This window comes from Xenopus laevis, chromosome 9_10S (assembly GCF_017654675.1).
Source record: "Xenopus laevis strain J_2021 chromosome 9_10S, Xenopus_laevis_v10.1, whole genome shotgun sequence".
Lineage (NCBI taxonomy): Eukaryota > Metazoa > Chordata > Amphibia > Anura > Pipidae > Xenopus > Xenopus laevis.
Window position 1 is genome coordinate 4,186,381 of NC_054388.1, and position 141,338 is coordinate 4,327,718.

The 141,338-nt window shown below is 41.7% G+C and overlaps 1 protein-coding gene across 1 annotated transcript; it reads left to right on the forward strand.

Annotated features, from left to right (window-relative positions):
- The first annotated feature begins 53,233 nt into the window (after positions 1–53,233).
- ngfr.S (nerve growth factor receptor S homeolog) lies at positions 53,234–82,035 on the forward strand. Its single transcript, XM_018238047.2, has 6 exons — positions 53,234–53,437; positions 66,330–66,471; positions 73,725–74,084; positions 77,130–77,346; positions 78,558–78,706; positions 78,868–82,035. Exons 1-6 carry the CDS (start codon positions 53,402–53,404, stop codon positions 79,164–79,166), a joined length of 1,203 nt encoding a protein of 400 aa, XP_018093536.1. The 5' UTR covers positions 53,234–53,401; the 3' UTR covers positions 79,167–82,035.
- Positions 82,036–141,338: the final 59,303 nt, after the last annotated feature.

Sequence of the window (141,338 nt, forward strand, 5' to 3'; positions counted from 1 at the left end):
TCGCTATGTGGCACTTTTCTAGGCTCATTGCTTCTGAAATTGAATTTTAAAGCGTGCTTGGTATGATGGATAACTGCAAAACTCTATGTGATAGTTTCATTTTCAGGGCCCAGGCAATTCTGAACCGAATGGAAATATGTCAGAGCAGACAATGGTGTTGCTCATGGAAACAAATTGCCCGTAGGGCTCGCGGCTGACGCCTCAATGAGCTGTGCCTCAATTTATTTTGTAACCACAAATGATCTTTTTCGCTTTGATCCTATAAGAAAAAACCAGTGATAAATGACCGTCTTTACACCACTTGCATACAATTTGCCATAGTGTCCCTACGATTGTTGAGGGAGTCGTTTGTGGTAGATATCAATTCCCCAGTTGGGTGGGCGTCAAAATTGCTCCAATAAAATGGTCTGATGTTAGAAACAGCATGCATGTCCAATCTTTAGTTTAGATCTGTATTACTCTTGAGAGTCAAGGAATGTCTTTATGGTGAGGATTCAAGAGGTTTCAAGCTCTGCTATCATTTGTCATCTCAGGTTTTTTCTCCTTTTGCTGCTTTTTTCTTATTTAAGAAGAAGAATAAGAGTTGCATTTCCATTATAAAGTGTAATGTGTAAAACGGCTTGTAAATCGGTTCCTTTCTTCCCAACTGGATGGTTTCAGGATGCAGATTTGTTGTAGAAATGTCTTTGAGTAGTGATGGGCGAATTTATTCGCCAGGCGCGAATTTGCGCAATTCGCCGTCAGCGAATAAATTCGCAGTGAAAATTTGCCAAATTTTTGCCAAAACGGACGCTGGCGTCAAAAAATGGGCGCCGGCGTCAAAAAAACGGTTTCGCGGATTTTTCACCATTTTGTGAATTTTGTGGAAAATTTGCGAATTTTCCGGTGAATCGAAACGGCGCAAATTCGCCAGTCACTATCTTTGAGTTACCTTCAGTTACTGCTTGGCGGCACCACTGTAAGGTCCCTGTTATGGGATGGGGAGAAGGTGAAGGATGTATTTATGCACCGCCATACATGCAAAAGCGTGCTCCCCTTAGTGATCCTTCATGCTATAAGCAACGTTCAGAAAATATGGCGGATTGTGCCCATTTTGTTGCACTATGCACCCTGTCATGCAGTACGTAACGTGGCCTCTTGTCTCTCCAAAGATGGGCCAACTACCATGTATCAGTTTAATCCCTCCTATTAACTCCTAACAACTGGACTGCATTCCAGGTAACTGTAGTACTAAACACGCATCTGGAGGATACCCTTTTCAAGAAAACTCAGCGAGAGCTTCCCAAAGCCAGAAAGTGAAGCCAAGACCTTCAACAGCCAAGAGAAAGCTTCAGATATAAGCCAACAGTTCATTGGAGATGATAACAGCGAGTACCTAACGCAGCCTCTTGTCTCTCCAAAGAAGGGTCAACCGCCATGTATCAGTTTAATCCCTCCTATTCAGAGCAATCTCTGAAAAGAAAAAAAATTAAATTTAAAGGATAAATATTCCCCCCCCAATCAAAAAGCCCATACCTACTATCCTAGGTCGTCCCCCTTCCCTGCTTCCCCTCCCGCTAGGGTTGCCACCTATTCAGGAAATTTCTACTGGTGGGCCGTGACATAAAAGAATGCGGGGAAAAGGTATGTATCGATTGGAGGTCCAAGGGACCGGCAACTACATTGTAATACCGGCCTGGTCTTGGAAGGTGTTTTACTGGCTAGCCGGTAAAATACCGGGCAAGTGACAACCCTACCTCCCGCATAGTTTGTTACCCCTGAAAGTGCCTATAAGAGTTTGCTCATGTATCAGTGCAGAGTAAGCGCAGCAGAGGTCATGGGCGCCATCTTCCAGATCGCCGGTCTTCTTCGGGTCCTCTTCTCTCCCTTCGGCAATTTCCGCCAATTTTGGAATTGGAACTGGAAGACTACTCCAACTGTGCATGGGCCAATACGGCGTTCGCTTCCTGGAAAAGTCCGGTGATCCGGAAGGTGGCGACCCATGAGTTCCACTGAGCTTACTCTGCACCGATAGGTGAGCAAAGTGTTAGGGGTAATTTCAGGGGGTAACGAACTATGTGGGGGAAGCAGGTAGGGGGGATTACCTAGGGTAGTAAGTAGGGGCTTTTCTTATTGGGGGGGTTTAGTTCTTCTTTTAAGAACTTTGAAGCTGCATCATTTCCTTTCAGGAAATCACAACACAAAATGGCAAATGAAGTAAAAATGGCAACATGTACCACATATTCCTACGTGATATGACTCTGTCCTTAAAAACAGGAAATATTGTCTTATTCATTAGGGTCAGGGTTGCCAGACTGGCTGTTTTCCAGCCAAATTGGGCTACTAATTTAAAGCCCAGGTGGGTTTTGAAAGTACAAACTAGCCAAAGTACAGATTTGGGCTACTTCTTGGGCCTTTGGCTGGTTTGTACTTTGGAATCCAGCCAAAGTCTTTTCTTGCCCTATTGTGCCAAGCCTGTATGTCCCAATGCATGTTGGGTAATGTCGTTTTTGTTTAACAATTTCCCGACTGCCAAGTTGAATGTAAGACTACAATACCCAGCATGTAATGAGTTACCAGATTTTGGGCTCTGTACCCCAGTCTCCCATCACTCTTAAACATTCTCATATTTTCCAGTGACTTTCCTCAATTTCAGACAATTTTGGGACAAAAATCTGTTGTTCACCACAATATCTAGAGGTTGAGCTGTTTTACCAATATTTAATTAAATTGTATATGTATTAGGGCTGTATGGAGCCCCTATACCTCCTGTGCCCCCCTCTATAGTTATGTCCCTGGTGACGGGTGAATCTGTCCCATTTTGCTTCATGGAAAAAAATTGTGTATTTATTTTTTTAGACATCTTTTTTCACTGCACATATTGTGCTATTTTTGGGCTACTTTTGAAGTGCCTCTTGGCTAGTGTTGGGCTGGTTTTATTGCTGACTTTGGCTGGTTTTGACCTGAATTAGACCTGGCAACCCGGATTAAGGGGCCATTTCCTTAATTCTCTTAAAGTGCCCATAGACGTAACAATTACGATCTTTGACGGAAAAGATGTTTCCAAGAAAGATGGTTGGTTTCAATACACACGTGTAGAGCTGAATGGTCAGATATACATATAGAAACAATACAATTCTACCTGTATCTGATGATTCAGCACTAACAATGGTCCATGTTTGGGTCCCTTCAAAGGCAAAAATTTTCCGTCCAGCCCCGACCGATATCCAAGTCTTCTGCTATCGGTCGGCTCTTTTTCCACCATACACGCACTGAATATCGTAGGAAAATTAGTTTTGTAAGATATTATCTGTGCGTCACCTTTAAGGTGGCCATACATGGGCAGGTTAAAGCTGCCGATATCGGTCCTTTAGATTCGGCATCTTATCTGCCCGTGTGTGTTGGTTCCTGGCGGGGTCCCCGATTGATATCAGACCTAAAATCGACCAGATATTGGAAGTTTGATTTTATTTTGTTTGATCCAGGACCGCATCGGCTAGTGGATGAGGCCCTGCGACCCGTCTGCACCCATTCGCACCTTAGGGCCGAATTTTCGGATTAACCGCAATATGGGCCAACCATTAGTGATTAGCTTTGCCGAAAAAAACGCAAACTTCCTCCGAAATTCGCAAAATGGCGAAAAATTCACGAAACGGCGCCGGCGTCTCGTTTTCAGCGCCCCTTTTTTTGACACTGGCGAATTTTCGAATTTGCGAATTTATTTGCAAGCGGCGAATCGTGCAAATTCGCGCCTGGCGAATAAATTCTCGTGCTATGTAGGGTTGAGGTTTGCGCAGACACCAAAGTCTATATAATTTAGCGGCACCACTGGTTTTTGTGGATCCACCTGTCCACTTTGTTCAGTGTGAGTATCATGGGATAGCGTGCGCTGATTACTGCTAAAAAAGGTCATTCCCAGAGACCTAGATATAATATATCTAGGTCTCTTGGAATTACCTTTTTTTTGGCAGTAATTGGCGAATAAATTCGCCCATCACTACCAACCATTAGTGGGCATATAGGGTTAACAAACGAGCGGATCTAATAGTGTATGGCCCCCTTTAGTTACAGTCCCACACGGCGTCTCCAGATAATGGAAAAGAATAATAAAGCCCATTGGGGCAAGAAGCTCATATTCCACATAAAGTTAAGAGCCTCATGTGACAGAATGATACACACCAGAGTATAATATATATATATAATACACAAAAGCCATGAATATCTTGTAAATTATATCCTTATAAACGGTGAGTTCTGATGTCATCAGTTATAAACGGTGAGTTCTGATGTCATTTCTGTCACATGACTCACTGAAATTTGTGTATTATAATAAATAAAGTACCCCCAGTTGTAAAATATGAGGATATTAGAAGTTACCTCGGAGTTCCATGGCCTTCGGCCTCGTACTTTTATATGGTCATGAAACTCCTCGGTAACTTATAATATCCTTATATTTTACTAGAGGGGGTACTTTATTCACTATATAATAACATTTTATGTCGGTGCTGTAACAATAATACTGTATATAGTATTAATATCCACAGTGTACACAGCGTGTGAGTCGCCATGAAGGATTTGTTATCACTAAAGGGAAAGGCCAGACAGGCTGACAGTCAGTCTCTCCAGCTGCCGTTTATCCTCCTCTCTGGGCCCTGCAGGACCTCACTGTCTGGCGCGTCCCCAACAGCTGAAAAGCAACAAGCCCAATTCATGTTTTCGCCGGCCGACAACTGCTGTTTGACGGGAGAATTGTATAGGAACTGAACTTTAGTTGAACCTATTTCTAAATTAAAAGAAGAAAAAATAAATAAAAGAGTTATTAATAAATGTATTTGGAGGGAGAATAACGTCGGCTCTAAGGGGAACCGAATAGCGACGTTCATAAAGACAGTTTTATTTTTTTTGAAAACACTACAAGAAGCGTAGTGATAGGGAAAGCAATTTATGTCTAAACCCGTTATCCAGAAAGTTCCGAATTACAGAAAGGCCGTCTCCCATAGACTCCATTTTAACCAAATCCAAATTTTGAAAAACGATTTCCTTTTTCTGTGTAATAATAAAACAGTCGCTTGTACTTGATCCCAACTAAGATATAATTAATCCTTATTGGAGGCAAAACCAGCCTATTGGGTTTATTTAATGTTTATATGATTTTCTAGTAGACTTAAGGTATGAAGATCCAAATATTGAAAAGATCCATTATCCAGAAAGCATCAGGTCCTGGGCATTCTGGATAATAGGTCCCATAACTATTACATCCACCACTTTCCCTTTAAAGGGATACTGTCGTGGTTTTTATGGCGTGGTTTTCATTTCTAAATGACATTGTTTACACTGTAACTAATTCACTCTACCATATAAAAATTTTATTCTTAAACTAATAAGTATATACTTTTTACTTGTAATATTGGTGTGTAGGCACCATCTCAGGTCATTTTGCTGAAAGAGTCAGCACTTCATGATGGAACTGCTTTCAGGCAGGCTGTTGTTTCTCCTACTCAATTTAACTGAAGGAGTCGCAGTGGGACATGGATTTTTATTATTGAGTGCTGTTCTTAGATCTACCAGGCAGCTGTTATCTTGTGTTAGGGAGCTGTTATCTGGTTACCTTCCCATTGTTCTGTTGTTAGGCTGCTGGGGGAAAAGAGAGGGGGTTGATATCACTCCAACTTGTAGTGCAGCAGTAAAGAGTGACTGGGGGCACCTGGGAATCTGACAATATGTCAGATTTCAAAATTAAATATAAAAAAATCAGTTTGCTCTTTTGAGAAACGGATTTCCGTGCAGAATTCTGCTGGAGCAGCACTATTAACTGATGTGTTGTTTTCCCATGACAGAATCCCTTTAATAGCTGAACCGGGAGTATGAGTTCGGAAACATTGGAGAACTTAAAGGGATACTGTCATGGGAAAACATTTTTTTCCAAAATGAATCAGTTAATAGTGCTACTAAAGCAGAATTCTGCACTGAAATCCATTTCTCAAAAGAGCAAACAGATTTTTTTATATTCAATTTTGAAATCTGACATGGGGCTAGACATATTGTCAATTTCCCAGCTGCCCCAAGTCATGGGACTTGTGCTCTGATAAACTTCAATCACTCTTTACTGCTGTACTGCAAGTTGGAGTGATATCTCCCCCTCCCTTCCCCCCCAGCAGCCAAACAAAAGAAGAATGGGAAGGTAACCAGATAGCAGCTCCCTAACACAAGATAACAGCTGCCTGGTAGATCTAAGAACAGCACTCAATAGTAAAATCCAGGTCCCACTGAGACACATTCAGTTACTTTGAGAAGGAAAAACAGCAGCCTGCCAGAAAGCATTTCTCTCCTGAAGTGCAGGCACAAGTCACATGACCAGGGGCAGGTGGGAAACTAACAAAATGTCTAGCCCCATGTCAGATTTCAAAATTGAATATAAAAAAATCTGTTTTCTCTTTTGAGAAATGGATTTCAGTGCAGAATTCTGCTGGAGCAGCACTATTAACTGAGATATTTTGAAAAAAATTTTTTTTTCCCATGACAGTATCCCTTTAAGGTTGCCTGTACTTGATATATAGTATTTATTATTTCCTTCTATGCGGTTCCTGTGGTCTCCTTTATTGCAGATGAAAACAGAATTATTCAGTGTCAATCCTACATTCCCTGTAAATTCCCCGCAGTTGGTTTTTAGTCTTGAGCTGAAGGATTAAGACATCGTTCATGAGCTCAATGCACCTAAGAATAACATGACACCCTCCTCGTGGGGCTCAAACCGACACGTCAATCCATCTCTGACAAATGCTCTTCCGCATTTAACAGCAGACATTCAAACTGCATTACCCTGTGCCTACATTGCAGGTAATTGCCTGATAAAATCCCGGCAATGCCAATTAGAATGAAACTGAAGCCGCATTAGCTGCAACAAAGCTTAATAGTCATTAGGATGGAGTAAATACAGCACCTACATCCATCAAGATAAATATTCACCTACCGACAAGCCCCATTCTGTTGGTCCAGACAAAAGCGAAAACCCCGATCCATATCACTTTGACTTAATTGAAAGAAGTATTTTCAAGTAGACAGTCCTGCTCCAGCAACATCAACATTTCAATGACATTTGAATGATTTCCTTCTATCAACTGGTGTCCAACTGGTGTCCAACTGGTGTCCAACTGGTGTCCAACTGGTGTCCAACTGGTGTCCAACTGGTGGCCCTTCTAACTTCATCTCCTTGAGCCTCTGCTCACGCATACATGTGGAATATCTGGCCCATAGCAAGGAAAATCTAGGACTGTTGTATATTGTTTTTATTTGCTGAGGTCTAATACCGTTTCTCTAAATGTATTAGAGTTCTCACTTTCTTCTTTGGTTTTAGAAGTGGTCACATAATTAAGTAATTGATTATATTTAGTTAGTTCTTAATTTCAGTGAGATGAAGCTTAGATTACGTTTTCATTTTTGTGATAGTTCCCCCTTTAAGTTACCTTTCAACAGAAAATTCACAAAATTGATATCACCAGCTTAAAGGACCAGTAACATCAAACATTTTTTTAAAAAAAATTTGTTACTATAGTATGAAAAAAACCCACCAAGACTAATTAAACTTTAAAATCGCACAGCCTTTATTAAGAAATAACGTACAGAAACTCCTCTTCAGAAAAAGAGATCCATCGTGTGGTGCTCGATTTATCCTCCCTGCCTTAAGGTTGGACTGGCCTGGCGGATCACCGGGAAAAAATCTGGTGGGCCCCCGGCTCTTGTGGGCCCCGCCGGCCCAGGTGCACACCCACATCTGGACTCAATGGACTCCCATTTCTCGGAGGTTGCGGAGATTTTTTTTCGAACAACTACGGTGCCGCACAGATGCGCACAGCTGCGCCACACATGCCGTCATGGCAGGGGGGGAGCAGAGGGGGGCCCTGGGGCGGCAGCCCCGGTGGCCCCCTGGGCCCCCCAGTCCGACCCTGCCTGCCTTCTTTATAGGAGATAGCCAGGGAAAAGAAATCGAGCGCCGCACAATGGATCATTGCCGTGTCACCTTTTCAGAAAAGGACCACAAGCGGAGTTTCAGTAAATTATTTCTTAGTAAAGGCTGTGAGTTTTAAAGTTTAGTTAGTGCTGGTGTTTTTTTTGTGGTATACTAACAATTTTTTTTAAAAATGTTGATGTTACTGGTCCTTTAGTTAGTTATATCATATGCTTCCCAGATGCATTTTACACCCTGTTTGTACCTGCTGAATAGTGATAAGTACGGCTGTTTATATGCCTGCAAAGTCATCAGAAACCCCCCTTGCCCCTCAAGAGCACAAGCCACGTGGCTATAGGCACCTGGGAAACTAAGAACATGTCTTGCCCTGTGTCAAATTTCAAAATGAAATGGAGAAAAATCTGTTGAAAAATCTGTGAAAAATGGATCTCAATACAGGATTCTGCTGGAGGAGCGCTATTAAGTGATGCATTTTGCAAGAGGTCAACGTTTGATACCTGTCCCTGGTCTACTCAATGTACAAAGTGCAATCAATGTACAGAGATTCTGCAGTTGCCTTGAAGAGGAATCTCTGAGCTGGTAGAGCTTTTTTAATAGCCTTAAAGTTAATGTTCTAGTTAAACGTGTCCAGAGATGGCACTTTTAACTGACAGTGAAGTCTGAATGTGCTGCCAGTGTAGATGTTACATTGGAGTGGGTGGCAGCCTGAGCCTTCAGTATATGATTTATGTGGGTTAAACCACCAGAAGGAGCAGAAAGGATCAAAGGTGATTTTTTTTTGTCCACCCTCCCCTTCAAGTGTAACTTTCTGTGTTTTTACAAGACTTTAATTGAAATTTGATGTGCTGTTAAACACCCACACGTTCAGCTGTTGGGATCATGACTTTAAGTTCTGCGTAAAAGAGAACTGCCCCGTCCTCTAATGGAAAAGACAACAATCTGCAATTCATTTACCAAAAAAAAAAAAGCCCAAAGCAGCCAAATATTTACATTCGCCGTGATTCGATCATTCTAAACGAGATGGGTAAATGATGAATCAAATCGTGTTATTCTGGCAAAGCACCAACATTAGCCGTTTCGCACTTCTCTAATGGGTTAATATAAGGCATTCCTACGTTTCTACTTTTCACACGTCTGCAATTATAAAAACCATCTGATAAAAAATTCAGTAGCGAGGGCCGCAGCACGCCCAGCATCGTCAATAAAACCTGCAGAATCCTGTCTCTAATGTACATTAAGGGAAAATTATTCTTTAGTTTCAACTTGTCGGACGCGAAGACTATTACGCTGGAAGTTTCGGCTTCTCCATTTGGCAGCGGCCCTGTTTATAACATTGTATTATTAATGCTGCTGCAGTGGTAAAAGTGTGCTGATGTAGCAGCCCTATGGGCAGGCGTTAGGTTACCCCCTGGAAGGAGCAACAAGCCCTGGCATTGATGATAAGATGTGGCCAGTTGGAATGGAAGTTGAGGAAACTGTTCTAATGGAGCAGACTTTGTTCTTAGTTTAGCAAGAAGAACATTATTTAGATAGCACCAACATATTCTGCAGAGTTGTACAGAGATTCGGAGCTTCATGTATGGCTGCAATGTTGTGTTCAAAGTGCAATGTCACTGGCCGTCTGCCATATTTTCTGCTCATCATGCAACCGATTGCGGCCACTGAAATTGCACTTGCATTATTATGTAAATTGGGTCTACCATTTCCAGAGTAGGGTTGCGTCATTTCTAGAGCGTGTGTTCAAAACAGTGTTTGCATCTGATTCACTGGGTGGGAGTCTGGTGAAGCTATTCAAGCACCAACTGGGGTCTACTGCCAGGTCCAGAGTTGTGGTAGCCCCAGGTCTCAGAGAGTCAAGAGGCACAGGCATAAGAGTCAAGATGGACTCAACTGGCTTCCATACAGGAGCATGTTTGGACATAAGAACCTTAAAGAAAGAAGAGGCCTTGGCCAAGCTGGCTGGATGCTCTACGCACTTTGACAACACGGTGGTGATGGGGGAATGACCAACGAGTGGTGGGGGACAAGGGTAGACACCACCACCTTTGCGACACTTCTGCCTACCCCTAGTTTCAGTCTTGTTTACAAGCACCTTGCTCTTCAGAGTAGTTGCAGGTCTGTATATAATAAACCCTATATACTGTACATGATCCAGTCTTTGACCCAGTGGAGCCTACAGTGCCGGTTCATAACCACAGTTGCAGCCCTAAATGAGCCATAATTTGCGGGGGGGGGGGTATAGATTACTGTTTGTAAAGGGCTGAGATTTGACATGAAGTCTTTCTGATGCAAGATGAGAAAAGGACTATCCAGGCACCACAAACACTGGAGTGGAAAATGAGGCATGTTTCTATTGTCTATGTCTTCTACTCTCTTTTCATTCAATGATTCTATTTCAACACCAGACTTGCCAGTCATAAATTAGCCCAAGTAAGGACAGTGTGTTGAAACTGGAGACCACGTTACAAATCATCACATTCTTATTGGTTTTAAGCATGTCTGGGAAACTTCTTTCAGCCCTGTATTCACCAAATCTTTCACCAACGACCAGTCCTTGAACTTCATAAAGCATATTCATTGTTCTTCTAATCTTTTATGTGATAAGAGGGGCCTCACATCTGCTTGATTGATTCACCTTGACATTTCCTGATTCATCTACTGTAACTACATGTTTTTCTTCACTATTTTACAGAGATCAACACATGTTCGGAAATACATCTTGTAGCTTTCGCCTAACTATACCATTAACACAGGAGGAGGTCCATGAATGATTTGTTTAGGTTGAGGTTGATTAAATTCCTGCCACTGATGGAAGCCATTTACATGGGAGCTGGTGCTGGGAGAAGAACGTTCAGAAGTTGAAGCACCATCCTATCCTATCAGACTGGCTTGAAGGAAATTGGGTAGTGCTATGTTCAAAGGGTAGAAGACCACAATCTAAGATGAGAAATTGGATGAAGAGAGGAAGCTTAAAATTGCATACAATAAATGATTTAAATTGATTGAGAGCATGAGTTTATCAAGGACAGAGAAAGAATTGGGAAAACAAAAGATGAGCAGAATGCAGTAGCAGACAGCTGCAACAAGTCTTGAATAAAAAGGAATGTTATTCTCTGGAAAGAAACCTAAGTCTGTCCATAAAGGATAGAATTTATTGGTTTGACCTCATCTTGAGTAAAGGAAACAGTTTTGATTAGCTGTCTATAAACAAGATGTACGGAACTGAAAAAGGTTTACAAAAAGACACTCAGGTTAATTGCAGAACCAGATGATTGAATCCACATGGAGATGTTCAACAGATTTGACTTATTTACCTTAAAATGGACACATCTTGTCGACATGATCGACAAGGACAAATGTCTACCATATCCATAATAAGATTTCTCCTACTTTCTCCAACTCTCTAAATGTTCACTGGTGAGGACATTCACTGAACTCCAAGGTAAGAAGGTTACCAAGGCCTGAGAAGGTTGAAGGCCTGTATGGTTCACCTCATCTTCATCTTGTTGATTATTTTGCAAATGTTCAACTTAATGGACTTTTCTGTCTCACTGATTATCCAGCTAATGTAACAAAAGACTCAGATGCAGAAATTTTATGGGAGAAGGTTGGCGCTCCTTAAATCAACTTTATATTTATTGACATATCAGTTAAAACCATAAACAACTCTTAAAACTAAATACACACCAATGTGAATAGTGATTGCCACATAAATAAATCTTCCCTGATGAGTAATTACATGGTTGGCAATATAAATGTATAGTCATTTGTGACCTACATAAAACATCAAAGAAGGGACAAAGGGAACAATATCAGGAAATAATACACCACATTCAAGTACTGTGCAATGAAACCAGCCCCCAGCAGGGAACAGAGTCTGAGTCTGAATCCTACAACCATGAAACGGGTCAGTTCTTTAGCTTTTAACCACATGAACCAGCTGGCTTTCAACATTATTTCAGGAGTCAGGTTCAGCAGTGCAGAGAATATAAACAAGCAGACAAATCTACCTTTCACTGGCAATTACATATACAAATAAAACCACTGAAAATGCCTTCTTCAGAGAATTTTAAAGGACCAATAATTATAACTCACAGCCTCGAATGGAGGACAGGAGAGTGTCCTCATTTCTTGTTCCTTTGTTTTACCCATTCAAGGTTTATGACAAAGATTTTGTGCATTCATGTCGACAGAGTTGAGAAGGTCACCGATGGTCATCAGATGGTTCCATTAGTATTGAAGGGTCACTACAGGTACAAATAGTTTCTTGTTTTAGCTTTACACCAGTGATCTTCCAACTTATTTGGTTCAAGAGTCCCATTAAAGAAGGACTTCTCAGTACCAGTCACCAATGGTCATCAGATGGTTACAGTAAGATGATGGGGTTACTACAAGCACAGATAGTTTCTTGTTTTGGCTTTACACCAGTGGTCTTCAAAAAGAATCCAGTTAAACACAACATTTGGCCAGGACCCCCCCCCCAACACCTTATCAGGTTTATGACTATTATTGCATGCATTCATATGGACAGACTTAAGAAAGACTGCTCAACGGTCACCGATGGTCATCAGATGGTTACATTAGTATTGAAGGGTCACTACAAGTAGCGGTTTCTTGTTTTGGCTTCTCTTGTTCAAAAGTCCGCCACTGGCCAGTGCCCCTTCATAATCCCTTATAAAGTTTATGACTATAATTTCATGCATTCATATGGACAGACATAAGAAGGAGTGGTCATCGATGGTCATCGGACGGATACAGTAGGATTGTAGGGTCACTACAAATTCAGATAGTTTCTTGTTTTGGCTTTACACCAGTGGCCTTCTGACTTATTTGGTTCAAGAGTCCTATTAATGCCCACCATTTGGCCAGGACCCTTTCATTACCCCTTATAAAGTTTATGAGTATGATTCATGCACTCATATGGACAGACATAAGAAGGACTGCTCAGTGGTCATTGATGGTCATCGGATGGATACAGTAGGATTGTAGGGTCACTACAAATTCAAGGTTTATGACAAAGATTTCATGCATTCATGTGGACAGACGTGAGAAGGACTGCTCAGCAGTCACCGATGGTCATCAGATGGTTCCATTAGTATTCAAGGGTCACTACATGTACAGATAGTTTCTTGTTTTGGCTTTACACCAGTGGTTTTCTGACTTATTTGGTTCAAGAGTCTCAACATTTGGTCATGGACCCTACTTATCCCCTAACCAGGTTAGGTACTTGTGAAAACATTGCTGTATCAGCCAATTAGCAATAGTCCTAAGGATATCTAGAGAAGCAAATTAGAATTCATCCAAAATCTTGATCTAGTTGACATTTGGGGTGGCCTATCTATGACAGAAAAAAGACATTCTACCCAAATACGTGGCCTTCAGGCTCAACTTCCTTATCCAAGATCCTGAGACCCTCCTACGGGGCCCAGACTCACAATTTTGGGAACTTCTATCTTTCTCTAAGAAAATGAGAGAAATGAAAGCATAATTAGCATTTCTATTTTTTGCTTTAAAGTGTTTTCATAATGATTAAAGGCAAGGAAGTCTCAGTTTACATGAATTGTTTTTACACAAGGTCATCGCAAGGGCTTCTGGCACATTGTCAGGACAGAATGACGGGGACCAAAACATCTCTGTTCTGTGTCGAACGCGTGCGCTTATTTTAAAGCCGCAGGACTGCATTAATGTAACATATTCCGTTTTTATAGCAATTTGTCCGATGGCATTTTTATGATGCTAACCAGGAAGGCAACATCGTTGTATCAAAATCTATAGGAAAAAAAACCCCAAAGCCTCTGAACTTTTGTTTTACTACTGACAGCGAGATTATGGTTTTATCAAGTGGGAACCTGTTTCATCTTTTTATTCTCCCCAGAAAACACAGCCACATGTTTGGTACTTAATAAAAAAAGCTACAGCTTGTTCTTATTTCTGGGAAAATATATATGTTTTAACATTTTCACCTGGATCAATGTGCGGAAACACACACAGATGATTGTGGACGGAATGAAACGGTTTAATACAGAATGTCTCTGATAATAAGTGCAATTTTGATGAATTTGTAGGGTTCTGGTAAAAATGTGTTGGGTTTTTGTTTGATAACAACGGGTATTTTTGTTGTGTGTCTGTTTGGAAGAGACGTTACTTGGCTGCATGTATATCTCCAATCTCCCTGTAACACAAGGTTTCAAACATGGTTTCATATTTATAATACTCCTTATTTTAATCAGGTACCAAGTTGAGTTTGGAGGTGATAGCCTTCCCTACACTTCTCACTGGGACCTGCACCCTGGAGATGACAACAGGATGATCCCAGCTAAGGAATAGTAGAAAAAGAACTCACGGGAATAGTCACACAGTCTATGAGGATGTAAAAACTGCAGGTAGAGATTTGTAGTTGCGCAAGAACCGTGGTTGAGGAACCAGCCTGATCAGAACCAGAAGATCCAGAAGCCAAGAAGTCAAGCCAAAGGGGATCACACTCAGGGGGTTATTTATCAAAATCCGAATTTTTGCTTTAAATAAAAAAAAGTCAGACCAAACTAGAATCCACAATTTATCCTTATTTATCATTAAAAAAAAACGAAACAATTGCGACTTTTTCAGATTGTCTCAAAAAGAACACAATTTTTTCAGATGGGCCCACGAAAAATCTGAACTTCTCTGATTTGATGCCCGAAAAGTCCGAATTGTTCCGATTATTGTACGAAAACCCAGCGCAGACCATAATATCTTCAAATTACAACTAAGACCTCTACAATTGACTTCTACAGGACCTTGACAGTTGGAAGATGGAGTATTTTCAGATTTGGACTTTCTGCATGCTCTAGGTATAATAAATCATGAAAAATCTACGTTTTTTTCCACTAAAAATTCGGATTTTACAGTAAAAAAACTGGGTTTTTAGCATTCGAACTTTAATTAATTACACCCGAAAGTGGTCAGAAACAAGCCAAGACTCAGGAATTCAAAAGTCAACAATATCTCAGACGGAACGCTCAGCATTAGCCAAAGATGATCATTTCGTACTGGGCCTCGGCGTCTCGTTAAACTGAGAGCGTTTGCAGGAGTCAATATGCGAGCATGCGTCAAAACGTACAAGTGAGAGCGTCGATGCGCATGCCTGAACATGAGCCGATTGATGCGCATGGGCTGACCATGTGGAGTGATAAAAAATATTTTTTAGAGGCACAGTATATCTCATTCTACAACACTGTTTCAGAGAATAAGGCTTTTGCTGAACATACTTTTTGCCTATTGTTTTGGTTAGACAGATTGTTATTTTCGGCTCTACACAGGGCAACATGTCAGCCACATTCTACTTCCTGATCCCCACGAGCAAAGTCAAACAAATCAGCAGCCAATCAAGAAGCCTCTATAACTAAACCCCTCCTTCCCTCCAAAGGGAATCTCATTGTATAGAGGCTGCTCAGTGGGCTGTTGGTTTGTTTGAATTGAGCTCGTGGGAACCAGGAAGTAGATGTCAGCTTCAAATTTTGACTTTTTTAGAGCACAAACGACTTCAATATTTCCTAATTAAAACAACAGGTAAAAAGTATGTTCAGCATAATCCCTCTTCATGCACCAATGTTAGAAATAAATAATATATTGTGCCTATAAAGGTATCATGGAGAACCACCCTAAATAGCACACGGAGCCAATTTGGGGCAAAAATCGTAGGTTAGAAATACTGCAAACAATTATGTTTTTTGCTTGTTTGCACCCTGGACACAGGGGGTTTAATACCCCTTTCTGCCCTTGCACTTTGACTTTATTAAATACCCCCCGAGCAAATCAATGGCAGTGTCTGGAAATGAACAAATCTGCTCTAAGGCAATTGTCCATCAACTGTTTAGCTCTCTGTGCTGCTCACTGGATTTCCTTTGGCACAGTAGCAATTTGTTTTATGCATTACTACTTATTCCTATTACTACTCTTATATTGCACTCTAATAGAACAGGAGCATCACCATTACATGGCCATTTGTATGTACGGCTGTTTCAAATGCCGACTAGGGAATTGTTTATCTGTTAAAAGTAAATGATGAATTTATATATTATTTTGAGCAGAGTGGCATTTTATGTATTGCTTTACTATTGGCCTCCATTGCTGCCATGTTTTAGTTGGGTGATTATTTGCACTTTGAAACACTGTCATTTCTAACCATTGAAGAGATTAAAAGCCTTACTGCACCTTCTGTTGTTTTCAACATTGTCCCTATAATTGTACTCGCTATAGTAGGGAGAGATGGTGCCTATAGTAACAGTGGATAATAGTCTCTGGGAAGGGAGTGTGACTGTGGGATAGCAGGTATAGTAGGGAGAGATGGTGCCTATAGTAACAGTGGATAATAGTCTCTGGGAAGGGAGTGTGACTGTGGGATAGCAGGTATAGTAGGGAGAGATGGTGTCTATAGTAACAGTGGATAATAGTCTCTGGGAAGGGAGTGTGACTGTGGATAGCAGGTATAGTAGGGAGAGATGGTGTCTATAGTAACAGTGGATAATAGTCTCTGGGAAGGGAGTGTGACTGTGGGATAGCAGGTATAGTAGGGAGAGATGGTGTCTATAGTAACAGTGGATAATAGTCTCTGGGAAGGGAGTGTGACTGTGGGATAGCAGGTATAGTAGGGAGAGATGGTGCCTATAGTAACAGTGGATAATAGTCTCTGGGAAGGGAGTGTGACTGTGGGATAGCAGGTATAGTAGGGAGAGATGGTGCCTATAGTAACAGTGGATAAAAGTCTCTGGGAAGGGAGTGTGACTGTGGGATAGCAGGTATAGTAGGGAGAGATGGTGTCTATAGTAACAGTGGATAATAGTCTCTGGGAAGGGAGTGTGACTGTGGGATAGCAGGTATAGTAGGGAGAGATGGTGCCTATAGTAACAGTGGATAATAGTCTCTGGGAAGGGAGTGTGACTGTGGGATAGCAGGTTATAGTAGGGAGAGATGGTGTCTATAGTAACAGTGGGATAATAGTCTCTGGGAAGGGAGTGTGACTGTGGGATAGCAGGTATAGTAGGGAGAGATGGTGTCTATAGTAACAGTGGATAATAGTCTCTGGGAAGGGAGTGTGACTGTGGGATAGCAGGTATAGTAGGGGGAGATGTGTCTATAGTAACAGTAGGATAATAGTCTCTGGGAAGGGAGTGTGACTGTGGGATAGCAGGTATAGTAGGGAGAGATGGTGTCTATAGTAACAGTGGATAATAGTCTCTGGGAAGGGAGTGTGACTGTGGGATAGCAGGTATAGTAGGGAGAGATGGTGCCTATAGTAACAGTGGGATAACAAAAAACCCCCCATGGGCTAAACTGCTGTTAAATGAGAATTAAAGGGTGCATTCTTACTCCTAATAGTTCTCTTGCCCCATGGAGTTGTAAATACCCCTATAGTCAGTAATGACTGTGCATTTACGTATGAGACTCTGCTCATTAATAGGCAGTTGACATTTAACGCTGCAGCTCCCCATGATCAGAGATCAGCAGTGCAACACGCACATTATACAATATGTGACTAATATTAAATGGATGAGGGATAAATAAATGGATAATGACACAACAAATATTCCACTTTTCTAGCTCTCAGTCTGGCATCTAAAAATCACATCACTGTGAGCTGTAGTTGCGTTTCCTTCTCATTTCTGAATAATATCTGAGCTGCCGTAGCCCTTCATTACAATTCGAATTACTTTAAATAAAAAAACATTTTATCGCTCCTGTTCCCCCCAAGGGTTAATAATTTATTGCCCGAGTTCAGGTGTTTTGTGTAAAGAAGTGTAAGCTCTTCTGTGAAGTGTAACGGGCGGGATTTGTGCAAAGCAGGCAACCCCTGAAATCCCATAAAACCCTATTCAGAGGCGGCTTCCAATAAACATGAAAGTTTGTTTGCCGGGGCCCCTGCAGTTCCGCTCATTAACCCTAATTGTGTCGCGTTTCTCTAACAAACAGCAGAAAAGGCAACGCTGAACTAACGTTTGTCGGAGGGAAGAGTTTTAGAGAATTTGAAAGAAATTTTAAGAAATTTTCAGAAGAATTTGAAAGAAATTTTCAGAAGAATTTGAAAGAAATTGTAAGTAATTTTAAGAAATTGATTCTGCTGATATTTGTGTGCCGACATTTTGTTGGTTTATAAAGAGACACTACTACAGATATGAGATCTGTAATCTGGAAACCTGTTATCCAGAAAGCTCCGAATTACAGAGGCCGTCTCCCATGGACTCCATTTTTTCCAAATAATCCACAATTTCCTTTTTCTCTGTAATAGTAAAACAGTACAGTTATGGGACCTGTTATCCAGAATGCTCGGGCCCTGGGGTTTTCCGTATAATGGATCTTTGCGTAATTTGGCTCTTTATACCTTAAATCTGCTAGAAAATCAAATAAACATGAAATAAAGCCAATAGGCTGGTTTTGCTTCCAATAAGGATTAATTATATCTTAGTTGGGATCAAGTACAAGCTACTTTTTTACAGGAATGGGACCTGTTATCCAGAATGCTCGGGCCCTGGGGTTTTCCGTATAATGGATCTTTGCGTAATTTGGCTCTTTATACCTTAAATCTACTAGAAAATCAAATAAACATGAAATAAAGCCAATAGGCTGGTTTTGCTTCCAATAAGGATTAATTATATCTTAGTTGGGATCAAGTACAAGCTACTGTTTTATTATTACAGATACTCCAGATAACAGATCTTCCCATAATTTGGATCTTCATCCCTTAAATCTACTAGAAAATCATATAAACATGAAATAAAGCCAATAGGCTGGTTTTGCTTCCAATAAGGATTAATTATATCTTAGTTGGGATCATGTACAAGCTACTTTTTTACAGGAATGGGACCTGTTATCCAGAATGCTCGAGACCTGGGGGTTTTCAGATATACGTAATTTGGGTCTTTATATCTTAAGTCTACTAGAAAATCATATAAACATGAAATAAAGCCAATAGGCTGGTTCTGCTTCCAATAAGGATTAATTAGATCTTATCACCGATACATTCCCCCACTATAAGTGCTCCTTGTTGGCGTAACAGCGATTCCTTGTTGACAAATGACAAATTACCGCACCCTGAAAAGGCTTCGCGATTACTTTGGTAACTGTTTGATTTTAATCATGTGACGAAAACCACAAAGCAATTAATATCTGAGGTGCAATTAATACCGTTCGGTATTGTGGTGCCGCTTGGCCAATGAATGAAAGATGATTGTGACCTCCTTTCCTATCCAACGTAGCTCTAGGGGGGGTTATTCTCCTCCAACAGCAGATCGGCTGTTAATCTCTAATTGTTAGCACATAGGGTTTATGGAGCTCCTGTGAAATTTGCACGATTGACTCCATGAAATCTCCTTGCTATGGGTTCAAGATCCATCCACCAAGTTCTAGCACTGCCGAGTTGATATGTGAATTACTCCTGATCAGACATCCATAGGCAGAAGCCATCATTTTGGCTGTATAGATAAAGATATTTGCCCCTCTGGCCACTCAAGGGGTTGGTCAATTTTCAGTTTGGCCCTAGAACTTAAAAACTGGATCACGTGGTTGGAGAAGACCACCTACACAGCTTGATATAGTCCTTGCCTTACAGTTAAAGGGACGGGTATATAAACCCAAATAGTTAATGGATGTAAACTTACATGATATCTGCTTTCTATTATTTCCTGGTTTCCTTGAGATATTAGCAGTTTTATACGGCTAACACTTCGGACAACAGTTCTCTTTCATGGTCAAATTTTCAAACTTAAAAAAGTGCTCATAGGAACACCCCTAGTACACTTCCATCAATCCATTTTTTTGAGTTTAGATGCACTGTAACTTTGTTCTTTGAGATGTTCTGGGAATTCCACTTCAGTCTTGGAACCTCCCCATACAGCTGAGCTACATCAATAAAGACAGTAATAATCAAGCAGCCAAATGTAATCCAATATGTCTCTGCTAATGTTTGCTCTCCATGCTACACAATGGCATATCAGTTCCTAAACGAAGGATTAAACAAGATGTTTCAAGTCCAAACTCAGGGGTCCCCAACCTTTTTTTACCCTTGAGCCACATTCAAAATTAAAAAGAGCTGGGGAGCAACACAGGCATGCAAAAACTTCATGGGGTGCCACATAAGGGGTGGAATTGACTATTTGGTAGCCCCTATGTGGACTTACAGCTACAGGAGACTCTATTTCACAGTACACCTGGGTTTTATACAACCAAAATTTGCAGTGTCAGAGGCCGAGTACTTAACTTCCTTCCTAACTCCTTCTCCTTCATTAAAGGGGCCAACAACATAACCTTGATTTTCCCTACGGCATAGAAAAGCCAAGAAATAAGCCTAGAAGTGAATGAGACCTCCAGTTCCTTGAAGAAGAATCCTAACAAACTTGAGTATAACTCAATAATGGAGGCCATTTGTTCTTTATTTCCAATTCCCAGCAACACCAAGCCACGGATGGGTTTCCTGGAGCTCAAGGGCAGGTGGAGGAATGCAAGTTGGACATCCCTGATGAGACTACATTATTGCTTTGATCATTTTTGTGCCCTTTGAGGTCAGGGGCCCAGAACTCTACTCTCCAGCCTACATTGACATCAGTTCTGAGTTTATATCTTCTCTTTCCAAGCCATCAGCAACAATGAAAACATGTTGTCCAACCCTTCAGCACGAGGGCTTCCAGCTGATGGTGAAATATAAATGTCCCTAGTGAGATGGACACCCTAAAACCACCCTTTTCATCATGATCTTACCTGATGTTTTCTTCTTCTCCATCTTCCTTGCCTTCTACTCTTGGTCACTCACTCCCTCTCCAGTCTCCTCTCCTCTAGTCTTATGTCCTACTCACTTGTTCACTCTTCTCCATCTTGCCATTACCAGCCTACAAGCATCCCCCAAACTGTCTCCCATCTTTCACTCCCATTCTCTCAATTCCCCCCAGCACTTTATACTCTCATTCAGTATATGAGCCACCTGCCCCCCACCCAAGGGAGAAACAGCCTCCCCCCACCCTGTGTGCACAGTAATTAGTGTCATTAGAACAGGACAATATGGGGACAATAGAGAGGTGGCGTCAGTGAACAAGACTCGTCTCTGGCCCTCTGATAATTATGCGCTGAGCCTGATAAATGAGAAGCTTAATAGAAAATAGGAGGCTTATTCATTTTAATTACCAGCAGCGAGAGAGGCAGAATGCAAATGGATTTACTTTGTTCTGCTCTTCTTCACTATTAACCTCTTTCAGACGTTCCTCCTTATCCATCTCCATCTCATCTCTACTCATTAACCCTCATATTTACTTGATGGGATACAACAGAGCCTCTTTTATTATAAGGTTTTCAGAAATTATTCTGGAGCTTTATGATGTTTTGCAGGCTGGATAAATACAGGTAGAGGAACTTGACTTCTAACAGCAGCTTTTAGCATAGAATATTTACAGGTATGGGACCTGTTATCCAGAATGCTTGGGACCTGGGGTTTTCCGATAAGGGGTCTTTGGATCTCCATACCTTAAGTCTACTAGAAAATCATATAAACACTAAATAAACCCAATAGACTGGTTTTGGGATCAAGTACAAGGTACATGTATGGGACCTGTTATCCAGAATGCTCTGGACCTGGGGGTTTCTGGATAATGGATCTTTCTGTAATTTGTAAATTCATCCCTTAAGTCTACTAGAAAATCATATAAACCTGAAATAAACCCAAAAGGCTGGTTTTGCTTCCAATAAGGATTAATAATATCTTAGTTGGGATCAAGTAGAAGGACTGCACATGATGATATAAGGAATACAGGGCTGAGATGATATAAGGAAGGTCGGACAATGTAGAAGTAGCGATTATACAAAGAGGACGGTACTTTACTATAATACAGAGCCTTTCTCCATTACTGATGTTGGCCCAGGGCGAAATGAAATATCTGCAGTTCCAGTTGGATTTGTGGATAATATTTCACTTGCCGCCCCCTCCTGCCCGTTCCTACATCCTCATTGTATCACTCACGGGTTGGGTTTCTATCTGTACAGATCAATCAATACACAGACAGCTTCCTAATTCTATTGAAGGAAAACTGAAACCAATTTGGGAACATCATGGGCAAAGCCAAGGAAGGACTGGAACTGAAGGAAGACGTTGGCTGGTTACGACAGTGATTCACCTTTACGTTAACTAAGTATTAAATAGAATGGCTTATTCTTAGCAACTTTTCCATTGGCCTTCATTATTTACTTTTTATAGTTTTTTTTTATTTATTTGCCTTCTTCTCCTGACTCTTTCCTGACAGAAATTTTCTAACCTGTCCGATCGACCAAACGACCAATCTCCGCCGGGTGAAAAATGTCAGGACTCTCCACACACGGTCCAGAAATCGCACGAATCCTCGATTCGTACGATCGGATCTTTGCGTCTATGGCCACCTTTACTCTCCAAAAGTAGAAATCAGAAGTTGGTGTTGTGCACATTTGTGTATATCACTTATTTTGTAAAGTCCACAGTGAATTAGGGTTTGAATTGGTTCTTTCCCTGGTACACTCGCCTGTTTAATCTTTCTGAAATAAGAATGACCACTTACATTGATGACTTATCTGCTTTTAATGAAATATGGATCCTAAATAGACCCTAACCCTCGAACAACAACTTTGTATTTTTAGGCAGGCGTAAAATAAAGGACCCTGCTGATGTAGAAGAAACAAGCCTTTCTGAAATCTGATTCCATGAAACTATGGCTTCTGGGATCTTGGCTTGCCTGAAACAGTACCATCATGTCTGGTCCACATCTAAGACAGGTTTCTCCAACTATTCAAAATATCGAGCCATAGGGTTTGGAAACGCCTCCAAAAACAATGCAGAACTTGCCTGGAATCGGCACCACAATTGTCCCTACATCAGATACTACCATCCACAAACTATTGGACTACTGACACCATTGCTGATAAGAGCCTCTATGACTGATAACCTCCATATTGTGACCTCCATATTGTGGCTGTACTGTTGACATCTAACATCTATTTGAACAGGGCCGGATTTACGTAGTGGGTGCCCCATGGCCCACTGTCGTTCGTCGCCTCTGTCCCCTCCCCTTTATTCATGCAAATTTTTGTATCTCCAGGGCATGCCCAGTGTTTTTGAACCAATGTGGGTGTGGTTAGGCAGCATGCCGCCCTCCTAAAATCCTGCCGCCCTAGGCCCGGGCCTAGGTGGCCTTTCCACAAATCCGGGCTGGTATTTGAAGTGTGTTCACATTTACAAATATGTACGGGTCATGGCAAATGGCATTTTATTGGCCGTTATCTAAGTCTCAACTTCCAATACTTATCTGAACGTGATCCTTGGATCCAAACCTGCCAGGCCTTTGAACTCTCTGGAACTCTTTGGAAATTCCCAGTCTCACTCACACAATGCCAGGATTTGAAAGATTACATTAAAAAATAAATGGAAGGATTTGAAAGAATCCAGCTAAAGCGCCCTTAACAGATAAGAAAACATTGCCTTTCTGGGAAGAGCTTCAATTGCTTTGAAAGGAGACATTCTGTCATAGGCACACAAAACCCAGAATCCACAGCTTGGAATGGCAATGTTACAACAAACAAAGCTGCTAGTAAGAAAGGATTATTAAGGGCAGAGATACTGTATTTCTAGAAAATACTTGGATATTTGGATGATGCGTGACTAGCTAATAATAAAAATATTACATCCATAGGATGGCCCAGGGAAACAGTTGTACGTCTCTGCTGTTATCTCTGTTGAAAATCCAAGGAGATGTAGTAAAACAAATTCTGAGTTGCACAGATACCTGGGTATTGCAATAAAAGTTGAACCAGTAGTAACGTCAGTCAGGGAATGGAAATAATGGGTTGAGGGGACCCATAGCCTTCTAAGTGTCCCCTTCTGTAATATCTGCTACTCCAAGTTGACTCCAAGTTGACCACTCTGACACTGAATTGCTAGATGGACAGTGTTGGACTGGACCACTGGGGCACAAGGAGAAATCTTGGTGAATCCTGTTGTCCTGGATTCGTGGTGGCAGTCAGTAGTTTGTGGCAGTAGTGGCTGGGAAGGGTTGGTGCCTAGGGTGGTTGTCTCTTGGGCTCAAGTTCTCTGGTGAGCCACGGGTATGCCAGTCCAACACTGTAGATGGACTATTGAGCATTTGTTTTCTCTCTCATGAGCTTGTAGTGGATTTTGGTGGTGGGTCTCATATAAACATACAGCTAAGTAACTTTAAATGTGTCTGGTATTTCTAATTTCAGGTCCTACTTTTTGGTTACATAACTTGAGTAGTAAACCAGGAAACTCATGGTGAGAAATATATTATTTCAAAGTTGTGTGGAATTGTGATGATAATAATAATAATAATAAGACCAATAGGATTGTCCTGCCACCAATATGGATTGATGCTACTTTGTGTAGGATCAACATCAAGGTGATTTGTTTAAAATAGACTCTGTGGGAGATGGTCTTCATATAATTCTGAGCTTTCTGGACAAGAGGTCAAATACCAGTATATAGACTTTCTTTTTTTGTTATTAGACCATTATTTAGAGTTAATCCTCCTTTAGGACCCCCACACATACCTCCTTCTGGTCCCCCTTTGACTTACTCTAGTTGGAGGATTAGATTCAAAACAGACAAATGAAAGGTGTAGGATATTGGCCTGTGGAGTTTGTGTTACAGTCCAGTATTCAGTTAATATGTGTCAGCTCCTTGGGGAGGTTACTCTATCTACCAATGCCTAAAGCACCATAAATCACTCTTCAAGGCAGGAAAACACTATCCTTATATTTTTCTTGTATGCCATGCCTCCTCTTCTACTAGGTCTCTGGTGTTTATTTATCTGATAAAAAGGCAGCCACTGAGGGTGCGTATAACGTGGTCCTGGAAAGGACAGTAAAATGATTTTGGGATCCGCAATACATTGCTGACTGGTGCCTCTTGTCTTGTTTATGTTTGCCTCTCCCAGTTAGTAGCACAGCCAAGATCTTCATAAAAGGGTGGATGGTCAGCACCGACCACACATGTTCTGGACACCTGCTGCTGGTGAGACTTTTTTTTTTTGGATTTGCTGTATTGTTCTGGGAAAACCTCCTTGGAGTTCATAATTTACATTATGTAGGTAGTGACAGCTAGTCTTGGTAGTGATGGACACAATTTCATAACTGCTAAGCATTGAGTATTAGTTACAGACAATCCCTTGAGCAAGTTCAATAACAAACCCTTGTGCTAGGTTTGGAGACTCCTATTTATTTTAGCCCACAGTTGGGTGGAAGCCATATCCCATAACAAGGACTTTTCTTAGGAAGAAATAGATCTTGGTAATGAAGTTAGTGAGTATCTTGGAGATCTATAGGGATTCTTGTATTCTGGTCTTGTACAAAACGCTCTGCTTGAAGAGAGGAAAACATGACTGCTGTTCTGCCCTCTGAGTAGGCAGATGGCCAACTATAACACTTGCACTAATCTGAGTTGTTTATGAAGCAAATCCCTGGCTGATACTTGACTACAGTGCAAATCTGGAGCCACACAGAGGCCAGGGTTATACATACACATTGTAAGGCAAAAGGTTAAACTCTTTTGCAACTCAAATATTATAGGTAACATTAAGTACTCCCATAAGATATAAGAGGGAATAGAATATCTCTGTAGCTTCTACCTAGAGACTTTGCTGGAGAATCGTGAGAAAAGAATATACAGAATAATTAGAACAATAGATCATCTTGAGGTGGTTGATCTCAGTGCCCTTTGAAAGAACTGAACGCTTAGGGAGGCACCTGAATAGTTTGTAAAACTTAGGAAAAATAATTTTAGATCGCTAAGGAAATATATTCTAGACATTCATTTGCCAACAAGTGAAAAAACTTTGAAGAGGTAAGAAAAATAAGTGAATTATTTAACTTATAAGGGTTTAGGGCCACAACCAGGTCAGGAGAAGAGAGGTAAGAACTAAGAAGAGAATCGTACAGCACAGAAGAGGGACAATACTTTGAATATAAACCTTCATCAGTACTGGTAATTTCTAATATCTGTTTGGATACTCCTTAAATGGGAGGTGCCTTCAAATTAACTTTTAGGGGGTTATTTATCAAGGTCCGAATTTTTTTTAGAAAAGTATTTCTAACATAAAAATCCGATCAACTCCGACTGTCCAAATGGACCTTATTTATCATTTAAAAAAAGTCTGAAAAAAATTGGGTCGGGCAAAAATCCAATAACTTCGGAGCATTGCCCGAAAAGTATGAATTTTTCGTACTTTTCCACAAATACTAGGAATATTTTGGACTTTTTGGTCCAAAATCCCTGAAATGATTGGATATCAGTATGTACAGCAGAGCAGACACTGGGACCTTCCCCAATGACTTATACAGGACCTCAAGAGCTTTGAGATACCGGATTTTCAGAGTCGGACAAGCTTTAATAAATTCTGAAAAATTCTTCGTTTTTTTTTAGTCCGAAAACTACGAATTATGTATATTCGTAGCATGAAAAATAACCCCCTTAGTGTGGTGTAGAGGGAGATAAGAGTCATCAAGCTTGGCCTCCTGGAAAGCTATTCCCTAATGAGTACAATAGAGAAAGAAATATAATTATCTGGCACAGTTTGGTCTGTATGTGGTCTGTGGAAAGTTGTCAGCACTTCACCGGAAGGAAGCAATATGGTAGCTCCCATTGGTATAAATAAATAGGCAAAGGTTGACTCTTCTTCAGCTGGAGACCTGTAGGCTAGACATTTACTGAAGATATCCAACATCTGTTACACTTTTATGGAGGTATAGGCGATATTTGAAGCATGGAGCCTGTGGCAAAGAGGGACCCAGAGACACACAAAGGTGCAATTTGTTGGCTGTGGAGTGGGTGGGGCTTATGGAGTTTGGGTAAATCATGGACCAGAGTTTGGCACAATGGGGCATGGTGGATCGAGGGAAATGACTATGCATGTTCTGGCCATTTGTTTTCATCAAGGCCCCTACTGCCCATGGTGACCAAGCAGATATTGGCCTAATAATTAGGGCCCTGCTAACTTAGTAGTTGGAGGACCAATGATTAAAAGTACATATTACGATGTATATAATGCTGAGGGCCAATGTCCTTTCTGTCACATACTAAACTCAGAACATTGGTCTGAGCTAGTTGATGGGACCTACTCCTTTGTGAAGTGTTCTTGCTATGCAAAGCTGTTCAGTCCCTTAATAAAGACTAAAAAAACACAAAAAGATTAAGACATTCTATTTTTACAGCTTGGCGAGAAGGTGTCTTCAGATATGGGTGGAACAGTGTGAGAAAAATACAAAGATCAATCGAAAGCAATTAGGCAGGAATGTTGTGGTTCAAATAATACAATTTAAAGGGCGATATTATCTCCACAAAGGATTAAACTAGAAATGATGATCTGAGTCACCTGTACAAAAGCCTTGTGGTCCTGGAACTCATCAGTGGCTTCTAATACCCTTATATTTCCTAAACGGGTTACACTGTTCTATCTATAATGCACTACTTGTATATACCAGATATGGAGCTACAGGGGAAATCTGGAGGCATTGATCTTCACAGTGGAATTTTCTACTTAATTTTATGTATATAGCCAATTATTTCCATGCTCTTTAATGAACTCTCATGCTTTTATCCATTAGCACCTACACTGCAGCTACATTATCAAGACTGATCTCCGGCCCCCCTTTAAAACAGCAGTGCTCATGTTTGCTGTCAGACTTTAATGATCTTATTAGACTGCCTGTAATCCTGCCTAATCTGCAGATACCATTGAAGCGCCAGGCCTCAGGCATGAATCACTGATCAGGATCCAAGCACAATTGTATAGAACTGTGCAATTCTATTCAACAAGGATCATAAGATCTAAATGAGATCTTCTCCCAAAGGTCTAGATATCACCCATATCGCTTGCACAACAGATATAAACAATGTGCCTACAATATCCGGCTAAGGCATGGATAGCTCACAGCGCCTGATAAATAGGTCATTCTCAAACTGTGGTTTGGGACCACCTGGGAGACCATGACTAAATCTCAGATTCACAACTTATTGGTCAACACTTGGTGCCTACAATACAATAACTGAAGAAGAACAAAGCATGTTGCCTCACATTTTTGATAGACCCAGATATATATCAGGAACTTTTATAATCAAATTCAAAAAGAATCCTACAAAACTGGTCTCTGGCAGACATCACATCTGTACCTTCTGCAGTCTGTGCCGCCAGCCAGGTATGGCCAAACCCCCTCCATAAGCCTGAAAGTCAGATAAGAGTAATACATCTCTGAATGAACTAATAGAAGAGCAAATGCGATCCCTAAACAGAGGAGACACCATGCATGGCTGCTTTTCCATCCTCACAGACAATACAAAACTCCCTGACTATTTTGATGGAGACAATGGGACATGTTTCTCAAAGCTAGGACATATTCTCCAAAAGCAAAAGAAGAATTTACAAGAGTTTCTTTAATTACGTACTGCTGTAACTTCTCAGAGAGCCTACATTTGTAGACCTAAGGAAGACAATCCAGTAACTCACCTCATGGCCAAAATATTGCCAATATGTCATATATCAGTTGCATCTAAATGTGCCTTTTTCTTCATCTCCACCCAATAAAGGAAGAATAGATGAAACTCAGAAGGACCGAGGAAGCACCATTACTTTTTAGCTACCAAACTTAGTGCTAAACCACTTTTTTTTGGGAAACCCAAGGTCAGACCTGATTTCTGGATAAGAATGTTGGGTTGCTGTTCCTACTGAGATTTTTTATGACACTCCTGCGATCATTTAATTGCACCAGAGCTTCTCAAAAGACCCACAATAGTCGGATCCCACAAGCCTTTAGTGAAATACACAAGATACTGGGAGTCACAATTGTGAAAACACCACATATACAATCACTCGGAATGTTGGTTTTTTTTCGATTCTGGATAATCATTGCAGAACGATCATTCCAGAAGCTTTTTTTTTTTTTTTTTATAATTGAATTTGTAATTTCCTTGCTGAATTCTCACAATATGTTGTCTTAACTGATATATAAATATTTTTGGCATTTTCCCTTTTTTTTGCAAGAAGGACTCCCTATCCATACATGGTTACTTGCCACCCATTCTCCCACCATCTGGACACACAAGAATCACCTAAGAACGTGTTTTTTATGGACATATGGACATCCCAGGCTTAAGGACATCCCTGAGAAAGGATAACATTTGTATCATTTGGGTTCAAATGATCCTTTAGTGTTCTTTCTTCTCCCTTTATGAGAAAGGAAGGAAACTTTACCAAGCTAAGTCCAACAATGCACAAACTTCTCATCTCCTTCACCAGGTTTCTCTCTGAATTCATCCCACCTATCGTATGTTAGATTACGTTTATTGGTGCCCATAGTGTTCCACTTTCTTTTTATAACCTTTATTTGAAACATATTTCCTTTTGTTGAACTCCTGTGAGATTAGCCTTTTACTCTTGCATGTCATATCCTTTATGTGATGTTCAATCCCTAGAGGAGTCTCTACACTGTCCCTTATCATATGATCATTGTAGGCATATGCAGAAACATGAGCACCTTTTTATTGTTCCTTTTCATATATAATATATAGATGTTTCATTTTCACAATAATCTAATACTTTTTCCCTAATTTAATTAAAATTATTTTAATTTTACCCCCTTCAACTGGCAACATTTTTACCCAACTGGCTCCCCATTTAACTCTGAGGAACCTTCAGTCCGCCAACCGTGGCTGTGAATTGTCCAACACTTTCTACGCTAATTAATCTTAACGAGGCACATTTTGTAACCAAGTCACACGTTCAAACCCTCGGGGCATCTCCAGCCACCTACAATGCAAACCTACTGCATTTTCCAAGCTGCTAAAGGTAATTATTTGAAAGTGGAGAAAAGGTTACGGGAGAGAGAAAAGAGTGCGTGTAACTCAACCTCCTTAGAGAAACAGGAACTGGCAAATGAAATCAGATTCTCCCTCGACACAGGTCTGTGATTTACAAAGTTATAAAATACAAAGGTTTGGGAGGATGTGTTTTTTTTCTCTCCCTTCAGAATATGGAACCTGTTTATCACAAAAGGACATTTTAGCACTTATTGGAAGAAAGGAAAATGTAACGCCCCTGGGTATTCACCTGTATTACATTAATCTGTGTCGTTGTTCTCGATGTTTCAGTATGTTAGCAATCATTGAGGAAGAAGGTAATACAATAAAACATGGTGTTACCAATATCTGCCATTTCAGTTCCAGGTGCCACAGGACTTGGTGGACAATGCAGCAAGTCAATACCCTATGTGGGTGCGTGTTGTTTCATTTTACATAAAATATTTGTCTAGTGCATCACAAACAGGCTTCATATATTTTGGCTGTAGAAGTTTTACTTGCAGTTAACTGTCCACAAAATATTACTGGATATCCATGCTATTAGTGAAGCTCAGCTCATACCTTGTAGGGTCGGCACCTTGACATTTTATATAGGAACCCTAGAATTATCGCTCCATTCAGGGTGGCAGTGGATTCAGGGTTTCTCAATATCAAGAAGGCACATGATTCTGCTGAAGAAGCAGAACGGACAGACACAGGGTCAAACTGAGCTGGTGGGACACTGGGTAAAAACCCAGTGGGCCCCACTGACCCTGACCTGTTCCTTTCAGAGACCCCTTGCTGCCCCCTAATCTCCTCCCTGGCCCTGACTGTGGCTGCAACTCAAGAACAGGTACATGCCCAGAAGGGGGTTGCAGCTGGGAAGGGGGCCTGGAGGGGTCTTGTGGTTAGGGCAGGGGGACTCGGTGTTGGGTGCCCCTTGCAGCAGAAGTCTGGTTGGCCTTGGACCTTCCAAACCAAAACTGGACATAAACAATGGTGCTTGGTGCAATTGCATTGATTTAGGGTGAATGCAGTGTGGATGCCCTCTATTGATGCAATAAGCAGAGGTAACCAATGATAGATTTGCTTTTATCTCACTACCTGAACAGGACTGAACAGAGCTAATTGCTGATTGGTTCATTTGGGTAATTGCACTTGAGAAAATATTTTACATTTGTACAATACTGGCACAATACAAATTGGTATCTAAACAGACAGATAGTTCACCACTTTTACCAGTAAAACCATCTCTCATGATTTCCTTGGATAATTTGTCTCTTTTACTAATAATCCACTTTAAAGTAAAGTCCCCGCACAGTCCTTGGCTTTTATATCTGCCCTCATTAGAGCTCCTTGCTTGGGAAACATATGGAAGAACAAAGAGTTGGCAAGAGACTGCAATTTCTCAGGACCAAATGGGATTGTTTTCTTTTAAAAAGCCTGTCACTTGTATCTTTCCAAGGATTAGGGTTATAAATAAGGGATGTGTCAGGAGCCCATTCCTTTATTGGTTGATCAGATGATTGTTTCTTGGGATTCATATGTTCTGCTTAGTGGCAGAGACAACCGTAGGTCATTAATCTGTGGCCAAAGCAACTGAGTACAAAGAGAATCTCTATATAAAGTAGAGCTGGCTCAAAAATAGGGCAGATGACTGCATGGGACCCTGCAGAATAGCAGCTCTTTTTGGGGAAGAGGAGCACATGAGGATAGTAGAGGAAGATGGAGATGGTCAATGTCAAGGTGGCAACATTTACGCTTTATAGACTCTCTTGCCCAACTCTTGTTCAACTGCTGTTGAAGTGCAAAGCCCAGCTCTCTACAGGCTACATATCTGAAAGTCTCATCAAAGTACCCATCACAAACGAAACCAATCCAGACTGGGTGGGTCTTGAATCAAAATGGTTGAAAATCTTGAGATTCACAGACAATTTATGAATCTGTTAGTGTCCATCTTCATTATTCTTTCACTTAGTGATTTCATTTCCTAGAATGCTTCCATCCTACTTATCTCCACAAGTTGGTATCAAAGTCTGGCGACCCTAAGCCCATAGAGCATGGGGCCCTTTGCCCATGCTAAGAAAGGTGGCTTCAAAAGTGGTTCAGGGACCATCTGGAATCATTGCCTGAGTTTTGCGTTAGAATAACACGAATATTGTCCATGTTTGTATCTTGGGGAAGGTCTGCTAAATATTTAAGTGATCAATATTCAGTGAAAAATAGTTCCCAGAGTTCATGTTATAAAAGTCCATGGACCATTATAAAGATTCCACCAATAAATGAAATGTTTCCCATACATGTTGGCTTTTGTTTTAGAATATTCCTACAATGACCCGTGTTTGTTTCTACAGTTCCTCTTTTATTTGCTTTTAAACCGTGGAACTGCAACATTTGCTCTCAACATTTTCCCTTTCGCTATCTCTCTTTGTAAAAAAAAACACCTAATAAAATGGGTTTCACCGAAAAATCAGTACTTGTAAAAATACAACAAAAACGGGAAAGTAGTAAAGATCTCTGTACCAAGCCCAATTAACATTCGGTAATGCAAGGTCCCATTAAAGCTAAGGAGCTTTGCACTTAGAGTATAATCATGTGGAACTCATATTCATTTAGGAAAGACACCTATTATTACCAAGTCCTGATTGGTCCTCACTGCTGTACAATGAAACTGTGGTTGGATAAAAGCTTGGTTTGCATGTTGAGATTAGTTCCAAGGAAAATATTGGATAAGCAATTAAATTTGTATCATTGTTATAATATCGTTATTTATTATTATCTTAGAACAAAGGTGGATATCCCCCCCTTTCATTACAAACACTAATTCCAAATGAATGAACTCATTCATCTTGACTTAATGAAATTATTTGGGGGGGGTTGGTATTTTAGATCGAATTCATTCCAGCACAAATCATATTACGTTTCCCTGTAGATTTTGATTTATCCACTAATTTCTATATAGTTCAAGTCATTTGTTTCTATATGGATTTAGGTGATTTCCCATGATGCACTCTGTAGCTATCGAGAGACTCTGCATTATTATGGGAGTGCAGAATGAATTTTAGTGCTCGAGTAAGATTATTCGTGACAGTTTTGTGGTTTATTTGTTTTTTTTCCCCTTTAGCTTTATTTATTAGTCCAGGGGATACAGGCAGTTGCAATTAGAAAGAGGAATGACTAAACAAATAAATCTGCTGGACCTGCATGAGCGCCGTGAGGAATAATCCATCAGTCGTGAGGGGATAAGGAGACCTTAAGAACATTTTGGACCAAGGGTTGAAATATTAATATTTTTTTTGGATTGGCGTCTGTGCTATTTAAATAATTAAAAGCTCTTAAAAAGATTAAGATGTTTATCAAAAATACAAGAAGTATGTTTCTGGCAGTTGTAGCACAGCATCGGGGTCAACATTTCGGCAACAGATATAGAGAGTTGCTGTCACCACCTTGCCCTACTGTACCCACCTTTGCTCCGCTAAATATATGTCTCTTCTTTCAGGTATCTGCTGCAAGAGCTGAAGGCCACAGGTTGGAGATACATTTTGGCATGAATACTAAAAATATCGGACAGTTGCTCTATAATATAGATATTTAGCTACAACATTTTCTGCTTTAGCGAGCTGGCTGAGATTGGGGGCATAGACCAAGTGAAAGTCAGAGATCTTCTCACTGCCTGGCCTAAGGCTTTCCCAGTTGTAGTCCCCCTTCTCCAGGCTGACTGGCAAAGTTAGTGATAGGTCCACTGTGAAGTTCAGGCAGTTTGGCCATTGTTGACCTTACTGAAAGCCAACCAATCACATTAAAGTCCATGAGGCATCTGCTTATCTACAAGTGAGGTCTACATTTTTGTCCAGGCCGATCTATCAAATGAGTGTGTCAATCCTATTTGACCATCTCTATGGATGACCATATCTGATGATATCCACCAGTGTGAATAGCGGGTTGTTTGATTTGATAACCCCAAACTCAACTGGATGCACACCTCTGCTAAGTACTCCGTTTGCTCAAAGTCAGCTAATTAAGTAACGTTCCTCACCATGATTGGATAGTCTGACTTCTTTTGATTGAACCTTTGGATTAGTCCTCACCATGATGGATAGTCTGACTTCTTTTGATTGAACCTTTGGATTAGTCTTCAATTCCATGGGTTCTGTATGGTGATTGAGAATGCTCAGAGAGCAATACTCATCAGATCCCTTTATATAAGTTGACTAAGCTCAGTTAGGCAGTAATTTCTATGTTTTAGTGTTAAGAGAGGCAGCATATGTTTCTGTGTATACCTCTTCCCCATCGCACATCTTGCACACATGTGTTAGCACTTAGCTGATCCCTCACTAGGGTGGCTGTCTGTAGCAGGATGGGAATGGACAGCCCACTACGAACGCTTCTGTTTGCTCTCAGTTAGGGGGTTTGGCTGAAAAGTACTAATGATCCGTCCCAAGACATTATTTCAAAGGCCATGGTCAACGTGCCATTAAACTGTTATGATTATCATTACCTGAGCAACAGATTAACAGTCTCCAATCTTAAAGCAATTATTTTGTTAATTTTCAGTCTCAGACCAAGGTTTCCACCTAAACAAACCCAGTAGCCCACCCGCGGTGCTTACCAAGGAGGCATTTCATGTGTAATGTAGGGGGCTACTGGTGGTTCATGGGGGGGTTCTACAAAGTCGCTCATAAGTGTAGAGGTTCAGACTGCTTGCTCTTGACAATCTCAAGGTGGAGAACTATTTAAACCCAAAAATTGTATTGATGTTGACCTTTTTTTTTTGAGTCACCTTCTGAAAAATGTTCTCGCTTTACATTATAATTGTTAGAGGTTTCTGAGATATTAGACATTTTAGACTACAAATCCCAGGCTTTCATCTCAACAGCTATCTTCAAAGGCCATAGTATCAACGACCCAAACTGTCTATGGACTTTCAATGCAGTTCTTGTATAGTCAGTTAACCATAGGATTGTTGACTCTATACTTTCAGAGATAGCTGTTAAGAGCAGTCTGAAACTGGTAATATCTCACAAATGAATACAATAAGAAGTGCAAAAATGCTCAGAGGATCACTCTAAATTTAGTTCAGTTTTTGGGTTGAGATCCTGTTTAACAATAAACAAGTAGAACAGGCAGGTGCAGCATGTTTCCCCTGGGTCTGTAACCCATGAAGGCAATTCAAAGAGATCAAAGAAATCAACTGCTAGAAGATATCCTAACCCATGGGATTGGTGGACAAGTTCCTGAGGATTCATGCTTGTTCTGCACGAGTCTAGTTCAGTAGACACATGTCTGACCAAGACCTTCCAAGCAATGGTCTAACCTGGAACCTCTGACCTGAGCAACAACATCTTCTTCTAGATATCCGAACCCATCCCAATCAAAATGTAGATTTTTTTGAACACCCCCTTGCCACGCTCCGTGTGACCAGAAGTAGCCCACAACTAAACAGACCATAAGGTCAGGGAGTACTTCAACAAAATCTCAACCACCTTGTGGGTGTTCCTCAGATACCAACCTAAAGCAGGACTCTAGCATGCTGCACAGGTGGAAGGGTAGGGAGCCTTGTCAGCGAAGTTAGTAGGTTTCGGGTGGGGCCAGACACCCCTGCTGGACACTGGATGAGGTAGGAACTACTTTCATTGATGAAAGGGAAAGGGGACTTGATGTGTTTATCGATTTAAATATTTAATCACTCATTAGAGCAAAGTGTCTAGCTGGCAGCGACATGATTTATGGGGTTAAATAGTCAATAACTTTAAAGAAGGAAATTGGCTTGATGTCAGTGATATATTTTGATGGGTTAAAAAGTCTATTCCCTATAAAAGCAAAGAGACCTTTAATAGTGACAAATTGTCTTATTCAGAAGCAATGGCAGTAACTTTTTAATGCGTTCTTAAATATTTAATTGGTTCAACTGTCACTCAAGCCGGGGTTTCAGGAGCTAAAGTGGAAGATTAGAGCACACGTCCCGAGATCCATTCTCTCCAAAAGCCACAAATTACAGTCTTGCTTTAAATATACCTTCTGACATCAGTAAGCCCCACGTTGGCTTCATGAATTAAGCTCCGCTTGAGATGGATTTTCTGATAACCGCCATGGAAAAAAAAAAACGGCTCGTCATCTTTATTTCTAGGGTTTGTTTTCCAATATGGCATAGACTATTGTAGGCAACGAATCTCTGCTGAGCTGCATTTACAAAACTGACCTGTAAAGGTGTCTTCTCAACTGTTTTATTTTCCACAGAATTCTCTATGAGACATATGTGAAGAATAACAGGGACTGTGTTCACTCAGTCTGAAGAAGCCAATACAGGAGCTAAAATTAATGAGCCCCCACCTTGCAAAAAGTCAAGGAGTTGTGAGTGAGCTCTCTGTCCAGCAATTAAGCTCCATGGCTTACTGGTACAGTTTGAGAGAGCTGAGAAGACCGAAGAACTGGAAGATGGCTGCCATGAACTGCGATCCCTGAATCTGCACCGAGGGGTAAGTAAAAAGTTAGGGGCATTTCCCCAGGGTAGCAGCTAGGCTGGGGGGGGGTTTACGTAGGGTCGGGGTTTTGTTTGGTTAAGGGTTGAATTCTCCTTTAAGGGTAAGTGCACACACTAAGATTTGGGGAGATTTAGTCACTTCGCGACAAATCGGCTCTTCTTTGGGCAACTAATCTCCCCAAAAAGCCTTCCCGCCAGCTAGAATCTAAATCACAGACGGGATGGTGCTCAGAATTTGCTTCACTAGTAAACTTTGGGCGACTTCAGAAAACGAAGCGTTCCAAGTGCCATCTCGCCGGCGGTGTAGCTGACGGGAAGGCTTTTCTGGGAGATTAGTCTCCCGAAGAAGAGGCGATTTGTCACCCCCCCAATCCCCCCCAATCTTAGCATGTGCCCTTGCCCTAAATATAAGAATATGTTTCCAGGGGCGGAGCTACCGGGGGAGCAGGGGGGGCCAGGGCCCGCACCCCCTCAGGGCCCCCCGGCAGTCCGCGCGATGCATATTCCTGGCCAGTTCCGTGTGTACAGAGGGGGGTGGGGGCCCGGCTGCGCGTCCTGCGCCAGGGCCCGCCCCCCTCTAGTTCCGTTTCTGTATGTTTCTTCTGGATAAAATCTCAGTTCAGCCAAACAATATGATACCTGCTACCCATTTATATATAGTAATTCTACTGTGCAAAAGAACACCTTGCTCATTGTGTCTCCTCTATCCTGCTGTTGGCCATGCTGAGAGCTGTAGTTCACAGAAGATAGAGGAGGGGCACATGTTCCAAGATACTTACAATACATCTTTAGGGTGGGGGATATATTTTATGGTATATTAATGAGGAATGCATCCCTGATAGGACCATATTGAAGATAATGCAGTCAATACATTCTTCTTGAGAAGATCTTAAGCAGCTCCAGTCCCCAGAGGATGCTGGGAGGAGTGGACTGGGGCTCTATTATATAGACACACTCGGAGGGTTATATATGAGGCTCCATTGTCTCTATGTGCTTCTGTCGGATCAGCACAATCAACTGCCTTGTGAGAGCAACATGAAAGGCAGGAAGAGAGGAGGAACAAGAGATAGATTGGGAGCAAAGGATGCGAGAAGACTTGAGGAGGAGGAGGAGGGTGCCGGAAGAAAGGTTTAGATGGAGAGAAAACAATACAAGGAGAAACAGATAAATATAGAAAGGGAAATCTGATAGAGGCTCCTTACAAAGGCTGTGGGACTTAGGACAGAGAAATGCCATAGACTGGATGGGCTAGAGATGCAGCACTGGGCTGTCTGATTGCCATGTCTTTATTGCCATGATTAGTCTAATTTCTACTGCACTGTCCATGTACACATGAGAGAAGGAAGAGCTAACCAATAAATGTCATTCTACCGACAAACAGGAGTAGTAATTATAGCCATGCAGATATAAATAGCAGGGAGGAGGAAAGTGCATTAAGAGAGAAAAATACAATATTTCTAAGTACGGTTATTATGTGTGCGTATTATGTGCACTGAACTTTTCCCCCACCCCATCGTTGCAATTAGTCATATTTGTGGGAGTTGTCATGTCATAGACCTCAACTTTAACCCTGAATGAGGGACCTGATGGTGTTTATTGGGTCTGGTTGGGGCTTGAGTGGATTTGGGGTTGGCTCTGGTGGGCATGGCCTGGGCTGCCATATTAAATCAAGAATGTGGGGAGGTGAATCCATACTGCTTGTCTCAGCACAGTCACCAGCCACTTGCCTTTAATAATAAACAGTGTTGTAGTAAGGTCTATAAATAACAACACACACCAGACTACAATGGTTTCCACAATGTGGAGGTTGCCCATCTAACTGGACTCCAAGCCTTGTCTGGGGAGGCCCAGTCAAAATGACATATTTGGCTAGAATTTACTTTTCTGTCCTAGATATTCCTAGAAGCCCATCTTGAAGGTCTTGATGTCCTACTGTAGATAGTCTTAGGACCATGGATCAATGGCTGATACAGCAAAGTCTCCTATGTTTGTAAGAAAAGACCACAACTGAAATGTCATTTCAAAGGTGAACTTAAAGCAGGAATTTACATTTTTTGCCATAGATACTTTTGTTTTTCAAGGTGGGTTGGAGAGACTTGACTTTATGCTACACACTAGGCACCCACCTCAGTATATATATATCAAGAAGTCAATAAATTATCTTGAAGATCCTATTTTTATAGGGTTACAAGATAGCTGATCTGACATTATACCCCACCTCCCAGTTATATCTAACTGAATGTAATATATTTTTTCTATTAGCGGCCATAAAAAATAGCTATCCTGACTAATGCTAGAGGAACAACTGTAATCTTTTAATCTTGTCAACTTTGACCGATGTAACAATAGCTTTCCTTCCCTGTCCCCTCACACTCAATGGCTGCCTCAGATCCCTAATAAAATATATCTTTAGACAGTTCTGTTTATTTTAGGAAATTCCTTGGGAATATTTAACTTGACCGTCTGCCCCCAACAGAAGTAATACTGAAGTTATGTAATGCTACATACACATAGTTGTGTGGATACCCAGCAACGCTGCAAAACATGTACGGCACAGAGATTATACAGTGGAGTTCCAGAAATGTGCTCAGAGGGACAAGTACCAACAGTATGTTCAGATATGTACAGTGGGATACAAACTATGCACACAATATGCAATATAACACCGTAAAAAGCTTGGCCTTGTTTTGAAGTCAATCTGTATAAAGTGTTTATTTTGTTTCACCATATCTTTCATTGTAACTTAATTTCTTCAGACACCCAGGAAATATATCTTATCTGCCAAAACCACACAACCAGCTCACCAGCATGCTTGTATATCTTGTAGCAAAGACATAGTCCTGAGAATGATGACCTACTCCACCCACAACTCTTAAAGATGCTTGTATATCCCATGGCATAGACATAGGCCTGAGAATGATGTCCTACTCCACCCACAACTCTCCCAAATGCTTGTATATCTCATAGCATAGACATAGGCCTGAGACTGATGGACTACTCCACCCACAACTCTCCTAAATGCTTGTATATCTCATGGCATAGACATAAGTCTGAGACGAATGGACTACTCCACCCACAACTTTTACGCATGCTTGTATATCCCATGGCATAGACATAGGCCTGAGACTAATGGACTACTCCATCCACAACTCTCCAAAATGCTTGTATATCTCATGGCAGAGACATATGCCAGAGACTGACCTTTTCCACCCAACACTCTCCTTCATACTTGTATATCTCATGGAACAGACTCGGAAACTGGGGTGTGGTCCCTTGGATAGGACTTAAAGTAAAAAGAGAAAGCAGATGGGGTACAAAAGCAACCCCTGAATGAACCAGTAACTCAGTAACTTAGAAGAAGTGCTAATTCCATCCTTAACGACTAGTAGGTCCAGGTTCATTGACAAAAGCAAAGCCAGTGGATGCAGAGGCACACAAGAAACAGGTTAGGAATGTCTCATTTTTAGTAGAAGTTGTGCACCAGCTTCTGCTGTTGATGATAACGTAGACCTTCATCACCTGCTATCTGGTGGTATCAGGGAGGGTTATATGGAGCAATAGGAGGAGTTATAGGGAGGGGTATATGGAGCAATAGGAGGAGTTATAGGGAGGGGTATATGGAGCAATAGGAGGAGTTATAGGGAGGGGTATATGGAGCAATAGGAGGAGTTATAGGGAGGGGTATATGGAGCAATAGGAGGAGTTATAGGGAGGGGTATATGGAGCAGTAGGAGGAGTTATAGGGAGGGGTATATGGAGCAATAGGAGGAGTTATAGGGAGGGTTATATGGAGCAATAGGAGGAGTTATAGGGAGGGGTATATGGAGCAATAGGAGGAGTTATAGGGAGGGGTATATGGAGCAATAGGAGGAGTTATAGGGAGGGTTATATGGAGCAATAGGAGGAATTTTAGGGAGAATCGTATGGAGCAATAGGTTGGGGTGATGGGAAGCAAAAGGAGAACCAAGGAAGGCAAAGGTATAAGGATGGTTATATACAGTATAAGGATAACTTTTAACACGACAAAAATACTTGAATAGGGTGTATTTTTATTAATTTGCTCTCTGCTCATTTCCCTTCCCCCTATGTCAGGATGAAAATGGAGACCAGGGACATGTTATAGCAATAAGAGAGCTCTGAGGTTAATTGTGAAAATCAATGTGTCTGAATGTTGCACAGAGCCTGGAAGGGGTTGTGTTTAGTAGTAGCAGACATATTATGAGGATGGCAGCAGTACAGACAGGGCTATAGAGAAATGAAGCCATACAGTATAAATTACAGACATAGATGAAAATAGCTTGTGCCAAAATGATCTTATTGAAGCCAATGCTATTACGGCTCTTTAGCTTTAATTACATCGTTCCTATGCTTTACGAGAAAGAGTTAATCATGCTTTCTATTAACCACCATCATCATCATCATTTATTTATACAGCGCCAGCAATATACGCACTACGGCACATTGATATTATAACAATCAGGGGTCTTACAATAGATCAGCAAACATGGGTTACAGAATAAAAGAGTAGGTTTAGTAGGTTGCAATCTAAACTGATGGGGGGTGGGGAATAACTGATTTGCTGGGAAGAATTTCCATTCTGTATGGAATGTTGGTAATTCAGGCTTCTTTAGGGAGTGTTTGAAGGGTTTGTAGGGGTGGGAAGGGTCTGATAGCATGAAATTCAAGAGACGGAGAAGATGTACAAAGCATTGCAACTGGGAATGGGATGAAGTTATGGGAATAGAGGAGAAGATCAGGAGCACAAATGAAGTTTTTTTAAGATCGGATCTACTCTTTAAATTGTAAGGGTCCTAAAATCCTATTTTCATTCTGTAACGTTTCTTTTATTGTAAGCAGGGGGGATCCTGAGGCAAAAGCCCTGGTACAGTTGGTACAGTTGGTACAAGCGTTGCTCCCAACCTTAGGTTTACTGAAGATATGAGTCATGGATTGGCCCAGTGGGTGACCTTGCCATCACATATCCTTATAACTCCATATTGTGTTATAATACCATTACAAGAAGCCCAAAAGGAGACAGGCCTTGGATCAGGGTTGCAAATGGGGCACTTCATAGCAGGACAACTTTCTATATGTTATTATAGTTTGTACTTGGCACAAGTCTCAAGGAAAAGCTGAAGGTATAATGACCCTTTAGGTGTCCATCACTCAAGTTTTCTCTCAGTGGCAAAATGTCAGAAAGTTTCTTCTCGCTGCAGGTAAAATACATTCCCTAACCATGCGGAAGTGTCTTCCTACATTTCTTGTTGCCCTAGAAAGCCCATCATAACGACCAATCTTAAAAATAATACCATTTCAGATAGTTTTAAGGGATCCTGTCACCTAATAATTCCCTCCCTTTCATTATATCATTGGATTTTATGCACATGAACATCATTAAGCCTGGGGGATACAGTATTTATACAGATACATTCACAATATATATCATTATATGCATATATAAAACTAACGATAGATCTTGAGATTACTACACCAAGGCAGAGAATGTATCTGGGGCTTCATAGATGAACCATAAAGCTAATGCGATGGATTCAAGGGAAGAGGTTGGGCAGCTAAGTGCCCCGTTTAATTATGATATGCGTTTCCTTTTTTCCATAATTTAGTCTCTTAGTCTTGTTCCTGTACAGTCTGGATGATTTCACACCTCCCGTAGGCTGATCTATGGGGTGAAAGCAATTCTGTGCAATCTAATTACATCACGTGGTGGTCTGGCTAAGTGGATTCAGCTCAGTGTCATAACTTAGTCGCTTATTATGCCCCATTCATCCCATCACAAAGGGCATTAGAAAGAACCCTTTTTTTATTATAAGGAGTGCATGGAGCGTTGCCAGTGAGCTAAGTATGAATCATCTTGTCATCGTTCCTATTTCCAATCCTACGAGCAGTGACCGGAACGCTTTCTCAGCATAGTCTTTGTTCATGGCATGATCAAAATAATAATACAAATCTACAGCTCTGATCACAGTTCAGTCGGATTTTCTACAATTAGTCTTTCTCTAAAGGAAACTTGGAGGCTTGTTAATCGCTAAAAACAAAGCTGCTGTTTAGGGAACAGATGTTGTGCCTACCAGAAAGATTGTTTTCCGACATGCCTAAATATTTAGGAAAAAGTTTGTGTTTTCCGTTGGCAAACATGGGATACTTGCATGTCATGCACCGGAAAGGGTTCTCTTGACCTTATGTTCTGCTGCGCTTTAAAAAACAAATGCTACTATCAAGGCAAGCTGGTAACTGTCTCAAAAAAAGTCTACTGCTCCCTATCACCGATAGCTCCAACTGAGGGAACTGTGCCTTGTAGATAGAAGCTTCATGCCCAACAGCCAACCACTTGAAGGAATTGCAGGTTTGACCCAGTAAGGTCCATAATCTACATTGTGGGTGCATTTCCTAGGACTTAGAATCTAATAACTCCAACTGGCCTAAAGGGAATAGGACAGAGGTACCAGCTGAAGGTATTTTTTCCAAGAGAAATTTCAGGAGGACTTTTAGGCCCAATGACTCCCACCAGTTGTTTTCGCATCAACAGAAATTGCAGTGTTCCAAAGGGTGCAGCTGCTGGTAAAGTGCTACTCTTTTGTTGCTTCATCACGGGAGCACCCCTTGGCTGATGGTAGGACCTAGGAGAATGGTCCACCCCTTGGCTGATGGTAGGACCTAGGAGAATGGTCCACCCCTTGGCTGATGGTAGGACCTAGTCAAATGGTTCATTCCTTGGCTGATTGTAGGACCTAAGCGAATGGTCCATCCCTTGGCTTATGATAGCACCTAGGTGAATGGTCCACCCCTTGGCTGATGGTAGGACTTAGGTGAATGGTCCACCCCTTGGCTGATGGTAGGACCTAGTCAAATGGTTCATTCCTTGGCTGATTGTAGGACCTAGGCGAATGGTCCATCCCTTGGCTTATGATAGCACCTAGGTGAATGGTCCACCCCTTGGCTGATGGTAGGACTTAGGTGAATGGTTCACCCCTTGGCTGATGGTAGGACCTAGTCAAATGGTTCATTCCTTGGCTGATTGTAGGACCTAGGCGAATGGTCCATCCTTTGGCTTATGATAGCACCTAGGTGAATGGTCCAACCCTTGGCTGATGGTAGGACTTAGGTGAATGGTCCACCCCTTGGCTGATGGTAGGACCTAGTCAAATGGTTCATTCCTTGGCTGATTGTAGGACCTAGGCGAATGTTCCATCCCTTGGCTTATGATAGCACCTAGGTGAATTGTCCACCCCTTGGCTGATGGTAGGACCTAGGTGAATGGCTTCTTTGTGTTGGGATCCTCATGATATCCCAGTCTAATGTCATGCTGTGTTTTATAGTAACCCTCAAGACTGGAGTCAGTTGCAGCCTCTCTACTGAATAACAGATGAGAAGGTTTGGACAAGAATGTAATTTACTTATAATAAACAGCATATACAATGTATTTAAACACATATGGATGCTGTTGTGGGAAATGAAACTAAATCCTCAATTATATAATAAGAGCTTACACTGAATATATAAATTAGTGAGAGTATCCGGTTACTGTGTGGGACAGGGAATTTAGTATGATTCTATAAGTTACGGTACTAAAATCCCATGTGCTGTTGTTCAGTTCAGACAACGTGTCCTTTTGCAGTCCACTTGGACTACTTTCTTCCTCTGAAAGGGGTCCAACAAAGGATGAACTCTGATGTTCACCCATTGATATATTGAAAAAAGACAGGAGATCCCATCTCTGTTCTTCCCTGCTGCCAGCCCTGTGTCTATCAAGGTGCAGAACATCCCATATAAATATTCTTCTGCATATTATACATTGTTCTTGCACAAAAGAGCAGCTTGTACTGCAGTTTCCCTTTAATGGGGTCATTGGGGAATTGTGAAGCTGCTGGAGATCTGAAAGCCAACACCGTCACAGCAAAAGCCTTTCTAGAAGAAATGATTTCCCTCATGCAGAATAAATACTTATATCTCTGTGTCATTGGCAGGAAGAAAAAGGGGAATGAGTGTCCCCCTTATGAGAAGAATTCCAGCAACTTCTCCTATGAGAACAGGCCTAGAGATGTAACTAATCTGTAGATCTGTGATCCCGTGTGTCCCTGCGGAACAGCTATTGGCACGATAAAGAAAAACTGTGGATCAGCACTCGCATAACAGCTCTAAGGGTCAGGGCAGCATCTTATAGACTTCAGTGAATGCAGGTCTCCTTCAGAACTGGACAATAGCATCTCAATTGAGAATAAAGACTGCTTCTTTCAGCTTTGTTTGGGTGAGCTGTTCACAATAGTCTCTGTCCTCCTCTAGTAATGGTAAAGGGGGCTCCCATGGAACGCACAATGCCAAATACATTCGTTTGCTTCCCATCTGAGCAAACTTATTTCTGCACATAAGTACCAAATTCAGGATTCAGTCCATCACATTGGAGAATTTAGAATAAGGCCAAACCCTCAGTATTCAGCCAGACTGAATCCAAACCTTTGAAAATGTAGAACTTTCAGTCAAACCTTTGTGGAGGTGGAATAGTTTGGATCAAGGACTTCATCAACACAGAGATGTGGACCTCAATCCAAAGAGAATACCAAACCAACTTGATCGACATCTGCCGATTTTCATCTAGATAGCGGTGAGGAGGGCCCACTATATGTGCAGATAAGATGCCAAATTACTTTGAAGGACCCAAATCTGCATCTTAAATCTGCCTGGGTATGGCCACCTTAATAAAGCAAGATTTCCCTCTGTGCACCCGGGATAAAGTTCTTACTTCTGGCTCAGTTTCAATGTCAACCAAATATCATCCTTGGTGCTCAATCAATTGATGCACAATTTCACACGGACGGGGCTATTCAGGAGACCTGGTGCTTAAAGTGTTGCATTAAGGACATTTTGTGGTTTTCCGCTGGATTTTTAGTAAGAAAATGATGACTATTCAGGGATGTCGCAGGCTTATTCACAGCTTGCTCATAGACTATTCCAGCCAACACAGCCTTGAGGAAGAAGAGGACTAAAACCCCTCTAATTCCCCCCATCCTTCACCAAACCATGGGTGCCCTGCCTGGGAATCCAGTTCAGCTGCAGGTCTAGCCCTACCACCCTTGCCTACCACGCAATTTTTGATCCTTATTCAGACTGTTAAAGTGATGTCACTTCCAGTTTACGATGACATAACATTTGGCCTCGCGGGTGCCCGAGTCAGGTGGAGAGTAAACCCATGTGGGTGTTGCTCAGGTAAGAGGTCAGGTTAAGGGGGTATAGCAGGATAGCAGTTGCGGGTCGGGTTGCAGGTCATTGGGTTTGGGTTGGGCAGGGGTCTGTCCAGTTGGACACATTAAGGACTCTACCTCCATTCACCTCCATAGCTTTATTATTGTATAGTATTGGGTAGTAAAAAGTGTTATGTTTATTTGATATATAATAAAGTAGATGTTTCAAGAAAAAAAATCTGGATAAAATAATTCGTTGCATTGCGTGCTTAGTACCCAGAATATATTGATTTTTAAGATGTTAATGGATACAGAATCACTGATTGAACTTGCTGATTTTGCTTTACAAGCTGTAGTAACATATATATATATATATATATATATATATATATATATATATATATATATATATATATATATATAGTATAGTCTATTATAGCACTGCTTGCAATAAATGTCTCTTTTTCCACTTCTCAGGATCCCACAAGCACAGAGAAATAAACTGAAGGATGTGAGAAAGCCTTCAAAATGCATCCCTCAAGGGGTTAATACGGAGGCAAGGCAGCTGCCTTCTTCACAATGAACCAAAAACGTTTGCGAGGGGAGGTAGAACATGTGGTGAGAATCTGTTCAGAATTACATTTCCCTTCTCAATACAGGACATCCTAATTAGCTCTGGAAAAATGATGCTGCTCTCTATATAACAAGAACTTGTCCCTTTGCCATGATGATTTCCACTGGGCCACTGAGCTGACATTTCTTCACCTCCATCCAGCCATTTGATATTTCTTTATAATCTGATAATGCTTGTGTTCATTAGTTATCTAGTTCCATAAATGTACCAATGCTATGCCAATATAATTCTATTTAACTTTCTGCTTAATTATAGGTATTCTAGAAATACAAATAAAAAGCAATTCTCCCACGCACACTGTAAATGTGAAGAAATGTAAGCTTTGTACACACACTTAGGAGAGTCATGATACAGTAAGTGAAGACATTTGTGTGTGACCTGCCATGTATTTCCATGCCTGTGTCACTTGTATGTACAGCTTATACCTTTACACGTGTTTCATGTGTGTGTGTGTCTGTGTGCAAGAGAGAATGCACACGTGTGATACAATTGATGCAACTTAATAGGCACACATTTCCCTTCCTCTTCCAATCAAAGACAGACGAAGAAGGGATTGGAAACATTACTGGAGTGAGCTAAATACGGAATGAGATAAATAAACAGAAACAAGAGAGAGATAAATGAATTGAACTGATGGTTGGGAGGGAGAGAAGGAAGAGTGTAAGGAGGGGGATGTGTGTATAAGACATTACACATGACCAAAAACTGAAGGAAGAAAAAACTGTACAAAGACAAGAAAGATGAGCAAAAGAGAACCAGGAAAGGTGGAGGAAGGAAAAGGAAATGGAAATAGTAATGGATGAAAAAGATTTGAAGAAAAGGTTGGAGAGTTAGAGAAAAAGAGAGAACTGAAGGTTGGAATGAAGAGAAGAAAGGTGGGATAGAACATAAATATTAATACAAGGCTTGAATGCTGGGGAGGAGATTGTAGAGGGTGAAGAGTGGCGGGAAACTGAAGTTGTAAAATCAGAAAGAAAAACAAAAGTAAAAAGAAGTGGAAGCACATAGAGACTCTATAAAGTTGGAGAGCCAAAAGTAGAAGACAAGTAGAGACAAAGTAAAGACAAAATACAAAAAGTGAGAAATGGGGAGTAGTTGTAAAGGCAGAAATGAAAGACCTGAGAAGAAGAAGTTGAGGGAGATTGGAATGCAGAAATGGAAAGAACTGAAGAAGAAGAAATGAGGAGACACTCATGTTGGAGAAGCACAAGGTAGAGGAGATGTGGGAAGAACTGGAAATTGGAGAGACATGAAGTTTATAATTTGAGGGAAATTGAAGATGGAGAGACAGGAAACAGTGGGAAAGGCAAAGGGACAACCATGTTAACTAGAATGCTATTATAGCTTGTCAATATTTAATATGATACACAAAGATGTCACCATTGACAGAGTTTATTGTGGCTTGAATGACAGCCCATCTTGGTAGGGTTGGAGAGGAAGAATTAGAAAAGAGAAGAGGAGTAAAGACATAAGTGCTAGATGTCTATAAAGCAAAGCATGAACAGAGAGAGAAAAGGAGTGTCATGGTGAGACATGGATGAAGAAGAAATAAATACACCATGTTGGTATGGAACAGAGAGAGAGACATGAAGGTTGAAGAGCAGAGGATGGAAATAAGGTATGGAAAAGAAAGAAAATAGGATGTAAAGGATGGTGAGTAGATGACATAATGACCAATGATAAATAATTTGAAGAATGGCAAAAGAGATTGGTGTGAAGGACAGAGAGTGAAGAAGAGATGATGCATGTAGGAAATAAAAATAAATGGGGAGAAGACAAAAGAAGGGGTAAAGAAGTAGATTGAATGAAGAGTGGAGCATGGAGACTAATGAATTGGGAGTTATAGAGGTGGATAAGGATGATATGGATGTACAAACACAAATAAACAGATGGAGAGCAGATATGTGAATAACTGGGAAGCCATGAAAGGGCAGGGCGCAAGATGGAAAATCAGGGGAGAAAAGTAAAGAAAGGATGAAGAAGCGATGGTAAGAGAAGCATGTGATTGATAAACATAAGCACAGAAGAATGGGACATTCATATACACTGAAGCAGCAGAAAGGGAACAATGAGTTGGAGGCTGAGTAGAAAGAGAGTGTGTGAATCACAAAGAGGAGGGGTAAAATAAAGGCAGATGTGGAGGCAGAGATGGGATTAAATTGGCCAATTAATGTGTCAGCGGCGGAGTCCTGCAGAGCGTCACTTGTGACATACTGACCACTTTGTGGCTTAACCCTTCAGCACCCTAGTGCACCTCACCCTAATCCACAGCTCTCAGGGGAGCAAGGGGTGGGGGCACCCTAAATCAGTACGTAGATTTTTCCAGGCAAAATCCACATTCATTTAGAAAAAAAAATCCTATTCTTGGCAGGAAAGGATTATATTCCCAGTAGAGACTCCTAAATACTAATGAATGGGAAATCAAAGGAATATGCTTATCAGTGACAAATTTGGCAGAAACATGTGTATGAGAAAAAGTCGCTTTGGGAATAGTCAAAAACATGCCCTTTCCCTGCACCCTCACATTGCCCTCTATTTGTTCTCTTTTAACTGTTCTTTAATAGCCCTGTGAATCCAGACCTCTCTTCTCTCTCCTAGAAAATCAAATCCATACAAACTGCCTAGATGATTAACCATTCATTTAGATACATGTGATAGGCTGCAATTGCCCCATACTCCTGTTTGGCAGACCCCGTTCCACCCAAACACTCCCCTGATCCCCAAACTACTCTTAATTTCTGGCAAGCCCCTGTTTTTTCTGTTTGGCAAAAATGCATCTGGTTAAAGAATCTCATATGTAATAGGAGGAGTTATAGGGAGGGGTATATGGAGCAATAGGAGGAGTTATAGGGAGGGGTATATGGAGCAATAGGAGGAGTTATAGGGAGGGGTATAGGAGGCAATAGGAGGAGTTATAGGGAGGGGTTATGGATAATAGGAGGAGGAGTTATAGGTAAGGGGTATAAGGACAATAGGAGGAGTTATAGGGAGGTATATGGAGTCAATAGGAGAGTTATAGGGAGGGGTAATAAGGAGCACAAGAGGAGTTATAGGGCAGGGGTAATATGGACAATAGGAGAAGTTATAGGGGAGGGGTAATACATGGACAATAGGAGGAGTTATAGGGAGGGGTTATACGTGAGCAATAGGAGGAGTTTTAAGGAAGGGTTATATGGAGCATAGGAGGAGTTATAGGAGGGGTATATGGAGCAATAGGAAGAGTTATAGGGAGGGGTATCATGGAGCAATAGGAGGAGTTATAGGGAGGGGTTATATGGGAGCAATAGGAGGAGTTATAGGGAGGGTTATATTGGAGCAATAGGAGGAGTATAGGGGTTATTATGGAGCCCAATAGGAGGAGTATTAGGGAGGCGTTATATGGAGCAATAGGAGGAGTTTATAGGGAGGGTTATATAGAGCAATGGAAGAGTTAATAGGGAGGGGTATAATGGAGCAATAGGAGGAGTTATAAGGGAGGGGTATATTGGAGCCCAATAGGAGGAGTTATAGGGAGGGGTATATGGAGCAGTAGTAGGAGTTATAGGGAGGGGTCATATGGAGCAATAGTGAGGAAGTGTATAGGGGAGGCCGGTATATGGGGGCACTAGGAGGAGTTATAGGGAGGGGTATATGGAGCAATTCAGGAAAGGAGTTTATAGGAGGGGTATATGGAGCCAATAGGAGGAGTTATAGGGCTAGGGGCTATATGCGAGCCCTAATAGGAGGAGTATAGGGAGGGGTATATGAGCCAGTAGGAGGAGTTATTCCTATAGGAGGGGTATATGGAAGCCAATAGGGAAGGAGGTATATAGGAGGGGTATATGGAGAATAGGAGGAGTTATAGGTGAGGGTAATATGGAGCAATAGGCAGGAGTTCTAAGGAGGTGGTATATGAGGCTAGGTAGGAGGGAGTTTATAGGAAGGGCCGGTATATGGAGCAATAGGAGGAGTTATAGGGAAGTATGGAGCAAAAGGAGGAATTATAGGGAGGGGTTATACTGGGCACTTGGAGGAGTTTTGGGGACATTAAATAGGTGCTACGTGAAGATTTTAGAGAAAATCAGTGGAGTGATCACATACTGTAATAGAAGGGGGAGAAGAAATAAGGAATATATAAACAACATGAAACTATAAAGAGCCCCAGAAAGGTTATACGGGCACTATTATTAATATATGAAGCAATGGGAGCATATAAAGAGAAGTTGTAGGAAACTTTATGAGGAATGTTAGCAGTCACTTATGTTAAGCAGCAGAAGGGGCTCAGATCTTGCTCAACCAGGGGGGTTAATTAAACTTTAATAAGGCCGTGCTACTTGAAGTTGCACACACACACACAGAAGGCGTCCATGCTGTTTATTCCCTATGGGACGGCCATGGTATGCGATTGTGTGCAGCTGGCTGCATCTGGAAATGACCCTTATAAAACCATACAAGTGCAGTTAACTCCAAGCTCCTAATCCAACCTTCTGTCACAGCCCTGGGATTTCATTTCCTTCTTCACTAAATACTTAAGGTCCAGAGTATCAAAGTGCTGACCCCCTGATCCACTTGGTGTTTGGGCAGGGCAAGATGCCACCGAATTGTGAATGAAATGTCTTTAAGTTGTAACAAAACTGATATAAATACTGCTATATTATATATAGGTTTATGTGACTACCATATTTTGTCTTAAATTGGCCCTTTAGAATATCAGATATGGACCTCCAGGATCCAAGAGAGAACTAAAAAGCCTGTAATTTATCCGGCAGTCACTAAATATAGCAAATACTCAAGGACGTAGTTGTTTCATAGAATAGAGAACTAATATATCCAATAATAGTTAATGAATGAGACATTGGATGTCTTGAGAACTTGATGAAACAGAGATTTGGTGCCAACTGAAGTTGTTTCCCAAGTTCTCCTTGAGGCTGATGATGCAGGTGATTGTGTGATGGAAGTTGCTGAGATGCCACCTAAGCAAGAGTAGTTTCATACAACAACTGCCCCAGTAGTTGACCTTATGAAATCGCCTTTGGCAGTTATGGAGTGTAGTTGGAATCCTGTACTGAGACTAAAAAAGAAAACAGAATATGATCAGTCACATGAGAGATCTCAGTTTTCTGAGGAACCATCTGAGAGCCATGGTGAATCTGAGCCTTTGTCTTTGTCCTGAGTAACAGGTTCTAATTTATTCCTTTGACTAATGTAAGTCTAGAGATATCCTTTCATCTGAAAGTTGGTGTTTGTCAGGTCCATTACAATACGTTTTTAGTAGGACTGTCCAACTGGAGGCCCACAGACCCGATTTTTATGACCTCCAGTCTACTCAAAGGCTCCATAGACTTATGGCTTCATAATTTTGATGTATTTTGGCCTTTAAACATGCTGTTTGAGAAGTAATTGTTGTATGTGATTAGTAGGACAGTGCTAGTTTATAGCATTGACCCCATTCAGGATAAAGGAGGCTCTCTGGGCTGGAAAGGAAGGAAAAGCCTTTGCTATCCCTTATAAGAAAAAGGACTGCAAAGTGGAAATCAGTTCTGGTAAAGTCAAAAACATGGAAGTGGTCATCCAGCGTTTTTTTTCTTCCTCTTCATATATAAATATATATATATTTATACCAGCTTTGTGTTTCTCTTACCAGAAATGTTGCTTCCAAAAATAACTAGTTTCTATTTTTCAGTTTTTCGTGGGGTAACCACTTGACTATTGTGTAGAACATGTAAAACCCATCACTTAATGTCATTTTGGGGAACATGCGTAATGATGTCAATGATGGCACGGGACGCAGTGAATAATTTTTGGCAAATTTTGGAGTATCTCTCTAGGGAAGCTGGTTTGCTGGGAATGCTGCTGCTACTTTTATTCTTGTTTAAAACACTTGGTTAAGGAATATAGGGGGGGGTTCCACCTGCGTTTAGTGGCTCCATGTGGCCAAGTGAGTACTGACATGGATAGGAAAAAGCACTCGGGTTTTTGGGCTCATACATTTCTTTTGGGGTCACCCTTATCTCATCAGACTTCTGCCTGTCCTCTCCTGATGGCCCTGGAGGAACTAACTACATATTAGACCCCAAAGAAGAGCCCCTTTAACTGCAATCATTTAGCAAATGGGTTGATCCACTATTGGGTGCGGGGACCAGTGATCAGAACATACTATAGGACTGTGGAGACCCATTGGGTGAGGATGGTATGAATGCCCAATGATCCTAAACTCAGACAGACCCTACTACGGGGGACAGCAATGGGGTCGAGCTGCTTTAATTGGCTTGTGTCCCTCCAGCTTTCCTCCCCGGTTTCACTGTATCAGGAGATTCCTTGCATTTGCTTAGCTAATTAGTAAATCGCATGGGGTAGGTGCTTGATCAGGGGCCACTGATATTGTTGTGGGAGCAGTTTTTCTTGCTGCGGATGTAATTGTCTCTGCAGTCCCCCAGTCACAGTCATAACAGCCATGACTTAATTCCTACGATTTGACATGTCACCCTACACTCACCGGCATGTCACAATAGCAGCAGGCTGAAGACTTTGGAGGCTGAACCAAAGAGCTTGCAATCGAACAAACTGTCCAGTTCCAGAATTTCCTTTAAACCATCTTATCTTACTATACACATAATGCCAGTTACAACTGTTGGAGACATTTTACCAAGTTTAGCCCCAATGGGCTGATTATTTCCCATTACAGACAGACGGAAGCAGCGGGGCAGCTGTAAATACAGTTCTGCTCCTATACAGGCACTTTGGAAACCTAAAGGGAAAATAAAACACTTATTTAAAGATAAGAGTGCTCAGTGGTCTCCCCCCACCCCATACATGATGCTGTATGATATCTGCCCTTGAGGATATTTAATGGGACCCCCAGACTAATTCCAAGAATGCCTAATGCCTTCCCCCTGGCACCCTCCCCATTACCTGTGCCCCTGCCTATTGCTTAAAAGCTCAATTATCTTCCTGCCAAACCCCAAGTGTACCCAGTAAGCCCCACTAAGACAATAAAGAGGAGATCAAGAGAATAAAAATGCTGCCTTTCGTTTTCCCTTTTTTTTTTCTCCTGCCTCCTAATGTGCAGTTAAGTGTATGTGGGGCTCCCATCCAAATATCCTTCCCTAAATCCAATTTTCTAGTCTTTGCTTGTTCAAGAGGCTCTCAGCGTAGAAAGGGGGAGGGGCTGTGGGTGACAGTGGGCGGGGCCTGTGGGGAGGAGGACAGCTCAGAGGGTGGTTTTTCATAAACAAGAAGGGGATGGATTCTTAAGGCTTAAGGGGCAGGTGTTGCTGAATCCGACAGAACTGCATTCTGCATCTGCTTATCTGCCCTCAGCCATCAGCTTTATAGGATCAGCATGGAAACCCCTCTGTTTATTATCCTGGGCTGCATGGTAAGTGCCTCACATCTGCCAGCTCTAACTGCCGGCTGCCTGTGCATGGGGATTTAACTGGCCTCTAGAATAAAGCAATGGTCCAATGGGGTGTGGAGGATGCTCTGAGCATCCCCCTATGTGCTGCTTGCTGGGCTTTATCATAAAGGAGCACGGGCTGCTGTTAGGAAGGGGTGTCTATACTAAATTAAGCTTTATTTTCCTTTATTCCTGAAATGTTTTAGTTTTTGCAGAAGATCTGAGCTCTCGGGTGTCACAATAACACGACACCAGCACAGTTAAAGTTTTATTGGGGTCCCCTGCTTTATTGGTACTTTGAGTTAAGGCACCCATGATGCTCAGCTCAGCACCCATGCCGTGTTGTATGGGGTGTTTGTGTTTACAGGGTGGGAAGGTGTGAGGACTCTGCAGTGCACTACTAGGGTTTGGCTGCCGGATAATGCAGTGGTGATAATTACCTTCCTATTACTGCGCACACACAAACCCCTCCATGCTCAGATTTCAGCACAAGAGGCACAATGCCTGCTCTTCAGTCTCTTCCACTCAACGATCCCCCCCTCCCCTGCTCAGCAAAAAATCCATTAATGGAAGAGATGAGGCTGTCAGATGAATGGACACTGTCACTTGGCACAGTCCATCTTTGCTGGTTTTGGTAGCCCCCTTCCCCTTTAACCTGTCACTCAGGACTGGGGAGGAGGAGGAGGTGGGATTGTCAGGGATCCCCCTATCCTGCGTCATCTGTGGAACCTGTTTTTTCCTTCGTTGGCCTTCTCTGGAATGGTTACTGGAGAGCTGTGTGTGTAACATTATGTTGTGGGACAGTGTCCTTATGTGGCACCGTGACTGATAAGACTGTGCTGAATGGCAATGAGCAACACTGTGTACATATAAATGCATGCGGCTACTAGCCCCAGAATAGGACATGGAGGTCCAAGCTGTTTGACTGTGATCTTAATATTAATTCTGGGTGTATGTGTTTGGCACTGTATATTAATCTGACCCTGGGTGTATGTGTTTGGCACTGTATATTAATCTGACCCTGGGTGCATCTGTGTTTGGCACTGTATATTAATCTGACCCTGGGTGCATGTGTTTGGCACTGTATATTAATCTGACCCTGGGTGCATGTGTTTGGCACTGTATATTAATCTGACCCTGGGTGCATCTGTGTAAAACCGATTCTGGGTGTGCATGTACCACTCTGGGTGCAAGTGTGTGAGGCTTTATATGAAACTGGCCCTGGGAACTAGTGTGTGCCACTTTATATCTAATGGACTCTGGCTGCATCTAGGTGGCACATTAGATTGACTTAAGGTGGTCCTTGTATCAGACTGACCCAGGGTACATGTGCGTGGCTCATCGTCTAACTGCTCATACAAATAAGGACATCTCTCCCATGTCATGCTTTATCTGCTGTTTGGAATTTAATGAACAAGTTGGGAAAGGCTGGGCAGTGTGAGACATGTTTGCCAGAGAAATACTTGGAAGCGGTTCTTGGATGTTATTTACGGTTTTTGACACAGACTTGTTCTGGATGAAGACTTGATATGGGGAACTAGGAATGTACATATGATTTGGGGTAGGATGTCTGGAGTGGTTGGCAAGTCTTCTTCTGCTGGAGGAGCTCTGAAGATGATATGGTGGTAGGTGTATGGGTTTATGGGGTAGACCACGCTGAAAGTCCATGGGTTTGGTTGGACAACAATAATAGGTTTATGCATAAGAGGGGCAGTGATGGAGAAGAAGAGTTTGGATGCAGCTTTGATTTTGGGTGGGAGGTTTTGCATACTTTTCTAGATAGCCATGGCTTGGTAAGTGAGTGGGTGTTCTGGACCAACTGTCTAGATACAGTAAACAATATCATCTGTGATTGTTCTGCTCCCTTGGGCTTCTGTACCTTTCCTTTGCAGTTGAAAGATCTAGTCTCATACTGAGAGAGGTTTGGCTAAATTGCCTCTGGGATGTTCAGAAATGGTGGGATTACTGCTCCTCAAAAGACAGCATTCATTAGGAATGTGGAACTTTACATGGTTGGACCACAAGCATTCCATATAGATGACATGCATAACATGCATAATATTTCCCCACTTACTACACCATGGGAAGAATTATTTCCATAGTTTTGGCTTTGTGGCTTTAGGTAAGGTTTTTTAGTCTTGCGTATATATTTATATCTATGAAGAGAGAAGATACAGGAGTTGTAAGAAGAGAAATCAGTTCATCAATTCCCGATTCAGGTATGGGACCTGTTATCCGGAAACCCGCTATCCAGAATGCGCTGAACAGCGGGAAGACCCTCTCCTATTTTAATCAAATAATTCAAATTGACTTCCTTTTTCTTTGTAATAATAAAACAGTATCTTGTACTTGACCCCAACTAAGATAAAAATAATCCTTACAGCAAACAAAACAACCTTTTGGGGTTTATTTAATGTTTAGAGCATTTTTAGTAGACTTAAGATATGGTGATCCATATTTTGGAAAGATACAAAAACCCCAGGTCCCAAGCATTCTGGATAACAGGTTCTATACCTGTATATACCAATAATGAAATAAATCCCGGATTTATCATATTCCACTTTTGGTGTTCTTAACATTCTCTTAGGGGACCTAGATCAAGTTGGGAAACCCAAGAATTGACCATGTAGATTTTCTGGATTTATTTATTATAGAAATTGTTAAGTATCAAAGAGATTTGTGGTGTTGGTACCAGTAGATATTTGGTCTACCAAACAATTCCTGAGATGTTTATGGTTTAGAATTCACCTTCAGAAGGTTCATGATGGTCTACACCACCCAACACCCAGTTATGGTCTGTTATTCCAAAATATAATAATAATATTCTCACCAAAACACTTACTTTTTGGTACATGATTAAAGAAATATATTGTGAGGCTACTAAGATGATTCTCTTTTCCCATAATTCTTTATAACCCCTTGTTTTAGAAGTTCTTTGGCTAGGCTTTGCTGGTTTGAGGGTTGGCATTTAAAGGATTCAAGACCTCCATGGGTCTGCTGATAGGGGGCTGCTATTTTCTATAGAACTCCAAGGTTCTCAGATGAAGCAGTTCCAGATAACATAAAACCACATTCCAAGCTGCTAGTAGATACCACGCCCAGAGCTAAATGCATAATGAAGTGGCAGGTAATGGGAGTGACAGCTACGTCTGATAGAGGGTGATACACATCGCTCATATGCAGGCTGCGCAGGAATAGGCACGACCAGTAAATGTGCTGACTCATAATACAGACCCAAACCCAGCCCACCTATTAAACTTACCACTAAAAGCCTTGGTTAAATTGGAAGTAACAGACCCATTATGTACTGCTTAGCTAAAAGCCAACCTCAAGAAGATACATGGGACTTTTACCCATTTATTTGTCAGTGCCCCAAACACCTGGCTCTGAGTCAGTCTAATCTATTTTTATTGTTGTTCTAATGTGAGCAAATTGCACAGCTACTTTACCTAGTCCTAATGAAGCTTTCCATCTCATTTCCCTAACCACACATTGGTGCAATTTGATCTTAAATCCATTAACATACTAATATCTTTCACTACCGGTATCACTGCAGCACATCTATCTATCCATCTAATCATCTATCTATCTATCATCTATCTATCTATCTATCTATCTATCTATCATCTATCTATCTATCATCCATCAATCTATCTATCTATCTATCTATCTATCTATCTATCTATCTATCTATCTATCTATCCATGTATCTATCTATCCATCTATCATGTATCTATCCATGTATCTATCTATCTATCTATCTATCTATCTATCTATCTATCTATCTATCTATCTATCATCTATCTATCATCCATCAATCTATCTATCTATCTATCTATCTATCTATCTATCTATCTATCTATCTATCTATCTATCATCTATCTATCTATCTATCTATCATCCATCAATCTATCTATCTATCCATCATCTATCTATCTCTCTCTCTATCTATCTATCTATCTATCTATCTATCTATCTATCTATCTATCTATCTATCTATCTATCTATCTATCTATCTCTCTCTCTCTCTCTCTCTCTCTCTCTCTCTCTCTCTATCTATCTATCTATCTATCTATCTATCTATCTATCCATCCATATTGTGTCTTTAGCTGCCATTGATCAATTAAAGAAGATCTAAAGCCTGTGTAATATCTTTGCCCACCCTCAGAACTTGTCTATACCTTCCTGAAACGTGGGGACCCCTAAACATGCCTGTTTGCTGAACCTTGTTTTAGTGCAACAGGGTTGGTGGGCACCATCTTGCACCAATTCAGGTCCCCTTTTCTGAAGTCTGTGGACAAACGTATGAACAATTGAAGCCACTCTAGATCTGGCTTTACCTGTCTATGCCAGGAGCACCTGAATCGGTGAAAGATGGTGCCCATCCCATTGAGCTACACAAGGTACAACAGATGAGGATGTTTAAGAGTATCCATCTGATGTGGTTCAGGAGGTGGCAGAATGGTTCTGGAGGAGGGACACGGCATGGACAAAACTTTAGTTCTCCTTTAACTCACCTTGCTGCTGTGAGAACGCTGGTACAAAGATTCTATAGTAGTAATTCAGTTGTATAATAGTCTGAGTATTTGGTGACATTCCATCAGTAAATCCCCTGTAAGAAAATACACAGGTGTAACAGTTATGTAAAAGTCGTAAAAGTCAGCAGGTTGAAGCTCACAGCTGATATCATCGCCTTCCTTTCATGTTCCCCCTGAGGGAGAGGTGAGGAGGAGGAGGAGGAGGTGGATCTGAGCAGGTTCTAAGCTGAGTCTTATGATTCATACAGTTTGTTTGAAAAGAAGTAAAGAAAGCGAAAAGATTGTGTGTGTCCTTTCTGCAGGTGTGTTTGTGGGAACATGCCTTTGTGAATGCTCAAGCATTTTAAGGAAAGCGAGTCCCTGCCCTGCAGAGCTTGCACTCTCATGTTTGGTGCACCAAGCACAGGAAGCTAAAGACTGAAGTTGGGATGGTTTTGTTACGTGTTAAGTTTCCAACCAAAGTATATTCCCAGTTCTGTGTCATCATGGATGCTGAGAAATGTAGTTCTGCAGAAGCATTTGCAGTACTGCTATTAGAGACACCATAAACATGACGTATTTCAGTAAGAATCTCTTTTATCTGCTAATTAGACTCGTCCTTCTCTTAAAGGGAATATATCCTATTTCTTACTACGGGTTGTCAGTAGGGACGGGCTGATTCCATTTTTTTTGCGATTCTGCTGAATACCCAAACCTCGGCAAATGATTCAAATGACTATTGAACTTAACCCAGACTCTAATTTACATTTTTACAATTGAGACAATCCCCCCCCCTCAAAATAAACAAAAAAACAAGGAGGTTTCTTAATTTTCCAGTTATATTGAGGTCAGCTGGCAAGGTAAGTATTAGTGTTATTTGACTTTAAGGGTGTGGATTTGGTCTGGCTAAAACGATTACTGGATTTGGGGGCATCCCTACTTATTAGTTGTACTGGGCATGCCACTCAGGCTGCACCTACACTGAGGACTGGGCAGGAGATGCAGGTGAGGTTTGTTGCCCCTAGAATCCTTCTACCCTAGGACCTTTGGCCTTCCTAGAAATGGGACCTGGATGATTGACTTTGACTTTAAGGGTCTGGATTTGGTCTGGCTAAACTGATTACTGGATTTGGGGGCATCCCTACTTATTAGAATGGTAGACACCTGCTCCCCAACCAGTAGTACTGGGCATGCCACTCAGGCTGCACCTACACTCAGGACTGGGCAGGAGATGCAGGTGAGGCTTGTTGCCCCTAGAATCCTTCTACCCTAGGATTTGTGGAAAGGCCACCTAGGCCCGGGCCTAGGGTGGCAGGATTTTAGGGGGGTGGCATGCTGCCCAAACACACCCACATTGGTTCAAAAACACTGGCGATGCTCTGGAGATACAATAATTTTTTAAATTTCCTGTGCACCAATCCCCATTGCTCCAGTCCAGATGATGAAAGGGGAGGGGACAGGGGGTGATGAACAGCAGTGGGCCTAGGGGCGCCCACCAGGCCCGGACTGGCAATCTGTGGGTTCTGGCAAATGCCAGAGGGGCTGCTGTATGGTTCCATAGAAAGTTACCATATAGTGGGCTGGTAGGGGGCTATTTGGGCTGGTAGGGGGCTGTTTGGGCCTCTGTGTACTTGGAATGGCAGGGCCTATTTTGACTCCCAGTCCGGGCCTGGCGCCCACTATGTAAATCCGGCCCTGGTGCTAGTATCTATAAGCAGAGGAGACTTGATGCATTTCCAGTGCTAAAAAATTACCTTGGATAGAGGGGAGATCAGGCCACATTGCTATCTATTGATAGAAAATTCAAATTCACTAAAGCTGTGACAAACACAGAACATTTTCCTTGATTTACTGAGCCATAATCTTTTATTTTTGGTTTACTCAGCAAGAAATGTTGCACAAAAAAACTATTCTTCTCCAAATCCTATAATTGGCTCTAGAAAGAAAGGGTGGTAGCACACATGAGTCTCTGCCAGCAACTGGCTCAAATACTCTAAAGGGTTGGTTTTGTCTTGGAACAAGGGCACAGTCAAGTTCTTGACCCTGGCATTACAAACAGATGGCATAGTAAATCTATTAGGTGCCATGTCTGTATGGGTGTCTATAGAAAAATGCTCAGTCAGACTACAGAAAATAAAGATGAATACCAAATTTGGATAAAAACCGGAGATCACCAAAAAAAGAGAAAACCAGTTTTCCATGTTTTAATTTCACCTAGAGAAAATGGGGGCACATGCAACACATCAGCTATTCAAACCAGTTGTGCCGTAAGATGTAGGTCAACAACTGGTCTAAGAGTGGGGGGCCCAAGCACAATCCATGTTTGTTCCACCCTAAAGCTGGCCCTGTACCCATGGGAGACACAGTTATATGTTTGGTGTGTGCGTAGGTCATTAGTTACAGGTTTGTCTGGAGCTTTGCATGACAGGCTACAATACAAAATTGTACGTCCCATAATGCTCTAGGGCAGAGTCTTTTCACCTGGAAGACGCCAACTGTGCTCATACAATCTCTGGCTAATGTTGTCCCATAATAACATCAATTAGAGGAAGAGGCAGGTCTTGAAAAACAGCAAATACATGAGATTTTATTAGTTCCATTCCAGGCATTGGCTCCTGAATAATATGATTACAGATGTAAGCAAATGCACATATTTAAATCACAAGGAAAAAAAAACCAATTATAGTCACCATGAAAACCGAAATATAGCAAAAACACGTCAGAGTGTATCCGAGACGACATAGTCCAGAGCCCAACATCAAATTACATTAGGACAAAACAGAACCCTAACCATGACGTTGTTAAGTAGGGATTATGGGCTTTGCTCAGACCTCTCCAAAGTATGTAATTATTTCTAAACAAAACTGATGATAGACAGACAGACAGATGGATCGGGAGATAAATGAAAGATTTATGTAGAATAGAGAAGAAGTATGAAGAGTAGAGAAGAATGGAACAAGAATGGAGGTTGTCAGTTTTGACTCCCATCACCTTCCACTTGTATCGGAATGAAGTCCGTACAGAATTAGATGTTGTCTGTCGATCAACATTCCACTTGGGATCCCCCGAGGCACTAAGATGTTTTAACTGATTCACTACGTACGTCATAAACAGACAGAAAGTTCTCATATAGGAAGTTATCTGGAAGATCAAGGAAGTATTTTTGGAGCAGAGATTTTGCATAGAGCTAGTCACTGTAAAATTGGCATTCTCCACCAATGTCACCCTTCCTTGCCTTCAGACTGATTCAACCACTATGCTTTAGGGGGGCAGATCAACAGTTTTGGAAACCACAGCCTAAACCTCAAGACCACACACCTTCCCAATGTCAAGAGAGAAACAGCCCAGGTAATTAACAAGGTGTATATATTAATTCTGGACCCCTGAGGGATTAGGTTTAGGTTGCCTTAAACTTTTAGTATGATGTAGAGTAGACAGTGACATTGATATGCTTGAGTCATTTCACTTTTCCTTCGGAAGTTCTCCAGTTTGTTGTAAATAACAGGTGGTTGCTAAACGGTAATAGAGCTTTTATAACATGACCTCCTTTTTATCCTGCCATGTTAAGCCCAAAGATAGTTGATTTACTTGCTGCAGAAAGTTTGTTTGCTTCACATGGGAGTAATTTGATATATAAACCTTCACATTAGGATTATCATTAATAAAAGAGTAAAGCTTGGCACAGGGACGGGGAGAGGTGCTTTACACAAGTCAGAGATTTGGGAATGTGGTCAAGAGGTCATAAAGGTTTGATGGAATTGTACTCTGTAGGAAATGGCAACATGCTCAGAAGTATAACTATGTAGATATTATGGATGGTATGGATATATAGAAATTATTGGGGGTTTCCTAGATAGTCATATGGCCCACTGGATCTAACAAGCTGTGGGTCTCAGGGCCTCACGGGAGGCATGTTCTATCTTCTCAGGGACACTCAGAGAAAGACACAATCTGTTTGTCTCTCTGTTATTCAGGTTGAGACATGGGTTGTTTATCATTGATACTGAAGTGTAGGAATGTCCTGTGTATCTCTGAGGGATACTGAGAAGGAGACATGACCTGTGTCTCATTGATACTGAAGGGTAGGCTTGTCCTGTGTATCTCTGAGGGATACTGAGAAGAAGACATGAACTGTGTCTCATTGATACTGAAGTGTAGGCATGTCCTATATATCTTTGAGGGATACTGAAAAGGAGACCTGACCTGTGTCTCATTGATGCTGAAGTGTAGGCATGTCCTGTGTATCTCTGAGGGATACTGAGAAGAAGACATGACCTGTGTCTCATTGATACTGAAGGGTAGGCATGTCTTATATATCTTTGAGGGATACTAAAAAGGAGACATGACCTGTGTCTCATTGATGCTGAAGTGTAGGCATGTCCTGTGTATCTCTGAGGGATACTGAGAAGAAGACATGACCTGTGTCTCATTGATACTGAAGGGTAGGCATGTCCTGTGTATCTCTGAGGGATACTGAGAAGGAGACATGACCTGTGGGATTCTAAGGTGAATGAACAGAGAAGACCTAGCAAGTTTGGAAGTCCACACCATCAAGAACTGGTGCACTAACCATCATTATCTGCACCTGAGACTTCCCAGTGCACCACGCTGAATTTACAACATATTTGACTCTTTTATGCTCAATATAACTCAGATTTATTTCTGCATAAGCTCTTTTCCCGCAACTGTTTATTCTTTAATAACATTCCTGCATAAATGCTGACATGTCTTTGCTAAAACCCCTTTCTATTAGCAAGCTTTTACTTTTTAATTAGGCTTTGGCTTACGGTACATTTGTTAGACGGCTGAGGAGGTGCAAGAGAAACGAACAGGCTGTTCCTTAGGAATACTCACTTGGCTTGGGGCTAAATCTTATCTCTCCGGGATCTACGGAACCTGCTAATGACGTTTGGGCACTTACATTCTGTCAGGCTCACCCACTTTTCCATTGAAATTCCTCCTTATCTGTATTCTGGGGGGTTCCTGGTACATTTATGATCAATGGCTAGAAATAGTCTTCTTTTACCTGGGGGTTTCATGTAATAGAGCTAAGAAATAGGTGCTTAATGCTATGTTGCCCCCATTGACTTGTGGAGTGCCCCACTGTCACTTCAGCATGTTGTGCACATGTTCTGTATAATATGGGTTCCTCGTGTGGCAGGAATGCAGCACTCGCTTCTCCTTAATGTCGATATACATCTTGTTCACGGATTGAGGACCCTGTGATCTTTTGCTAAATATAAACTTTGATGTGGATCACGCTTGCAGGGGAGTTGCAAATAGCTGGGGGCACACACATATGCTTCATATATAGGGGATTAGTGAGAGGGAGAACCCATGCAGCCTGGCTCAGAATTGGACTTTTATTCTTGGAAACAGATCAGCACTGGCTCTGTTCTGTCTTTTCTTTCCTGTTCTGCATCTCTCTCTCTGTCTTCATTTCTTTCTAACCCTCTCAATTTATTGAAGGCCATCAACGGTATGCTTCCTGTATTCCATCTGTTCTAACTTGAGTGGTTTCATGTTGGTTCTGCTTACATACGTTCCTTACATACAGGTCTGGACTGGAAGTCAAAATAGGCCCTGGCATTCCAAGTATAGAGAGGCCTAATCAGCTCCCACCAGCCCACTAAATAGTGACTTTCTATGGCATCTTATTTGCCAGAACCCACAGATTGCCAGTCCGGGCCTGCTTACATATTGCATTGTACAGGTATGCTCTGGTTCCTAGTAGTGGCAGGACAACTTATTTTAATAAAATAGTGGCACTGCAGCCATGGTTGGAGTAAAACTCCCAGCACACCCAACAGTCTTTGGTTTTTGGGATTAAGTACTACTATGACCACTAAAATACTGCAGGTTTAGTAACACTGAGGTAATGCTTGTCTCCATCTTGTTCTACTGGCCATGCCTCTTATCCAGCCCTGGTCGTGTGAAGTTAAGCCCTAATCTGCTCAGAACCAGCACTATATTTCTATATATGCACCTGAGGGCCTGTGCTTAGGGCGGTAGCTTTAGAGGAGCACGTGCCTCTCTAGAAGAAAGTAGAGGGCTTTCTGATTATGAAGAAGAATAGCCAAAGTTATTAACCTCCAGGAGGTGACTTCTGGTCTTCTTCTGATGTTTTTTGTCACACCAGTTTGGTCATACCCTGGTATGCAAATGACTCTCCTCTTATGCCTACTCATAGTAAACTGTATGCCACCCACACCAATCCAGTGCGTAGAGCCTCAAGAAAAATCTGGCAGGGGCAGATACAATCAGTATCTTCACCTGCACTTCAGTATAATGAGCATCAGAACAATGGTTGTGAACGAGAAATCATGAATATCAGACTGATTTAAAAGTGTAATGAGAATGTGAAAACACCCTGCCAGTGCCACCAGTCAAAAAGCTTTAGAAGACCTCCTACATCATGGTAATTGTAACATCTCAGCCCCGGAAAGTTGAGTTTTTCAGCTTCTGCACTGTCGAATAAATAGAAAACAAAAATAACCCAACCTTGGTTCCACCAATGACAGTATTAATATCTACAGCTGGTGTTTAGTGCCCAGGAGCTAAGCACTTTGTCTGCAGAGTAGTGCCTTTATATGGACAAGGAGCTCCACAGGAACATTTAATCTCCCTACTAAAATGAGTAAAAATGCCCGTTAATAACACTATGAATTGACTCAGGCTTTGGAAAGTGCCAGCTATGCCTTAAAGAGGCTCCTGCTAATATGGGAGCCAGAGAGGTGGATTTTGGGGGTATATTTATGTGTTTAACAATGAATGAAGCTGCCCGGTCCCCTTGTAATTGAACAGCAGCCAAACAGGAGTTGTAACAGATGTCAGGCATCCCCGTGCTGAATTGTGATTAATCATTATTATTTTACACAAATGATTCTGATTAATGTTCGTAACAAACCGTGATGACCCAGGCAGGCATGTCAGCATCCATTTACTGGAACATGGAAACAAGCGATGATACATTTGCAAACCTAAGCTCCCCCCGCCTTTGCCCCACTGGGGTATCTGTGATGGTTTGATTTATTAAGATGCTGAATTATTATACAAGGCAGGTTTATCATATGCTTAATTTGGTACTCTTTCTCTTACTGGAATGTTTAGCCCTGTATGACACATGGACAAACTATCCAATTAGTTATTGGCTGTCAATATAAGTAATTCACAAACCCTCCTCACGGCATTCAATGCTAACGTGTCCAATCAAATTCTCATTGATCTTTGCTTGCGTATTCTTATTGGCCTCTCCTACAAACGTCTCACTTGTCTCTTATAGCAGATGTTCATTCACTTTTCTTATTAGCTTATTCACTTACCTCTCCTACCAGATCTCCAATTACTATCTCTTAATATAGTCTCACTGACCTCTTCTAGCAGATTCTCATTGACCATTCCTACCAGATTCTCACTGACCTTACCTACCAGATTATCACTGACCTTTCCTACCTAATTCTCACTGACTTCTCCTACCAGGTTCTCATTAATCTTTCCTACCAGCATCTCATTGACATTTCCTACCAGAATCTCATTGGCCTTACCTATCAGATTCTCACTGACCATTCCTACCAGATTCTCACTGACCTTTCCTACCCAATTCTAACTGACTTCTCCTACCAGGGTCTCACTGACCTTTCCTACCAGAATCCCATTGACATTACCTACCAGAATCTCATTGGCCTTACCTACCAGATTCTCACTGACCAGTCCTACCAGATTCTCACTGACCTTTCCTACCAGAATCTCATCGACCTTACCTACCAGATTCTCACTGACCTTTCCTACCAGATTATCACTGACTTCTCCTACCAAGTTCTCACTGACCTTTCCTACCAGGCTCTCACTGACCTTTCCAACCAGATTCTCACTGACCTTTCCTATCAGAATCTCATTGACCTTTCCTACCAGAATCTCATTGACCTTAATTATCAGATTCTCACTGACCTTTCCTACCAGATTCTCACTGACCTTTCCTACCACATTCTCAATGTTCTTGCCTAACACATTCTCACTGACCTTTCCTACAACATTCTCACTGACTTCTCCTATGAGATTCTCTTTCCCTAACTGCTGACATCTTCTGCTAACTTCACCCACTGACTTCTCTTACCAGGGTCTGACTTCTCTGGTTGGTTTCTCATTTCCATAGCATATTCTCACTCTTCTCTTTTACCAACTTGGTCCCATTTGTCAATTTATCTCTATATCTGACCTATATCAAATTTTGCCTCTTCATGCTCGTGTTCCAGTAGCCTCTCTCTTTTGTTTTCTGTAGTTTCACTGCAGTTTGCCAACTCTGCTCATGAGTTTTGTATTTTTCCAGAATATAACCTGGTGTTTTGTTCTCTTTGCAGGCACTGCTCAATGCTCAGAAGGAGCCATGTTGGTCAGGGCAATACACAGCAAAAGGGGAATGCTGCATTTCTTGCTCAATAGGCGAGGGGGTTATAAAGAGCTGTGGAGTAAACCAAACTGTCTGCGAACCTTGCCTTGACAGTAAGTACAGTTCTAAGAAACCAGCAAATTGTATATCATTGTATATCGTTAGTAATGCTCTGCAGTATTGTTACTAAACTCCTCATAATCTGTCATGAGGCAAGCTGGGCTTTTTTATAATTACCCAGCATCTATACCTTCCCATTTTCATATAACTGTAATTTATCCCATTAGTTATATTATATATAATTATTATAATTATAATTTCAATTATTATAATGACATTATTATGTCACTTTTGATGTTGTTTGCTTTTTCTAAAGTGTCAGTTATGTTGCAAAAGGGTTGGGCATAAAGGGGTTAGGCGGCAGACCTGGGCATGATCCTATCCTTCTCTGTGGGGGGGGGGCTCTTTTTATGTCCTTCAAATCTGGATTCCATCTGCCATAATGTAAACCTTGTTACTGCAAAATCAATGGCTCACTCTTCTCTTCCTGCTATGCCCTTGATGGTGACCTTGAGAGGGAAGCTAATGTTCACTGCTGTAGACTGGAGCAGACAATCATCTCTAATATCAGCACAAGCCGCTGTCTCTCTGAATTCATCCTCCTAAAGTGGAGGGCAGCTGAGCTTGTTGGGTAGCAGTGTCACTCCTAAAATAAATAGTGTGACTCTAGCAGAATAATTATCCATGTTCCTAAAAGCCAGAGACAAGTCCACATATACACATCCCTAAGCCTTGTCTGGGGCGGAATCGTTGGCCAGAAATAAAACTTTCAGTTAGTGTACGGAACAACTCAAACCTAGACTGGGAACAAAATCAAGATACAAACTTTAAAAAACAGGTTTTTGATATTTTTTCATTAAATGCATATACTGGTGGCGATGATCAGGCAATGCACAGGTCACCGGTCTGTTCACACACAAACATCTAAGAACCAGACCAAAACATTGACTGTGTATCCAATAAAGGCATTTTTATATAGAACCCCCTTGAGTGCCAAAGATTTTTTTTGCACTTATTTTTCATAAAGAAGGTATAAAGCTGAGTCCATGGGCACTATAATAATATTTATATGGAGATTTTATGGATCTCAGATTTTTAAGGAGATAATGAGCTCCTCTTATATGGCATATCATCTTTTATGATACACGACATGGTATTCTGGTTGCCTAGCAACAGGGATACCAACATCACCTCCCACCAATACTTATGAAGCTCATGTTGGTATGTCTGTAAATATTGCATAAGGAATTTATGATAAACAGCCCTGCTTAAAGGGATGTACTGTAAATAACACGTGATGGATCCCAAACTTGTATTTCCTAATAGAGAACTTATTATAGACTCTTTGGCCCACCTTTGTCCTATCAACCATATGTGAAGGTTAGTATGAATTTGGGGGATAGTTGAGTATGGAGTCGGAGTTGAGTGGAAAGTGCAGCCCTCAAAAATGCACCAAGTAATATGTAGGAGCTATAATGTTGCATACAATAATAATGATGATTTCCCCGCAAATGTACAGAAGAGAGGTCTAGTGGCAACCAGACAGTAAGTGTACCTGGAGGAGGTGGCTGCCTTAAGCATCTTATAAATGCACCATAACACTCACATAAGGTTCGTTTTGTGTGGAATTGAGATAATATATAGTATGGTATCATGCTTGCACCAAAATGAATAGCCTTTGCCTAAAATTCCTGAAAAATTGCTCATGGGAGATAAAGACCCTGAATATCGCCTACATCTTCCTTACATGTAGTCTTTGTGTCTCTATCTTGTCATTAGAAGTTATATGACTCTACATACCAAAAAGGGGTCGATTGCATGGTAGGACCATTTCCATTGTATGCTGAATGACTTTTCGATTCCTCCTTCCCATCCTTGGAAAATGATATTTAGATAAGGGGTAACTGGAGCATGGAATTCCTTGAGGAAGTCCTAAATACATGTCAAAGAAAGAGCAATGAGACCCTGTATATCAGTAAGGCTTGTCTTTGATCTCTGTCCCCTTGAATAAGATGGTTAGGGATGGGTGAAGGCATATGTATACAAGTGTGCTGACACTCACTATATGAAAACACTGAGATGAAGTGACATTTTAAGGGAATGAAAAAGTCAGGGATACACTAAGAAAAATAGCAATTGTGAATAAATTGGCCAATCTGAGATGCCATAGAACTAAATAACTCCAGATATTGGAGAATGTGTGTTGGTGAATAAATTGAGTGTAAATGGGCAAAGTTTGCCACTACAAAGTACTGTAGAATGAGATCTCTGACTTTATAATATGTTACAATTTGATACATTGTTCAGTAGGAGCAACTTCAACCCCCATACTGAGCATGCTCCCTGTAGCAGAGACTGGTGGAATGGATACATTCCTTATCTGCCATTTCTGTAACAAGTGTTTTAGCTCAGGTATCAAATTGTAACAGTGTAGAAGATTGTCTGCCTCCCTTACAGAATTTATACAAGATGGAGGAAAAGGAGAATGAGTTTTAAAGTTTACAGATTAGAAAACACTAACAAAAGGTAATAGGTAGCTATTGCAAACAGCCATTATTTGTGGCATACAATCTAAAACATTATACATTTTGTAAAGATCAACTTCCCCTTTAAGTGCTCTATCATGTTCTTACAGGGTAGGACCACGTAGACCAAGTCACCGCATTGCCAAATGTTACCAATCCTAGCTACAGATTATTGGGGGCCTCCCAGCATCCTTTGCTGTAACGCCATTAGCATCTAAGATAGGGAATACATTCTTTTAATATAGCAAGAAAAGTAATGACCTATTTTTTTTAAAGTTGGGGAAAACAAAATTAATGGTAGATGTTGGTGAAAATAATACATTTTGCCCTAGTAGTTAACTTGCATTACCTTAGAGCCCTTTGTTTCAGATTAAGCAGAGAAAGTACAATAGGAATGAGATGTTCGCTTGCAGCCTCAGTGAGCCCTGTCCACAAATCTTGTTCTTTTAGAGGATTAGAGCGTACATGTTCTTGTCTATTATTTCGGTTACCCAGGCTTTGGGGATAAGTGTTAAAAAAAAAGCTAGGATTTCCACAATTATGTCCAAAGCCACATCCCCGCTGAGCCTTATCTCTTATATCTCAATGCGGTTGACCTGAGGGGATGTGCATGTGATCCCAGGCTCAGTTGAAATTCAGTGGAGGCCTGATTGCCTCTGAGCCCGTTCTGACTTTATCCTCATAGCTGGGCATGGGTTTAACAGGTTATTCACAGAGCAAACTGCACAATTATGTTATAAGAAAATGGCAACTTTCTACTACAATGATTTTTTAATTCAACGCTCTCTATTATACAGTTATTTGGGTTTATTGAAGGCCTCCAGCTGAACAGCCCTGATATAATATGGTGCCCCATTACCCTACTGTTTTTCCTGCACCTTCATACTATGACACCCCAAGGCACCTAAGGTCCCCAAGATCACACCTATTGAGTCCCATCTAAAGAGGTCATAGGTCACCTTGTTTGTCTAATACAAAGTTCTAGTTCAAGACCATGACTTGTCTTTCCAAGCAGTGTCCTATCTTTCAAGTTGCAAATGGGATGATACGTCCCAGACAGATACATTCTCAGATACGTAGCGATGCACAGTACTGGCATTGGGAAGCACAGTTTGAGACCCTATCTCACTGGTGTTAGGCCAGAAGAACTGAAGTTTGTTCCTTATTCAAGGAGTAAAGGGAGACAGTCATCTGGCCCATCCGATGACCTATTATACTTTATTAGAACTGCACATTAGTCAAAGACTAATTTGGTCATAGTGCTATAATCCCAGGTTCAAGTCCAAGGTACAAAAATGAGTTAACTCATTCTGGTGACCCACCATATGCCATGTGCTCAAATTTGGCTACTACTTTGATTGTTGTTCCACATTATTAGGCCTCACAATTCCCATCAGACAAAATTGCTGAGTAAACACCATGCTCTCCATTTATGCATTAGCACTGGTTTCACCACGTCTATCAACCTTTTGCTGTTCCATACACTATGTAGTATAAATATAACATAGTACAGAATACGGGAACTCTCTTATAGTCTCAATAAATAACACTTAAACCTACTTAAAGGTAAGGTATATATTTATGTTAGGAGTAGGTAGCGTTATCACTGCCTACTCTGTGGAGAGAACAAGCCCATTGTAATCAAAGGCACTTTCCAGTTGCAAAAGCTAATTATCCTGTTAAATGAGCTCAAATACCTTTTCATGTTCAGACCTGGTAAGCACCTCACTACTGAGTACATGAAATTGAAATCCATATACTTAAAAGGGAAAAAAACAATCAGTCATCATTGAATCTTATCTGATGCAAGAATGGGAAACCTGTCCCAAAATGTACCATTCCCATTTGGCCATGCCACCAAAAGGGTAGGACGGGTCTGATAATCCTTGCTCTCTATCTATAAGTGCTATCAGGCTTTGACTAGAGCAGCAGTAATGGAAAGCAATGAGAGATGGCACAGGATGGTGTCATGGCTTACTAAGCAAAGTTTAGCTTTAATTGGGAGGCCACAGATGATAGAGATCAATTCAAAGGGGAAGGGAATTACACCTATGCACCAGGTACTGTTAGATGAGAGGACCATAGTGGTGCCCTCCCCTATGGGAGCTGCCATGTTGTTTTCCTCATGTAAGGAACAGTTTTTAACACTGATTTCTGAGAAGGAAACATGTTCCTTGGTGATATTGTTCATAGGTTTAGGTTTCCCTGCTGCGGGATCTCTTCAGAGATTCCTGTTGAACGCACCGTTGCCAGCCCAATGCTCTGTACCATACACCTAAACTTGCATTATTTATACATCAGCCATAATCCCCAATTACCATTCCTCCAGACTTGTAAGAGCAAGTTTTGTTACTGATTTCTCTATTTAGGTTTTCCCTGCCACTGGAGCTAATTATGTGCATTTCATGTTTGATTAGAACTCATTTCCAGGGATGGTCGGGGTACAGCACAGATGCCAATTTCCCCTGGGCTTTGGGCCTCAGAGTAATCGCTGTGGTCAGAAAAAATCCTGGCTAAAAGTATAAATTTTTATATTAAAGGCCATAAAATGTATGTAATGCTTTGTGTGCTTAATCCTCCTAGAATGTCTTTTGATGGGCATAAATAGGAGCACTTACCCTTGACCCCTAGGAGATCATTGCAGGTTGGAGGAGTAGTAGTCTGTAGCCGTTATAACTAAGTAAGTTGGAAACAGCAACACTTTAAAATTAGTGTAGCCTAAACTGTTGTCCTTCAGCTCCTAGCATGCACCCAAGGCTTTATGGGGTTTCTGAGAAGGGTAGTTCCTAGATTAATGGGGCCCTGCAAAATCTGTTTTGCCACACACCATTCCACAACTAAACACATGCCCTGCTTATGGCTGTAGATGTTCCAAAACTTCCATCTTAGAGTTGGTGACTCCTGATAATGGTTACTCCTGACCTAACTTCTGGCTGATCTACAGGAAGGTGAAAATAACACCTGAGGTTGTCTCCAAGGCAAGTCTTGGTAGGCTGCACTATGAAGTTCCATGGTGCAGTCAATTGCATGTTCCGGGGTGCCCAGTTCTTCTTCTAGGCCAGCAATAAACATGGCAACCTCAAAGTTTGTCCTTAGGGTGAGGAAGTGTTAATGCTCCTCATGGCATTGAAATAAGGACAGAATGTTTCCAGTCTGGCCCCAATCTAAATGGTCCAGGCAGAAGAGAGACAAGGGCAGGCAGAACACAGGCACAGATATCAAGTAAAGCGATCCTGAAAAGGAAGGAGGAAGGCAATCCATTGAGCATCCATAGAGGAGCATGTTATGAGCAGGTGCTGCTGATCAATGGGTAATCAGGGCTGCTCAGATTGCTAATCACTGCAGCTTCCGCATCTGTTTATCTTGATTAACGGGTGTTTTTGTGCTTGGCTGCAGAAAGTATCTCCATTCCACATTCAGAAAGATGAGTCTTTGTGAATTCTCCCCTTCTTCTCTGAGGTTTAAGGTTGGCCTAGGCCTGCAGCAACTCTTTACTTCTTATACATGAAACTCTTTAATCAATCCACTTTTTAATCTAACCTGAAACATCATTTATAAAACCACCAAATTCAGATTTCAGACTCTACAGGGTTGGGATTCTCATGGTTACCCTCAGAAGAATTGCCTTTCTCTACAGGCCTGTGCATCAGATTTTTCTTAGAAGAAGTAACCCACTGAATATTTACCTTTTACAGAGTTGACCTTCCCTGGGGTTTCTCTGGTTTTCCTCTGCAGAGCTTCCCCTTCTTATCTCTTCATCTACTGCTCCCCATGTTTTGCCTACAGAATTGCACTGTCCTAGGTCTCCCCCTAAGGGACTGGTCTTCCCCAGGGTTCACTGTACAAAACAGTCACATCCCAAGTTTCTCTCTACTGCACAGAACTGCCCTCCTCTTATATTTTCTCAAAACAACTAGCCCACCTTCTAGTATCTCTTATCTAGTATATCTTCTGCCTCTCCACCGATTTTGCTCTACAGATCCACATCTTTCAACAACCGGGTTGAGCAGACAGAGGTCAGAGGGACAGATATGGCCATCCAAAAGATTTCATGATCCTCTAGATTTAAGAGTTCATTTGACTTCTTGTGATAACATCATTTTATTATCATTTGATATCAAACAAGTAGCATAGTCAATAGTTGGGCCACTCTATGAAACAGTTCGACAGCACTGCTCTAGAGAACCATGACTTCCCAAGTTAATGTTAATGAAGGATGCGAACCTGTAAATAATGACATAGGTCCATCTCCTAAAAGTGAATTCATCCCTTTAAATGAAGCTCCTATTTACAGTGCTAACACAGAATTGTTAAGGCGTATTTTATGTCCCTTATGGGTATAACCATTAAACTCTGGGAACATGCTGTTTCCTCGGGTCACTTAGCCCATTAAATCTGTCACAGTCATTAAATGACTCTGTTAGGACATGAGGATGATCTCGGCAACAAAAAAGGAGTTTCATTTCAGAAGAGCAGAGACAATGGCAATTTTTTAGGATCTCCTTGCTAATGAGCAGGTGTCATTGTAAAAAATGACAAGAGCAATGATTATGACTGTATGACAATGAAAATGCTGTGTTGTCTCTGGCCTTTTGTAATGGAGCCTAATGACCCTACACAAACCCACAAACCATCATCTGCAACCCACTAAATATGTGAATGTCGTTAGACCACTTTTAGATTCACCAAGTCGTGCATTAAGGCATCTCTTTAGTCCTGTTGCATACTTAGAAGATTGTCTAGGTACATGGGTGACCCTTTTTTCTTTCCTCCTTCTCTAGGTGTCACTTACTCAGACACTTTCAGCCATACCGAGGCCTGCAAGCCTTGCACAGAGTGTTTTGGGCATAAACGTATGGTAGCACCGTGTGTTGAGTCTGACGATGCTGTCTGCGCCTGTGCCTATGGATACTTCATGGATGAAAACAGCGCACAGTGCAAACTTTGCAAGAGCTGCCCTGAGGGTTTTGGAATGATGATGCCCTGTTCGAGCATTGAGGACACCATCTGTGAAAAGTGTCCAGAAGGGACGTATTCAGATGAGGATAACGATAGGGATCCATGTCTGCCCTGCACTATCTGTGAGGATGGAGAGATAGAGGAGAAGGAGTGTACCCTTACATCTGACACAGTGTGCTATGGTGAGTTTGTAGGGTAGGAACGAGCCTTGCCGGCCTATAGCAAATAATTATAGTTGACCTTTTCCTCGCAAGAGAATGTTGGTAATTCCAAGAATGGAGCTGCCTGTAAATACAGTACTTACCAGAGTCAGACTGGGGTACCCAGGGCCTGGGGCTGGCATGTGGAAAGGTGGCAGAGCCCAACAGGGTGGTCGCTCTCCATGATTATCCCCATGTCATTTCGATAAACAAGCTAGGGAGCACCATTCTGTGCAAGAAACCTCTGCACTTTCTCCAAACTATTTCTCCTTCTTTATTCACTTTATTATCACTTCTATTTATTTCTCATATGGGGAATGGCCATGGTATCAGCACACAAGGCAACAGTTGGACTAGCAGGAATAGCCACAGACACCTGGGGCCGGGCCCACCGGTTTTCCTGGTATCCCAACATTCTGTGGCATTGTGTGCTAGCACCTAGTGATGGGCGAATTTGTCCCGTTTCACTTCGCCACTAAATTTAGCAGATTTCCAGCGACATTCATGACACTGGCGAAAAATTTGCGAAACGCCAATTTGGCCACTGGCGACAATTTGCCGGCATCATAATGGCATCAAAATCGGCTTTCGTTAATTGTCGCTGGCGTCAAAATAGGTCGATGGCGGCGAAAAAACGGTTTCATGCAAACATTTTTAGACACCGCCAATTTTTCACCAGTGAATTTTCGCTGCAAATTCGCAGATTTATTCACCAGCAGCAAAAAGGGCAAATTCGCAAAAGGTACAGTCTTAATTCCTGCAGTTACTTCCCTGCACATAAAGGTTAACAAGAATATAAGATTAATAATACATGTTTTTTTTATTATTATTAATAAATTCACAGAAGTTCTAGCTCATGTTAAAAGCCAAAAGTACTTACAAGTTGTAGAAACTGTCTTAATTCCCCCAAAATCTTGGCAAGGTATTTGTAGCTCTTGGTCCATTTCCCTTTTCAGAGAGCCAAAAAATATGAACAAAAAAGCATTTTGGAATCTGCTTTTAAAATAAAAAATAAATACTAATGTTTTGAATGTGAGAAAAAAAAACAATGGATTACTGGCGGCAATGTCATAGTATTATTAACATGTCATTCCTTAGCCCCTTCTTCCAAAAAAATATAACGAAGAGGTTAAAAGGAGTAAAAATGGAAAACTCATATGGAGGATTAGGAAGATTTATTTGGAGAGGAACATGGCACTACCTGTGCTTAATCATACCCCAGGCTCAAAAGCTCATCGTTTTTTTAATCATTCCATCCCAAACATTTTGACCGTAGTGATGTGGTAAATGTAATTATTCCATCTCACACACTTTCTCCTAATTCTGCCCCACACATTCACATCTATATCTATATTATTTATATTTATCTTTTCTGCTGGAATGAAGTTCTAATGATCCACCAGCCTCCCAGTAATAGCACTGCCTTTCATTACTTCTGAGCTTCCCACCTGAGAGCTCCAGGGCATAAATCCTTTGTTCTCTCCCTGAACCCTTTGATGCACATATATATATTTATATATATATGATTTATATCACACTACCCTCTTCTTACCTCCGGGCTATATAAACTTCTTTGAGTCTGTCTTAATTTATTAATTATGTTCTTAAGTGTACGAGACTATGTGTCATGTTAAACAGACATAGGGCCTATTCTGTGAATGTTATTTTAGATATCTGGTATCCAGAACTCAATACTCTAGATCAGGGATTGTCAATCCTTGTAACCTGTGAGCCACATTCAAATGTTTCAAAAAAGTTGGAGAGCAACTCAAGCAGGCAACATGGTCCCAAGGGTGCCAATTATGGGCTGTGATTGACTATTGGTAGTCTCTATGTGGACTGGCAGCGTAAAGGAGGCCTAAAGGCACCTAACCACTAGGCGGCTATGCCTGATAACAATGTAAATTCCTCCCCAGTTATATCCCTCATTCGACCACTCTCTATGCTCTCCTCTTCTCTCTCTCTCTCTCTCTCTCTCTCTCTCTCTCTCTCTCTCTCTCTGATCTATCTCACTTCCTGTTACCCTCATATTCCCTCTCTCTCTTTTTTATCCCACAATCCCCCACTACTTCCAGTTACCCTCATATTCACTCACTCTTATATATCACAATCCCCCACTTCCTGTTACCCTCATATTCCCTCACTCTCTCCTTTTTATCCCACAATCCCCCACTACTTCCTGTTATCTCCCATATTCCCTCACTCCCTCTCTTATATATCACAATCCCCCACTACTTACTGTTATCTCCCATATTCCCTCTCTTTTATCCCACAATCCCCCACTACTTCCGGTTGCCTCCCATATTCCCTCTCTTTTATCCCACAATCCCCCACTACTTCCTGTTATCTCCATATTCCCATCTCTTTTATCCCACAATCCCCCACTACTTCCTGTTATCTCTCATATTCCCTCACTCCCTCTCTTATATATCACAATCCCCCACAATCCCCCACTACTTCCTGTTATCTCCCATATTACCTCTCTTTTATCCCACAATCCCCCACTACTTCCTGTTGCCTCCCATATCCCCTCACTCTTGTTTATATCTCTCAAGCTCTAACTTCCTGTTATGGTTTTGTCTCCCAAGTGTTTAATAAATAATAAGAAAACACCTCAGTGTCACACCTCACACACCTCAGTAACAATCATGATACAAGAAGTATGAGCCAGGCAATTGTTACTCAGCAGGGCCACAGTCAGTGTTTTCAAGCCAAAATTATGAATAACTTGGGCGATGACCCTTAATACTGTGAGTTATTGCCCTCAACTGTCACTCCAGTTCCTGTTGTCTGTCTCATTGTGTCTCTCAGTGATCATCTCTCACATTCCTTTACCCTCTCTATTCCCTTACATTGTCACACTTTCTTTTATCCCTAACATTCCCTCCCTCTAGTATCCCCGGTACAGTCACTCCAACGGTCATTATTTTCTGTATTCGATCAATAGAAGCTGACAGCTGATATATATCATATATATTACACTGATGTCTGTCTCTTCCTCTAAATATGCTCTTATGTTTTTTATAGACCCCAACCCCCGTTTTGATTCAGTGACCCCTTCAGGCTGGGACATTCCCTACACGGTGACGTCTGTTCCGCCTTTTGATCCGAGCAGCGGCGCCACCACTTCAGGAGACTCCAATGTTTTGCCTCCAACTGGGATGGCAGAGAATCTTATACCCGTGTACTGCTCCATCCTGGCAGCTGTCATCGCTGGTCTGGTGGCATTCATTGTTTTTAAAAGGTAAGACCCCCATTCATGATAGTCTCCTGTTCTCATTATTATTATGATCAGGCACATTTTCAGGTGTTAGTGGGTGGGGTTTTTTTTTTGTTGGGTGGATCAGGGGAGCATCTAAACATCCCTGGAAATGTATATAAACTTATAGGAAAGGAAGAGTTGGGAAAAAATAAATAGACGGAACCTGATCTGCATCTCCACCCTAAATGTAATGCTAAGCAATATACATAGGAAAATATTTGTGTAGTTCTGAATTAGTGATGTGCGGGCCTGCCCAATACTCTTGGGACCCGTGGGTCGGTCGGGTTCGGGCCAACGTTGCACCCCCATTTGCTGCGGGACTCTGACTTCCGGGTTCCGCTTTTATAACCGCGTGCCTGCTCACCCCACCCCTTTTGTGACGTCATCAGCGGGGCAGGTTGGCGCGGGTGTATAAAAGGAACCCAGAAGTCGGGCTCGGGCAGGCGCGGGTGAACGGAGGCCTGGTTAGGGTCGGGTTTTACCCGAACCGCACATCACTATTCTGAATCTCGAAACAATGTAATAGAGGGAAGCTAATTAGCAGACCTGGAGGAGAACAGTCCACTACTCCAAAACAGGAGAAACGGATACAGCTTTCAATTTATTTATGTATGTAGCACCAACTTATTGTAGAGCTCTTTACAGAGATTATACATCGTTCACATCAGTCCCTGTCCCGCGGGAGCTTACAGTCTAAGGTTCCTATCACATTCCCCCCCCCATGGTCAATTTTATCCAGAACCAATGAACCTGCCTATATGTTTTTGGAGTGTGAGGAAAGCAAAATACCCAGGGGAATCCTGGCAGAAACTCCCGGGAAACTGCCCGGGCTGGAATCAATCCTGGGGTTGTATTTATATTACAACATTTGTAATCAATAGATAGAAAATGGCTTGGAATTAAATGTATTTTCATTATGCAAAATGTTATACTCTTTCCACGCTATAAACAAAGAATATGGGGAGTTAATCTGGCCCAAGGATTTGTGGGTGATGATATGCAAATGTCACCTTTGTTTCTCGGCGCCCGATACTAATTCAAATGCAGCATAAAAAGCACTGACATTGCTGGGTGATAGTAACAACTTGCAGACATCTGATTAGAGTTCCTTGGGACAAGCAATGAATTAGACATCTGCGAAGTGAGGCTTGGGAGCCTATTAAAGTCCCCAAATGCTTTCCTTGTCTCTGCAGGTGGAACAGCTGCAAGCAGAACAAGCAGGGAGGTAACAGCCATCCAGTAAATCAGACCCCATCGCCGGAGGGGGAGAAGTTGCACAGTGACAGTGGGATCTCTGTGAATAGTGACAGCACCGCAGAGCAGCCAACGGGACACCCCCAAGGTATGAGCCCACCATCAATTCTTGATGTGATTTAGATTCTACTTGATGTGATTTAGACTTTAAACCATAATTCTTATATTAGTTTGCTTTTATTAAACCCTACTTGTTGTGATTTAGAATTTTTTAATGTTGATCCTCTTCATTTTCACGTTTTGCTCCAGGTAAAAATGACATGCATCTTCACAACAAACTTTCTTCTCATAAGCAAGACGAGGTAGAGAAGCTTTTAAGTGGGTCTCTAGAACAGACCTGGAAGTCACTGGCCGGGGAACTTGGCTACCAAGAGGAAATCATAGACTCATTCACAAGAGAAGAGTTCCCTGTACGAGCTATGCTTTCTGATTGGTCCTCCAAGGACAGCGCCACCACGGATGCCCTATATACAGCCCTCCGTAAAATTCAACGGGAGGACATTGCCCAGAGCTTGAACAGTGATTCCACTGCTACCTCACCTGTGTGAACCAGATTAGTGGGACAGAAGGAAGATGTTCATGTTGACTTCGCAGGAACATCCTCCTAGAGATGTGAAGGAAAGTTTGCCCCTTGACCCCCTGAAGACCCAGGCATCCCTTTTTACCCAGTATTAACAGACAATCCTTCTGCACTGATGCATTATTTTCAGTATTGTGGTGTGTAATCTTTTTCTCTATGGACCTCTCATGTCCAGGATCTCTAGGTCTTTTCACTGTGATGGACCATAAGGCTCTGAGATAAGGAATCATGAACTTTAGAATTTCAGACTTCCTTTTAAAATCCAAAGGTGCACCCTTCTACGTTTTCCTTCAAAACGTTTTTATCTTATTTTCATAGGCCTCTTCTTGTGACCCCTAAAAATCCAAGTGGCGACTGCCTGATGGCACTTTTTTTTTTTTGTGTCACAAGGTTTTGTGACACAAAATGTCACTTTATAAAGGTTCGGCCACTCTTGCTCTTAGAAAGACTTTATAACATACAACTCCGTGATTGTGTCACTCCTTTAGATTGAGTTTCTCCCATTCCAATGTTGTACCACTTCCAAACTCATGTTCTCTCAATGTCTCACCCTGACATAAGTGGCAAATGTGTGTCATACTGTACAATAATATGATGGTGAAGAGACACCATGAATATGGTCCTCTTCTGCTCACATGATGTCCCCTACACACACACAATGAATGTGCCTCTAATCCATCAAAATTGTTTGTTAGATGTATACTGTGCACACACAAAAGATGTGTCTTATGTTTTATAATGTTCAAAAAGGGACAAATTTAGATCTTTAAATATGAGGAAGTATAATGCAGAGACCAGCTTGCCTCGACCAGTGTTATTTCTGTTATTGAGTCTGAATTTAGGATGCCTTCTAGCTAGGTTTAGCATAACTTACCGAGGTCCCAGGAATCAAGGGATAAAGATGTATACACAGAGCACTGTAATAATCATATTCAATTAGAATGTTCCTTATGTTTTAAGCTAGCTCATGGTGCTGTTGCTCTGAATTCTCTGTATTCAGTGCAGGCTGAAAGTATCTTCTAGTAGGACAACATAACAGTTCCATAATAGAGCTTGCAAGTCCTCATTTGTGTTTTCATTTGACTTAGTGGACAATCTGTTCATTGTATAACTAAAGCTACTCATGCATGAAGCAACTTCGTTTAGCCCTATTCAGACTTTTTAAAATTAAAGTACCTTTGGACAACCAGTGGAGGTCTACATTGACCTCAACCAAACTCAGACCAAACCAAACTGCAGAATTGAAAACCACCTGTCAAGGAAATGACCAGGTTAAGGAAATGTTCTTACCTGGTTATCTGATCCCTAGGCCGAACAATCAAACGATCCAACGGGTTAGCTTCTGTTCAAGTGGGACAATAGGAACAGCTAACTCAAATGATACAATCAATATTGTCTACTTTAAACTTACAACAAATCCAATAGACCTTTAATACAGAACGTACATACAGTGTTATAATTAACCCTGGATAGAAAAAACAGGTAAAATGAGATAACATCCAAAAAACAAAATGATCCCAAATAATTCAGAGAATTATCTGAACTGATTTGACTTAATTGTAAATATATGTCTTCTATGTATGTTTTTTTTTTTAATGAATGTTTTTGGTTCCCTTATATCAACACAGAGATGAATGAATGTAAATAGAACCTGCGCATATGTATTCCGGAACGCGAACAAAGAGCAGGCGACATGCATTGCCTTTACCAAGCTCTGCCCAGATGTTCAAAGGCAGTAGATGGTATTTCTAGTGTGCGCAAGTACTGATGTGTATTGTACCATTGGAATAAGGTGCAGGTCAGATTGGCAAGGTCTTCCATCCAGTGAGCTTGTGTTCCACATGGGCTAGTGTTGCAGATTAGGAAATGCACTGCCCGCATTTAGGTCCTGCTACTCCTAAGAATGCTGGGTAAACCAGCCAGGGTGCTGAGAACTAGGGGCATTCACTTTACTGATGAACAGTTTAACACTACTTTAGTAAATTGAGGTACCCTAAGAAACTGATAACAGATACTGTCACATATACCTCTTCTATGTGGACTTCAGGAGTCTCATGCACAAGCTAGACATCTTATAATGATACCATCTCACTGCTAGTAAATCATTTTCTGCCTAATGGCTGGATTTAAACATCCACCCAAACTGCAGTGGATGCATAATAATTCTTTTTCACAAATAGGCTTTATTCATTTTTTCTTATGTTTTTTTTAGAAATGAATGGTTTGGTGGTCTCCTGCCTCAATCTAACTTTGGTTCCTCCATCAAACCACCCAACCATGCTGTTTGTCAGCAATGCATGACCCATGCTGGAATCAGCCAATCAGAGAAGGTGAAATCTGTGAAAGTGTGTTGGTTGCATACAGGGAAAATGCTCAGCTAAGGAGTTGAATATATAAACAGCTAAAAAAAAAAAGATTATTTGTGAAACAGAACATCCACTAAAATGCAATTATTATTCATATTAGAGTCATTGTTTCCCCCTTAACTGCAATGACCTAAGACCCTTAGCTGACATATCTTTGCAATGCAATTGCCTTGAATATTAGGCAAGAGTCTGCTAGAAAGGATTCATTTGATGGCCGTTATTTAGTTCCTCCAGCCTGTGAGAAGCTCAGGGATTTTAGTGAATGGAATTCAGACATAAAGAGAAGTGACCAGACACTAGTGAGCAATCCTATGTTAACAATTATTCCTATCACTGTGCACTCCTGTCAAGTGCTCTCCCAAACACCTCTCTTGAAATAGCACTGTGTTCTTAGGCTCCTCCTACTGCTCCACATAACCCTCTCTATAACTCCTCCTATTTCTCTATATATCCTTCCCTATAACTCCTCCTACTGCTCCTTATACCCCTCCCTATAACTCCTCCTATTGCTCCATATACCCCTCCCTATAACTCCTCCTATTGCTCCATATACCCCTCCCTATAACTCCTCCTGTTGCTCCATATACCCCTCCCTATAACTCCTCCTATTGCTCCATATACCCCTCCCTATAACTCCTCCTATTGCTCCATATACCCCTCCCTATAACTCCTCCTATTGCTCCGTATACCCCTCCCTATAACTCCTCCTATTGCTCCATATACCCCTCCCTATAACTCCTCCTATTGCTCCATATAACCCTCCCTATAACTCCTCCTATTGTTCCATATACCCCTCCCTATAACTCCTCCTATTGCTCCATATACCCCTCTCCTCCTATTGCTGCATTTAGTACAACTGGATGTGGTTATTTAGACTGGGCATGCTGTGGGCAGATTCAGGGAGGGGCTAAAATGAATTTGTAATTATAATTATTGGCAGGTATGTAATATTAGTAGAGGCTGCTGAAGGTTATTTGATCAAATATTCAATGCACACTTTGTCAGTCATGGTTAATATACTGTATCTTTACACGGGTGAAGATAAAACAGTGATCCGACCTTGTAGCCATTCTGATGGTGACTCCGAGTCACCAGCAACAGCTAAGCACTTAAACAGAGGTCACAATCTTCCCCCACCCGCAGGTCAGAGGTCATGTGGCAGCAGGCCTAGTTACCGTTACCTTTAAGAAAATGTGCCTTTATTTTATTATATCCATTGATTTCTGTAACAGATCCTAATTGCAATGTTTTTTGCTATTTTAAAACAAGATAATTTTTTAGAGCACTTTTTATATAAATATATAAAAATGTCGATTTTTTTTGGTTAATATTTTTGTTAATGTTCAGCAGTTTCCTACGTTCATTTTGTTAAGAAAAAACCTGTAAATATTGGATGTGTTTTTTCTGTGATAGACCTAGATCCTCTCCTCTCGTCCCTTGCCCTATCCTGTGTAAAATAATTTGACTGAAAATTACAGAAACATTCTAATTATTCTCAGAGTGGCTGTGTGTTTTTCTAATTTTCGATACTTTGGCACTTTCTTATGTGAAAAGAACAGTCAAGAAATATAATGGGACTTTAACAACGCACAAGCATCTGCCTTTTCAGATATGGTTTGGCACCAACAAGGATGAGGTCACTTGGGTAAGTGATGTCACAAAGAGCAGATCATTTGGCACTTAGGGCTGTTTTGTCTGATGTGGTTTATGATTTTGCTGCAAATTTGAATTTCTCAAACTTCAAGATTTAGCAATCAAATAAAAATCTGTAGTAGTTCTAAAAAATCTCTCTTCATAGATGAAGACTCCACTAGTGGGAAAGGAATTATATAAAAGTGAATAAAAAATTAAATGAAATGTTTTTGGAAATTTTGAAGAGCAATTTGTTGCATAACGGTATCTTTAAATGTAAGCTTTGGACAGCAGATACTTTGCTAGTGAAGGTATCGATTGTGACACTTCTTGAGTCGTATTGGTCATTGAATCAAATGTACGGATGAGAGAGATCCTTGAGGTTTCTTTTAGTTAATCAACAGGGTACCCTGTTCATAAGTAGAGATTCCTCTAGATCAGTGATCGCCAACCAGTAGCTCATGAGTAACATGTTGCTCCCCAACCCCTTGGATGTTGCTCCCAGCCTCCCAGTGGCCTCAAAGCAGGAGCTTATTTTTGAATTCCAGGCTTGGAGGCAAGTTTTGGTTGTATAAAAACCAGGTGTCCTACCAAACAGATACTCCTGTAGGCTGCCAGTCCACATAGGGGCTACCAATAGTCAATCACAACCCTTACTTGGCACTAACCAGGAACATTTTTCGTGTTTGTGTTGCTCCCCAACTCTTTTTACATCTGAATGTTGCTCACGGGTGGGAAAAGGTTGGGGACCCCTGCTCTAGATCATCCCCTAAATAACCAAACAATTTTATTTTGATCTCTATGGCAAGCAAGCTTCTGCCCTTCTTTGAAATCACTTTCTCTAACTAAGGTGCTCCTACCCTATGACACCCTCGCAGCTTCTCGTCAAACTTGATAAAGATGATGAGCTCCATAACACAAACTCCACTGCCAGAAAAAATACATCTTCTTTCCCTGGGCTTCTAGGTGTAAGGAATTATCTAATGTTTAGTTCTAAACTGGGTTCCAACCCCACATAGGCCTGCTGTAATATTATTGTATCATCAAAGTTCTAGAAGTAAATCTAAAGTAGGTAGTAGAACGTTCTGGTCAATCACAGCGCTTGCAATTGGCATCCACTACATCATCACAGTGAAAGTAAGGGAAGCAAGACAAACAAGCAATGTTTTCCTGGAGGATAAACCCATTGACTCTCTAGTAGAGAAAAACAAAAATTCGTTTCCACCCTAGGCTGACCATGGAATGACTTTGCATGTATCCAGCCAATATGGCTACAAAGAAAGTTTTCTTGGCCAATCTAATGATTGTTGTCTACATGAGTGGTATTCCATGTATGTGCTCTAGGCTGGCTTGGTGCAAACAACTGAAGCATCAGTAGATAACGGAGTTATGTTATTCAAAAATGTAGACCAGCAGTATTTTGGACTTGTTTGTGAACTGAGTAGCAGCTGAGCTGCTTCTGAGGGTTAGCAATACATCATCAAACAGAGCAGCATCTTGGATTATTGGAGTTGTTAAATTGACTGGTGTTCATTTTAACAGGAATATTATGACCCAAAGCACTGCGTATGTATTTATGGCAATATGTACTGAGCACAAGCCAAACCATTGCCATTATACATATGCCCTAGAGCACCGCCTTTGTAAATAAGCCCAATGAGTTTCTCTTGAAAGGAAATGTGTTAGATCTAGTGAATCAATGCTTCTTGGCTGGGCAAGACCCCTTATTATTTCCAGGCCTCTGATAATACATTCTTGGCAGCCATCAACATGTGAGAAGTCATTGTCTAAGAAAATGCTGGTTGATGTTTGCCAAGTAGCAATTCCCATGGTTCTAATTTCATCCCTTCCTGCAAAAAAACAAGTTGCAGTTGCCAGTGTAATGGATGGACTGTGTTTTTGGTTCTGTTGGTGTTATAAGGCCTATAAATGTTGCAGACAGTCTTTGAAAACATTGATGCAGAAATCAAGATTTAACTTAAAAGGGATGAAAAAACATAGAAGAACCTTTCTGGTGACATTGCAGAAGTCAAAACAAGGAGTCCAGCCAAGTCTAGGATAGGCAAAGAACCAATGTACGAAACCCTTACATGAAAATTAGGGTCCCTGGTGAGCCCACCCCACTCCTGAATCACTCCAGCTGGCCTACAATAATGACCAATTCACCTTACACACTGATAAGAAGCTGAGTAGTGGTGCCATCTTCTCCAGCTATATCTTCTCTAACAAGTGATTGCAGGAACAGTTGCCCAGTTAAAGCCAGACCCAGACCAGACTATCAAAGTCATTCCTATTCCTTCAATATTGAGTGATCATCTTGGATAGCTTCTTCCTGAAGTTGCCGGAAGTTCCTTCAGCCCATGCACAATGTTGACATTGCATGGGTTTTGTGAATGACCCATAGGCATGGCATATTTACTGTGCATCATCCTTGAAGACCTCAGCTGGTGTAGGGCAGGTGGGTAAATCCAAGAACAGAACATATACCGACATCACCCCATACACAGACCCTTCAAATGAAGCTTCATCGTTTTCTAACTTTGCTTGTCCCTTTCATTAGGCTGCAATACACACTGAAGCCTAATCTTTTAGCTATTTAGAGTGGGTCCCAATTTCAAACCAAGGTTATTGGGTATTTAGCAAGAGTATTAGTACTTAGACATAATTGCCTACATAGAAACACAATGTCCATTAGACCTTTAATTCATTCGTGCCTCTAATGAATCTCACTCTGCTGCTGGCTAACTGCAACATTTTTGGCAACATTTTTGGAGTTTTTTAATTCCAAAGAAAGGTCAACTTGTCTGCCCCCCAGCTAAACGGTCTCATCAATAAACTATAAGAAGATCAATGAATCTTAAAAAAAAAACTTTCCTCCTAGAAAAATGTTCTCAACAGAAATAAAATTCCCTTTGCAAAGACATGGTTTTACAACTAATTGAACACAGGTGTCACTGTTTAGCAATCAGCCTAAATTCAACCTCAGTAATGTGGGTGCTTTGGATGAGCTTCAGCAGAAACACACTAAGCAGAATAAAATTAAAAGGAAAGGCAGAAATAGTGCAAAAAACAGCATTAAACTGGGACTTCAGAGGCGAAGCAAAGAACAACTGGGGTCTACGTTTGTCAAATGCCAATTGATTCAGGTAGGGGACCTGTTATCCAGAATGCTCAGGACCATGGTTTTTCCAAATAAGGAAAAATTTGTAATTTGGATCTCGTTACTTTAAGTCTACTAAAAATCATTTAAACATGAAATAAACCCAATGTCTCCAATAAGGATCGAGTACAAGGTACTGTTTTATTATAACAGAGAAAAATGAAATAACATTCTAAAATTTGGAATTATCTTCTTTAAATTAAGTATATGGGAGATGGCCAGCCAGTATTAATGGGTTTCTGGATCAGGGATCTGTATAGGATTTGTATATAGGACCATGGTGGAAACAAGAATGGGCTGATGATGGGAATTCCCTAGACTGAGGCACACTAGGGTCAAAGCCCATCAGAAGATCCTCTGGTGCTGTGGTAGGATGGTCCTGCACTGCAGAAAACTTGGTGAAATACCTCCCACCATATTTAAAAGTAATTAAGTAATTCAAAAAAAAACAACTGTAATTATTGAAGACGTTTTACTGCTCATCCGAGCAGCTTCTTCAGTTCAACTGATTAGTGTGGGAAGTTCTCGGCATATAGACTCTTCCACCAATCCAATCACAACAGCACACGGCAAGTCTTCAGAGAGGAGTGATTGGATTGGTGGAAGAGTCTAAATGCAGAGAACTTCCCACACCAGTCAGTTGAACCGAAGAAGCTGCTCGGATGAGTACTGAAGCGTCTTCAATACTTAAGGTGGCCATACATGGAGAGATCCGCTCGTTTGGCGATGTCGCCAAACGAGCGGATCTCCCTCCGATATGCCCACTTTGAGGTTCGCAATATCGGGCTGATCCGATCGTGGGCCCTAGGGCCCAACGATCGGATCCTAACGATGCCTAACGGGCGGTCGGATCGCGGGACAGCATCAACAAATAGATGCGGCCGCGATCCGACGGGATTTTTTGTCCCAAACGATCGAGATCTGCCCGACTTTCGGCCAGATCTCGATCGGTGAAGCCCGTCGGGGGGCCCCATACACGGGCCAATAAGCTGCCGACGCGGTCTGTCGGCAGCTTTTATCGGCCCATGTATGGCCACCTTTACTCAGCAAGTCCAGTTGTTTATTTTTGAATTATTTGTTTTAGATATACCATGACCTGGATGAATGAATATTTTAATAGTCATACTCCCACCATATTGATAATTGAATAAATTCAAATGTATTCCATAAATATCTCTGTGGATGGATTTCCCAGTTGTCAGCTCCCAATGTCCGCCAATCAACGCCAACTAGACCAGTCAAAACTCAAGTATCCAATGTTGATGAGGAGGTCCAGGAAATATATGTATATATGATAGGTCCTTTAGATTGTAACCACCACTGCTACTGTGTGTACTGATGGCGTAATAATACTTAGATATAGATGATATGTCAATTAAACCACAGTGATTTCCTATAAAAGGCTTACTGGCCGGAGATTCTACAAGTGAAATTGAACGAATAATTGCATGACATTTTCTGGCAGCTCCTCTATCAATATGACATTGTTCAGCAAAAGTAAAAAAAAAAAAAAAGAGCACGGAATTCTGACATACAGACTGCGGTTCCCAAATGGATATTTTTGATCCGTAGTCATGCTACATCCCAGTCTTGTGGTTAGAGCCTCTTAGCGACGGGCAGGGTTTACTTTGGAGTTTGCTGAAAAGACTTAAGTGGTTTAATGCGAGGGTGGAATCTAATTACGGATGCAAGCTACAAGTCGCTTCCCTCCCATTCCCACCGTTCTTGAGTGACGTCTCTTAGAAGTAATTCTCATTCTCAGCATTTAGGGAACATGTGCTCCCAACTCACCGAGACGCTGACGGCATCTTTGAGGCTTCAGATAAATAAGGCACTTAGTTCTTTCCTCACTACAATGGTGGCTTTGTGCTGGTATTAGAATTAATAACCGTTTGTGGGCACAAATGCAGGATCAAAGATATTTCTTTTAAAAGACAGTCTACCTTGTATTCATGCCTTTATACTGTCTAACTGAGGTAGGTCAGTTAAAATGAATTTCAATGCTGATCGTTGGCAACATCCTTCCTTATCATTTCCTATAGTTAACTCATTGCTAGTGGTTGTTCCGGGGTTTCTGTAAAGGTATTTGCCCCTGTTCACCCTCTCTGTGTATGAATTATGCACTGCATTAACGTGGCAAACACATTGTCATCGTGGGATTGATACTGTCATTTTTCTGGAATTCTTGGAAAAACTGCATTGTGGGCACAAAATATTTAAGTGTCTTTGCGCAGGCAGCATTGGTGGCAGAAATGGACCCTGAGGCTTTCAGTGTCAGTTTACACATTAATATAAGATCAAGTATGAACACAAGTTAGTCTAGCCCAGTGGTCCCCAACCAGTAGCTCGTGAGCAACATGTTCCTCTCCAACCCCTTGGATGTTGCTCCCAATGGCCTCAAAGTAGAGGATTCCAGGCTTGGAGGCAAGTTTCGGTTTCATAAATACCAGGTGCATCAGGTGTACTACCAAACAGAGCCTCAATGGAGGTTGACAATCCACATAGGGGCTACCAAATGGCCAATTGCAGCACTTATTTGGCACCCCAAGAACATTTCCTATGCTAGTGTTGCTCCCCCAACTCCTTTTACTTCTGAATGTTGCTCACGGGTTCAAAAGGTTGGGGATCCCTGGTCTAGCCTAACCTTAAATAAAAGGGTTGACACAACATAGAACCACTTGACCTATGTAATCCTGCTATTCACCCCTATACTCAAAGGTCCTAGATTTATTTAATCCACAGGACAGTATCACGTGGATCCTAAGCACAACCTGATGAGGGTTGTTACAAGAAATTACACTAATAACATGAAACACCATGGAGAGACCCTTTATCTGGCTGTCCAGCTAGAGGTCCATTGGCTGGATGTAACCCTCAAAAGGATTGACCCTTGAGGAGGTGCACTATATGGTTAAATGTATGTTGACAGCTGTCAAAAACCAACACCAAGGCTATTAATATGAAGTTGGTCCTTGCTCTACAGCATTAAGCCTTAAGTCTTCTGGAAAGACTTACCACTAGACTTTGCCGACCCTTTGTGAGGACCTACCATGAACAAACTACACAGCAGGGCCCAACTGAATAAATACTGGAATCTTATCACTATATCTGTAGAGCCCTTGAATCAAGGAACTGACAAGGCTCTGGTGCTGTATGTAAGTGAAAATAGGTGCTGCAGAATTTTCAGATATTATATTGTTTTGGTTTCACTTTCTTTCAAATGTTACCCTCGGCTTTGTATTTGAAACTGCGATGGTAAGTGCTTTTATACAGGTAACAAATTCCACACCCAAATCTAATTACTAATGAGAATTGCAATATTTTTTAACCTATGGACCCCAAAACTGAGCCCAATACTGTTTGAGAAGGGTCTTTCTGAACCCCTTTAACAAGGAAACATTTAATTATGCAGTAGAAAATATACAGGGTTATGTAATAAAAGGCACTAAGTTTGCCCAGGAGCAGTAACCCATAGCAACCAATCAGCAGGCAGCATTTACTGGTCACCTGTTTAAAAGCAAACATCTTATTGGTTGATATGGGTTACTGCTCCTCTGCAAACTTAGTGCCTTTTATTACATATGGGGGATAGAGTCTTTAAGTCACCTTATTATTTCTGACTTTTCAATGCCAGAACTTCAGCCAAGGGAAGCTGTGCTAGGCTGACATATTGGAAGACACACAGAGGTGAGTATGTAAAGGTTAGACAACCATGTGGTCTATCGGGTGCTATTGCATTGAAAAGGGCTCGTTGCAGACCCAATTAAAGGGATACTGTCATGGAAAACATGTTTTTTTCAAAACACACCCGTTAATAGTACTACTCCAGCAGACTTCTGCACTGAAATCCATTTCTCAAAAGAGCAAACAGATTTTTTTATATTCAGTTTTGAAATCTGACATGGGGCTAGACATATTGTCAATTTCCCAGCTGCCCCTGGTCATGTGACTTGTGCCTGCACTTTAGGAGAGAAATGCTTTCTGGCAGGCTGCTGTTTTTCCTTCTCATTTATGGAAAGCCTTTCCACTAGATGGACCATTGTTGGTGGTATTTGCTTCCACTTATATGTAAGACATCGGACACTGATGTTGGGGCTCAGGACAGGCTCATAGTTGGGGTTCCAATTCATCCTACAGTTGTTCAGTTGGGTTGAGGCCAGGGCTCTGTGTAGGCAACTCTTCCACTTCTATCCCAAACAATGTATCTGTGTCAATAATGCTGGATGTGGCTTAAATAGCATTAAATAAATTAGACACACAGTGTATATACAGTAAAATACGTCTTCTGATCTTTTCTTTTTTCTCTTTTAGAAGGTATAGAGAAAACCATGTATTATATTTCATGCGGAATGATTATTTATTAACCAGTGCTGGTTGCAGAAACACCAAGCCCACATAACAGCCTGGCATCCCAGCGTCTCTCGAATGAGAAAGCCTTAGGAGCAGTTGTTTTTAATCATTCTGTAATTGCGGTGATAGAGAAACATTCTCAGAACATCCACCTGTGTAATGGCACTGGGTTTTGTAAATGAAGGAAATCAGAGTTCTATATATAGATGTATATGGAAGTAGGTTTGTCTTCTTTTAATATTTAAAATCACACACAGTGTACACATGGGGCAATTGCATTTTTCAGAAATGTGCATTTAGTGTCTCAGTTCTAAATTATAGGTATATCTGTACATGAGCCTGGAATCTGTTCTAATCTGGATCAATTGTCAGTGTTTTGTATTCCAACCTCCCTCCAACCGATCTCAGTGCTCTCTTCCTCCATCTGCCAGCCCTTCCTTACTCTACACCCTAATGTTCTCCCTAACCCTAAATTAGATTAGATTATCGTTGTGGTAAGAGATAGAAGGAAAGAAGGAAAAATTAAGAGCCATTAATTATAGTTTTTATAGCTTTAAAACGTAGCTTTGCACCCAGTTCTGTACTACCACATACCCAACGTGCACTACCACCAAAAAGCCACCCTGCAGTAGTCATCATTTCTCACTTGTCCTCACAGATACAAACTTCTCCAACGTTATTCAGATTTGTTTATGTGTATCCACTGCGTAAATAACATGACATTTGCATACAATATCCTTCCATCATTGACTTTTTCCTTATTGTCCTTTTGTGACTATTAGTGAATAAAAGTATTTAAAGGGATACTGTCATGGGAAAAAACATTTTTTTCAAAATGAATCGGTTAATAGTGCTGCTCCAGCAGAATTTTGTGCTGGAATCCATTTCTCAAAAGAGCAAACAGATTTTTTTATATTCAATTTTGAAATCTGACATGGGGCTAGACATTTTGTCAATTTCCCAGCTGCCCTCAGTCATGTGACTTGTGCTCTGATAAACTTCAATCACTCTTTACTGCTGTACTGCAAGTTGGAGTGATATCACTCCCTCCCTTTTCCCCTCCAGCAGCCTAACAACAGAACAATGGGAAAGTAACCAGATAGCAGCTCCCTAACACAAGATAACAGCTGCCTGGTAGATCTAAGAACAACACTCAATAGTAAAATCCAGGTCCCACTGAGACACATTCAGTTACATTGAGAAGGAAAAACAGCAGCCTGCCAGAAAGCATTTCTCTCCTAAAGTGCAGGCACAAGTCACATGACCAGGGGCAGCTGGGAAATTGACAAAATGTCTAGCCCCATGTCAAATTTCAAAATTGAATATAAAAAAATCTGTTTGCTCTTTTGAGAAATGGATTTCAGTGCAGAATTCTGCTGGAGTAGAACTATTAACTGATGCGTTTTCAAAAAAACACGTTTTCCGATGACAGGATCCCTTTAAGGGAGAACTAACATTTTATCAAACTTATGGGTTATCCTATGAACACTAAATTGTGGCCCAGCTTGTAAATGAAGTACATACATGTTATTGTATATGAATGATGTCCAAATCTCATGCCAAAACCAAGGGTATAAATTTGGGATCACTGGATCTCTACCACCAAAAGCTGGAAAATTGAGAATTTGCCCAAAAGACTTTGCCTATGGTAAACCACAACATCTTCAAGAGTTTTACCTAGTGCAAAGTGTCCTCCTAAAAGGACCAGCCACACTTATCAGCTCTCCCTCCTTTTACAAACTCCAAAATGAAGCTCCAAAGGTGGCCATAGAAACACACATATTATCTTATGAAATAAAATTTTCAATGATATTCAGTTCGCGTATGGCGGGAGACGATTGATATCGGCAGAAGACTTGGATATCGGTTGGCTCCTCTATCGGCCCAGGCGGAATATTTTGATCGGGCACCTTTGAAGGAACCCAAACATCGGCCATTGTTAGTGCTGAATGGTCAGATACAGGTAGAATTCTATTGTTTCTATATGTCTATCTGACCATTCAGCTCTACACATGGGCAGTGTTCTGGTGCCTTCAAAGGTGCCCGATCAAAATATTCCGCCTGGGCCGATAGAGGAGTCGACCGATATCCAAGTCTTCTGCCGATATCAATCGTCTCCCGCCATACATGAACTGAATATCATTGAAAATTTGCTTCATACGATAATATGTGTGTTTTTATGGCCACCTTTGAAACCAACGATCTTTCGTGGAAAGATCTTTTCCAAGAAAGATCATAATTGTTACATCTATGACCACCTTAACATCTTCTCTAACTTCTCCTCTGGTTAAAATGAAAACCAGGGCTCCTAAACAGGCCTACTCTAATATAACTGAGCAAGAGGACCTTGTCTGTTTTTCATAGACATCCAACTACCATCGTAAAATGCAGCCCATAACCAAATCCATGTCTCATGACCAAGATCATTGTTATGGTGGAGGTGACAAATCCAAGGATAATTATATAGGATGTGAAAGAGGAAATGAATACTTTGTCCTGCGTTCCATGGGATCAAATCCTACAGAAATTAGTGTTTCCAGCAAAATCAGGTTGAAGTTATTTTTTTTTTAAATTTGGTTACGATATTAGTAATTCTAACTGTTAAAAATGTCCATATTAAATGTCAATTACCTAATATTCTACACTTGAAATATAGGCAATGTATATGTACATGCTGTATGTTGTCTGTGTGATTTACACCCCGGTTGCTGAAACTCCACCATGTATTACCCTGGGGCCACACGTGTTATAATCCTGCTCAATTTAATTAAATTCTCCATATATCAGCCTAGAAAAGAAAAACGCTTTGGAGCACAATTTTCGATTTCATTTATAAGAAAGGTTCAGTTCTGAGCATCTTCAACGGAGCAAAGCTGATCCCTTTATTCTTCTTTTAATTCAAGACAAATGGTATTTCTGTGAATAGGCATAACAGTCATTTCCTTCCTCTACGGGTATAATATTTCTTGAAGCCAAAGTCATGTTTATTTCCCCTTATTGCAGCATCTTTGCCATCAACTGTGAATTCAACTGTGAAACAGGCCCTGCCGCAATATGGATATTTCACTATAAAACCCATACAATCCCTTCTGTTGGAATTACATAAGAAGTTATGAAGACCGAATCAAGGAACGACCCTTGAGGGCATATTGACAAAGGTTTTCCCTTTCCTCTGTATTCGTGTTTTCTCCAAATGGCCTTCTAAATACATGTTTATAATCACCGCAGTTTATGCTCCTGTCACCTTGGTCCTGCCATGAGGAATTGGAAAACTGGAATTCACATAAATTGTTATTCTTTCAGACATATGGGACCGATTTGACTTTTCTTTTAAACAGCCCGGGGATTTAACCTTGAATTCTGGCTAAATCCTTGACTCTGCAAATTAGTAGTAATGGCAATTGTAAACTATATGGGAATAGAAGATCAGGAATGGAGTCCTATTACTACCATGCCATCTATATAGAAATACTGACTGCGTTTTTTCTAGTTTCAGAATATATATTTAGATATATGGCTAATAGTGATGTGCCAACTCCAAGCCACCCCTTCCCAGACCAACATTAGGCAAATATTTTAACATCTGTTCCCATGCCAGAGACATCAGAGATGGTTGGAGTAGTGATGCACCCATGAGTGAAGGGAGAAGGATGTGGATGGTGATCACCAGAAGGCAGGTGTGGACTGGGAGTCAAAATAAGCCCTGGCATTTCAGGCCCAATCAGCTCCCCACCAGCTCACTAAATAGCAACTTTCTATGGCATCTTATGACAGCCAGAACTCACAAATGGCCAGTCCGGGCCTGCCAGAACGGTTTTAGTAGACCAGTGACCTCACCAGAGGGATTCTCAGCCAACCCATGCACCAGTAATAGCTATCATTTTGGTAATAAGTGCTTTTTCTGCTTGCATATTTAGTAATATTGGTGCCTAAATGTACTACTAGTAACTCATAGCAAGACGTTGCAGTGTGCTTTGTCTACTGACAAGGAAATATCTTTGCCTGGTCTAGTTTAGTACCTATAGTTTCTTAGTAGAAAATTAGCACCACTGCCTCTACTTGCTCCTTGCTACAAAGCAGGCCTTGCATTGCAACAATACTTTCAAATTATTCACAGTAATGAAGATAATGCCTTTTCTTTCCATTAAACGGGGTCCTAGATGCCCTCATGGAGTCCAGGCGACAGGCAACATATGAATTCTTCCTCTCACACTGAGCCAAGAGTGATGGAGTTGCATGAAGGTATGTGTGTGTGTACTTTTGTACTGACAAGATTTCTTGGTAGGTCCAGCAGCACTTATATTACACATCTAGTCAAGTGCAGAAGAATCGAAACTCTCTGCAGATACTTTTGACACTTGAAATATTTCTCAGCATGAGTGGATCACTCTCATATCCCCACAATCTCTCCTCATTGAGGCCGTTGCTGCCCAGATCTACATTTCTCCTAACCATATATGTCGTGACGCTATCCTGACAATGCCTCATTCCCTAAGCCAGGGGTAACCAACCTTTTTGACCCATGAGCAACACTCAAGTATAAAATAATGTTGGAGAGCAACACAAAATACGGGCTGTGATTGGGTATTGGTAGCCTCTATGTGGACTTGCAGCCAACAGGAGGCTCTGTTTGGCATTATACTGTACATGTTTATGCAACTAAAGCTTGCCTTTAAGCCAGAAATTCAAAAAGAAGCACCTGCTTGGAGGCCACTGAGAGCAACATCCAAGGGATCAAAGAGCAACATGTTTTTTACAAGCTCCTGGTTGGGGATCACTGCCCTAAGCCTTCCCCTGGACCAGTTCAGAGTCATGTTGAGCCAAGGCAGCACAGGCTATAGTGCATGTGAGTTGTATTTCTTTCTTTCTATAGTCTACTTGCTAAACTCTCACATCCTCACTCCCTCTCTATTTTAGGTGGCATTTTACACTCCTGCCTCCTGAATATCTCTGACCGTTGCCATTTAGCAGAAGCTTTACATGAAACTAATTCTGTCGAATGCCGGAATGGTCTGAAGGACTCTGAATGGAGAGGCCTAGTTGTGTATTTCTATAGCAACGTACCCCAAGCCAACCAAGGTAATCAGATGCTTTGGGAGGTTGCCATGGCAATGGAATAATGAGGCCTACTGCTGGGTAAGACTGGAGGGGGGGCACTTAAGATCAGACTTTCTGTTATGGTGTCATGTTTGTTCATGTTTCTCCTCTCACCATTGATTTGCCGACGTCAACTTCGTGTTAACCTTTATATTTCCAGGAGGCACTTACATGTTGTGACAAAAAAATGATAAAATGTTTCCTTTCCCTTATGAAAATAAAGGTGGTTTATACATTTAACCAATTCAGTGTCAACTGATCAAGCAGTTTGTATTCTTCAGATTAGGCCATTTACAATATTTTTAAATTTCCATTTAGGTGTGCTTCTTGGTTGAGCTTTGCAGAGGAACAACTACTGGCTTACATCACTCACCCCCAGTCACCAACTACCCTGGATTTGGTCTATATCCTATGTATTTAAAATTGACCAACTGCAACTGTTTAACGCAAAACAACATTTATTTTTCAGAATGTAATAATTAGCCCCTATTTTTTGCTTGATGACTTGCAATGACTTTGACTTTGCTTCTCAAAGATGCCCAGAGCTCACTGAGCGTGTGAGCGTCACCAGCTTTCTATCGGCAAGCTTTAAGGAAGATGCCACCAGCTGTGTCCAACTGGATAATGGTCAAGTCCAAGGACTGAGGCAAAAACTGCAAAATCCCGGTGCAAAACCCCTGTAAGTTTACCCAGCAGTACAATGGTAGATCAGCTTCCTATGGGAAGAGTTTAGATGGATTCCACCAAGGGGTTGAGTCTCAGTATAAAGCTTCCAATAGGCAGCTATAGAACGATCCCAGTTGCATAGTGTTGAGTCCCAAGATCCAAACCAATTTTGGTTGAAGGTTTATTTAATACAAAGGAGTCCAGGAGAGTTTCATAAATAGGGAAACAGAGTTAAAACAGCTGCCCTTCTATAGTTTGGCCTATCCAAGATTGTTATCCCGATATGTTCCTAAAATTAAATTTTATGTGTCCTTCTGACTGGTGTTGAGGAATGGACAGTTTCCCAGATCAAGGAAACTACCTCCAGAACAACTGCAACAGTCAGTAAGGGTTACCAGGGCAAAATAAGAGTCTTGCTACTTCATCCTTCAGCCCATAACCCACATCAACCCATCAGATGTTTGCTTAATAATTCCATTTACACTAAACCAAAAGAAACTGACTGTTGACTGATTGCTATGGGTTCGTGAACCAAGAACATGTGACTACACAACAGTTTCATTTATGTTACTTCTTTAAATCCAAGTATAATGAACATTGTCTGCCAAGTCAACAGGCAAGATGTGTAGGGTCATCATTTTGAGCAGATTCTGCCCTTGGCATTTCTGTGCCAAGAATACTTGTCTGTCTCAAATAAAACCCTGCTACATTCTGTATTCAGAAAATGAAATGCAGAAAACTAAAATTAGCATAAAGAGATTAGCCATAGTGTCTGCATTCCCTTGGCTTCCCAGCTTGGCAGGGTGGTACTCCATGACCAATATCTCCGGGTGGTCTGACTGTACGGGATCACTTAATGCCCAAGGAAATACAGAAGTATGTGTTGAGAAGCTGCTTTTTAAACTTGGCTAAGTCCCACATCTGGCAGGGGATGGCTCCATGCGGAGAGGATCGCAAAAAGGATTTGGGTGTTTTAGAAAGCAGGTCATTGACTTTTTTCCTCTCGTTCACATGTACGATGCAGATCCTTTGGTTCTTGTCTCTCCATTGCTAGCCTAGACTTAAAATTACGAGGATTTCATAACCTCAGCAGAGTAGAAGAAATATAATTTCTTAAATGTGTAGTTGCTTCTGTTTTACCTACTCCCTCCACCAATTCCCTTCACTCACACATTGAGTTCTCCTAATAGATGCACATTTCTACGCAATTTCTTTAGGAGCCAGTGTAGACGTCTGTCATCTCACACCCAATTATACCAAAGCTTTCTAAACACATGTCGGCATGATTATGTGTATTAAGTGCCACATGAATGTGCTTCAGTATATTGAATCTTATGTACCTGAGTTCTGCAGGCACTTACAGCAGATGGTTCTTGTTCTTGGCACAGAAGAAATATAGTAGAGTATGTGGTTGACAAAGGGCTGAAAAAGATTGCATATTCATAAATCTCACCCTCCAAGGAGACAACAGTGATGTACTGTGATGTTCACTTGAATTTTTTAATCTTTAATAATCATCAAAGAGCCTGAGTGTCTGTTATAGAGAAGCCCATGATATACTAGAGGTCCATCTTTTAATCTTAAATAATCATCAAAGAGCCTGAGTGTCTATTATAGAGAAGCCCATGATATACTAGAGGTCCATCTATAGGTTTTTAATAACTCAGGCAGACAAAACCAAACATTAGGACAACCAATATTGTCCCCCAAGTCCACTGGCCAAATGTTCTGATGAAGAACTTGACAATTTGGCAAACACAGCCTCAATCCAATGAAAACAAGCAGGGCTGTGTATCTAGAAATAAGATAATTAGAAATGTTACGGTGAGAGTCTCTAGCTTGGCGACACTAGAGTGATTGTAATCTTCCTGAAATTGCAGGGCGCAATTTTTTTATAGCTATTTTCTCACCAGCAACAGTAGTGATGTGGTACACAAGCCATGGGTGGCCTGGAACAGTGGCAGGAAGCCTAATTCAAGTGAGATTTGGGGAGAATGCAACTATTTTACCTTATAAATTCCCTTAGAGTATATCTTAGTTATTCTTGGAACTATATCTGATACATAAATGTTTGCCTAAATCTGTAACCTTGTTATGAACTAAGGGGAGTCCTGAACAAAGATTGGTCGTTCAAGGAGGAACTTGAACCAAAAAAAGTCTGACATCCGCTGAAGTAGTACCTAACTCAAGGATAGGCCTTCCAAGGGGCAATCAGATCATTCAACTACTTGAAACTGCAGATCCCAATCATCCCTTACACCCAAACTGCCCACATAGTCTGAGGACTTGGTAGAGGTCAGCCGTTCATACTATAGTAGAAAGCTCATTGAGCACCCACCTAAAAGTAAGAACCAAGCTTTCTGTTGTATACAGCATTTTTATTGTTCCTGCATAAGCACTTATGAGCAAGGCCCATATTTCCTTGTGTACCAGGCTGAATTTTTGTTTGTTCATTTTCAAATAATTACACAGTTCTTGTGACTATTTTTGATATGATTAAAGGATAATGATAATAACTATAATGCTAATGGTAGACCTACTGGCAGAGGTCAGACAAGCCATGGTGGGGCAGACAGCTTACAGTCAATGTGAGGTTCCCAGACAAAGGTCAGAGCAGACTCCATTCATGTGATGTCAGGGTCACAGGAGAATGTCAAGGCAAGATCACAAGCAAAAGACATGCTGCAAATGAAGGGTACTACAGCAGAGGCTTTGATCAGGAGAAAGAACCCTACCTGAGCAGGTTTTATCAAAGCCCAGACAAATAGAGATTGCCCACATAGTTGAGAGCCATGTGCAAATCATAAAAGTGGTAATTGTAGGCAGATGAGGTTAAGCACAGCATGGCTAATCTCACCTGGGACGGGCCCCAACATGAGCTGCAGTAGGAACCATTTAGCCTTCTTAAAATGAAAACAGATGGATTTAGCCTAAGCAGGCCAAAGTGTATGCCTTGGGAAATGGCAACACAAGAGACTTTTACTAATACTTCTACTTAATGCAAACACAAAGCAATTGTGTACCTAGCCCCAAGTTGCAGAATGCAGAGGAGCAAGGAGCTCCAGAATTTTTTATCACTATTAAGGAAAAGGCTCCAGGAATCAAATGCAACAGGGGAGAAGTAAATGTCCATCCATGTGACATCTATGATGAGTTTGTATACACATCTGGGAATCATCTATTGGCTGAGAGCCTCACTAGGCTCTAAATATTCCAGTTTTGGATCTTGTTAAAAGCTGTTCTATCTAAGTTAAAAAAAAAAACAACAGTTTAGCCACAGAGATTCAATTGTGGTGCAGTTATTGTTCTTTGCAAAGAGATTATATAGCTTTGAACAGATGTAGCCAGAGGTATCCCAAAGTGATACCCCAGGCTGTAACAGATAGGCATAAGTGCATTAAGTAAAAGATGGCTTAAGAGAACCTGATTTCCTTTTGGGATTTCATTTGTGCTGAGGGAGAGCAGTTTTGTTCCTATTCAGCATTGGAACAAGATACCCTGAGACATGTTCAGGATCCGGTCCCACCTCAGCTTATATTGTTTGTGCTCTCAACATGATAGATAGCAGTTTTCAAGCTTCCCTTTGATCCCCTTGAGTTTATCCAGGAAAATATTAATAGGGAAGATACCCCTCTATAAAATAACTGTTAATAACAGGTTAATCCTGCTTAGGCTTGGGACAACCATCGCATTTTTGACCACCAATGTTCTCTCAGAGAGAAATATTTATGAAATAATGGAAGAATGCCTGCACACAGAAAGTGGTGCTGTGAGAGGTGCCGACAGGAAGAAGTCCTGCACAGGAAGTGTTGCTGGGAGATTAGCTGACAGGAAGGAAGCCTGCACAGGAAGTGCTGCTGGGAGATTATCTGACAGGAAGAAGTCCTGCACAGGAAGTGTTGCTGGGAGATTATCTGACAGGAAGAAGTCCTGCACAGGAAGTGTTGCTGGGAGATTATCTGACATGAAGGAAGCCTGCACAGGAAGTGCTGCTGGGAGGGAGAAGCAGCAGAGGGAAAGAAAGGTGCTGCAAGGTCACATATATTACTGTGTGTGAAAAGTCAGTAGGGAACCCCAGTGGCAGAAAAGCGCACTCTTTTTAGGGTGCGGATGGAAAGGGAAAGGTCTTTGTCAGGGCTCTGAAGAACAAAGTGTGCTCTTCTCAGGGCATGGAAAGCCAAAGGGAGTCCTTCTCAGGACTCTGAAGAAACTGCCACATCAGTGGGGATCCCCCCTCCAGCAGCTCAGAGATAAAACCATCTGAAATATTTTATAAAGCTGCTCCTGGCTGGCAGGCTGTTTGTATCACAGTTATTTAGAAGTTCTGTGTCCTGAAAATAAACCCATCAGCCTTTCCTCTGTGTGTGTGGGACTGTGGATCAGGGAGGGATATCACAGCCCAGTCTGTTCTGTCCCCGTGTGGAGGCCAAATCCTAGTGTATCTGCTCTAGCGGAGAAACAAGACTCCTGTATCACCACAAGGAAGAAAATCAGTGGTGTATTTCCTGCAATAGCAGAATATGGCTACATAAGCATGAAGCATAATTATTATTTGTGTGTTGTAATGAATGCATTGAGGGCTATTAAACCAAAATAATCCTTCCTTAGCTCCTCCAAGAGCCACCAATTGGGCTGCCGGGGTTTAACTTGTCTTTCCCAGCAGCTGTGCCATCGCCTCTTCAGCCATATTTCCAGAAATCCTTTCACGCGTGTCTGCCATGACAGGTGTCCATCATACCAATATTGCGACGGCATCTGGTGGCTTCTTGTTTTAGGGCTATTGTATTAGAGTCCTGAGACATTGTAGCTAGGATTTAAATCTGGTTATATATAGATGCCGGCGCTCGCATTATCACAGTCTGGCTTTTATTAGGAGTGGGAAATTAGGTATCCCTTAAAACCCTAGCCATGAATAAATGAGACCGTTCCCAAACTGAGACGTGGTCTTTTTTATATCAAGTGTTAAAAGGATATTCTCGTCGGCTCCCTCAGCAGACAACACCTTTTTTTTTCTTTTTCAGGAGATTGAAAGTCTTAAGACCACCATAAATATGCAGAGAAAATGGCCAGGGTGCCATTAAACTAAAAAAAATCCTACCAGTTCATTTCTTTTCAGAACTGCTGATTTTATAATAATTGTGAGTGCAATGCCAGACATTATGTATTTCCCGGAACTCTCTGCGCTTATTTTGCTGAAACTTGTAAATGGTTCCCTGGCTTTCATGTGAGCCTAGCGCGACAGTAGTAAAGATCTTAATCTTGTTCGCTGAGGCCCCTGCCATAACTAATGCTGCAGAAGATGTGCCCCCAACTCCCCTGCCGTAAACTTTTATCATAAATGTGAGGGAATGGAGTCAGTAGATTTAGATCATTCAAAAGAAAAAAAAATCCTTGAAGTGCAAATAATATGAAGTATTAGCTCAACTCTTGTGCCACAATAGACCTTTGTTTCTTGGTCTCATCTAGTCTAGATCTCCATTGGCAGGCTGTCTTTTTAGGAGCACTCTCAGCAGAAAATAATGAAGGTTTAGAGTGGCTTATGTAGCTTAAGTATATAGCAGTGGTTCCCAACTATGGGGTTGAGAGCCGTGGTATGAGGTCCACCTTGACATAGGGTGCAAAGAGGGAAAAATGCCAGTTTGCTCTTCTAGATGCATCTGAAGTCCAACTGAAGGTTACCTATGAATATGTTTTTTGCTATCCTAGATAGTCTACCACTGACTAATACAACAATATTTTCCCTATAGCTGTACTGATTTCACTATCTACTGATTTTCAGAAAGCTTAAGCTCTTCTTTATCCAGTAGATCAAACCTCTTGAGATTTGTTCACTAATACACTCTTTATTTCACCAGATGGACATCTCAGCTTTCACCCGTACGGTAGACCAATCAGTATTAAAGCAACTTTTCAATCAATCTTCATTATTTACCATCTATGTTGTGTTAATTGTTAGCCTTAATTTGCAGTCTGGATGTTGAGGTCTCTGATCTTGGCAACTAAAGAACAGATTGACTGTGACTGTGTTCATTTTGTTAATCTTGTTTCTTATTACTAATTTTTTTCATGTCCTTTACTATTGATCTTCCAATTGAGTTGGGTAATTAACTCATAGCAACCAGATAATTGCTTAAATTCCAACCCTGACAGGTGAAGAACAAAAATGGAAAGATGGAAGTGGTTCTAGAATTCTGTTGCATAATTGAAAAGGGAACAACCCTTTAATAGTAGTTATTGCTATTGTATGACTCAATGAAGCATACTTCCGGTGTAGGCTAGGCCTCCTAGTGGCCACCAAAGAACCTGATAGTCAGGGTTCAACTCTTACACCAATTACATGCAGACCGTACTAATGTTCTAGGAGTCCCACAAGTCTATGGCAAAAATAATATAACTGTAATGGGATTTGCTCCGGGCTTATGCCTGGGTCCACCAGTAGATCCTCTGATGCTTAACGTGATATATTCTCATTTTAAGAAATATTTACATATCAGGGTAAAAAAGGTTGGTGTTAAAGTTGGATGGGACCTGAATAAGGCAAACAATGGATGATATGGGTTACTAGGGTAAGGAATTGTGGGTATGGGACCTATTCAATACAGGCAGGAGATGCTAATCTTTAATGCATTTCATTTGCAGCTCATCACATAAGGTGACATTAACTGATGAAGGGGAAAACATAAAGAGAGGTGACAAAGGGGGCAAATAAGAATGAAAACTGGTAACATAAAAAAGGAAAAGGGGAGAAACAGCTCACATCAAGAGCAGAAAGATGAGGATCTCATAATTTCTTGTGTTAATTCTCATAGTTGCCATCCAACTAGTGACATATGTTACTCTGCTATAAATCTGCCCAGACTCCATGCCAAGTTGTGCAGTGACCAGGGGTTGGGGGGCATGTAATCTGCCAGCCATATGTACAGTACAAGGAGCTTTTCCAAACTGAGCTCAATGAATAACATGAGTATTTGGAGGGGGGCAGGGTTCCAGGCAGCCAGAACAGAGACACAATCCAAGCTACAAATTTCTCACTCTGCAGATTGTCTTGTCAAACGCAGAACATTCCATCACCAAAAATATCCCAGTGGATAAGCAACGTATCAACCTGCAGTGACTCTACTGCCGTTCTCAGGGATATAACATAAGTCAGGATGTCTCATCTACTGCAAATGGCCACCTTATGATCCAAGAAGGACAATAATGCTGACTGAACACTGGTCCAACAGTATCACCGGCCCATGTATCACATCCTCTCCCACTTGGGTAGTTACCAACCTGTATACAACCCAGAGGGCTGTGCCTTCCTCGCTGTGATAACAGGGCTTGTCATTCACCTTAGTGTTTGTGCTCCTGCCTCCCTCCATCACAATACAAATCTCAGTATTTATCAGGAGTTATTTAGGACTCTGGCCAAGCAATACTTTATCCCCTATGTGATACTAATCCACAATGATACAATGCACTTGCATGAAATCATGGGGAAAATTGGTCCATACTGCCAGCTCTGTTCATAAAAGGCCCCACAGTGTAGCATTCTGCTATAATCAAGTAGCGCTGTAGGGGATTTCGTTCTCAGATTTGCTCCTGATTAGAGCACTAGTCTGCGTGGGCCTCTTTACCTATGTCTGAAAAGGGAAAAGTGTAGCTCCATGGTTCCCACAGTGTCCTTCATCAGTATACTCAACTGTCCTGACTTCAGACTGGGTGCAGTTATAACAATGTGCATGGGGTTTTTTTTCGGACTAGGTTTTAGGGTTAGAATAAGTCCACGACCCCTGTTGTTTTCAGTAAATACTGGTGGCTAACCCTAATTGCTGCCTTCCCTATTAACAACATTGGCATAAAGCATCATACACCATGCCAGACTGGCTTTACAAGGTACCAGGAAAAACCAGTGGTGGACCCAAGTGTTGGTGAGTCCTCCTGCTCACCCTACCATTTTGTCTTTTCCCATTTCTTCAAGGAAAAGCAGCAGAAATGGAGGAAAGCATACAGAAATACAGAATAGAATAGGGAGAAGGAAATAACATTTAGAGAGTGAGCTTGTGGTCTAAGATATTTTCGTTGGTTCGACAAGTTGAACCCAAGTGTCAGTGAGTTCTTCTCCTCACTGTGCTTGTTCCTTTCCACATTTCTTCTAGAAGAAGCAATTGAGGAAAGATAAAGAAGTTTAGAGATAAAGTTTAGAGAGAGAGCCTGTGGTCTAAAATATTTGGGGTGGAGCCAATGGTACCCCAGTTCGACAGGTTGGACCAAAGTGTCAATGATAGTTCTCTGCTCACCCTGCTTGGTCTTTTTCCCATTTCTTCAAGAACAAGCAACAGAAGTAGATGGAAGGATACAGAAGAGAAGATGGAGAAGGAAATAAATTTAGAGAGTGAGTCTGTGTTCGGAAATATTTTGGAGGTTGAACCCAGGTGTCAATGAGTTCTCCTCCTCACCTTGCTTGGTCATTTCCTCATTTCTTCAAGAACAAGCAACAGAAATAAATAAAAGGATACAGATAATAAAGTTTAGAGAGTGAGCCTGTGGTCTACAATATTTGGGGGGGGGAGCAATGATATCCCAGATGGACAATGTTTTTACTGCTCATGTAGCAACCCTTGGCAACAAATGCTTGAATGTTCCCTGTTAAGCATTCTGCATGGATCAGCTCTAAATAAATCGTAATAGACTTGGAGTGCTTTTTTATGGTCACTGTATCTTAAACAATTTGCCCTGGATGGGAACTCTTCCTTTTATCTGTTACATTCTCAATGTATTTTAATACCCTCATTCAACAGAAGGCACAATGTTGTATTGATTTCTCTTCTACTGCACAGAGGTAGGATCTTCCATTGTGAGCAAGCAAGGCCCTAAGGCGACACATATGGTTAAGTGAGGGATCAGCTTATTGCTGGTGGCAAAGTTGGTGCAAGGACAAAGCAGGCGTTGGCTCCTGTTTACCATCTGTTTGACCGGGGTGTAAGGGAAGCTGCGTTGGCCAAATTATACAACAGCCATCGCTAAATCTATATCAATTCCATACATTTCTCTTCTGAGGCGGTTGAGCTAATGCATAATGGATGCTCAGCAGTGTTTTGTACTGAAGACATCTAGTATTGCACATTTATATTTATGGACAGTAAAAGTAGATGGATCAGAAATAGAAATCAGCATCCATTTAGATCCATGGGAAACTAGAATGGTAATTATCCTTCATGGAAAGGCGTCTGGCCTCTCTTATGGAAGCCGACCAACTGACCCCAATCTACGAACAATTAATTGCACGACTTTCAGCAATGGTTCTGCTCTAATGTGCTGCTTTATCCAGTTGAGAGAGCTTAAAGGAGAACTAAACCCTGAAAAAATATGGTTAGAAATGCTGTATTTTCTTTACTGAAATTAGTACCGTAGCCTAAAGTTTCAGAAGCTCTGTAACTATGTATTCAAAATTGTGCACAGGGGATCACCATCTTGGATATTGTTTGCGTGTGTCAGCGGCACTGCACATGCTCAGTGTGCTCAGGGCTCCCGTTAAGCCTAGGGGTCGTCCCAAAAAAAATGGCATCTGCCATGCTATAGTGGGTGCCTTAGGCTGGTACAGAAACCCAAAACATAATGTGTTTTAGTTCTCCTTTGAAGGACCATTGTACCCTTGAATGTCCTACAAGCAAGTTGTCAGTATGGACATTTTAGTGGTCTGCAGCCATATTGTGTAGAATTCTTATGCTGCAACACTCTGTTCTATCAGCGACACTCTGTAAGACATACACTCATTGTTTCCCTTCTCCTCTCAGCCCTACGGAAGCTCTTTATATTTTTCACCTAACAGAATATCTTTTCACAAAAGAACAATTTGCCTTTAAACATTCCTGACAAGGTATCACCTCATTAATCCGTCACCGTAGAATTCTTCAGCGGCTACAAAATGGGCAAGTCTTACATTACTTGGGAACAAACCTCGTATCTCGCTGCTTCTCTCCCGTCTCCTCCGCACCGGCCAGGTGGTTCCTCACTGTGATCACCAGAGGATTTGGGGCTTTACTATATTGTGGGATAATGTTCATTCTGTCGCTGTGCCAGCAAGATAATGGCCTGTTATGAATACGTGAATACTTGTGGGACATGAGTTGCTCAAAGTAGAATCCTACCTTTATAATCAGTGATGAGCTAATGTATTACAATTTCTGCTACTATAGGCACCATCTCTCCCTACTATACCTGCTATCCCACAGTCACACTCCCTTCCCAGAGACTATTATCCACTGTTACTATAGGCACCATCTCTCCCTACTATACCTGCTATCTCACAGTCACACTCCCTTCCCAGAGACTATTATCCACTGTTACTATAGGCACCATCTCTCCCTACTATACCTGCTATCACACAGTCACACTCCCTTCCCAGAGACTATTATCCACTGTTACTATAGACACCATCTCTCCCTACTATACCTGCTATCACACAGTCACACTCCCTTCCCAGAGACTATTATCCACTGTTACTATAGGCACCATCTCTCCCTACTATACCTGCTATCCCACAGTCACACTCCCTTCCCAGAGACTATTATCCCACTGTTACTATAGACACCATCTCTCCCTACTATACCTGCTATCCCACAGTCACACTCCCTTCCCAGAGACTATTATCCACTGTTACTATAGACACCATCTCTCCCTACTATACCTGCTATCACACAGTCACACTCCCTTCCCAGAGACTATTATCCACTGTTACTATAGGCACCATCTCTCCCTACTATACCTGCTATCCCACAGTCACACTCCCTTCCCAGAGACTATTATCCCACTGTTACTATAGACACCATCTCTCCCTACTATACCTGCTATCCCACAGTCACACTCCCTTCCCAGAGACTATTATCCCACTGTTACTATAGACACCATCTCTCCCTACTATACCTGCTATCCCACAGTCACACTCCCTTCCCAGAGACTATTATCCACTGTTACTATAGACACCATCTCTCCCTACTATACCTGCTATCACACAGTCACACTCACTTCCCAGAGACTATTATCCACTGTTACTATAGGCACCATCTCTCCCTACTATACCTGCTATCTCACAGTCACACTCCCTTCCCAGAGACTATTATCCCACTGTTACTATAGACACCATCTCTCCCTACTATACCTGCTATCCCACAGTCACACTCCCTTCCCAGAGACTATTATCCACTGTTACTATAGACACCATCTCTCCCTACTATACCTTCTATCCCACAGTCACACTCCCTTCCCAGAGACTATTATCCACTGTTACTATAGGCACCATCTCTCCCTACTATACCTGCTATCCCACAGTCACACTCCCTTCTCAGAGACTATTATCCACTGTTACTATAGACACCATCTCTCCCTACTATACCTGCTATCCCACAGTCACACTCCCTTCCCAGATACTATTATCCACTGTTACTATAGGCACCATCTCTCCCTACTATACCTGCTATCCCACAGTCACACTCCCTTCCCAGAGACTATTATCCACTGTTACTATAGACACCATCTCTCCCTACTATACCTGCTATCCCACAGTCACACTCCCTTCCCAGAGACTATTATCCACTGTTACTATAGACACATCTCTCCCTACTATACCTGCTATCCCACAGTCACACTCCCTTCCCAGAGACTATTATCCACTGTTACTATAGGCACCATCTCTCCCTACTATACCTGCTATTCCACAGTCACACTCCCTTCCCAGAGACTATTATCCCACTGTTACTATAGGCACCATCTCTCCCTACTATACCTGCTATCCCACAGTCACACTCCCTTCCCAGAGACTATTGTGCTCCTTTGCAATTTAAGTTTATTTTTATTACACATTTTTAGGATATTAGCAATTCTTATAACTGCTAACATAATGAAACTAAAACAACAGTGCCATCTGCTGGTTAGTTCTTTCTAGCAGCCCAACAGCCAGGAGAGAATTTCAGAAGCAGAAAAATAATAGTTTCTCTCTCTTGTTCTCTCAAATAAAACGTTTCTGCCTTATTCTATGGAATTTTTGATCTTCCTAAGTGATGGTTTGCTCTTCATATGCCAAAGGTAATATCTACTCACTGATAAAATTGTATAAAAATCTCTTTATTTACGTTGAGCTTTCTACCAAGAACCCCATAAACCATTTCTAAAGATTTGAAACAAACTATGTATTATATGAACTTCTATATGTCCCCCTCCTGCAAACCTTGGTTATGTCCATGTTTGAAGCTGAGGTTCCGTTGCCCTCTCATGGTGACCTCAGAGAAGTATCTTACCCAGTGGAGCTGTGGGATATCTGACCTGTTATCATGCATTCTGATATGTTATCCTTGTCAAAACTCCCTAAATGATATCGGATAAGCCTGAGGCTTATTGATTCGGAGCACTCAGACATGTAAAAGAAAAGTTCCTGCTGGGCAAATGCAAAGGCAGAGCCATAGAAATACTTGTTTCATTCCGTGAAAGGCCCTGAGACATGTGGCATAGTCTTTTTCTCATGTGACCATGTGTGCTTATTCCTACTGCTCCAAATATGTTATTCATTTCTTGAATTCATGCTATTTCTCTGGGAGTCCTTGAAGACCCTTGGCATCAACCCACTTCTCCCTTACTGGCACAGTTGTGGTTGCCATCTGGCACATGATAAGTCGGGGTGTCTCTGTCTCCATGAATATATAGGAAGAGACCAGGTACCTGCTACATTATGGTGCGTTGTTACTGAACTTATATTGTAACACTTGAGGAGCTCATGTTGTTGAGTCTATTATTTAGTTAGGAAGAAGGTATCTTGCTATGCACCCATATGCTCAGCTGTAAATCTGCAGATAAATTGCCACCGCTTCTGAAGTGGCATGCACTTTTGAGGGGATATACAGAGCAGCCCCTGATTGGACCAGTGGTGAGCTATAGAAATGTTTATTTATATTGGTAGAGGTTTTACTATTAGCAACTTTGATGGAACCCATGATGTACATCCTGGTCTACCTCCTCAACACTTCTTGAGGTTGTCAGAAAGCCCTGAAGCTTTCTTCTCCAATTTGGCACCATCCTAGTTCACATACATCATGGTGGTATCCATAGTTTGGGTTGCTCCACCCCTATATCTACCAGGTGGCCTTCTGATCTGAAGCCGTCTAAAGCTCAACTAACCCTTCCAAGGTCACAGTTATCTTGACATTGCCCTTGTCAGTTTCCATCTGGCTTAGGTGTGCATAAAACAACATGTATGCCTTCACTTAACTGGTGAACTGGGCCATCATGTTCTAATTAGATCCAAAAAAAACACAAGTATATGTGCAGAGCTCCAGTTGGTATAGGTTATAGCAGGGATCCCCAACCTTTTCTTACCCATGCACCACATTCAAATGTAGATAAAGTTGGAGAGAGCAACACAAGTATGCAAAAAGTTCCTGGGGTTGCCAATTATGGCATGTGATTCATTATTGGTAGCCCCTATATGGATCTATAGCCTATATGAGGCTCTGTTTGGCAGTATCTGTTTTTTATACAACCAAAACTTGCCTCCAATCCAGGAATTCAAAAATAAGCACATGCTTTGAGGCCACTGGGAGCAATGTCCAAAGGGTTGAGCCACTGGTTGGGGATTACTGGGTTGGAGTTTTTACCCTCCTATTTACCAAGACTGTTTAAATCTTAGACACCTGCACAATTGAGAAGCCTGCTCAGGCTGTAGTTAGTTCCGACTCATTGCAGCCTGCCTACAGCAGAACAATTGACATAAACTTTTAAGTGCCTATAAGCCCGCAGGGATAGATAAGGGGATTACTGCTGGAACTCAGCACTTTCAGCATCGATTCAGTTGTTCTGCTGAAGGGAGATTGCTATCAGTTAGAGCTGACAAGTACAACCCGCCTGGCTTTGGAACTGTTCCGATGCCTCCAGGTGATGTTGTGGCACCCATATGCAACGTATACGAATAAGATAATTATTATAAATTCCCCTGAAATATAAAACTGCCCTTTTTATACCTTATACTGCAGAATTAGGAGTTTTCAGAGGGAAACCAGGCGCTGTTAAATAACTAACGTGTGTTTTATATCAGATTAAATAAATTCCAGCCTGTGCTCTCAGTACCCAACTGCACCCATAGTTCTGCACGAAATCCTTCTTGGCGGGGTGATTTAGCAGATGATCCTGGTGTTTCTTCATTAAAAAAATTTTCTGAAGAGCTTCCTAGTAAAATCGATCTCTCACTTAAGCATCTGTGCCCCAAGCTCACCAACTATACTCATTCAAATCTGGTCCACAGATGGCGCTGGGCTTAAATAATACAGGTTAATTTGCTAGTTTACACAGGGGAGAGATTGAAAGAGAGCATGCACGCATATACATTATGAAATAGAAGATGTGGAGGAACAGAGAAGATATTGGCATAAAACACAGAATAATGGTCAGTATTAAGTAATAGGGGTTTGAAGTAGTATGAGGAGCTACAAGTGGGTTACATAGAGGAACAGAAGAAGTTATAAGAGGTTATATGGCACAGTTCAAGGAGATATAAAGTTATCTGGAGAGATGGAAGAGTTGGGAGTTAATGTCTATTGGCAATATAAGGTGAGAATAAAGAGAACATGAATGGTTCATAGTGGACCCAAATACCTATTGATTTTAAGCCTAGAATTTCTTAACTGAATTTCTTGTTTGTCAGTCTCTGGACTTCTGGTATGGTTGGTGATTGGATTGATTTCCATTTGGTGTCTACTGATATTGATCTATTGATCAGCCATCAATAAATGATTCTTCAGTCTCTGCAATGGATACAAGAAGGTTCTTTTAGGTTTTCTCCATGAAAAGATTTCCTTACAAGCGGCCTTTGAAATAAGTCTCTGTACCTCATCCTGAAAAGACGATATGGATGGTCATGTCCAAAAGTGGTGGAAGATGGAGCCTGGTTCATCTTGATTGATTTCTATTTGGTGGCTACTGATATCTGATCAGCCCTCCATAATTGATTCTTAAATCTCAAGCAATGAGAAGCTTTTTTTGGTTTTCCCCATCAAATGATGTCCTTACATTTGGCCTTTGATATAAGTCTCTGCACCTCATCCTAAAAAAAGATGATATGGATGGCCATGTCCAAAAGATGTGGAAGATGGAACCTGGTTCTTCTTGATTTCTTGATTGATTTCCATTTGGTGGATACTGATAGCCGATCAGCCAGAAATGAAAGTCTCTGTACCTCAATCTAAAAAGACACCCTCACTACATGTCTTGAAAATATTGGGTTTAGCCTAAGTGGACTATTGTCCAGTAACATCAGATACCTTCTTTTTGGGTCACGCAAATGACCATTTTCGTGGCATGATAGTAATATTGACTCCAAGTCTTTAACTTTTCAGGTCCTATCCAGATCTTTCCCCCACCGTAGCATGTATTTGTGCTTGGGGGAAAACAGCAAAGAATTGTAAGCAGTCACTGTTGAGCTGCATTTATCTCGCTCAGTATCAGCTGGATAACATATGGACAGCGTGAATATGATTGGTTTGATAGTACACAGATTGTGTGCCAATATAAATGTAAATATACATTCCCCAAAGCTTCAAAAGCGTGCAACCCAAATAAACAAAATTACCTCCCCCTCTGCAAAGAGAGAAAGGAGGAGAGGGGCTAATGGAGGCCAATGGAGGTCCCTTGCTCATGTAAATATTGGAAGCAGCTGCATTAACTGTAAGATGTGCCTACGGTTCCTTCAAATGTTTATGGTATGACACCATCTACTATTTGGATTCCTTATTCTTAAAAAGTAACAGTTAAAGGGAGATAGTATTGGCCAATGTTTTCTGTAATTTGTCACTATTGCCTTCCCCTCGCTCTGTCACCTACTCACATGTAGCAGCTGTGGCAATATAGGGGTTAACTGACCCCTAAAGGAGTGGATAGCAGGGAAATGAAGCCGCAGGGAGTGACGAGAGCGGTGGAAGGGTTTTATTAAGGAAAGGGATTAAGGAAGGAGTGAGACTTGAGCGCTGACAGTGTCAGGAAACTGATTTCCCGTGTAGTAGACCCCTCTAACTCCAGGGAGCTGCCTAGGAACCCACCTCAAACAGGCTTGTTCCTTATAATTGCATATGAAGGGAAGGCATTTGTTACAATTATTCTGTGTAATTAACCAATTATTTTTCTGGGGCTGGTTTTAGGGCAGGAAGGGCATTTTCATTACCCCCCACGTGTGCAACCCAGCTGGTATATTCAATAGGGCCTCTTACCTTGAATGTGGCCTTGAATGAAGAACAAAATACACTCTGTTTTTCCTGCTCATTGGATCAGAGGATGTGGGGAGTTGTAGTTAAGCAGTAACTGGTGGCATGTAGCTTGGACATAAAGTAATACATACACTAGATCTTATTTTGCAGAATAAAGAATCTTACTCAGATATTTCTCCATGAAGTCCAATGTCACATAAACTTTTTTGAGATACATTTATCACAGAGAACCTTTGTTTTTCCCTAAAATGCAAGTATCTCAGTAGCTTTCAGTCACTGTATGTAATAAGTTGACCAGATTTACATAAACAGGCCTATTATGTCTCCTTGACCCCTCCTTCCTGGGATAGTGGCTTGTTGGCCCATGCATGAGGTCAAAGCAACTGCCGACCCAATTATTAGCTTTATAAGACCAGCTGGAAAATCTAGCCTACATTTGCCTTTCCTGATGGGTGCCTTATCCTAAACATAGTTTAGCTTTATGGGCCAACTGCCCAATTTAGCCCAGCTGTGACATCCTGCCTAGAGTTGAACCAATGAACTAGTGTTTTTGGCTGTCTGCATTGCCTCTGCTCTACTGTACATGAGAAGACAGCTATGGTCTTGGTTCACTTCTATTTCTATCTTTATAATTGCAAGTAGGTATGGCTTGTTTAACTTGTTGCCAGTCTGGTCACAGGTGATCAGTGTAAGCCATTAGTCTGGCTCTAAAAGCCCCTGCTTTGCACTGACTCATTGTCCAAGGTAGGTCTATTCTCAGATAGTTCCTGGATGTGCTTGTGATCTGATTTACTGTTCCTGACCTTTGCCTGTCCTTGAACTGGTCTCCATACTGTTGAGATCAAATTCCTTTTAATAGCAGGATATTTCTTCCGGCAATGGAAAATAGTAATTAAAAAAGGGGTATAACTACGAAGGTCATTGTGCAGGTTCTGCAACTATTCCATTAGTTATGCAGTGCCCTAATGTATGAGGTGCCAATGCCAACCACTTGTGTCTCCATGCTTTCCATTTTACAACTCTTTAGCTCTGCCTATAGGAGCACCATGATGAAGGCTAGCATTCCAAATATCATCCATACCAGGTGCTAAAGGTATATGTAGAGGAACTGGAACAAAGAGTAGTCGGGAAGTGTATCCTAACGCTTGATATAGGAAGAGGGTGTGTGAAGGATTTATATAGCGCTAACCAAATGCACATTTATAGTGAATTCCAAGACCTGCTCAAAGAGACTCACACACAGGCGTAGACCCACGCTCGTTCCAGTTTATATGCCCCCACTTCAACCTTCATCCTGCAACTTCAAAGAACTGTCTGGGAAGCAGAGGCAGCCCCCACGCATGAAATGGACCCAATGCATTTCAGATGTACGTTACCAATCTACCCAGGCAGAGGGGGGACCATGAACAATATCAGACACCATGAAGTTCAGGACGGCACCTCATGGACATCATGTGTGTCAGACCTCACTGTTTGTCTTATCCCCCCTCATATAGAACCTATAGATAAGCTTGTCAGGCAAAGCAATGCCATTAGTTCATCCACCTGATTTAAAGTGACTTATTAAAAAGACATATTTGGCATTTTATGCAGAATACTAATAAAAGAGACACATCTTATATTGCCACAGACTTTTATTATACATCTGATCTATAAGGAGTAAAGTGGATAGTTGCAATGAAGGGCAAAGTGACCCACCAGCAGCAATATACAGTATTCTATAAAAACTATTATAATGTATAATTGTCTCTCCTCTGTGTTGTTCTGTGCCTGGAGTTGAAGGAGCTGACAGGAAGGAAGTGCTTCACAGGAAGTGCTGCTGTGAGAGGTGCCAACAGGAAGGAAGGCCTGAAGAGAAAGTGCTGCTGGGAGAAGAGCTGACAGGAAGGAAGGCCTGAAGAGAAAGTGCTGCTGGGAGAAGAGCTGACAAGAAGGAAGGCCTGCACAGGAAGTGCTGATGGGAGAAGAGCTGACAGGAAGGAAGTGCTGCACAGGAAGTGCTGCTGTGAGGGGAGCTGACAGGAAGGAAGGCCTGAAGAGAAAGTGCTGCTGAGAGAAGAGCTGACAGGAAGGAAGGCCTGAAGAGAAAGTGCTGCTGGGAGAAGAGCTGACAAGAAGGAAGGCCTGCACAGGAAGTGCTGATGGGAGAAGAGCTGACAGGAAGGAAGTGCTGCACAGGAAGTGCTGCTGTGAGGGGAGCTGACAGGAAGGAAGGCCTGAAGAGAAAGTGCTGCTGAGAGAAGAGCTGACAGGAAGGAAGGCCTGAAGAGAAAGTGCTGCTGGGAGAAGAGCAGACAAAAAGGAAGGTCTGCACAGGAAGTGCTGCTGTGAGAGGAGCTGACAGGAAGGAAGTGCTGCACAGGAAGTGCTGCTGTGAGAGGAGCTGACAGGAAGGAAGTGCTGCAGAGGAGCAGCTGCTGTGAGGGAGAAGCAGCAGAGTGAACAGAGGTGCTGCATGGTCCCAGAGATTTGTGTGAAAAGTCAGTAGGAAACCGCAGTGGCATAAAAGTACACTCTATTTAGGATGTGGAAGGAAAGGGAGTTCTACTCAGGAATCTGAAGAAACTTCCACATAAGTGGGGATCCCCCTCTCCCTCCAGCAACTCAGAGATAAAACCATCTGAAATATTATGTAAAGTTGCTCCTGGCTGGCAGGCTGTTTGTATCACAGTGTCTTCATAATAAACCCATCCACCTCCCCTCTGTGGGGGGGATTGAGGATCATGAATGTTCCCAGGGAGGGGTATTACAGCCCACTATGCCCTGAACCTGGTGGAGGATAAATCATAGTGTAACTGCTCTCCCCTGTAGCAGAGACAAAGGACTCCTGTAGCACCACAAGGAAGAAAATCAGTGCTTCTTGCAGTAGTTTGATCGAACGAGTTTTACTTCGATCGATCGAAGGATTTAAATTCGAGGGTTTATTAACCCTCGATATTCGACCCTTGATAAATGTGCCCCCTAGTGAACATTTTTACCATGTGCCCCCATCCCTTGCCATGCTCTCGTAAAGGGGCTAATGCCCTATCTTATTCACTGTGACAAAAGGAACAAGGCTGGGACAGTGGCTCTAACTACACTAACAAACCAATGGTGCTGGATGAATCGATGGAGGAATGGGGATACAGGATTTAGGGACAACTTAAATGTCTTCACCTTGAACTGGATTCTCTGTAGTCACCCTGCACAGAGGCGAAGGAATCATAGAGAGGCATTGGTATGCAACACAGTCCTGTAGTATCCAGACTCCCAAAATCCTCTCTACAGATGTCCCCTGAAAATGGATAAAGCCTTCCCTTTCCCTTTGTAATTGTAGCAATGCTACTTAGTCTCATTTCATACTTCTTTACAGATGAGTAAACCAGGAAAATAATGAGTACCAACCACAAGAGGTCTTGTGATGACTCTCAGGTTGCACCTGTGTGACATCAGTGCAGCACCTACTGTTATTATGTGACCTCGCTATCTAATAGGTGAGGGCTTCAACATTTCCAAACTTCAATAAACCCCTTCCATTCCCCCAACCATCAAAGAACACCTGTTATGCATAACAAATATATTTAGTATGGTTCAGAATTACACATTAGGCCCAAAATAGTGTTGTTTTATGGGTTTTGAGGAAAGCCCATACATTGACTACCCATGCCAGGGTTCTTATTGAACACCCATTCACCTGTGTCTGACTCACAGCCCGTCTACTCAACTGAATGCAAAATATTGTGATTCTGCAGAGCAAAAGCAGATTTATTTTTGGCATACACTTGTTCTAAGGGAGGGAAATAAGAAGCAGATACCTCTTCAGTCTCCTTAATGGAATCTGAAGTTAAGGAACATATTTTATTTCCATAGAGATACCCATCGTTTCTTCCTGTGCTTTGTTATAATTGCCTGAGCCAAGGCGAGTCACAGACAGAAATATAACCAGAAAGATCAGATGGAAACAAATTATTTGTAAATTTATGATTTCCTCCCTTATCTTTAACCCAGGAAACAATAGTAGATATGCAGGTATGCCTATTCAATCTCAATATATGTATGACATTATCTCTAAGGTGATCAGAGCTGTTTTTATGGGGGTTGCAAATAACATAAACACAAAACATGTCAACAGTAGGACAAGATGGGAACACCAATACTTTACAAGAGCCTTTCCTGAACTACAGTTTGAAGCAACCTCATAACCAAAGGCTTTGTAGCTGTTCAACAACTAAGCCAGCTATCAATGGTACTGTAGGGAGGCCCCACTATTATCAGAACCATGAAAACCAATATTTCCTTTAGTTCGGAATGTTACAAAGGGCCCGAAATGTTCCCTATACATTGGATCCCTGAGGTTAAAATGAGTTTCTGATGGAGGTCCACAGCAGTTTAAGGGCGATAGGTTGGACAGTTTTAACTTTATACAAATAATGGAGCCCTACAAACTCTGCTTTGCTCCAGAAGACCCTTAGGTGTTTGGTTTATTTGCTGCAGAAAGTTGGTGCCGCAGAGAGCAAATTTATCACCTTAGTAGATTTCTCTGACACCTGAACGAGAGGAAGACAGTGCAGCCAATCCAGCTGTTCCCCATCACTAGACGTTGCACGGTGTAGGTATCTGTCACATTTGCACTGAAGGATGACAGAGCTTTTCCTTAACCACCATTACTGTCGTCAGCATTAGCAGACACATCGGCCTGGTGCTGGGGATACATCCCCCCCATCAGGAGCAGATGTTTGAGCTCTAACGTGTGTGACCAGACTACAGGTGAAGCTCGGTGTAAATCTGCTACAAATGAGCAAAAAGCGGCCGATCTGGAACTAACCTTTCTCTAGCAGAAGGCTTTTGCAGATAATAAAACAAGGAAACCCCCTTAGGAAAACCAGTAGTATATAAAGTTTAGACTCAAAGCTCCCCCTGAGCTTAAATCAGACCCCAGGGATTTGTCCAAGAAATGTAAAGAGACAGAAAACGAGCGCTAACAGGCAGTTTAACCAGCATGGGGGAAGAAAATGCTTCAATTTTTAACGTTATTTACAATAACTGGTGCTTTAAAGTCCCACAAATTGCACAAAGAAATAGTTTTCCCATAGGTGCCTATAAGTTTACATATGTCTCAACTTTAATACATTGAGCATATGAATAATAATGCCTTCGAACGCGTAAGGCTGTGTGTTTGTTCACTCCTTGCCTGAAATAAAACCTGCAGTTCCTTTACTTTACCCTGTCGTGGGATCTGCTCTTTTCTTCACGGTTTAATACATTGAGGCCAACTTTTTAATCGAATTGAAAAGTTACATTCCTATTTACATTTTCATAAATGGGAAAAAAATCCACCTTTGGGTAAAATGCCAATTTTGTTCTAATTCAAGGGATAAAATAACTTGACCTTTAGTAAACCTGCCTCAGAGAGGCTGACGACGGATCAAACTTGTTGATGCAGTCCTGACTCCAACAGCTTGTATCTCCGTCATATTGATCAACCTGATATTGATTGTAATTCCTGCTCCCTATTCTACAAATATACCCTTGTTTTTTAGATGAGCTTGTTAGTTGGGTTGATGATGAAGGATAGATACATAAACACTGGACTCCATCTGGTGCTCGGGGTAGATGCTGCTGGAGAGCCTAAATCAGGAGGCCTCGGTAAGATGACTGAGTCCCAAGGTAACTTGATCCTTAGTAAAAAGAGGAATAAAGGACCCCATGGAAGGCAGAATAACACGTTATAGAACAAGTAATAAAAGAAACACAGTTTGCCCTGATGCAGCAACCCATCACAACCAATTACATATTTGCTTTTAACCAGTAAATGCTACCCATTATTAATTTCTATGTGTGACCAGTCCTGTAGCAAATTTTGCACCATTTATTACATGGAACCATATTAGTGTTATACAGACAGGAGGGGCTAGCAGCTTTGTGCTCCACCAAGTGTAGGGACTCAAATGGGCAAGGACTCTTAGTATAATCCCTTGAAGCATCCTTTGTGACCAACTGATATACTGGGAATTGTGGTTCATTCTTCAGTAAATCTTGATTAAGACCCACTGGTACCCAAGTCTCTTTGTGAAAGTGAATGCGTTGAGTTATAGTGCTGAAGTGAGGAGCGGCACTAAGCAGGACTCTATCCTTGAGCTGGAAAACTTGGTACCCCAAGTATCTTCAGTGCTGTGATATTTTCTGTGGTTCACCAACTGGGTGGTTCTAATGCTCCTATGGTTCTATGGAAGATCTCCATCAGTTTCATTGTACATTAATTCTTGACCTCCACTCAAGAGGGTACAGACACTCAGTGACTAATATGTAGCATATTGTCTTTGTTTAAGGCAGCACAGTCCTGAATCACACAAAAGGTGGCAACGCTAGCCCAGATTACTACTCTGTCTAGAGCACCATTTAACCTTTAGCCTTCTCAGATGCCCAATTACCGCCACCTCTTTCCAGAAAGCTTTCATGTAGCTGAATGTGCAGTTGGTCAAACACAGATATCTACAACACGTTCCCTTTTTGTCTCCACTCCCTCTTCTATTTATTGCACAAGGTCTCCTCTGCTATTAGTTACATTGGTGGCACCCTTAGCTCATAAACAAGGTATATTTCCCCTTTATGGTTCCATTTTATAAGGGGCAACGTGGTCTCCTCTGCTAATAGTTACATTGGTGGCACCCTTAGCTTATAAACAAGGCATATTTCCCCTTTATGGTTCCATTTTATAAGGGGCAACGTTTTCTATAGAAGCTATTTAACACCAGCCCAGCAGATTCGATTCGGGAATATGTTTTCACTCACGTCACCGAGGGAAAAAAGTCAAAGCGTATCTGCCTTTAAATCTCTCACTCTGCTCTTTAATAATACAGGTTCTTTTAATGCGCCAGAGCTACTGGAAAACACTTCATAAAAGATTTGGCTTTGCTTTCTGCAGAGCGTAATGACTTCCCGTTTTAAAAAGTGACTGGAAAGCTGCCATTGGGAACAGATTGTATAAGGGAGAGTTGGGGTACCTCTAAATACTAATTTCCCTTTAATTCCTCAGTTGGAGCTTATAGGAACGTCCCCATTCCTCCACCAGGACCCATTCCCATACATGTCAGTAGAGGCATTCCCACACAAACAGATGTTAACCACCTCTGCAGGGGACAATGAGAAGATACTTTGTAAAATCTAGTCCCCCCCCCCAGAAATTATACGTTTAGGAAGTTTCCGGTAGCCAAATGAGAGTCTTTCTATTGTTGGCTTTGCATTTGTTCCAACCATTCCATGCAGGACATTTCTTGTGGAGAATATTCTTAGAATGCCCATCATAGACTGTATATTTCAGATAATTCCAAAAAACGTTCTAAAAACTTTGGGACGTTGACTGCAAGTGCAAAACATTAATTGTTATGCTATTACTGTGGGGCAGAATGGGTAGGAACTCAAGGGTTTATTTAGGGCATAGGCCAACCTGGAACAGTGAATATTACCCTTTCAACCTTCATCCTTTAATCTTCTTACAACTTCCAAGTCTTGACTTTTGGGATATCACCAACAGTTTGAGTTTGGGTAAGACTGCTTTGGGGGTATTCTGTGGGTACCTAACCCGATGCAGGACTTAACTTCCAATTATGTTGCTTCCCACCCCTATACCTAATCACTTGTCCAGCCCATTGGCGTTTTGATGTCTTTTACAAGCAGTAGATACCAGGTCCATTCCATAACCCTAAATACTCTGGCCATATGGACATCTACACAGGTTGCTCTGAAGCTTTTCACGGTCTGTTCATCTCACCTGTTTTCGGTTCGTTCTGTCATAAACTTCTATTTATCTCCCAAACCTTTTTTTCAACTGTTGGCTTTACAAGTTGGAAAAATTCAGGGAGTTTTATAGCCTCTTGCTGCCTTTTAAAAGCCAATAAGGAAATCCTCAGCTGCTCAACTGTTGAAAGTAGCAGAACAACCTTCGCAACTTGAGTTGAAAGAGCAAGCATGTTTGGTAAGCCCTTGAATTGTCTAATTAAATGCTCATTTAATCATGCACTTGATTGGGCCTTATTATCAGCTTTAATAAGGAGCAACAAATCAATTTTGAGGGTGTTGACACATTTGCCCCCGTTCACAGCCAATAAACAGCACTTAAATGATACGCCGTATAAACAGTATCTTCCTGGCATTGCCTTGCTCTGTTTTACTCAGTACCATGTCTAAACATATGCTGCCAATTAAAAGATTGGCAGCAAAACCGGCTTCCCAGTGGGATTCACCAAATGAGTAATGAGTTGGGAAATCAAGTGCAATGGTCAAGAATGTTGGCAAAACCAGAACACCAAGAAAATCAACACAAAGCAGTTAATGCGAGAAACTCAAAACTGCTTAATATACTTGGCAAACAGAGGAAGAACGGACCTTGTGAGTTTTTAATTTAAAACGCTTCGAATGAGGGACAAACAATGAAAACGAGAAGGCCTGAAGTGGACATCAATTATTTAAGAGATAATAAAAGGGGTCACTAGTACGGCTGACAAGATAAATAAAGGGAAATGTTGAAAACTCTCTGTATGTACAGATTGGGTGAGGGGATATAATACAGATGAACACTGCCCCCCACCCATTAGATTATTATCTGTATTAACTGGATTAGCTAGCATGTAGTTGGTGTACTACTTGTGACATTTGGGACATGTGACTTGGGGGTTTAACCCTAATAACATGTGAGGGTGCTGGATAAGGCTATGTATTGAGGGCACACTTATGGAAAGCAAGCAAAATTGATTGCTTGTTTCTAATGAACAGATCCATCAGGGACCTCCATAATGAGGTCTTGGTATGGATGCATTGCCTGCTATAGTTTTGTATTTCACCCAAAAAGTAAGAAGACCATTTTCGAAGTCTATTCATTCTGAAAGACAAAATCAAGCAAGCTTTTGTCCTTCTGCTCTGTATTATGACCTGTTTAGCCCAGATAAATTGCATCTATCAGAGCACCAATGAGCCTCCCCCCCAGCCATCAAAGAACCTGCAATCTCTTAAATGTTGGACTTTGGGGCTGAAGACCTAATGAAGACCTTGCATTGCAGTCTCTTGGTGAGCAATTCTCCTTACTGTAGTCTAACAAAGTACCGATTTATACTAGATACCTATATAACATTGCTCAGTACTAGTTAAGAAGAGCCCTGTGCCCTCCTGTAGTAGTGTCCAGCTAAACATTACTCCTTACGGAAGGTCTGCTTTGTCCTTCTGTGGGCCGGCAGTATGTTCCTCTATATCAAGCTTAAGCAAGTGTCTACACAATAATGATTGATATTGACAGATCAGTTCCTATTGATCCTGCAGAATGAATACTACTCTCTGCTGAAGGCCAAACGAACACCAATTAATGTTGAAAGGTTGCAGGATATAACTCCATTTTAGGGTTCTTCTGCTCTAGGCTTCAAAAGCACTGATGCGTGCCAGGGATCTAAAAAACATTGCCTGGGGGACTGTAGAGTAGGGATTTGTGCCAGGGATCTGCCAAGTGTTAGTAATAACCAGAGCTTCATCATTGCAATTATCTCTGGCTGCCAAACCTCCAGATCATCAGCATATGAACCTCTTCCTGGGAAAGGCATTAGTATTATTTCCTAGCTGAGTCTTTAAAACATGAATATGTGAAGTGTTCTCATCTTAAACCCCAACCTTATTGATGCCTCTCTGTACAATAACATGGTACAAACTCCTCAAATCCATTAGAGCTTAATGTTCCTCCACAGCCATTCCCTTTATGAGCTCCCCCCACCCCACCCCTTCATTTGTTATACCCACATATATCCAGTCTGGGAATCAGTCTGCTCCCTCCATTGTTCCTGTTCACTGCAGTAGCCTTGATAATTTCCACATTTATAGCAAAGCCTTTAACAACAATAGGATTAGGCTGATGATGTAGACTGTTTTCTGTTGTTTGGAGGCTCTCGCTGCATTTATGATCAGAAGTGAATTATGTAAATTATTTTATACATTACATTGCAATTCTTTTCTGCATTTTGAACCAATGGTCTTGGTCTGTTGGTGAAAGGGCAACATGTTGCAAGGCCATCTTTGGCTGTGTCAGTGCCTGGGGCAAAACATAGGGCCATTATTTGCATCCTGTAGAGCATTTCATATTAACAACAGCTGAATGGTCAATGCTTGAAAATATCTGATGCAAAGTATTACTCTTCTTCTTACTTCACTTGCACCACCATCAAACACCAGGACACAACTACAGCCAGCATTAGATTTGCCCACCTGGGCACTAAAAGAAATCCAGATGAACCTCGGCCCTAATAGGGACACGGAGTGGTGGAGAGAAGAGGAGTGGTTGCCAGGGGGAAGGGTGGTCAGTGGTGGCAGAACCCTGGAGGACACGTCTTCTGGTGGGTTCTTGGGTCTCCAGTCTGACACTGACTAGACCTATCCACCTTTGGATCCCCGATAAACTCATGGAGTAACCTTCTATTTTCCCAGTCCCCATGAACCATAAATAGTAAAATTATGTTCTCACTCAAAGCTTCTTGAAAATAGGCTGTGCTGAGGTTGCAATGTCACCTACAGTAGGTCTGGCTCTGCTGGAAAATGCAGAGACAGAGGCATGGCAATTATCGCCAAAAAAATATAATACTTTGCTTGCACCCAAAACTCGATTATCTAAAGAAACCAAAATTGACATTTCTCCCTAATGAAAGAAAATGTCCTTCTCATCCACTATCTGATATACAGTACATTCTTGTCTAATTTTCAGTGGTTTTATCGTTATGTGTAAATGTAATTCCTCCTGAAAGCTTCATTTTATCCTCTGCCCCGGTGGCTCTGACTTTTGAGACAATCGAACAGACAACGGCTGAATAACCGACACGTCTTTGAAACTCTTGTTTCAGAAGTCAGAGCCAGGGATAGGGAAAAGGATGAAACAAACGCGCCTTTCAGTAGCAATTACATGTAAAAAAAAATAAGTCGGAAGCCATTTTAAAAAAAAAAAAAAAAAAAAAAAAAGAAGTGGAATGGGTGTATATTGGGCAGTTGCTGAGGATTTGGAAAGGTGAAATCAAACAGCTTCCAAAAACCAAGGTAAAGGTTTGTAGAACCTCATTTAGGTGGGACCCCAAAGCTATGGACAGTGGACAGATCAGAGATCTTCATTCCTCAAGCCTTCTGCAATCTGTGTACCATTCACTATGGATGCAATGGGACCTCTGAAAATCCTTAATAATTTCTATTGGAAAGGGAAAAAGACATTTTCTTTCGTTATGCAAAATAAAAGCTGTTTTGGGTGGACGTCTCCTTAAAAGTGGGCGCCCCAAACCAGTTGCCTTTTTTCTTCCTGACAATCTCGTTCTCCACCGATGCGCAGATCGTCTCATTGGCCGTCAGAGGAAGGTTTCATTCTGCATGTGACGAAACAGATGTTTTCTATAAATAAAAAGCACATAAAAGAAAGAGCGGAAACATAAAGTGTTGATATGTAATTCTAACCAGGCGCAGAGGCACAAGGGAGGGAAGAACAGAGTGAGGGCTGGATGGCCTGTAACGAGGAGGGGGTATTGAAAAGAGGAGGGAAATGGAAGATGGGGAGAAACAGGGACAATGTCTTAGATTTAGTTTTAATAAAGGATTTTTGAAATTTCCCCTTGTTATTATATCAGTCCTGATGCTGTGGGGGCCCATTTCTCATGCTGTGTGGCTCAGTGCTCACGCTTTGGGGCCCATTCCTCATTCTGTGAGGCTTGTTCTTCATGCCGTGGAGCCCATTCGTCATGCTGTAGGGCTCATTCCTCATTCTGTGGGGCCCATTCATCGTGGCTTATTCTTCATGCTGTGGGGCCCATTCCTCTTTCTGTGGTGGCTCGCTCTTCATGCTGGGAACCCATTCCTCATGTTGTGGGGCCAATTCCTCATGCTGTAGGGCCCGTTCCTCATTCTGTGGGCCCATTCCTCATTCTGTGGGGCTTGTTCTTCATGCCGTGAAGCCCATTCCTCATTCTGTGGAGCTTGTTCTTCATGCTATGGAGCCCATTCCTCATGCAATGAGGCCCATTCCTCATGTTGTAGGGCCTGTTCCTCATTCTGTGAGGCCCATTCATCGGGGCTTATTTCATCAGCAGGAATAACTGTTTTTGCTGCTAAATAACTGAAGTTTGGGCAAAAGTTTACCTTTTAGCAGGACAATGATCCCAAAGCCAAAGTAAATTTGGAGTCACCCAAGAACAAAAGGTCGAATGTCTTACAGGGGAGGAGGGTGAAGCCTACCAATATCACTAGAGTATATATATGAATACCAATATACTGTATATACATTTGTCAGTGTCAAACCTATAATTCTAAATGAATATATAGAAAATGATCTCTTTTTGAAGAAGCTAAGCTAAATCTTATTATTCCCCCCCTCCCCCATGGTCTAGAAATATCTCAATCTTGCATTATTTGAAGATCATTTGCAAATTAAGAGTCCCTATATACTAGGCGTCTATCTAGCTCCACCAATCGCTATTTCTTTAGGGAAAATAAAAACAGAGCAGCCAGTAACCCGTCCAACACTGGCTGAAGTTCAAAGCATCCCACCCATAGTCAGAGGCGAGACATGAAGTGAACTGTTCTTCTCTAGTAGCCCTGGCAGATATCCTTGTGTTTGATCATCCCCACCACTATGGTCAAGGGGGTCACCACTTACTGTGACATCATGGAACATATTCCAGGAATAAGTCAAACAAGGACAAAATCAAGACGATTGACCATAGTGACATAATAGAACATAAAAGGAAGAGGTGAAGGTTTGGGATAGGAAGGGATAGGATTAGGGGAAGGGTGCACAGTACCTACCTCTACATTATGGAAGAGTTTGGAGTTGGAATAAGTGTTGCATCTACATGACTAAGATAGGAAGATGGGAAGGAAGAAAGATGTGATGAACGAGGGCACTGAAAGAGTGATAGCGCTAATGTAAGGGAAAAGATTAAAAAAAAATGTAATAAGCTGAAATTGGCCTTTGCACAATGTCTCCATAGGAGAGAACAGCTGAATTGAGAAGTGAAAAGGGGACTTGGAAGCAGAAAATCCTCATTTGGATGGAGAGAAGGACCCTTGGACTAGGGACAGGAAGGGAACTGAGAGGGGGGGAGGCTGCAGTAATCATGGGTTCCAGGCCAAGATTTTGGCTCAAGGGGGGAGAATTAAATGTTGAATGAGTCAGAGAATTGGGAGGTTCTAAGTCTGCAGGGACCCGGGGATACACAGAGCAACTGTCCATGCCAAGAGCACCTGCAGCTGGTCTCCCCATTAACTCTTCATTTGCCCCGTCTAACAAATTAACCAATAACAATATTCAGGATGTCAATGGGTTTTTACTGAACATCTTGGATGCAGAGATGGAGCCTATCGTAGCTCTGGACTTATAGTTAAGGTATAACTCCCACCATCAGACGCATTGTGTAAGAGGGGATAGAGAGTTGCAGTGCAGCAGCACCTGAAGGGCCATTGGAAGGAGAGTCCTTCGTTATTTAAATAATGGAGCCCCCGAGGCCTGTTTCTCTGCAGACCCTCCCATTACTAGGGACAAACCAGAACCTTACGGGTTAATGCCTACATTAAATGAACTTTCATGCCTTCAGGAATGGATGGAAGAGCTGGTTCAGCCCCCACCCCATTGTTCACGCAGATGTTTTCTATAAAGTGTAAAAAATCAGAAGATAAAAGCGAGCGGATCTTTCATTGCCGTGGGACAGCGCTGCTCGTGTGTGTGCAAAATCAACCTGGAAATGAACTCACATGAACACTTCACGGCTTTAAACAGTTTGACAATGAACAGAGCGTGACGTATGCGCCGGCGCTGGAGATCTGGCCTGGGAATGGTCATAAAATCCTTAATCCAGACTAATACTCACTGCTCATCGTTTAGATAGAAATATCCGGCGCATCATCTCATCTGTAAACCATATCATTTATTGCGAAAAGGCCGAGAAAATAAAGGAAGAACTGCTGAGATGTCAGCTCAGAGCCCAGGAGAGTTGCCGATGAACTAAAATCAGAGCTTTGATGAGGTCACCAAACAAGCTGATCGTTACCCAATATACTACATTAAGCTGGGCGATATCAGACCAAGCGATCTGATCACAACGATGGGAATGCTGGGTAAGGAACGCCAGTCGGCACTCTCTTCTGCTCCGGCGCCATGGGCACGATGGTGTCTCCAAGGCTACACACGTGGCACGTTCTGACGCCGGCGAGTCAAAACGTGCAGCATCAAATCGCAATCTCAGTGCGTGACGCATGATGTCATCAAGACGCCAGAGCCTTGCAGACCTTGCCCAATTATAGGTTCAACTTATTATTTTCCTGAGTGTGTTCTACTTCTTCTGACCTTGATTCCTGATCTTGACTTCGGCCTGTTATATTTTTTTAAAACTTCAGTTTTATTTGCAATAATTGAAAGAGAGAAATGGTCATACAATGATAGATACAACAGTTCAGTGTTATAGTTTCTCTTAAGGATCAGATATCTCAAATCGAAGTCTACATTTGCAGATAAAACCAACATCAAATTAGTAAACATGTCAGCTATCGGTAATAGTAAAAAAAGAAGAAGCACAATATGTTAGTGTAGTCTCAATAGTCCATTAAGGTTGGGTATCTGTGTCCATAAATGTGTACCATTCACCCCAAATTTCATGATGTAGTTCTGGTGTGTTATCTCTCTCTGCTGACTTTGGCCTGTTATAAAGTCAGCAGAGAACCTTGCTGCCTGAACTGACCTTTGCCTGGATTGACTACTCTACTTCTTAACCCCCTTGGATACCGTGAACTGTGTTAGTAACCTACTGCTTCCTCCTTGGTCTGCATCTCCTAGCAGAGCCTTCGGACCCTGACATGCAGGCCGTCAGGGCGAGAAGCACATCAATGAGACAATGTGGTTTTTTAAAAATAATTTTTAAACCTCCCTGATCAATATCTGCCTACCTGTCTAATATGGGTTGGCTACACCCATCAGAGGGCCCCATACATGGGCCAATAAGCTGCCAACTCTGTTTGAAAGGTATCAACCGATGTATGGTCACCTTTAGGTCCATGACATGAAGGTTTATAAAAATGACCTTCTTGGGAGGCCATGATGACCGGTCAGTAACTGCCAGTTTAGATTAGTAAATTGCCACTTCATGGGAAAATCATTGCTCTAAGCAAGCAATGCCCATCTTCTGCTAGACAGAGAAATGTTCCTCTTGTACTATTTACAATAGCTGAGCCAGACTGAATACAGTATATAACATTCTGGAGCCACTGCCTTATGAAATGCTGGGACCACTGCGTTATAAAATGTTGGGGCCTCTGCATTATGAAAGCTGGGGCCACTGTGTTATGAAATGCTAAGGCCATCTGCATTATGAAATGCTGGGGCCACTGTGTTATGAAATGCTGGGACCACTGCGTTGTAAAATGTTGGGGCCTCTGCATTATGAAAGCTGGGACCACTGTATTGTGAAATGCTGAGGCCACTGCATTATGAAATGCTGCAGATTATTGAAAATGTATTGAATTTGGCACTTAACCATCACTCGACCTCTTTGGGGCCCTATCAACATTTTAACCATAGACTTAGATTTAATTCCCTAAAATTAACGTATGTCTTTTAGCAATATCTTTGCTGTAATCCTTACCTGACTCTTAGCAATCTGGCATGCATGATGAAGGACAAAGTTATGATAATCCATCCAAGTATTGGGAGTCTTCCAGTCTTAATTAGCATCTCACTAAAGCTCCTAATGGACTTCTATAATGAGATCTGATATTATAAACCAGGATTTGGCCCACCACTCGCTGCTCTTTTCTTCTGCTGGCTCTTGAAAGGAGTGAGTCGGATGCCATGGCTGTAATATTCATGAGCGCATGATTAAAACGAGAGTCATTTGTTTATATTGGCCAGAAGTTACAGGCGCTCGTCTCATTCCATGTTCTTGGATGTCGCATTGGTCTCCAGTGGCCGCTGGGAAAGGGACTAAGTCCAAAAAGCCCAGAAAAAAACACAAAAAAAACTGTCTGTGGCATGTTCAGGGATTGAGGAAAGTGGGGGGAAGAGTTTGTGGAAAATTGGGGTTTGATGCAATATTATTGTCCAAAGACCTATCAAGAATAACTCCTTGTTCCTCCTGCTGTTTCTGTCTTCCAGTAGAAGCCTTACTTACCATCGCAAGTGAATGCAAAATTGAGCATGCACAAACAATGAAATATCTGTCCTTGCATGCATCTAGTGACTGGAGGTTAGCTCAAATGAGCCAATACACATCTACCCTGGAGAAGACCCTGGACTTGCCTCCAGGATGTTGCTTGATCCACCAGAGGGTTGCATCTAAACCTGTTAGATATGAGAACAAACACAGTTCTGTAGAGGTGGACTGGCTGAGGCTTAAAATGGCTATGTCCAAAATCTCCAGAACCATCTGAGCAAAAGGCCAAAATGTTCCTCAAGTCTTTAGATTCCTCTTGCTAAAGCTAGAGGGAACCCCTTTTTCCTCAGCCTCTCTTCTCTGCAAGGCTGGTGGGGGTCCCTTTGTCCAACTCCTCCAGCCAAAGCCATATAAGGGGTCAGGATGAGCCAATGATCCTCCAGAGAGAACTCAACAACTTTTGTGTCCATGGTCAGGCCAGCTTTCGTCAGAAGGAAGGAGCCTAATAGCCACATATCCCCATTTAGATCTCGGCTTCGACCCAGGTGTCAATTGTCCCATGATCCAAAATATGCAAGTGCCAGGGATTAAAATGTATATAGAATAAAATCATAAAAGGTGCAGTACTACTCTTAAACTTAGCCAAAAGGGCAAGAAGATATTTCAGGTACTTTCGAGTTATCTAAAAGAGCAGCGCTCCTGGTGCCCTTGTGCTGGGTTTTCAAAATGAACTGTTAGTATGGATAGTAGATTTCAAGGGCAATTTGCAGTTTTTTCAGGATTATTTCCTATTGTCTCCTGCAACTCTCATGCTTGGAATAGATAAAACATTGTGACTGATGTATATACAAAGAGTGCTTAGAATTTACTTTTATTTGACAATATTAATTGGACGTTTGGAGCTCTTTGATCCAGTGGGCCTCCATATACCCCAGTGAATGATCGGATTGCTGGTGTCAGTGATTGGATCGGCCTGCTTTGGCCGTGTGTGTTGGTGGCCGACTCCAGCTGGATCTGCTTGTCTGATGACCTTGAAAAACAAGGCAGTTTATGGCTACCTTAACTCCTGGAAAGGCTCAGATTGCAGTTTTAGCCTCGCCAGGTTGGGTGACCACAAGCTTCCCTAATCACATTTTCCTCCTTTAGAAGACAGAAGATGGCCTTGCATCTGTAGGTGTGACATCATATCATAGGGGATGGACCAGCCAGTTTGGCTGTTAATGGCGCTCTCCATATCAGGTTTCAATTTTGTGGGCTGCGGTGAGAGATAACATACAGTAAATCTAAGGAATGGTGAGTATCTATTGGAATATGCTCAATCCTGCAGAACTCTTGCGTGTATGGAAACCCTTTACCATATCTCTGTAATGAGCATTTCATACGAGCAGCTTGTTAGGTGTTATGCATTGTGGAATAACAGCTTCCCTAGGTCTGGATGCTGATACTTCCGTATGGAAATCCCTCCAGCATAAATCCAGGAACGTGTGAGTACTGATGCCCCTAAGGTCCTATTCCAGGTCCAATTTAAAGCATCAGCAGATGACTTTTTGAATGCAAAAGTGTAGGTGTAGGTGCAAACACCCCTCTCATTACTGAGACCTCCGCTGGGGGGGGGAATGGTGGAAATTTTGGGACTGATTATTATTAAAAAAATTATTTTTCATAGCCCACCCGGAGATGAGATTAATTCTCTGTATTCTGCTGATGTTGTCAGATCTGTAACCGCATCGCCTCTAAATCCAACTCTTTGAATAACAATATAACATCTGCTGCTCTCTCATCCTCTGAGAGAAAAGATTTGGCACAAGAACTCTGAATAATATCTCCCTCTTTCTCCAAAGCTTCCCCCCCCACCCGGCCCCCACAGCTCCCATCCATCTGGAGCCAAAGGCTTTATTTATCTCTGCCCCCCCAGGTAATTTTTATCTCTGCTTTTGTTGTTGTACAAATATTTTCAGAGCGAGTTTCAGCTCCAATTTTTATGTTTTTCTCCGCGCTTGTATGTTAATATCTTGAATTTATTCAACCGAGTGCTCCAGATTGCATACTAAACAGAAGTCTCTTAGCTAATTGTACAGGCAAAGTCAAAGAGGGAGGCTTGATAGGTTCCCAGGGTGCTGTGCAGCAAGTAGGGCAGACGTAGACGTAGTATTTGTTCTCTTCTGTCTGCCTTCGACCTTGGATCTGCTCAACCCTGGTACCTTACTTGGTTAGACCTAACCTGACCTCTCTCCACTCCACTTGGTAGTTTGCAACTCATGAGTCCTTATTGACCCTCAACCCAGAAGTTGACCTGACAAAACCCTTGAAATGCCTAACTAGGTGTGACTGCCTAAATCTTACATGCGGTCCTTGATGCCCACCCTGAATTTTGGCCTGTTTCTGAGTCTCTTCCCTGCCCCAACCTTGGATCTGCTCATCCCTGGTACCTTTCTTGGTTAGACCTAACCCAACTTCTCTTGAAGTGTTGGTGGGAGTGACCAAAGGTCTTATTGACCCTTAATCCAGAAGTCTGACCTTTCGAAACTGTTAAATTCCATTGCAACAATTTGGAAACCCATCATCATTGCAAATTTTTCAGTAAACAGCACAGGGACCATGAAATGATGGAAAAGAATGATGGAAAGAATGATTTGCTCTTCTGCTTCCTCTGTAAGGCTCTGTAATACTTCACCCAAGCTGCCCATCATTTGCTGCTTAATGGCTGACCTTTATCTTAATAAATATGTCTCTGTCATAACTTCATAATGATTCTTTCCCCCCAAGTACCCTTTAAAAATTTTACTGCCTGTAGAGCTGGCAGCACATTCATTAAAGCCTTTGCTATATGAGTGAAGGACATTAGAGGGCAGCATTACTATACAATGTGGAGGAGTTTACAGTCCAATTGCACCTACACAGACAACATTGTGGCTATGCCGGGACTCTACAAAGGCCTTATCAGATCAATTTGAGGAGAGATTTAGCGAATTGTAATTTGCTTGGCTGCTGCAGGTGAATTATGGGGAGACGGGGAAATGTGTAGAAATTAGAAGCAGTCGGAAGCGGTTGGAATAAAATCCAGGAGCTAAATGAGAGATAAAACAATGATACAATATGAAACCCTTTCATCGTGATGCCAAGACACCCAGCATGGGTTTCCAAAATGCAAGCCTAATAATGATGTTATGAGTCAATACGTGAGTGACAATGTTCTCTTAGATCTATAAACATGCGTGCGCTTAGAAGGGCATGGGTTATACATTGTGTGTTGAAAATGTGATGAAAAATGTATGAAATCCCATACCATATATGTTTTTCTAGGATTACACTTACACTTGGGAAGTTTGAAAAACACCACATACTGCCACCCATTTATTTTAAAGGGGAACTTAACCCCAAATTACAATGGTGCATTGCTTACCTCCTACCCTGGGACAGCACTCCTCTTCTTTAATAAAACACACCAGCCCAGGTTTTGGTGGAGAGTGTCCTTCACTTGCGTGCAGTTTCTGTTGGTCCTTTTAGATACTTGTAAGTCAGATACGAATACAACTGTAGGACACAAAGTGCAATTTTGGACACAAAACACCATGTTTTTCTACCAATTATGCATATCCCCCCCCCCCATGATACCAGCATAATTGCATCTGGAAAGGAACAATTGTTCAGACTCCTCTAATGTTCAGAATGTGCATGTGATTCTTTTGGAGAAAGCCTGCTTCGACCATTGGCACAACCAGATTTGGGATAACCACTGCACGGTGCCGGTAGCTCTGGGGTTCCACAGTGGCGATTGGAAAGGAGCATGTTTGGACAGAAGTTCCTTCAATGAATAGCTAGTCCTACAGAGTTCTGGATATTCTTAAAGTTAGACACAACAAGGCTTATCTACTGTCCCCCTATCACTGTTGTAGTAGATGCCACCAGCCTTTTCATATATCTTGGAATGAGTCCTATACCTATAGTGAATGATATTAAATAGATCCAATGCTGATCTCCGGACTTTTATGGTGTTGAATGTTGAACTTAGACTCCATGAAGGACGTGCAGAACAAATATCAACCTAAATGGCAGCAGAGTGGACCAGAGTAGGCAGTTGCTTCTTCTCAACCTATATTGGTGAAACATGGTGGCCAAAGGACCCAGAGGAGACCTCTTTCTTTATCCATTACATATTTGCCCTGGGCATGGCAGGCTCTTTACATAGATTGGTCCAAACTTTAAAGTTTAAGAATGTATTGAGATGATTATTATTTAGGCTGGAATTGTTCAGAGATTCCCATTACTCTGGGCTCTTACATCCAATTTTCTGTTTGGTTCCTGTTCCCCATTTGATGCAACTGGTGGAGTTAAATGGGATATTTCACTTCATTGATCTCAGTCTGATGTAGTTTGAGGAAACAAAAGCTCCCTCTAGGGGGAGTGCTTCCTTTAACTTTTTATATCCCATGGACATCAGTGTAGAGGGAAAAAGACCAGTACCCAGTTCAAAACGAATGGCTTATTCCATTTCCATGTCCAGGGAATGGTTCCCAATACAGATAATGCTCCATCCAACTAATAAAAGGCCAAATTAAGGACAGAAGAAAGAAACAGGAACCCTTTCCCCACAGAAATATAGACAGGTAATAGTAGACAAAAAAGAGTAATTTGGAAGATCAACAGCAAAACAGTATTTCTTACAACAACAAAAAGTAATTAGTGGGTTATCTGCTCGTTAGGATTGGTCCCTGGTCTCTGTTGAGGTTCACCACTTATAAAAATATTTACTGAAGCAAATTGGCAGAGCATCCTGAATTTTAGTAAAACAGAGGACTCAGTAGAATGGAAATTGATCCATGTGTAGTAAATTCCAGTTCCTATAAGACTAAGGTATAGTTGAAGGAAAGAAACATGACGGCAGAGAAGAACCCCTATGGAGTTCTAAGGTTCTTCATCTACTGACTCATCTGATCTGCCTATTCCCCAACCACACGTACCTACTACACACATCTCAAATTATTAAAGCACTGCATTGATTTATGTTCAGGAAAGCCTGTGTCTATGGTCTTTCCATCTATGGTCTATGTTGCCATGGCTGCCTGCTACTTATCTGGCTAACTATCACTAAAGGTAAAATAATTTGATCTGGTATAAGCAATGGGTCCTAAATCATTTACAAGTTGATATAGAAATGATTTCAGCCTCATGCATTCATTCTAAACAAGCTCCTGAAACATTTACTTATATGTTACTATACTTTAGGTTTAGTTGGCAATTGATGCACAACTGCTTTAAACTACTTTGTACTATGGTCTATGACTAATGGTCTATCCGAGAATCCCATTTCTCACCTGTCTGAGAAAGAGCAGACTCTTAATGTTCCCTCTTATTTCTTTCTAAAGAACGTGCAATTGCAGACTTGTCTTACCCTACAGGGTTGTATATTTCTGCCGTTTCTGACTGCCCATCACTTACCCATCTAAGAAAAGATCATCTAATTAATACTCCGCCTTACTTTATTCTCCAGAGAAATGTCTGTATGTATCAGGCTTTTCCATTCTACTGATTTCTGCTTTTCTCTGGCTTAGCCCATCTGTGCTGCCTTTCCCCATATGTCTGACCCATTTTAAACTATTAAAGGGAAACTGATATCCAGAGGAACAGCTGGCCAAAACTCCATGCCGATCCTCCTAGATACAATGGAAGTCCAAATGCTGCCCATATACAGTACAAGTGAGCACAACCTGAGTTTATTCAGGCCTTGAAGATCAGGCAGATGTACACCTGATAGTCCTCCTTAGAAAATGGGTGCTGGGGACACCCAGGCCATTCTCTATGGTGTCAGTATCCCTTAAGTGCTCGTAAGTCCTATCTCATGCTTGGGTGAGACATGTACCTACCCTTGCCTTGCTTTCCTTCTCCTGACCTACATACATATCTTGTAATGCTCATTAACTGATATCCTACGAAAAACTACTGTAAATATAAAATGAACTATTTTTAGGTGGTGCCTACCATGATGATAAGTAGGATTGTTGCTGGAATACTGGTGGTAGAAAAAACATGGCAAACTTGGTACTGTTTTAGCAATACATGAATTTTGGTATCTGCTCTGTAGACAGTCATGGTTATGTTGGTGAAGCCCACCATAGGCGGTTGCTTTGATGGAACTCATAATTATAGAAAGAATTTAACCATAATGGGACTGGTTGGGAGCTGTTGAAATCTCCTTCCTGCCCAGTCCCTAGCATGGCTCCATTTTTTTCTAATAATAAATAGCATTAGATTACAAGATCAGTGGGTGGAAGGGTGTGAGTGGGAGTCTAGAAGTCTAAAAGCTACTGGACTTGTTGAGTTGTCTCAACTGATTCAACTTTTGTTGTAGTGGTAGGGTGAGCCATGAAATATTTCCAAGGGGACTCAACCAGACCAGTCACTACTTGATGTATATCAAGTCCTGGATGAATGATAAACTTCAAAGACAACCCACATATCATGTGTCCCTTTAAATGGAGGTGTGGTACCTTTAAACGACCAACTGTAGATGGCCACATGGGGGCACCCTGTTAATGTAATTGTTTTCTTTGAAATTTAATGTCAACATGAAATCTCTGCACCCTTCTCACACACTCACACAATACAAGTGTATGTACACTTGAGATATCAGTGGTGACATAACACTCATGACTCAGCCCTCGGGTTCTTCTCAAGAAGAACGTTATCTGCCGCCTGATGTAATTTCAATAAAATCTTTTATTTTTTTATTAAGGCTTTTGTAAGGAAAACCAAGAGGGGTCAAATAGGGCAGGATGATGATGATCTGAGTGTTGTTTCGGTTATTCTGCTGCTTGGATAGGGAGAATGTAACAGCTGTGAATCTCTCAAGTTTCATTGTTCAAGGTAAATATTGATTTGTCTTTGACTGGAGCGTAATGGGAAGGCGAGTGAAGAAGGTGGAAGAACGGTTTATTCTTTTAGGAGGGAGCAAATAGGTTCAGACAAGTTTGGAGTTTGGAGTTTTCAGGTGGATTTGTCTTGTCTAGGGAAGTTGGGTTCTATATTATCATCAAGGGAGAATATTTAGCTGTTCTCTTTGCTTCTTGTTGTGCCTGAGATTGTACTAGTTTCCTTTTCTTCAATAGGACTAGTTTTGCTTTCCAGTTTCTTTTCTCAGTATATGTTCCAATTAGTAATGCTCAACGCCCTTGTTTTAGGATTAGTCTGCACTGATAATTCTCCTTCACAAGTTATCCTTGTGGTATAGCATTGAGCATCCATGCCCAGTTGTGTATGAACGGGTCTTTGGGATGATGCTAGCCTGATTTACATGCCCAATGAAGTCTGTAGAACCTGATAGGACCATTGCCCCCTATACATAGGTATAGGGAACTCATCTCATACTTTGGAATCTACCTCTGTGGTTTGTAAAACGCATATTAATACACATAATTCTTGTGCTATGTGAAACGTGGAGATGTTCTCCATGGGTGCTCCACATCCCATCTATGGTTTGAGTAGGTAGGTTTTTGACTCTCAGTGGGTTCAGCATGCGTATCTTTTGAGTGTAATGCATGGTTATTTCAGGAAGGTGCAGATTGTGGTAGAAAATCTCAATCAGCAGCTTCGGCCTGGTCCATTTAGCAAACACATCATCGATTAATCTTTAGAATCCTCTGCAGCACAGCTTGACCCAATGAGAGTCGGTGCAAAAAGGTTTCCTTTCTCTGTCCCACGGTTACGTTGAGTTATTTTGCTCCTTATAAAGTGTGTCCCATGCATTGATTCAAGGCTTCAAACAGCATCTTGCTGCTCATAAATCATTGCTTTATTGTTAGGCCAGTTCCCTGCCTGTATTTGGCCTACAATATTTTCAGCTGTATATTTCCTTTTTTGACCAAACCCCCCTTAGAACACATCTAGGAACATCCCCGTTTTCATTGGTGTTGTTTGACTAATGTACCAGGTGCAGGATTGGTAAAAATGGGTTACTAGACCTGGGGTAAACTTTGGTCTTGTTACTACATCTCCTAAAGGTGGCCATACATGGAGAGATCCTCTCATTTGGCAATGTCGCCAAACGAGTGGATCTCCCTCCGATATGCCCACCTTGAGGTGGGCAATATCAGGCTGATCCGATCGTGGGCCCTAGGGCCCAACGATCGGATCCTAACGATGCCTAACGGGCGGTCGGATCGCAGGACCGCATCAACGAATAGATGCGGTTGCGACCCGACGGGATTTTTTTGTCCCATCCGATCGAGATCTGGCCGACTTTCGGCCAGATCTCGATCGGTGAAGCCCGTCGGGGGGCCCCATACACGGGCCAATAAGCTGCCGACACGGTCTGTCTGCAGCTTTTATCGGCCCGTGTATGGCCACCTTTACACATTCTCTGAAGATTGCTATTGAAGGGCTTCTGAGAATTGGTGTGTTGTAACTTGATTGTGGGTCCCACAGCAAAATATTTTTCAGAGCACTCTATCCACTAAACCCTGAAACTGCCTGCCAGGCACAAACCCTTCCAGGAATCCTATAGTTCTGACTAAGCAGCAGCCCTTTCTGGTTGAGTTAACTATATGATGGTAAGGGCTCAAGAGCCAACAGCCAATGTGAACAATAAAAAAATCACAACTATGACAAAATGCTATGTTCTAAAGATACCCAGATATGAACCATAAAGAACCACTGCACACACATCTTGTCACCCATAGGGATGTCGCGGACTGTTCGCCTGCGAACTAATTCGCGCGAACATCGACTGTTCGCGTCCGCCGAATGTTCGCGAACGTCGCGCGACGTTCGCCAATTTGGGTTCGCCTTAGCTGGCGCTTATTTTTGACCTCTCACCCCAGACCAGCAGATACATGGCAGCCAATCAGGAAGCTCTCCCTCCTGGACCACCCCTACACCCCCTGGACCACTCTCCTTCCTGCAGCGTTTTTTCATTCTGCCTGTGTGTGCTTGGAAGAGCTAGTGTAGGGAGAGAGCTGGTTAGTGATTTGAGGAACAGTTGATAGTAACTTTGCTGGCTAGTAATCTACTTGATAACTGCTCTGTATTGTAGGGACAGAACTCTGCAGGGATTTGAGGGACATTTTAGGTTAGTTAGCTTTGCTGGCTAGTAATCTACCTTCTACTGCAGTGCTCTGTATGTAGCTGCTGTGGGCAGCTGTCCTGCTTCTGATCTCATCTGCTGACTGCTGCCTGTAACCCAATAGTCCTTGTAAGGACTGCTTTTATTTTCTTTTTTGTTTTTTTACTTTGCTACTATAAGAGCCCAGTGCTATTAGTCTAGCTGTGTTGGGGAGTGGGACTGGTGTGCTGCTCCTCCTAGTAGTTCACCACTACCAGCACCAACCAGAGTCAAAATTGTTACAAAGTATCTTATTTGCACCTGTTAGCTGTTCTGAGCTCTTTGCCAAAAGCTAATTAAGTTAGCTGTTCAGTTCAGAGAAAAGAGGGACTTTCCAGTACAAAAGAGGGACAGGGGTTGAGTGGTCAAAAGAGGGACAGTTGGGAGGTATGCAAGTGCCACCTAGCTGTGTGAGCTTTTTCACATTCTGTCTAAATAACAATAATAATTCTGTGTCCGTAAACATCACCTGAGTGATACAGCAGCAATAATATATTGTAATATATAATATCCGTATCCACTACTGTATACGTTGCCCTTGCAGGCATTGTTTGCCCAGTCTTTAACCAAGTGCCACCTCGCTGTGTGAGCTTTTTCACATTCCGTGTCCAGAAACATCACCTGAGTGACGTAGTGTGATTTCTGCCCTTTGCACAAAACGCAGCGCTGTGTCAACAATGTATTTTTCAGATACATTTTTGCCCTTGATCCCCCTCTGGCATGCCACTGTCCAGGTCGTTGCACCCTTTAAACAACTTTAAAATCATTTTTCTGGCCAGAAATGTCTTTTCTAGCTTTTAAAATTCGACTTCCAATTGAAGTCTATGGGGTTCGCGACGTTCGCGAACCGTTCGCATTTTTGACGCAAGTTCGCGAATATGTTCGCGAACATTTTTTCCGCCGTTCGCTACATCCCTAGTCACCCAGTAACAACACAGGAGTCACACTTAGTTGTGTTCATCTTTGTAGTAGCAAAGCTAGTGTCAGTAGAGTCTATAATCAACGTATCGACTGCCGGAGGCTAAAATTCAGTGTCCCTCCTACTTGGTCTGTGTAGACACAGGGGATTAAAGATAATGTATCTTTGGCCAATATATGTGCAGAACAAGGCACTGTAGAGTCAAGTAGGTAACTTTGGTAGTGATGTGGTGGAAACACGGATCATCCAAAGGCTCAGCACTTGCTCCTAGGTGTACCACAGTACAAATCAGAACTTTTTTCTTATTGTATCTGGGGCTCTTTTATAGTAGACCCCTCTGAATCACTCAGGCAGAACCTGTTTTAAATTCAATTCGGCCCCTGGCAGTAAGCACATGGCTTCACTCACCAATGCTCCTCAACCAACTAACTAGCAACTTATTGACATGAACATGGGTAATAGAGGTGGTGCAGAAGAATCAGTATCTCCAGTATCACTTACAGATTATTTCCACTTGGGTTTAATCCATAGCCTACCAGAGATTTCCAAGGAGGATCTACCAAGGGTTTCTACTCAACCCTGAAGCTCAGTACTCTTGATTCCCTACACTATTAATGCCCACCCCAGGCATAACAACCCACTACATTTCTTGTTAAAGCTTAAAGGGATCCTGTCATTGGAAAACATGTTTTTTTCAAAACGCATCAGTTGATAGTGCTGCTCCAGCAGAATTCTGCACTGAAATCCATTTCTCAAAAGAGCAAACAGATTTTTTTTATATTCAATTTTGAAACCTGACATGGGGCTAGACATTTTGTCAATTTCCCAGCTGCCCCTGGTCATGTGACTTGTGCCTGCACTTTAGGAGAGAAATGATTCTGGCAGTCTGCTGTTTTTCCTTCTCAATGTAACTGAATGTGTCTCAGTGGGACCTGGATTTTACTATTGAGTGTTGTTCTTAGATCTACCAGGCAGCTGTTATCTTGTGTTAGGGAACTTTTATCTGTTACCTTCCCATTGTTCTTTTGTTTGGCTGCTGGGGGGGGAAGGGAGGGGGTTGATATCACTCCAACTTGCAGTACAGCAGTAAAGAGTGATTGAAGTTTATCAGAGCACAAGTTACATGACTTGGGGCAGCTGGGAAATAGACAATATGTCTAGCCCCATGTCAGATTTCAAAATTGAATATAAAAAAATCTGTTTGCTCTTTTGAGAAATGGATTTCAGTGCAGAATTCTGCTGGAGCAGCACTATTAACTGATTCATTTTGAAAAAAATGTTTTTTCCCATGACAGTGTCCCTTTAAGCTCAGACTATTCACTTAATAAGTGTTGTCACTTTTAGCCCTTTTCTTGAGCACTTCTCTTTTATAAGGACTTAACTCCAAGACTTCCAGTGAAATGTTTCCTTACCCCAGGGATCGCCCTTTACTAGAACTTCACAGCTGGGACTAAATTCTATAGGTATGGCTTCCCATAAATCTTTTTTCTGGCACTTTTTTTTTCTAACTGCCAATTTTTCTGGCACTTTAACCATGTTGCCTGTGCCTTCCAGAGAATCGTTCCGAAACCATTCATTTAATTCCATGTCTGATAATAACCTTGTTCTTTGTTTAGAAACTGTTAAAGTATCACATTATATAAATGATATTATCTTGCGTTTTATCTGTCATCTGGCAAGGGTTTCACGACAAAACCGACGGCTGCTTTCAAGCGGATTCGTGTCTGTGTGTTTGTTTGTGATTGGATGGTGCGGCCTTGTATCACAAAGGTATCTACGGTCTCCTGCGGCATTGTGTGGTGCGGCTTTGTATGGCTTTAGAATTCCCAAACAATTACACACAGCCAGGCTGATTTTCTGCCGCTCAAAGGCGCCTCGGAATTAGCGCAGATGAACCGACAAAATGAAGCTGTTTGAAATGGGACCGTCTATTATCTTTCCTGCTTTATGAATTAGCATTACGGTAATAAATAACCACTAAGAGAAAGCAAAGGAGTTTCCAATCCCTTGTTGCTGCCAACAATATGAAACACAACTCCCAACATTCTCACAAGGTTTTATAAAAAAAAAAATTCCAACAAATTCCAAAAGCCGAGGTGCCTATTGGTTGAGAATTGATTGCTGTGGTTAAATATTTGGCAAAATTTGGTGTAAATATAACTTCAAATTGTCTCGGTCTGTATAATACTATATAATACATGATTGCCAAGCAAGGTGCATTGTAAATGCAGTCCCAAAAAGGTCAGAACCATGACCCCCCCCCTGGTTTAATTCCGACTCCCGCTGTCATGTGAGCCCTAGAAACGCGGTTTATCGCTATAAACCTAATGCATGTCTCGGTTTACTTGATGCACGCGGCAACGTGAGTCAGTTTGTGACCTTGAGAGCTGCTCTTGGGTGCAGTGTAGCGATTGGCTTGTGCCTGTATCGGGAATATGAAAGCTTTTCAAGATCACTTTTGTATCTTCTTCAGCTGCTCTGTGGAGTGAAACAGAAAACAGCC

What these genes read in the sequence shown, in the direction of transcription:
- ngfr.S (XM_018238047.2), top strand. Translation starts at nt 53,402, where the DNA reads ATGGAAACCCCTCTGTTTATTATCCTGGGCTGCATG. An exon ending in CTGCGAACCTTGCCTTGACA is followed by an intron (nt 66,472 to 73,724) that starts GTAAGTACAGTT and finishes CTCCTTCTCTAG; the next exon opens with GTGTCACTTACTCAGACACT. An exon ending in GCCAACGGGACACCCCCAAG is followed by an intron (nt 78,707 to 78,867) that starts GTATGAGCCCAC and finishes GTTTTGCTCCAG; the next exon opens with GTAAAAATGACATGCATCTT.